This window comes from Symphodus melops (genome assembly GCF_947650265.1).
Source record: "Symphodus melops genome assembly, chromosome: 1".
Taxonomy (NCBI): domain Eukaryota; kingdom Metazoa; phylum Chordata; class Actinopteri; order Labriformes; family Labridae; genus Symphodus; species Symphodus melops.
The window spans coordinates 16,665,286-16,809,464 of NC_136691.1; the positions used below are offsets into that span (position 1 = coordinate 16,665,286).

The 144,179-nt window shown below is 40.8% G+C and overlaps 6 protein-coding genes and 1 long non-coding RNA gene across 15 annotated transcripts; 4 read left to right on the top strand and 3 right to left on the bottom strand.

The window, feature by feature from the left end:
* Window positions 1-439: 439 nt before the first annotated feature.
* Window positions 440-15,186, bottom strand: clic5b (chloride intracellular channel 5b). 2 transcript variants are annotated; one of them, XM_079349031.1, is made up of 6 exons: window positions 14,242-15,186; window positions 4,724-4,833; window positions 4,505-4,630; window positions 3,394-3,500; window positions 2,967-3,148; window positions 440-1,903 (listed from the first exon to the last, which is right to left on the bottom strand). In XM_079349031.1, the coding sequence occupies exons 1-6, from the start codon at window positions 14,767-14,769 to the stop codon at window positions 1,739-1,741; spliced, it is 1,218 nt and encodes a 405-aa protein (XP_079205157.1). In that variant the 5' UTR covers window positions 14,770-15,186; the 3' UTR covers window positions 440-1,738. The 2 variants fall into 2 exon arrangements, with proteins under 2 accessions (XP_079205157.1, XP_079205158.1); XM_079349032.1 differs by lacking the exon at window positions 14,242-15,186 and adding an exon at window positions 8,832-9,321.
* A 520-nt stretch (window positions 15,187-15,706) lies between these two features.
* enpp5 (ectonucleotide pyrophosphatase/phosphodiesterase 5) lies at window positions 15,707-24,164 on the bottom strand. The gene is made up of 4 exons (XM_079349019.1): window positions 23,899-24,164; window positions 21,677-22,577; window positions 21,064-21,240; window positions 15,707-19,128 (listed from the first exon to the last, which is right to left on the bottom strand). Exons 2-4 carry the CDS (start codon window positions 22,554-22,556, stop codon window positions 18,725-18,727), a joined length of 1,461 nt encoding a protein of 486 aa, XP_079205145.1. The 5' UTR covers window positions 22,557-22,577; window positions 23,899-24,164; the 3' UTR covers window positions 15,707-18,724.
* Window positions 24,165-36,177: 12,013 nt separating this feature from the next.
* LOC306834260 lies at window positions 36,178-37,260 on the top strand. Its single transcript, XR_013780463.1, has 3 exons — window positions 36,178-36,642; window positions 36,731-36,848; window positions 36,961-37,260. It is a non-coding gene; the product is annotated as an uncharacterized lncRNA (long non-coding RNA).
* A 9,845-nt stretch (window positions 37,261-47,105) lies between these two features.
* Window positions 47,106-56,450, top strand: hmgn3 (high mobility group nucleosomal binding domain 3). Of its 7 annotated transcripts, none has more exons than XM_079362014.1 (7): window positions 47,107-47,304; window positions 48,839-48,889; window positions 49,120-49,149; window positions 50,794-50,841; window positions 51,979-52,074; window positions 52,272-52,371; window positions 55,674-56,450. In XM_079362014.1, exons 1-7 carry the CDS (start codon window positions 47,290-47,292, stop codon window positions 55,679-55,681), a joined length of 348 nt encoding a protein of 115 aa, XP_079218140.1. In that variant the 5' UTR covers window positions 47,107-47,289; the 3' UTR covers window positions 55,682-56,450. The 7 variants fall into 7 exon arrangements, with proteins under 7 accessions (XP_079218142.1, XP_079218140.1, XP_079218138.1 ...); XM_079362012.1 differs by having other exon boundaries at window positions 47,109-47,304; window positions 50,791-50,841; XM_079362013.1 differs by having other exon boundaries at window positions 47,110-47,304; window positions 51,976-52,074.
* A 3,429-nt stretch (window positions 56,451-59,879) lies between these two features.
* Window positions 59,880-99,916, top strand: phip (PHIP subunit of CUL4-Ring ligase complex). The gene is given in 41 exon segments (XM_079349009.1): window positions 59,880-60,126; window positions 60,129-60,213; window positions 60,325-60,383; window positions 60,469-60,498; window positions 60,650-60,709; window positions 63,743-63,893; window positions 64,083-64,181; window positions 64,480-64,640; window positions 69,762-69,983; window positions 71,358-71,458; window positions 71,981-72,051; window positions 72,483-72,583; window positions 72,980-73,020; window positions 73,550-73,648; window positions 74,845-75,001; window positions 75,863-75,997; window positions 80,095-80,223; window positions 81,537-81,762; window positions 82,575-82,721; window positions 84,431-84,614; window positions 84,699-84,801; window positions 84,913-85,050; window positions 85,339-85,436; window positions 85,548-85,755; window positions 86,186-86,296; window positions 86,602-86,709; window positions 87,596-87,720; window positions 89,020-89,102; window positions 89,254-89,365; window positions 90,532-90,593; window positions 90,695-90,850; window positions 91,790-91,910; window positions 92,005-92,130; window positions 92,360-92,435; window positions 92,932-92,991; window positions 93,086-93,238; window positions 93,691-93,843; window positions 94,086-94,297; window positions 94,390-94,631; window positions 95,516-95,662; window positions 95,789-99,916. Coding segments are annotated over 41 exon segments (5,598 nt in total). The 5' UTR covers window positions 59,880-60,072; the 3' UTR covers window positions 96,481-99,916.
* Window positions 99,917-100,002: 86 nt separating this feature from the next.
* LOC306827326 (uncharacterized protein) lies at window positions 100,003-103,372 on the top strand. Of its 2 annotated transcripts, XM_079349054.1 has the most exons (7): window positions 100,003-100,334; window positions 100,666-100,807; window positions 100,901-100,990; window positions 101,141-101,235; window positions 102,277-102,437; window positions 102,597-102,713; window positions 102,794-103,372. In XM_079349054.1, exons 2-7 carry the CDS (start codon window positions 100,683-100,685, stop codon window positions 102,902-102,904), a joined length of 699 nt encoding a protein of 232 aa, XP_079205180.1. In that variant the 5' UTR covers window positions 100,003-100,334; window positions 100,666-100,682; the 3' UTR covers window positions 102,905-103,372. The 2 variants fall into 2 exon arrangements, with proteins under 2 accessions (XP_079205180.1, XP_079205179.1); XM_079349053.1 differs by lacking the exon at window positions 100,003-100,334 and having other exon boundaries at window positions 100,611-100,807.
* On the bottom strand, window positions 103,138-104,871 carry irak1bp1 (interleukin-1 receptor-associated kinase 1 binding protein 1). The gene is made up of 4 exons (XM_079349075.1): window positions 104,535-104,871; window positions 104,227-104,308; window positions 103,807-103,937; window positions 103,138-103,664 (listed from the first exon to the last, which is right to left on the bottom strand). Exons 1-4 carry the CDS (start codon window positions 104,810-104,812, stop codon window positions 103,409-103,411), a joined length of 747 nt encoding a protein of 248 aa, XP_079205201.1. The 5' UTR covers window positions 104,813-104,871; the 3' UTR covers window positions 103,138-103,408.
* Window positions 104,872-144,179: the final 39,308 nt, after the last annotated feature.

The window sequence follows — 144,179 nt, forward strand, 5'->3', positions numbered from 1 at the left end:
GGCAAGGACGCGTCTCAGTAAACACCGCTCGCCCACCATTGTAAATCCGACAGGCGCAGATCTTTCAAGTTAGACTCCTTTGAGGAAAAATGGAGACAGATCGGATGGCGGCGCTCGGGTTTTCCGTCTTAATGAGAGAGTGGAGAAGAGGGATGGCGTTTGATCCCTGGCATGGAAGCCTCTATTTAAGCCTGTCAACGGTCATCACTCTCTCTCCTTCTTCCTCTCTCTCTCTCTCTCTGTGTTATGGATGGAGTCGCAGACCTGCGCCACTGGATTTGATCAACTCTAACAGGCACACTTAACCCTCTCAGGCTCCGGCTTCCACCAGCACCTTTTCCCTGTCATTGATACCGCCTCCTCTACATGACAACCTCCAAAGTATCAATGTTGATTGATCACCTAGCAAGAAAAGAAAAAGAAAAGGCAGAAGCCGATCTGTGAAAATATTATTTTATTTGTAGAGCTTTGCAAGGAGCAAGGCTCTCAGTCATCATGCTCCAATTTCATATCACATGTTGTCCAAACCACACAAGAGCCTTATGGTTCTGCAAGGAAGTTTCGCTAAAGTTGCAGCCTGACACCACGCCAAAGACGATAAGCCCCGAGACTCATTTCCATCCTCCTCTCGCGCGGACAATGAAACTTTTGGACTCGAATTTTAGGCTGCGTATGTTAAGGACTCCTCAGAGCGGAGGAAATGTGTCTTTGATTGAAGGGCTGGAGGGCAGGGTTTCTGACCATTGAGGACCTGGCCTGGAAGACGCTTTTCATCGCAGCGCTAATGGATCTCCCTAATCAGGCCTGATGAGGGCTGCTAAATAAATACTCGATCCATTCATAATATCATGTGTAACTCAAGACAAAATCAATACCTCGACTGAACACTAATAGCTAGAGGCAGAACAAATGGCTCAGCTCTGGCTGTAATACATTTTTCAGAATGAATCCATCAGTGGCATTGGCATGGACTTAAGACTCCTCTAAATAAAGGCACATAGTTGAGGCTTTTTCTCATATTTTAAAAAATAGGCTCCGATATCAGCTTTAAATGTCGCAATCTAAAACAGATTTATGGATGCAAACAACTCAAACAAGCGTTCTTAACTATTAATGCCTTCGCGGGGTATTTTTTTGTTCTTTTAAACTCACATTACCGAGAATCGAAAGTTATTTGAAATCGATAGTTCATAAAATCAATCTTTAAGAAGCAGGAGTGAAACCCAAGAAACGTAGGGGCTCAAGGAAACAAAATGACTTCAGCAACATAAACAGTAATGAATGACAATCATAATGAATGTGCAGATTTAAACAGTACTACAAAGAACAACTACTGTAAATCATCAATCATAAATGAAGCGAGGTGTCTCCTAGGAGCCGAAGCTTAGCTACAGACTAGACTTCTGTGGGCTCAGGAATAAATAAAGTGAACCGCCCTGACATCAGCAGCTAGTAAATGTTTGGCTGTGTGGAGCAGTGTGTGTATGAAAGAGAGCTTTGTGTGAGAAGGAATAAATATAGACGGACACAATCAAGTGAGTATAAGTTGAATCTGCTTTAAAACTGTGAATGAAACATCTGACCTGACTATGACGGACAACACATTCTGTAAAGTTTCTGAAAATGCTCTTGAAGAAGAAGACTCAAACGGACAGTCACATATTTTTCTTTTAAAGGGATGGTTTTTTGTGTTGTTCTTCCTGTTTTTGTTTTTTTTTAGCTCGGGTCAATTGGCGAGTTACTTGGCCAGTCTCCTTGCCACATCTTTGTAGGCCATCTCGATCTCGCCGTCAGCAGCACAGGTGTTGCTAAATTCATCACGCGTGTAGGCGCTCTTGAGATACCGCCATACACCTGTCATGCTTGACGGGATGTCGTAGTTGCGGTACTTCTTAGCAACAACCTAGAAGAGAAAACAGAGCTGTGACTGCAACAACTCTAATCTAAAATCTACCTGGAGAATCAAACTAATATTGTTCTTATCACGTTCACACTGGAACTGTCTTTACAAGAAATTCATGTAAGTTACAGAAAAAAAAAGTTGAAGAACTATCAGAAACAAAATTACGTATTAATTGATTGAATATTTATTTTGTGTCAGGAAAAGTATGAAGCAAGTAAACCGCTGCCACACACTACAACACTTATAGCCGGAGATCGTTTAAAATGCCCGTCCCTAGATGGGTCTGAGATGGTAAATCCGATTCAAATTAAACTACAGCTAAAAACGTTGGCACTAAGAATAATGTGTGATCCTTTTAAAATACTTTATACATAACTATAAATAACTTGAAAACTAAAGATAAACAGCAGCTGTGAGGAACTAACGTCTTTCAGTCCGAGGCTTTTATCACTGTTTTAAAGACAAACGTGGATGTGAGCCATTTTTAAACAATCATTGCCAAGTACAAATCCTGGTCATAAATAATCAAACAGAAATGGTACAAAAAAAACGTTTTGAAGTTAAAGCATGCTAAGGCTTGTTAAGTCTCACCATTTGCCAATCAGGGCTAATCAGAGGACGATGACACTGACAAAAGTTTTCTAAACTTGATAAAGATCAGTTATGGCAGGATGTCGGGGATGTTCTACACTCTGTTATTGAGACGTGTGTCTCTCACACATAGGCCCGGCTGATACGCACTGCCATGCAGGGAGCGCGCCAGAGCTGTTGGGGGTTCGGTGCATTGCTCAAGGGCACATCGGCAGTACTCAGGAGGTGATCTGGCACCTCTCCAGCTAAAACCTCCAACTTCCATATTTGGGTCCGCACAGCCTGACAGCCTGAGCCACTGCACCAAAACGACCCCCCAAAAACCTTTTTTCAAATTCAAAAATAAAAGCCTCGACAATCATACTTGACATCTGAAATAATATAGATCCATTCTTATCTATTTTCACTGGTTTAATTAAACCAATTGACTTTCATGACCATGTCACTCAGGTTCCCAACCCTCCCACTTTACCTTGACTATGTGCAGTTTAGGCAGCAGGTTACAGTCAGCCAGAGTCAACTCGTTTCCATCCAGGAAGCAGCGGTTTGATCCCTTTTCCTCCTCCATGCTGTCTGCATCAATCTCATCAGTCAGAGGACTGTTCAGGTAGTCGTCCAGCTTGCTCAGAGCTTTGGTCAAACCTTTCTCCAGAACTAAATACACAGAAAAAAAGGAGATATATACGTATGTTACGTCGTAAAAGAGACTGATTTGTTACTTGATAAACTCGCAAGGGGGCAGCACTGCAAAGTACATGACTGAAAGAAAGCCTTAAACACTGGACTCTGCTACTACCTAGTGGAGGAATGTAATAATGGCTTGTTCATCTTGTTCTGTGTGGGTGTGTGGGTATGTGGGTGTGTGTCTGAGTGTAAATGGCACAAAACGAGCAGCCCACCAGCGTTGGCCTCTGGTTTGGTGTTCTTGATGTAGGCTGAGAACTTGGCGAAGATGTCATTTCCAGCTGTGTTCGACTCTCTCTGCTTGGCGGCCAGTTTGGGATACCTGAGGAGACGGGGGGAAAGAAAGGGAGGGGGTAGAGGCAGGAGACACGTTCAGAGACACAGTCAGAGAAAAAAAAGCATCTGGATAGCATTAACACCTGGACTGGAGCTCAGCTCAGACTTAAAACATGTTACAAGCTCACACTGAGTTGGCTGCCTGCCCCTTTAAGCTCTCTCACACTAAGGTCCATTTAGAATATAAAAAACTTTTCAGGCAATAAAAGACTGATTTAGTTAATCTGACACATTTTTCTCTGCAAACGCTCAAACACAGCTTTTTTTTTTTCATTTGGAGAATAGAAATTCAAATACCAAAATATTCAGCCTGTCCTTATTATTCTAAAGCTACATGAAAAATATGCAGCTAAGGCTGAGATTCATATGCATTAGGTTTACAACAGTCAAAATCAACTGAGAGTAAAGCTATTGTGAGGAGTGTCCCAGCTGGCTTCTGAAACAGACTTTAATATTCAAACTCTTTTATGACCTATCGGACGAAACAAGACCTTCAGACTATTTCTATAACGTTATTTGAAATGGCTGAAACAACTTCCAGGTGGTGTCAGAAGAGGGAATGAACAGCAGGCTACAGAAATATTTTCTGTTGACATTTTTAGGGTATGATTGTGCACTACATTTGACTGTTTAAAGAAAGCCATAGGAGATTCTTTGTTAAAAAATATAAACACTTATTACACATGTGCAAGACAACATCTTATCTCTTGCAGCTTGTGCAAAGAATCTAAATCTCTCTCTCTCTCTCTATATATATATATATATATATATATATATATATACACACATATGCATACACACATATACATATGTGCATATGTACATATGTACACACACAGTGTATATACAGTATACACACACATGTATATATTTGTGTGTGTGTGCGTTTCCTTTCAACAGGTGAAATAAACTGAGCCAAAAGCAGCGTGAGCAGTCAGTGATGTCATCTGTTACTGCAAACTATGTGTTAAAGAGTGTCCGTCGATTTACTTTGGAGGACTGAGCATTTCCTCCAGGAACTCCTCGATCTTGTTGATGTCCGTCTTGACCTCTCCGTTAAAGGTCAGGAAAGGAGGGTGTGTCCCCGGGGCCAGGTTGTGCAGATCTGCTGGCTTTCTAAAGGGGCCATAGAGCAAGCATTAGGTCAGTAAGAAGCTCGTGGATGTGACATTTCGACCAAATCAGGAATGGAAGGAGTGTCTGTATTACCTTTTGAGGTCAACGGTGGTGACGTTGAACACGACTCCTTTAAGCCAGAGGATCATGAAGAGACGCTGAGAGAAGGGACAGTTACCGATGCTCTCTCCATCATTACCCGCCTGCCAACAAAGACCAGAATGACTGACATTGATCGGAGCATTTAAAAACAGACAGACAGTTATGTAACAAGCTATGGCTAATAAGGTTCAGATCCTTGAGTACAGTGTAGAAAGGAGCCAAGTCCTCAGCATAGAAGAGCTCTGCTGTGCTCCAGATCAGCACTCTAGGTCTAGAACTTAAGCCAGCCATCATAAGGGGAGATATTCTCTCTACACCAGAGACCAGCGTTCTGCAGATAGAAAACAAACGTTGGTATAAATGTTCACACTCACGAACAAGTCCTCTTTTAAACATCCGGGAGGAACTTTGAGTTAGTGTCAAGTTTGTCCTGCTGTGGACAAAGCAGTGCCTCTTATTGTTTCGGTGCTCTCATAATGTATATATACGCAAGTTCTGTTTCCATCTCATCATGTTGTCTTTGAACAGAGAAACAGATCTCTCATGATGAATCTTCATCTTGATAAATGACAAAGAAAAAAAACCCAACCTATTTTTGCATAAAGCTGTTAATAGCCTTAATTGGTCATGTTGATCTTCATACTACAAGAGTCGCTGGAGCTTTTGGTCCTCTTCAAGCCTTTAAGACACTCACCTTGGTAGTTGGTGAGTTATGCAAGAAAGCCCTACTTAAAAATCAAACAATCCTGAGTTGTCTTTTTAAAACTCCAAGTGATTTTGTACTTTTGTTGTTCTATTTCACTTGCTTTTTGCAACCAAATACTTGAATGACTTTGCATTATCAGTGTAGCTGAACCACCAGCTCGCGCCTACAGATGTGGTCAAAGTAGCATCGATCACTACTCCTTTCCTAACTACAATAATCACATATAAGTATATTTTGTTATTCGTGTTCTGCTATTATCGATCTTGTGACTGCTTGACTCTGAATGTTCCCAAAAGGCTTGCCTCTCAACTAATACTGCCCGTTTTTGATTATGCTGACGTTATCTACCTAATCTCATTTAAATCTGATCTAAATCTGATCTAGCTCAGCTCAACTCGGCCTACAATAAACTGCAGATTTGTCCTTGGTTGTTCTCTGTCTACTATTCATCGTTCATGTTGTGATGCATTTGGTTGGCCATCACTCACTCTAAGAAGACAACAGCACTGGATCCAGTTTCTATTTAAATATATAGACTTTAACTTTCCACCTTATCTAAAACAATATTTTCTACCTTTCAGTTCTGACACTAAGAATTCCAGTTAGATTTATTTTGTTGTTCCACGTATTAAAAAAAATCTTTTATGTTTATAGCTCCTGCCAACTGGAATAACTTACCTGTTGAGATCAGATCTATCATGTCTATCATGTCTTTCGCCTGTTTAAAAATACCTTGTGTTCTTGTTATAGCTAATATCTTCTTCACCATCATTTGTTTATTTTAGATCCGCCTAAAGTCTGTCCTCTGTTACTATACGGCACTTTGGTCACCATTTGGTTTTAATGTTTTTCATTCGCCACTCTGCTTTGTTTTTAGAGAATTGCAGTTTGTTTGTGTATTGTTTTCATTTTGTTTGGTTTTGTCTTGTCTTTTGAATTTATTTATTTATTTCTGTTGTTTTTTTTTTCTTTTGAATTGTTGTGAATTTTTCATCTTTTTTTTTATGTTAGGACCGCCTTGAAAACAAGATGGTACTTCTCAAGCGGTTTAACCTACACAAATAATAATAAATACAAACAATCAGCAGCACTCTCGATAAATCCACTCTCTGTTGTGCTCTTGTGCACATGCAGTGAGCTCATGTGTCGGCATGTATGGACTCACAGCAGAGAATCAGCTGTGACACCTGAGCCTCTGGTCCAGCTGAATTATAGATAGCGATTTCATCAGCTGGTTCACTGACCAGCAGGACACGAGTGCACGATCAGACCTGCATATGACCACTACAAACAGTCAAACAAAGGCAATGACCTCTGAGTCAGTTTGGATTTGACAGTGGAGATTCTGTCTGATTCAGCTAACAAACAGTAGGTACATTTCATTACGTGCACACAAATATGAATAAGATTTAATAATTTCCTTGGATTCAGAACCAGCAATAAAGTCACAAAAAAAGATACTACAGAAAAGTGGGAAACATTTTGCATGAAGTTTCAGCTTGCCCAGCTCGCTGCTCCCAGCAAAGACCAGAAAGCAGAGCTGTCAGTCTAAAAGTAGCTGAGCCAACTATATGAGCGCCAGCCATTGATGCTCAGTGCTGTCAGGCTGCCTGGGTGCATGTGATGCTTCTGTCTGTGCATTGTTACGGCCGGGCTCAGAAGCACGGCGGTAACACAAAACAAACAGAGCCCAGTCATAATAGCCAATCAACATCTAGAACATGGAGGACAAAAGCGGTCGCACATAACTGAGGCCTGTGTGCACAAGGAGCGAGCTGCAGAGTGATCTGAGGATGAGAGGGGTCCAATGTAGACAATGTTACCTCATATCCTCCATCACATACAGTACATATACTGTTTATCTTTAAAGACCGGATAGAGATAGATACTTTATTCAAGAATATACTTAATTCTTGAGTATATTAACCCCTTGACGGCTGAATTTGTTTCCAAGTATTAAAACATTTTTGTGTTTCTGCTTTAGAGTAGATGCTAAATTTAGTTGAGAACGTTTATTTGAAAAGAGCACATAAATAGATATTACATAAAAATAGCACATCAAACAGATGTTCTGTCTCCGACTGCTCCTATGACAAACTAATGTTTGCTAAAGGTTCCTAGGTATGTATTGAAAGTGCATCAAGCAGCAGTGGAGGAATACGGACGCTATTTTGGCTGCATTTGGAGCGGAAGCGGTTTGATGCAAATTCACGACAATAGGCGTCGAGGGGTTAAAGACTACTTCAGTGAGTTCTGTCTCGTGTCCTGTTCATCGTGAGTCTGGTTCTCCCCAGGACTTCTACCTCTTATAGTGTTATGTTCCTAAGTGCTGTCCTCATGATGGATTGATCTTTGTAATATAAAGAGTCAGTTCTTTTATTATTGAGATTGCATTTGTTGTGAATTGGCGCAAAACAAATAAAGATTGATTGATAGCGAGTTGAAATGTAATGAAGAACCAGCAATTAATTCTTTTCTGTAAGTATCTGTACTTTGGTTGTATTTGTATATTCTTGTGGTAAATGTCACATACTTGGAGACTTTAACTTCAGGAGTATACAAATATCTGACTTCTACCAAAGTCCTTTTCTGGTAGGATGTCTGCACCTTAACTGAAGTGTGGCTTTCAGGGACTTCCTCCACCTTTGCTCGATACTGGTCATCATCAATCAGAATCAGAAATACTTTATTAATCCTGAGGGAAATGTGGGCATTAAATTTGGTTCTAGACAGACATGAGGGTGAAATACGTAAATGTCAGTGATGTGATCAGATACTGATGTAAATAAAGGCTTTAAAAGAGGGTATGAACTGCATGTCAGTGAACTTTGGGTTACCTGGCCGATTGCAGGTTTCCCAGGAGAGGGATTTGTTGAAAGTAGCTTCTACAGCCCTTCCATCTGATTGCATTTCTCCTGCCTCAGGTATAACAGCGTGCCTCTAACAAATCCACAGGGCCTCCAGTGCTAGGTGAACAAAACAACACAGCTGTATCCACTGACGCTGACACTTTATTTTTTTTAACCATTTGAGGTGATATTTGGAGCATCTATTGATACAGGAACAAAACATAGTGCCACAAAAGGATAGATGTAAGACTGATTTAATGGATCGTAAGAGAAAGGAGTTATCCAATAATGCATGGGTAATGCTGCCCTTGTGTTAGCCTCCCTCTATCCACAGGCAGCTTCAGTATCACTGTCACAACAACCCAGGTCAACATAGAGCACAGTATGCGAGTGCTGCTGTAACTCTACCTCTGCTATTGAGTTACATCAGCTTTCCACAACACATTGAAGAGCTACACTTAAAATACACTGATAAACCATCTCCATTTTCTATTCGAACATTTATTCAGAAGATACTGTCACCATAGTTCTCTTACTGTCTTACCTTGACAAAAAGTTCAATTTCAGGGTCTCTGTCTTGACCGTTAGTGGACATGATGACTCGGTCTGGCTGTCAAACTGATCCTGTTTTGGAAACTAAAAGTTCTTTTTTCCTGTCTCGGATTCCTACATCCTTCAAAAAAAATGTAAAAACCGAAGTATCTTCTTTGAGATTATCCTCTCTCTCTCTCCTTACAGTGTACAACCTTAAGGAGTTGCTTTGCTGTCTAGTCCCTTATTCCACCTTTTGAGCTGCCTTGAAGGTTTCCTTCTCCCTTATCTGTGTCCTGCAGGTGAGGTTGAAAGTCAGTCCAGGTGGCAGGTAGACAGTCCTGAGCTCTGATTTGGACACAGATGGAGGGCAGAGTGAGCTCTCACTCACACAAAGTAGAAAACAGGTGTCAGTCAGTCTGTAGCAGGGGGGTGGAGCCGCATCACTCTCTCTCCGCTCAAACACACATCTCTTCCACAATCACCTCTCTTATCGGCCACATCACTCTTGCCCACAACTTTTTTTTGTTTTTGTTTGCTTTACAAGGTCAGGTCAAGTTGAAGAGACCTTTCAAAACAGTCAAAACATATCTTTGGTTTTTAAAAAATTTCAAATAACACCCTAAAAAAAGGGAGGATTTTTGTGTCACTTGTTGGGTGCCCGAGCAGCAGCATTCACGTTTAATCCTCACTCACATGTTTGACTCAGTCAGGTTATATTTGATCACCAGTGGGACACCTAGAGAAGATTCCTCTGTGAATTATTGATGCTTGGCTTTGGACTGTAGGAATTGGCGTTCGCTTGTAGAAAAAGGGCCGATGTAGGCCAACGAAAAGAGGCCTAGACAGACAGACAGACAGACAGACAGACAGACAGACAGACAGACATTGAGGCGTTGATGATCCCCTCCACTGTCTCTTCCTCTAATAAAGGCAAACAGGCCAAAATGGTATCTTAAGAAAAAAAAAAAAAAAGTAAAAAATAATAAAGCTAGGCATACGAACAATATATACACCAGGATTTAACATAAACATTCCAAATAGTCAAAAATGTGAGACATTGCAACATTTGCAAGTCATGTTTAACTGAATGTAAACCGACTTTGCTAGAGTAAATGGACATGTGCAAAAATCAGTGATGACAGTTGTAAGTGAGCAGTATTGATATAGAGAGCTAAAATCAATGATACATATATTAAAGTGCAATAGTGAGAATAGACAAATTGTCAGCTGAAACTATTGACTACAATGATGACTAGACAGGACATGAAGTTAACTTCACTGATACCTATATAAAGTGTAGTGTAAACTAGTTAGCATGTGAAACTAGTCACTATAATGGTCATGATGAGTAGACAGACCGATGAAGTGAACTTGAGAGCAGGGATAATAGACTTCACATGAGCAGAGCAGAGACAAGAGACAGAGATGATCATGATGACAGTGAGCTGTTGTGCAGTGTTATGGCTTTCTGTCGGAAAGATTTCCTGTATCTGTCCTCGTGGCAGCAGAGTTGGACCAGTCTGTCAGAGAAGCGGCTCCGCTGACTGTCCAGCAGGTGGTGCAGAGGGTGATCAGGATTATCCACAATGGATACCAGTTTGTTCAGAGTCCTCCTCTCAGTCACCACTACAGAAGAGTCCAGCGTGCAGCCTGTCACGGAGGAAGCCTATTTAAGGAGCTTGTCCAGTCTCTTCATGTCGCCGGCTCCAGCACTGCTCCCCCAACAGACCACAGCGGAGAACAGCGAACTGACTACAACAGACTGCACACGTTGAAGGATCTCAGCTTCCTCAGAAAGTAGAGTCTGCTCATCCCCTTCTTGTACACAGCCTGAGTGTTGGCCTTCCAGTTCAGCCTGTTGTCTATGTTGACGCCCAGGTATACTTGTACTACATATATTTATCAGCTCACATGAAGAAATTCAGAGACAAATACTTTCTGATTCTGGGAGCAAAGCATCATCAGTGGTTCTATAAGTCTGATGAAAACAGAGACAGGAGTCGATAGTTTTATAGAGCAGCCCCCTCTCCTGGATGATGTACCAACATGCAGCACTCATTGATTACCAGGTCACTATACAAGAGTTCATTAACCCCATTTTAATGAGGGGAAGGAAATATGGTATGGTTTATAAAGATTTCATTTTTGACTGTGGTGATTATATGAGTAGAGCCTCAACAAGCTTCACACGTTATAAACACCTTACATGAATACTGTCAGAGCATGAAGTCTTCTAAGATTGAGACATTACTTAATAGTCATTTAGCTATATCATTTTGTCGTCATTAAAAATAGAAAACTTGATTCCATTTTATTTTAACCAAGCTTTCTTCATACGATATTTAACAGAAAAAAACCTCAGAGGAGAGTGGATTTGAAACAAGATCAAAAGCACTCCTTATCTCTCATGTGAATACACAGATCGAAAAGAAGCAGATGATTTCCTCGCACAAGCTTCACCAACTGACAAGGTGCATGAAGAGTGGAAGTGAAAGGCTGAGAAGAGGTGAAAACGCTCCAGCTCCAGTTGAGAGGGATCAACTTTATTCACAATTTAGACCAACGCGTTTCAGGTCAATGCAAAGATATAGCCAGTTGGATTAGTTTGGCTGAAGACTGGAAACACGGGTTAAAAAGAATCGCTTTTTTCTCAGCCAGGAATTAGTGTGGGACTCCTAGTAAAGCTGCATTTTCATTTGTGCCTTATTACTAAAGACTGATACACACCAAACTGACAGCGAACGAGCTGCAATGACAACCGACTGCCACCGACTTGTTTTGTTCATCGCTGTCGGGCCAAAAAGTCAACAAAAAAAAAAAACGTTTAACCAGCAGAAAACAACAAAATAATACAAAGTCAAAGTTCAGTACTGCTTTGTCTCTTCATTTGTCAATCAAAGTCAGGGTTGGGGCTGTTGCTTCGCTCGCCGAGGGCTTTAATCCTAATGGGACCTGCTTCTTGAGGATATGTAGGCTCGGTCTCCCAAAGAGCTCCAGGTGGGTTACAGCTTTCCTTGAAAAAGTACCAAGCGATGAGTGTGTTGCGTTTTTTTTTGCACACACCGTAAGTGTTTCGTTTCAGTCCACAGGAAACGTCGACATACTAAGTCCTATTAAAACACACAGATCCCGAACACAAATGGGTGCAAGGCTGGAAGTAGCCCCGTCACAACCTTCTTCAAACAACGGTGACAACCAACTTAACTTGGCTGCTCGGGAGGACACGTTTAACCAGTGCAGGTCACCGATCTGGTGTCACACAAATGAATCGATGCAGTCCTTCTGTTTTGCATTAACGAGTGTTATACAGTACACTCACATGCTTCAAATAAAGTTTTAGTTGCTGTTGGGAGATGTGTTGGGAGATGTGTTGGGAGATGATTTAAGTGTCCTTATTTAGAGGTTTGTAATTTGGCCACCTTAAATAGCTTTTCGTCAAAGGATTTTGAAATCCTTCATGATCATGAAAACATTAAGTGGGGCAAAGATGGCCTTGGTCTCTTCTTGAGACAGGGGAAGCTCAAATCGCTGACTTGTTAAGCCAATCATTCACCACAACATCAAACAGTAACAGACAAAGCCTTTACTTTACAGAGCCACGATGGAGGGGGATTCTATAACTCTCCCTTTTCTCCCTTTATGACAATATGAGTCATAAACATAATAATATAGCCTCTTAATCTTTGACAGTGATTACTCAATGAACTCCTAGGTTTTATTATCAACATTATCATAGGATAGTATATCTTATACAGTACAGGATTAAAAATAGATTGTCTTGGGAAAATGCTTTTTAATGGTACTGGACACTAGCTATTAAGCTGGTGTCCTTTATCACAGGGGATGGGCGACGGAGGCTTTGAGCAACCCTCCTCCCTACTTTTATTACCCAGCTCAGTTTACGATTATACTGATTGTTGAAGATTAAACTGTTGGGAAATCCACCCAAAGGTTGAATTGGATCCAAGAGGTGGTGGTATGCTGAAAAGGTGACAAATATGGTGGGCTATGTTGGACTTTGGCCAAAGTTGATCATAATGGTGATATAACAAAATCAAGATAGTGTGTATCTGTAGAATTTTGTCCATTTGTACTATGTGTCATGAAAAATATGGTTACAACAAAAGTGCAATATAACCATTGTCCTAAGCTCAGAAGATTTCTGTGAAGACATTCATTTCTCTTTTTTTCTCTTTTTTCTATTTATCATTTTGATGGGAACAATTCTGGAGTGAAAATCATACCAATTGATATTCAATGTGTTAGTCTTATGATAATACTATGTTCATAAAATAACTGTCTCAAGAAACGACTCTGCATTGTTGAATTTCGGGCTTAATTTCAGTTTGAGCCACTTTGAAATGAGCCACAGTCCTTGTCTTCATTTTATGAGAAATCTTCATTCCGTTCCGATTGTATTATTTACGCTGTTTGTTTGTAAAAGAACTGCATCCATTTATACCTGACAATTGTATTTGCTGACAAAGACACATTCAAATTCACATTTATGGGCTAAAAAGTCCAGCTATCATTCCTCATTTAAAGTAAAAACCCTTTCAAGTTCAGACTTCAAATCTCTGTCTCCCAATCAGCAGTGTGACTCCTTCATGATAGCACGTCTCACCGAGCAGCTCTATCTGACAAGCAGCAGAACACACAGATGGATTTGCTCAGGCATGGAGTTCACCCCTGGTTTCTATGGCCGTACTGTAAACAAGTTAGTGATTATATCAGGTCACCTCCAGTTTAAAGTCACTGCTGCCATGCAATTTACTACTGGAATCAATACTTTGCCATAGGTATTTTCTCACAAAGACATTAAGGTTAGTGCTGTTAATAATCACTGACTTCAGAATGTTACATCTATTCACTATTGACTCCGTTTTACATTTTGTTACATTATGTGTCTTAAATGAATGCAGTAAATGTAATTAAATCATATTTGGGACTTGAATGTAAAGTGCCTTGAGCACAGCATCATCAGTAGTGTTGGCTATATGTTCCTATCTTGTTATGATATCATAGAGTCCTCGCACCATGTCGTTTTCAGCCATGGTTTTGATTCAGACAGGCCCTCATCCTCTCATGGAAAATGATAAATATTTGTAGTGTATTTCCCAATATGTGTCCTTGTCTTTGATATCAAATATATGCAACAAAGTGTAAACCCAAAATGAATCAAAGACCCACTCTAGTAGTTTGATTTTATAAAGTTGGTATCATATGTAATGCAACAAGACTCCCTGCACAGCAAATTGTGCTGTTTAGTTTATCACTTCTAAAAGGGGAGGAAAACGTAAATGCAGTTGTTTAGTCGTAAGCCTACATTGTGATGAGAAATGAAACTAAACCTAACTGTTGCCATGAGTCTTGGGGTCAACCCTGCGACGAAATAGTGCCTTGACCTTCAGGTCTCTTACCTTGACGAACAGGGAGATTTCAGGCTGGCTGGGGTCAGCAGGAGCAGCGCTGCTCTCATCTAAAGTCACATTCTCAAGAGTTTTCAGGCTGTAGTCGACAGTTTCCTCCACTTTATCCTCCGTCTGTATCGGCGCGTCGTCACATGGGTCTCCGGCGGAGGAAGAGGATGATGATGAGGCAGAGGAGCGCCTGGATCCGTCGTGCACCTCGCCGTTCACCTCCACCTCTACAATTGGCTCTACCTCTGCATTCACCACATCTGCCTTAACTTCTTCTACCTCCTCTGCTTTCTCCTCTTCGTCTTCGCTGGAGGAAGAGGACGAACTGCTGTGTTTGTCCTCGTCCCTGGTGTCCATGTAGTCCGGCGAGCCGCGCTCTACCTCCGCGCAGGCGTGCACCTCGCTGTACAGCGGCTCCTTGGCCTCACCTGAGTTCTCGTATATGGGCCCACTGTCCGGGCTGTCAGATCGATCACTACGTGCTTCATGTTGTCTTCCTTCATCCACCGTCTCATATATGTTTTCCATGTTTGCTGGTTTAGATGTTTTTTTTGTTCAGGCAGACCCGGGTTAAAAGTGAAGCAGGAGTGCTGAAGTGGTCTAAAGTGGTGGCACACAGCTCGCCTGCCTCTGACTGAATGAGTGTCCGGGCAAATTCCAACGATAACTCATGAAAGACCTTTGATCCTGAACGTTAACAAGTAATTTATGCAAAAAGTGAGACATGAGCCTTCAAGGACAGCTGGCCATGTGAGGGACATGAGTTCACTATAAGATATATTTTATTTAGTTCTACTCCCACTCTGTGAAAGACAAATGGGTTGGGGTTTTTGTCTACATTTCTACTTCTAAGTTCTCAAATTGTGCTTTTAAATCCAATTATTTTTACTCAACTATGCATGGCACAAGGGTGTATCCAGAGGGGTCTTCACAATGCCCAGAGGTGGCCCCACTTTAAGTCTAGTTGGCAACCTCAAGCGCCACTTCAAAAATCCTTAAATATCAATTACTTGGGCTCTGTTGTAACAGGTGAATGATTGTTTCTTTACTTTTATTGTACAGGGTTCTTCGGCAAGCAGACTGCAGGATGAGCAGCTTTATACCAGAGCAACAGCCATCCAAAGTGTTCAAATTCAGTTGTATTTTTTTTTTATATTTGGGGATGGTTATGCCCCACACTTGTCTTAGTTAATATAAACTTCAAAAGAGGTTATTTTTAATACTTGACTTTGAAAAAAAAGGTTTTCTGCCCTCTTGGCACAAAAAATTATATACTTAATAATACTTCCGTGACCTAGTTTGGCTGTTATGTCAACGTTCAGAATTTATTTTGCTTTTCAGTTGCTTTCTTGTGAGAATCTGGCAGATAAAAATAAACAATGCAAAATATATATATGTATAATATACTAGATTAATAAACTGTGGAAAGGCCTTGGCCTCAAAACAAAGAGAAAAAACATGTCCCTTTAAATTACAGAAGACTTTAATTGCATCAACATGGCAAAGATATTTAATCATCCATTCTTCAAATCCAAGTTAATAATCCACTGAGATAAATTATTTTCTAATTATTTCCAAATAATTATTTAAATATATTCGACATAATTCATTCCAAGATTTCAGGGCAAAATTATCAGACACCTTTAATAAAACAACAGTTATCAGAAAATTAACATCTTCTGTATAAATTCTTTCAATTTATGAATTTAAATTTTGTAAAAACTATATCACAGTGATGTCTGTCATTTTTGGGGAACAGGTATTAGTTAGTGCATCAAAAAGCAGAAGATCATCTAATCAATCGTTTCCTAAAAGATGCTGAAAAAATATTTTAATTATTTATTTGAATTTTGTTTCTACTTGACTTTTCTATAACTACGCTCATTAAAAAGCTTTTTGGCAAGAGGCACCAAACTTTTGTATCATTTCAAATAGCTACTACGAACAACAAGTGCAAATCAAACATGACCTAAAAAGCATCCAGCCACTGCCCCTTGGTTCTCTTTCGTTTCTATCCTATAGTGCAAATCAGGGGAACAGTTCTCACAAGTCATGCCAAAATGGTCTTCTCAACCCAGCAACAACATAACTCTTAAAAATCCCTAAGACAAAATACTGACCAATAGCAATTTCACTTCACATTTCACCAACAAATGGCCGTGGTAATGACAGTGAGTGTATGAACAAGAGGACAGTATACAGTCATCTACACAGACACATGTTCTCCAAACACAAATCTACAAAATAACAGACTGACACAAACAATTGCACACATTAGAGAGAGAAGTTCTCTGTTATTTAAAAGGCAAACGGTAACTGACTACTAAAGAGTAATGACATACATGTATGAGCAGTAGTCTGGCACATGGAGTGAGACTTAAGTGGAAAATCTGATTCCAAGTATAACATTCAAAATATAACACTGACTCCTGCCACTCTCCTGAGTCCGTTTAAGGGGTTATATATATTTCCCACTGGTCGGTCTTTTTATTTCAAAGAAGCTGCTAATTCGGGGTTCATACCACAGGTACAACAATTGTGGCACAAACCAGACAGCATCTACTTCTGTCCTTCCTTAATGACATACAAATCTGTTTGCAAAGATTTGAAAATGTCGATATACTGTCAAGGAGTAACGGTGTCAGTATGCCACAAAGGAACTGTTGCTGTTTTTAAGATTTTAAACTAGCTTCTCCAAAACCCCGCCTCCAATCTATTTCATTCTGAGAGTTGAGGAGGTATTAGGCTAAGCAATATTTCAAAAATATAACGAGGACACTTTCTTGCATATTTATCAGCAACCAATATTTTCACGATTCGTCGTTGGATATTTATGCCAGTTAAAAAGTATCCTGATAACGAAGGGAGCCGAAAGAAACCAAAAGGTTCATTATGTTAGTAGAGACCAAGTTCTGCTGCTTGTTTCTAGGCTCTTGGTTTGTTTTTAAGGGATCCTTCAGTTTTAAAGTCTCAGAGTTTTAAAGGGGTAGCAAAAAGTAGAGATCATTTCCTCTTCAAAACAAACCGACCTGACAGTTAAAACCAGAAAAAAAGAAAGGAGCAGTCTGAAAGGCTTAGAAATTAACAATATGTCTAGTCCTAAAGCATGTCCTCTGAGGGGGCTGCTAACCAAACTGCTACTTATATCATGTCATGGAATGTATAATGTCTTCATGAGTGATTACCTGGATCTAACTTAAAACACTGATTTTTTTTGTGGCATTTGGTTAAAGTCTGTTTTTATAAAAGGATGTTTGATATTTTACACAAATAGAGCAGAAATCAAGTATCTCCTCAGTAAATGTCTCTCTGAATCATAACTGTCGACAATGAGTAAGAAGAGGGAGTTCCACCAGTTCTACTGTTGTCGGAGCCTTGTTAGCATCATGTTTACATTGATGGCACCGCCTCGCTTAGAAAGCAGTTTTAGTCGAGGAACAGAGAAAAGCATTGCCTATTAACTGCTTATTTAGGAGTCATGTTAGCATCTTTAGATCACGGTGATGTCTTGTAAGTTTATGAGCAATATGAAGCTACGAGTTAACCAAAGTGTGCTAACATTAGTACGCTAACACAACAATGCAGGCCAACTGCAGCCCGAGCACAGGACGACTTTGTCTGCCGCTCACCCTAAATGATGCTTAAATCAATTATGGTGCAGTCTAATTCGCAGGCATTAGCTTCCCATGCAAGCACAATCATGGACTAGCTGGCTGTTATTTTTCTGCTGTGCAAGTAAAAACAAAAGCAACAAATTCCATCAAAATTACTGACACGTTGTTGTTTTATCGGCCAGCCATAAAGACTTTTCTGAAAGCTTCTATAAGCTTCTAAAAGTGAAATCATGTGTACTGAGCACAGACACGTGGTCAGAGATGAGGAGGAGAGAAAGCAAGAACTTTTCCCCTGGAAAAAAATAATAAATAATTATTATTAAATAATAATAATAAAATAAAAAAAAAGATTGTCTGAAAATCTTTGCATGGATGTGGATCATTACTCAATACTTCCCCTCTCTCAGACCGCCAGAAACCTCAGACCAACAACTTCATTTTGAGCATACTGACACCTCCATGGTATCAGAGTCACGGTTTTGGCAACAGTTCTTAATACCTGCCATATTCACAGGTTCATTTTCCACTTTCAGTTTTTAAATGACAGTGAGATGACAAAATTATAGAGGGTAAAATTCACGATAAAAGCAAAGCCACTATAAAGCCCAGGTTTATTATCCTGATAAAGCCTGCACCAGAAGTAAACCCTTCACATTTCCCTTACAAACAAGCAATCAAGGTTTACCTCTATGCATGATTAGGAGGTTAGATTAAATTCCCTTGATCTCTATCTAATAAAAATAGAATCACACTGGCATTTAGTTGTTATAAGGGGAGCATTTGGGGGATGCTTCTGGGCAGAAGAGACTACCTTGGGGAGCAATACCTCCTCTTCTTTTACACGTCTGCCATCATTCCCGTTTCTTCAGCTACAATTGCAAGTCCTCTTGCAGTAAGGGCTGTGACATCTCCCTGCTTCTGTGTTTGAGTGACGGCAGCTGTTTGAGTGTCACTTGTCTGATGTAGACCACCAAAAAGCCCAGCACCATCACCACACCGAGAAAAGAACCCACAACGGGGGCATAGGAATACTTGGGGACCCTGGGAGGAGGGCTGGCCTTGGTTGGAGTCGTGTCCGGGGACAGCAGGTCTATAACGTTCAAGAGGGAGCCATTGTTTGGCAGAGGCTTGATGGACAGGATCTGGCACATGAGAGGGTAAAGGTCGACAGAGCGCATGGAGGTCTTGACGTAGTTCTGGCGGAAAGCTGGCCCCCGGGCGACAAACACTGGCTGCATGCTGCGTAAGGTGTTGTCATAGCCGTGGTTTCCCACTGCAAAGAAAAGGCAAGAAACATACTTCCATTAGAAGACAGAAGACTTCAAATATAATTGTTCTTTCATATGTTAAACTACAAATCTCTAGTTTTCACTTTCCCTGTATCACAAGCAGCACTTTTTTTTTTCTTTTTTTTTCGATTTATTGAATCTGGCCCTGTTGCTCTCTATGATGATATACTACCAGCGCTGTTTATCCAAGCAGACTGCTTACTGCTAAATCAATCACAGCGATGCTCAGGCACATCTAAAAAGTAACAACCTTCGCTGAGAGCTAAGAATGGCTAACTACTGCTCCTACAATGTATCAGGATTATTACACTGCTGTTGAAGGAATTTGCTTTGAGTGCTGCAGATGAAATCAGAATAGTTCATCAGAGGTTTGCTGTGAAAGCAGCATTAGTGAGTTTCAGTATTATCCAATCAGGTCCAGTAGATCAGGCTTCTATTGCATTTAAATAAGAGCTGCCCAGTAATAAGGTCCACGTTATCACAATTTAAGCATTGCAATAGAGTCATCATTAAATCGTTGCAAACACTGGTATTGTGTCAATCATGAAGAGCAGCAGATACAAATAACAAGTTTGTATTAAGGATAATACACCATATTAAATAACTGCTCACATTGTTTGCACATTGTTTGAATTTGGAAGTAACACGCAAATAAAAAACAATAAACACCGCAGGCAGAAGACGAGAGCTACTAGCGAGTAAACAGAGGTAAATAATGAAAGATGTTAAAGATGTTAAAAATGTAAATTCCTTTAAAAACAGTCTTTGCAGTTTTCACATTTGTCAGAACATATTTACACTTAGCATGATGTAAATAAATGTCTTTTTTGTATGAAATTAAACTCATCTAGGAAAATGACAGGTTCTGAAGGTGATCACAAATGGTGATGTTGAGAAGGTGTTAACGTTTGAATCCTTGCACAAGGACCTCTCTATGGGGTGACTGTGGTCTGGGGGTTTGTCCTGGTTCTGTTGGCAAGACGCCGTCCCCTGAACTCAGGGATCAGTGTGTGAATGTGACATGTAGTGTAACAGCACCTTCACGTAGAATAGAAAAACACTTCACATTTACCATTTGTTTCAAAAAAAAAAAAAAATGCATCATTGTTTCAACTAGTCCATGTCAGTCAGAGCTTGGAAGTAACATAAATTAATATATGACTCAGCATTCATTAAAAAATAACCAATAGGGAAAGAAAAAAACTTCATATGTCCATTCTGTGACTTTTTATAACTGTTAGTAATCAATCACCAGGAGGTGCAGATTTGGTCCTCATCAAAGGATAATTATCATTAATAAGTAAGCAATCACATTGTTTATGCACACTGGGACTTCAGTGTAATACTTCAGCTCCTGTACACCAGGGGCCACTGCCACAGCTTGGGTTCGATCGTCTACGCTGTTTAAAGTGCAGCACAGCATCTGTCGTCCAAGCAGTCTAACGCTTTGTGTCTCTCTGGCCAGACAGTCAGCAGGTTTTCCTTACAGCTGCACACTCCTGCAGACCCTTTTACTGATTAACAGGTCTTTAACAGCTGAGGAGAACGTAAGCAGCAAGCTTAGTTGGCATCATCAGCGGTTCGATGAAAAGCGTCCCTCTTCGTGATAGATGGCTGAAGATCTCTTACGTGGGGGAAGTAGTGCTTTAAAAAAAGAGTGAGATTAGACAGAAATAAAAGCCACTGTAGGCAGTGAAAGTCAAACTCACACATATTCTTTCTGTCTCTAAGGGAAAACAAATCTGGCTTTCTGTTTTAATTACCTCTGCAAGAATACGAGTTAGCTTTGGTTCAATGACTCAAAAAACCTCTTGTGAAGCTATTCATAGCAGCAGCTGTTTGAAGCAACTGGGGGGGGAAAAACCTGTTTCATGTGTGCAAAGATTCTCAACACAGCTGTAGGACATTTGAATACGCACACATGAAGGGACTGCTCCTGTTCTGCACGATGGTCCAACCCTCTCTGGCTTCTATGATGATGGGCATGATCCGGGCGTTATGTTGATAGTGGAAGTGCTGGGGAATGTTCTCCTTCTTGTACACCAGCATATTCTGGTTTGCGTCCACAAGCTTATCAAACACCTCTTCAAGCTTCCCTGCAAGGACAATGACAAACTATTTCAGAGAAGGACCATGGAATCAGAGACAACTGGAATTTCGGGAAAACGATCACATTAACAAAGAATTTCAGAATGATAATTACAAATGCACTCTTATTGATATTCAATAACACATTAAAGGACTATGAATCAAAGCGTAACTTGGTCTAAGCCTATTAGCTTAGCCTAGCATGTAAGTCCAAAATATATATATATATTTTTTTGCCCCTCTTTGTTGTTTTTAGGCTTTGTTAAATGATGCTATATCTAGCAGCAGGTTAGCTTAGCATGGCGAAGCAGTCATATATATGTATATATATTTCATACTGTATACCATACAGTCATGCGAGTAGTATCAATCATCTCAGAGACAAGGTCATCGATTAAAGTAGTCTATCTGCTCTCACTCAGATCTGGCGTTTTAAATTCATACCTTCTTTAGGCAGTATCGCCACCACCGGACTCTTATCCACCCAGGTGTACAGGTCTCTGCTCACATACTGATCCAGCTCGATGATTTTATCGGGAGAAAGCTGCACCATTCCATGATCACTGGTCACTATCAGGTTCACTTTCTCATACAGCCGTGCCTTCTTTAGCTCGTTTCGGAGGAATCCAAGCTTCTCATCGATCCCGTAGATGACTTCGTCCATGTGGGAACTCTGTGGACCCAGTTTATGCCCGCTCTCATCTGGCTCCTCCCAGTACAGAACCCCGAAATCAACAGCTTCTTCTTCGGGTGCAGAGAACCACTTGATAAGCTGCTCTACTCTGGATTCAAAGGAGACTGAGGCGTTGTACTGGAGGTACTTATTGGGGAACATGCCATGGATCCTCACATCAGACCCTGGCCACATCGCTGCTCCGCTCCGCCCTCCAGCTTTCTGGATGGTCACCCAGAGAGGCACTGCTTCCTCCCACCACCTGGATTCATATATACTGTCCGTCTCTATGGAGAATGAGCGGTTCAGAGTGCGGTCGTACATCTCATTGGCCACGATGCCATGCGTCTCCGCGTACAGCCCAGTTACCAAGCTGTAGTGGTTGGGGAAGGTTTTGGTGATGTAAGCGTTCTCCACCTGCTCCACCTTCACCCCCTCGTCAATGAGTTTGCGGAAGTTAGGCGTCGGGACCCGGTCGATGTAATCCCACCGAAATCCATCAAAGGAAACGAGCAGCAGTTTGGGCCTGTCCCTCACGTTGTGGTCCACGCGGCCATGTTGGTTGAGGCGATGAAGGGAGACCAGAGGAAGGAGCAAGACCCAAACGCAGAGCAGAGGGCTGCAGCCTCCTCGCAGCAAACAGTGCAGCATCGTGTTGTGGGATTTGACAGCCTGCAAAGAAATAGAAACAGCTTCAGAAGAACTCAACAAGGGGAAGAATATAACCCCATATACCTAGAAAAAGGCATGTTTAAGTAGTTTAGCCTGAGCTGCCTTGTTCCAGTTAAGAAAGATAGGTACGCTTGATCTATAAAACAAAGAATTAATGCAAAGTTATGTTTTCATAATTTGAGAGCAGAGACATGATTTTTACTGAAAATTATGTTAAAATACAATATTTATAGGAGAAAAATGTATTTCATGTCTACTTGCTTATTGTTTGAAAGCTCATTTAGCTATATTTCAACCTTCAATTTCACCTTTGTTGAGGCATATTTCCTGCAAACAAGGTCTTAATAACATTAAAGTCTGGTCAGCTGCATAGACAATAGCTTTTGACAGGGACATAAAAACATTACAAATGGGTGCTTATTGAAACTAGGGTGAAATATGACACTTATTTGTCATAGTTTAAAGTCAAATAATGCTTCTGAATCAAAAGCATGCCCATAGTCTTTTTTTTTTAAATTATTTGCACAAAAGATTGAGGAATGAACAGGGATCTAGATTAGAGCCATGGCAAATATTAGAATAATTAATGAGCAGGATTGAAGATGACATCTTATTTTGAGCAGCATTCGCTCATTTCAGACCATCTTAAATGAGAAACCGGAAAACAGGCTATGATTTCTCATATTAATTAAAATGAAAAACCTTTGGGTGATGCACTTTTACACAGACACACAAAGGAAACTAAAGATGTCACCTTGGGCACAGGGAACATAGGATGTTCCTTTTTTTTTTTTAGACATTAAAAAGATTAAATTATCAATCATGTTTTCCACATTACAAAGTTTAAAATAATGAAAACAATTAATATTAACTCTTCTGTCGAAATTAGTTGAGAAAAGTCACGATCACCTGAGTTCAATAAAGCTTTAAGGATTTATCATCTATAGGCTACCCTCAATAACACGCATTTAAAAGACTTGTTCTCTGAAATGATGAAGATTATGACAAATCCGGGTCTCTATATTACGAGATTTCCTTAACATTAGCTTTTAATGGAGGTAGGTCGAAAGATGTGGACAAACCGATTGTAATGCATTTGTAGGGGCGACATAAGTTTAAAATAATTGATGACAGCCTTCCAACAGACGGTCTGACACATGAATAAAGAGGACATATAGGGATTAGCGTTGCTGCAGAGCTACCAGCTCAAACACGCACTTCAGTCTGTAACAATGTAACAAAGACACAAAGCGGCGTGAGTGCATAAACTGACAATACTGTAACAAAAACGTACAAATATTCATGCTGTCAACAAGCTCACCCTGTTATCTGATCCTGCACCGACTCGTCTCCAAGCTGTACGCAGACACTAGAAAGGCCCGGACGCGTTTATGTCGGAAGGAAGTCCCGCCCTTTTACCCTCCTCTATGTTGTACTTTATTTCTGTCGATTTACAGACAGAACATAACACAAACTAGACAAACTGAACACACAAAGGCTGCCTGGTCTTTCCTGCAAGTGCATAATTTTCTTCGCGCAAAGCTGCTTCCCCAGGATTCCCTACGACTGTGCAAGAGCAGCCGTCCTGTGACGTCATCACGTAGGGTGAGAGGGGAGGAGGAGCACTTTATAAATAGAAATCCTGCTGTCATCCTTATAAAACTTACTGTTAAATTTAGATGTAAGGATAAATAAAATGTCTTGTTAACCGTTTTAATGAAATTGTGATTACATTTGAAACGTGACAGCAGGAAAAAATTGCTCCAAGAATAGAATATAATAATAAAATAATGCTCCATAGGCTACTATACTGTTACTATAAATAGAAACGTTCAAAGACATACTTGCCCTAATTCCGTCAACTAGTTTTTTTTTCAATGCTAAAAGTGTATTGCAATTGACACCTTGCAAAGTAGATGACAAACATTGTCCACTAGGTGTCAGTCAAGTTCTTTCCAAAAAGTCAGAGCGATTTTCTCTTTAGTCAAACAAAGATGGCATCTCAATAATGACACTGCATGGTGAGCGTAAGACTATTACATATGACCTACAGACAAGCTCTGACATTGTAAAGAGAGAGAGGGAAAATGATTTGCTTTTTGTCTTTTAATTCACTTGTTTAATGTTCAATGCAACATGGTTGAGGAACTCACTTGATGTCAATGTTTTGAAATGTTTCTAGGGATAGGAGCGAGGTCATTAACTCTGTCTGCTAAAGATCATGAGACACAATGTATGGCTTTAAATGAGATTTGATACAGTCTTAGCAATATTAAGGCTAGTGCTAGAGCACATTTAATTTAAATATGAGCTTTACATCAGGGTTAACATATAAGAATAAATCTGCAGTCATGAATACAATGCAGAAATCAAATCAATACAGTAGATGTCAAACACGTAAAAACTGAAAAACAAAGGCAAAAATACACATGCATGCCTAGTGTACTTCTATATGATTGCAAGGATAAATACATTTTGAGCTAAAGCTTTAAAAGCAGAGACAGGTGTGATGGAGCTCAATTCAAAAGGTGTGTTCTAGAGAGAAGGACCACAGTAAGTAAACTCTGATCCAACTAGATAGATAGATAGAGAGATAGAGAGATAGAGAGATAGACAGACAGACAGACAGACAGACAGACAGACAGATACTTTATTGATCCTGAGGGAAATTCAAATTCTACAGGTGCTGCTGAAAGACCTCCCCTGATCACCCCATGCAGGTTAACCCAAAATGACACTTTCTTGACATTTGCGGCACACTGTCATAAATGATTCTGTACTCATATACATTCAACTTAATATATCTGATAAAATGTATTCAATATAAATGCGTCCTTGATTTTGTGGCAATTATTTAAGTAACTTTCAAACAAAAATGTTTAAGATAGTATCTGCTTATTTTGGTTTCATTAAATATAATCTTTATGTTTATGTAATTCTAAATTAAGAGAATTTTAATGAATCCAATTCAATAGAAATTAGCTAGTTTTTAGTTGACGAGCACTTCCTGTTATTTTGCGCCGTTTTTCTGCTGAATTCAGCAGCTATCGCCTGGTCACAAAACATAAAGAAAGTGGATAATTTAACACAACAATTTTATTTTGTTGACAAAGGATAGTTTTTTTTATACTGTAGTGTTAATGACAACTTGTTTGTGTATGTTATACAGTGTGGGCGCAATATTTAAAGTCTATGATGCTGCATTGCAAAACACTAATTTAATCTTGTGTTAATTTGACTCTAAAAAAGTGTGGAGCTATATAAACCCTGAAAAAGTGTTGAAATCAACTCTGTTGGAGTTAATTCAACACAGGGATTTTACGCTGAAGCTTCCGATGTCTTTGTGGCAGCACGGAAAAGGGTCAACCAAGATTCAAGATTCAAGATTTCTTTATTTAGTCCCAAAGGAAATTTGCCTTGGACGTACAGGCTGCTGCATAACACATAACACGACAGAAAAGAAAAATACAGTAAAACAGTGCATAGCACACAAGTGCTGACAGTGCAATAAAGTGCATACCTACCTACATACATACATGAATACATACAGACAGACAGACAGACAGACAGACAGACAGACAGACAGACAGACAGGCAGGCAGGCAGGCAGGCAGGCAGGCAGGCAGGCAGGCAGGCAGGCAGGCAGGCAGGCAGGCAGGCAGGCAGGCAGGCAGGCAGGCAGGCAGGCAGGCAGGCAGGCAGACAGACAGACAGACAGACAGACATTCCTTTACAGGAACAGAAACCTACTTACGATCTGAGTTCAACAGAGAAACGGATAGTGGGATAAATGAAAATTTATACCTGTTCAAATATCTTTTCTTATTTTTAACTTGAACTCTGTAACGTCTGCCTGAGGGTAGCAATTCAAGACATTAGAGGGGTCTGCGGCTATTTTCTTAACCTGTCTAAGTACCGTTTCCTCAAATATTGTTTGAAGAGTGGGGTGCTCCCTCATTCCCATCACTTTAAGTGCAGTGTGAACCAATCTGTTTATTTGAGACTTCAACTTCACAGTTAAATTACCAAACCAGGAAACAATTGCATAGCGAAGTATACTTTCGATCACAGAACGATAAAAAAGCAGCATCACCTTCTGCTGGATGCCATGGTGCTACAATGCAGGGAGGACGACAAAGGACAGCGACAAATCAGCCCAACAGTGCCAACAGGGGGCAGCAACCAGTGCAGGTAAGTCTATCATGTGGGAGGGCCCGTCAGCTAGCAGACCCACAAAACCCTCTAACAAAAGGTTAACTTATCTGTATGAACTTTAACCCTTAGATGCACCTTTAAAATACTTACTGAAGTACCCTTCGCACTAAAAAGTGTAAATAAAAACTCAAGCTCTAAATTTTTTATAAAATGTAGGGTTTTTTTTAGGTTGTTTTTTTATATAATGTTATGAACCTGCATCAGTCCTAATCATACATATCAAATGTTAATAATTAAAGTTTTCTTCATGTGATGCAAAAAGCGCCATATTGCATCACATGAAGAAAACTTCCAGGCAAAGAAAAACATATTTTTCTCGTCTCAGGGCAAAATGAGGGTTGGATTCACGACCATTCAACACTACTACCATGTTTCTAATGATACACAGCTTCATGTAAATGAGTGAAGTATCCCTTTAAGTTACAGGGTCCCTGACCGGCTGCTGGCCTCACTGAGGAGGGAGGATGACCTGATGCTGTCCTTGGGGATCAATGAGGCATTAAAGAGCGAGTGGTGTAACCCAGTGGTCCTCATACCAAAGGATTGAGGCATAAGGTTCTGCATTGATTTCAGGTACCCTAATTCATTTCATCATCTTGATGTAAAGTTATATTAAATGGACATCTTTTATATGCCTAGTTTTTATTATTTGGTTTTCTATTTTTGGATCAAATAAAACCCCACCTTTTCTTTAAACTTAAGGATAAGGATAAACTTTATTGATCTCCCAATGGGGGAAATTTGGGTGTTACAATAGCTCCAAAAAACGGTAAATTAGGGAATATAAACAGCATCAAATAGCAAAAAGAAAAAACTCCTGTGTCTCGACGGTCTTACGAGAATGAAGGGCGTCTAAGGGGTGCTCATTCTTTAACACACAGTGGACACATAGACTATGGAAAGAAAGGCTGGCTGGCAGTGTAGAATGTTAGTAGGGTAGGAAGGTGGCGGTCACCTGCACCCGAAAGATATATTTTTTTCACCTATTTTTTTTGTGATCCTTAAGGTCTCTAGTAAAGTAATTTGTATGTTCCCCGATTCAATTTTTGTCCCATGTGTGATTTTTTGGACCATTTATTGTGTCCGAGCATGGTTTTCGGCTGTGAAAATTGAAAACTTTAAATGTACATAGACTCTTAACAGTACATCCTATAGACATGATCCACCCCACATTCTCTTCGTCTTTGCATGAGGAATTCATTGATATGAAGTTTGTTTGGCTCAGATGATGTATGTTGCATAAAATCGCAAACAAATGCCAAAAAATATAAAAAAAATCTGTGAAATTAAGTCACTAGAGCTCCTCCCCTATGGACCCTGTTGATATATTTTTTCTAATCTTAGTGTTTTTATAGTCTTTAGGATGTCTAATAAACAAATGTTGATGATCCCAACCTAAAATAGTCTTACATGTATGACTTTTCTGTCTATTATGGTTGCCACCCTGGATTTCCAAAAAAGCTAAGCATAACATTTAGACAATGTGCATTCGTTACATTAGGCCTACGTCTTGCAATTTTCTTTTTCATAGATGAAGGGTAATGATGTCTATTCATCGGATAGTAGGTCTTCATAGTCAATTTCTTGCTCCTCGGTTTCTTCACGATTGACCTCATCAATTGCTTCCTGAAGCAAGTCGGTCAATGAATTCGGGAGGTTAGGTCCACAAGACCACACTGGTTCCAGGATACCCTCCTCAGTCTTTTCCCACCCTTGGCCAAGATCATGGGGCTTGGGACACCAGAACATTGGTGTGGCTGCTCTTTTGTAGATGGCCAGACGGTGGTTTACACGGTGGATATGTGGGACAAGGTTGTCTTGGCAGGGAGGGAGCCGGGACAGGTCTACCTTGGATCTCGTAGTAAGTGACTCGTCCTGCCCTATCATTTTCCTAAGCATGATGCTGCACACCTTGTTGACCCACTTTTCGCGGGCCTGGCCATACATCAAGCATATAAATGCCTCAATGTCCTCCATCACATCTGGCTCCACAGACCACTGATCACCAAGTTTCCTACAGACATACAACAGTATTACAGTCACAATGTATCAATAACTATGTTTACCATTAATCGTCATGATATGCCACAAAGTATCTGGTTAACAATACTCACTTGAAAGCTGCATGGTACTTTGGATTCTTCTGCAGCTTTTTCAGAGGCCCGACCTTCCCTTTACCTCTAAAGGTACTTGTTACGTCTTCCCCTGTGAAAACGTAGAGGCCGAGTATAGTTGTACAGTAGTCTGCCCCTTTACATTCTGCAAGTTCGCTGACATTTAGGATTCGCCTGTGCTTTTCGCTCCCAATGTCGACATAGATGGTCAGTGGGATGCATTGGGCATGGTGTAGAAGAATGAAGAAAATATCCATATCTGGAGTCCTCACGACAGCCACCAGCCACCCCAGTTGAGCGGCATAGAGTAGGTATAAAACAACCCGGGTGTCTGTCTCCTCCTGAGTTGACTCCAGCTGAGGTATGGCATGTGTGGACACCTGAAACAAGTTATTGAGTAAGGTGTGATAGTCCACAGAAACACAATTTCATCAGTTTCTAGTATATATCTGGCTAAATGTTTTCCAAAAGTTTCTAATAAAAAAGAAGAAAATTAAACTACTCACGTGGCCATCTGATGACTGCAACTGATAGGCTTTGCCTTCAACAACAACCACTGCAGTCCCACATTTCTGCAGCCGTGAAGCAGACACGTTGCTGCCCCATACCTGATGAAGCAGCCTGCAGAGTTGTGTCTTGTTGTCTTTATTTGCCAGGAAGAGTTTGAAGTCACTCGGCTTCCTAGTTGCAGGACCACCAATGATGTACCACTGCGACACACCTCGACGCAATCTCTCCTGGGCTTTGACAGAATGCTGATGATAGGAGTCCGTTGAGAAAATACAATTCTTCTTAGCCACCATATGGTCAAGGGCCTGGAGACAAATGCCCTCGAATGTTGGTGGGAGGTTCATCAGAGAATGAAAGAGTGCATTGCCATCCTGGATGTAAAAGGCATCCTTGGGATAAGGCACATCCTCCAAACAATCTTCCATCAAATGATGAAGCATTGCAGCCTTGTTTGTCTTGTTGAAAAAACCATCAGGTGTTCCTAAGCTGGGAGGAACTGGGAAGAGCGAGTATCGCTTCAAGGTTCAGGGGTTCTTCCAGGTTCTGCGATTTCATCAACAGCATGAACGCTAGCTCGCTTTGTCCTCTGTACTGCAACATCTGCATCAATGCACAGGTAAAGAATACTGTTATCTTCAGTGTGTGTGTGTGTTGAAGGAACAAAGAGGGGACACATTAGAGAGTGATGAGGTGAGAAAATACACCAGGAATCTAGCAGTCAAAAGATAAGAGATTGGTGGTCGTGTGTGTGAGTGTCAACAATTATGACTTTATGTTATGAGGAGTATGGAGTCTCGTACCTTTCCTTGGGAGCCAGTGAGCTTGACTGTTTTGTTTGAGGCATCCATAGTCTTCAGCTTCATCTTCTTGACTGGCTAAAAGGTCAGCGCGAAGTATCGCTGCAGACCGGTCCTCTTGACCAAAGCAATTTCGTTGTTCTTGTACCTGTACTTGTATCAATGACAAATAAATGATTCTGATTCTGATTCTGATTCTGATTCTGAGAACAGCTCCTCAGAAGAGCCATTCACAAAGCAATCCTGGATGAAAGCCTCTTTGGACCTCTTGCCTGCCGCCTCCGCGCGTAAGACATCAAACTCCACATCCGGGTAAGAAGGGGCACCAGATGCAAGGTTGTAGAGATGTTCTTTGTCAACCAAGGAGAAAGGATTGGTAAAGTTTTGAATAGCAGAGATAGTACGCTGAACTGCCTCCTCTGATATCTTGACTTCAGCTCTCTCCAGCTCTCTATGTTTTCCAGCCTTCAAGCTATCAGGGTCATCCATGAGGTCACAGACCTCCAGCATCTTCTCAAAGTATTGAGCACGAATTGATGTTGTTCGACACCATCGCTGGTAGGCTCCATACATGGAGAAGAGACCTATGAATCCACCTGAAAGGAATTACATACTTCAGTATTGCACTTTTCCCCATAATGGTTTTCCACAATGTTTTGTTATTGACAGATTAATTTGTAGTAATAGCTCAATGTTAAGTAGCCTACCATCTGACTTTGCAGATCTCATAAATGTCTCCTCCATTGTCTTGTCCACTGCACAGAGTGAGCCAGGAATCAGAGAACGTGCCACTGCAATGCCACCTTTCCGCAGCAGCTCCTTTGCACCGGGATGAGATCTATCAATATTTGTCAGGAACACCTCCAGCCACACCAAGTACCTGTTGAGGGGTAGAATATTACAGATTATTAATTAATCACCACTACACATACGTAACAACATTGTCTTATTCATAGTGTAATGAATGTCTCATATTTGACTGACATGTTGATTACCTTGAGTAGTTCGGACCATTATATGCAAAGAATGGATCTGCCATGTCCCCGTTGCATTTGTGGAATAGAGCCAAGTTGTTTGTCTTCACAGAGAATTGCAACATCACGATCAGACGGGCATGATCAATCACACTCAACCAGAAAGAGGCAGTCTTGCCAAGGTGGCCAGCACGCACCTTGTTTTCATATGCCTCATACTTCTTGACGATGTTGAGAGTGGAGGGATCCTTCAGGGCAAGGTCAGGGTTTTCCCGACTACATGTCTGAACTAGATCAAAGAGGGCTTTGGGATTAGTAATCTCTACACTCTCCTCTTCAATGAACCTCTCAAGTAGCAGTCGTTCCATGGCTTCACTGTCTTGAGACAGAACAGTGCTTTTGCATATGCCTTCCCCTCCAGGACACCTTCGAGACAGCCACTAGTGACAAGTTCTGCCTCGAGGAGGATTTTAGCGTAGCCTGAGCCCCTGCATTTGTGGGCAGTCTCCATGCCCATGTAGTTCATCCCAGTGTGAAAGGGTCCTGGGGTGACAACATGCCTTTCATACTGATCTGGAAATTTCCAAATGAGAGGCAGGGCCTTCGTGCAACCACTGAGGTCAAAGGTGTTGAGGACGTACTCCTGACCCACCTCCATGGTGGCCCCCTCAGACTGTTTTAGCAGCTGCGTGACACTGAATTTCTCCTAACAGCTTTTTTGTGTTTTGGCCTTGCTAAATCTGCACTTTCTGACGGCCTTCCGCGGCGTCGACTTTTGACTACATTTATCGGTCATTGACAATATTTATGAAATTGGAATTAATTCAGATCTTAATTATAAGCTTGACAAACTATTTTAAAGTGGGGAATATGTTTATCATAGATACAAGGCATTACTAATATGTAACCGTTTGAAAAAGAAATTTGTATAGACATAATGTACAGTCAAGGCAATTGTTTTTTAGAAATCCAGGGTGGCAACCATAATAGACAGAAAAGTCATACATGTAAGATTATTTTAGGTTGGGATCATCAACATTTGTTTATTAGACATCCTAAAGACTATAAAAACACTAAGATTAGAAAAAATATATCAACAGGGTCCATAGGGGAGGAGCTCTAGTGACTTAATTTCACAGATTTTTTATATTTTTTGGCATTTGTTTGCGATTTTATGCAACATACATCATCTGAGCCAAACAAACTTCATATCAATGAATTCCTCAAAGACGAAGAGAATGTGGGGTGGATCATGTCTATAGGATGTACTGTTAAGAGTCTATGTACATTTAAAGTTTTCAATTTTCACAGCCGAAAACCATGCTCGGACACAATAAATGGTCCAAAAAATCACACATGGGACAAAAATTGGATCGTGGAACATACAAATTACTTTACTAGAGACCTTTAGGATCACAAAAAAATAGGTGAAAAAAATATATCTTTCGGGTGCAGGTGACCCCCACCTTCCTACCAGACTATGTGGGCTTATCTCCAGGCCGCAGTCAGCGGTGAGCTCCGACCATCAGGCTCCTCACAAGCATACAGTCTCTTCCTCAAGTTTTGTTTTGTGTTTTGGTTGGTCAATCGAAAAGGGGACTAAAACGGGATGTAGTGGACATCCATCTGTTTGTGTGGATGTCGGGGCTCCTCCCTTCACTCCAACTCTTATATCACCTTTCACACCTGTGCAACTGTTAATTCATAAGCCCCACCCACTACCAGCCAGCCAAACTCAAAGAAAAAGAGTATGTTGAGTTCACTAAGAGACTTTAGAACCTAGCAACGGTAAGAGTGTTTATAAGGCACACTGCAAGTAAAGGCCTGTGCCGGCCATGAAATGTTTTTCAGATTTCATCTGTTGTCTTGAATTTCCCTCGGGATCAATAAAGTATCTATCTATCTATCTATCTATCTTGATAATGTCACCAGTTGCAATAATTCCAATGGATATATTACCTACATGTAGATGTGGGTTCTTCTTTTGTAGAGAAGCCATCCAGTGGCGACTAGAAAAGGTACGGTTATCTCCTCAAACAGAAAGATGAGAGAACTCTGTACCAATTTTTTAACAGAGCAGTGGAGTGTAACACAGGAGTTAAGAATCTGATCAGTCTATGTGGCTCTGAATGGTTTTGTTGCTGTGACGTAATTTTAATGTTATTTTTTGTTACTACCGATATGGACTATTCTACTGACTTGGTTCAAAGTGAAGTTGGAAATATTTATTCCCAAAATGTTGTCCCCATGATATTTTTCTGTTCATTATATATACATACATATTGTACACATATTTGGAAAAAGAACAGTCAACTCTTATATTGTATTTTCAGACTGCTTTTCCTCTCCCTAAATCTGTCACTACCAAAACTTAGTCTTAAACTATTAGAAACAAATATTTTGTTAACCGTGTTGGTGTTTACTTTCCCTGTGTATTTCAAAATGATGGGATTTAACTTGTCTTTTTCACATTGAAATTATCATGTGACTACTGAACACTGCCATATGTTTCAGAAGTGACAATTGTAGCTAGTTTTAAGCATAACTAAAGAATAGGAGGAAGCACAAGGCTAGCGTGTGGATTAATAAAGGATATCTTTTTAAACTGACTGTCTCTGATAAATATATTATATAGTTATTATATATTCCTCAAATTAACATATGTAAGCCAACATAATGTGTGACAGCTGAAAGTAAAAAGTAAAGTAAAAGTTTTTTTGGGGGGGTTTTTTTGATAAAGGAGCTAGTGCAACAATGTATAAAAACAGCAGAAATCAAGTCCCTTTAAATATCTACAATGAGTGAGAAGTGTCAGCTGTACTGTTGTCACGGTCTTGCGTATAAAGGTGTTTTAGTCAACGAATGGAGAAATAAGAAGAATAACATAAGAATAACATACTTACTGCTTATTCAGATGTTATGTAAGTGTCTTTAGTTATCGATCATTCTGTGTCAATTTATGTTTTATGTGAAGCTATCAGTTAACAGTGTGCTAACACAACACTGCAGACCATGGCATTTTGCTTCTCAATCAAAGGACTTTTTTCCCACCACCTGCTCTACATGGTGCTTAATTACAGTGTGTTTTGATTAATCTTCGTGTGAATGTGAGGGGAGAGGGGTTTGGAGGTGTGTTGCTGAGACTTCACAATAGCGGAGGTGTTGCTTCAGAGAGGCCTTGCAGAAGAAAAGGTACTTAACTTTATTTGGATGCATTTCTCTTTCTTCCATTTAACTTTTTTTTATTATTATTTTGTCTTCTCTTTCTCACAGACTTACTAAACAGAAGACGGAGAGGATGGACTTTTCTAATAACGGGGGTTGGTTGACAATTGCATCTGTGATAATTGATGGTGTGCAAGACTCCTATACATGTGTCACAATAAACAAAAAATACAAAATGCTTTTCTGGAATATTAAGTGTTTCATCAAATATTTTTTATCCCACTAACATTCAAAAGCTACTATAGGACTGTTAACAAGCACGGATGAATACACACTTTTCCAACTGGGTGTAATATCTAGCCTTATAAAGCAACTGCACTGTTAAAACAAGTAAAGTCAAAATTTAATTTAATCTTTTTATTTGTGTAGCTATTTTAAAAGCAACTGGGGGGTTGTTGACAGACAAGGGACAAATATTAAAGTAAGAAAATGATGGTAGTGTGTATTTTACATAATACGCGGCCTTTAAGTTATAAACGCCTGTATATCCTGTTTTGTGTCTAAATGCCAAAAAAATTTTTTTGTTTGATTTAATACATATATAACAGGAGATAAATAAAATCCTAAATTCTTTTCCCAGAATCACACAAATTCATATTTTATTAGTGTACTGCTCATATATTTATCACCAGCTGCTCTTTATTCTAGTTGCTCAAGGTCACTGCTTCTCCTGTTTTTGAAAAACAGTTAGCGCTGTGTAACTCTCTGTCTCCTGTTTTCGCACCACAATCAGCAGTCGTACCTCTCTGTATTAGTCCACTGCCAAGATAGCAGAAGACAGTCCCCTGAAACTATCCTTCATGAAACTGTCTTTATTAAAACTATTGTTTTGCCATTATCAGTTCTTCTTCTTTCTTGCTGGCCTGGGCCGAGCAGCACTCGCATCACAATGTATGGAGGCTATAGTCCTCACGTGGGCGGCCCGGGTTCAACTCTGGCCTGCGGCCCCTTCCCGCATGTCATTCCCCTCTCTCTTTCGATTTCCGTATGTATCCACTTTCTCTCTCTCCCATAATAAAGGCAGAAAAAGCCAGAAAAATTTGAATAGTGAAAAAAAAAGAGATTCTGTGAATATTAACTGTAAAAGGAGGATTGGGATTTTCATCTAAACTGGCATAATTCTGACGGTCAGACCCAGAGAGGGGCAACAGCCCTTTTGTCACATGAAATGTGTTAAAGGGTGGCAGATTGACACACAAATGACAACTTTTTGACGTGTATATTTACATCGTAGAGCCTTCTCAGGGAAGACTCAAATTCGTGTAAATATCACACGGTCAGTGTCAATCATAATGGGAACAAAGGGTGGTAATAGGTAACTAGTGGGATATACATTGTGAATTAGAAATTAGGGTGTGGTCACTACGGTCCGAATTCAAAGCCGATCCAAAGGATCTAAGGTTGGAGGGCCCGGACTCTCAAATTAGTTGAGAGCCTAGAAGCTTGGCCTTCACTCCTTGATCGGTAATGAATCATCAAACGTATTGGTGAAACATTATTTGGACTGAATTGATTCACACGTGTATGATCTGTTTGAACCTCACATAAATTAATCATGGCAGAAAAGGCGATTGAAAAGTGGAAGGATGGGAAGCATCTTTAATATAAAGAATTAAAAACATGTTGGGCTTTCCACCCTACCCTTTGAATAGTTGAAGAAACGCATCACTCACCACACAGACAGGCACAAGGAAAGTGAGAAGGATGAAGCTTCTCAGCTTATGTGATGGATACAGCCACACATTAAAAGGTTGTAGGCCACACAATAGTGATGTTACGAGATGTGCCGAGGCTTTGAAGCGTGTGTCGAGTAATGGAGGTGGCGGTTCTGCGAAGCGCGTATCGAGGCTTGCTTCATTTAGGGGAGGAGCCGAAAATGATGACGTCTGAAGCCTCGCTGCCCGGCTGTACCACGTGACTGCTTCGGGAAGTGGTTCAGATTTTGCCGCGAGGTTTGACAGCAATATAAACCCCTCAGGCTCCATTCAAAATGTGGGTTTTTGAGAGAGAGTTGCGGTCAGTTGAGAGTTTGGATAGAGTTTTGATAGTTTGGATACTAGAGTTTGGATAGCGTTGATATAGTTTGGAGAGTTAGGATAGAGAGAGAGAGAGATAGATTGAGGATTTAGGAGAGTGGAGAGAAATCTAGGTTGCCTAGGGGATGGAGCCAGCTAGGAAGAGGAGGACTTCCCCTGTGTGGGAACATTTTGATTTGATAACTCCTAACAAGGTAAGCTAAATCTAACATTATTTCAGACCAAATAGGTTTGCTTATCAAGAACTGCATTTTCATTCACTGTTTGTTATTTTATTCAAAGGTGAGGTGTTTATTGTGTTCCAAGGAGCTGGGGTACAATAACAACACCTCATCCATGCTAAGGCATTACCGTGCCTTGCATGAGAATAAGGAGGCAACTGGAGCTTCACCCAGCCAAGGTAAATCACTACAATATTATAAACGCGCTATAATAATTTTTCCATGTTGACTTTTGTTTATTGTGCAAATAAAGACAATTAACAGACACTGTATTTATTCTCATTTGACCAGCCACCAGAAAACAAGAGCTGGATGAAGCCCTGGTCTCCATGATAGTGAAGGATACACAGCCCTTCAGTGTTGTGGATGACGTTGGATTCAGGACATTTGTGTCCAAACTGGATCCCAATTATTCTGTACCCTGTGAAAGGGTGTTTTCAAAGGCCGGAGAGGTTGTGTAAAAAAAAAAGGAATCGCTTAAAACCAAAAACTGTTGAGAAACTGTTGTTTCTGAATAAAAATGAATAAAATCTCCCCTTTTCTGTACATCATTGTCCAAGTTACACAAGCATATTCAGTGCCCTTTTCCTAGTTCCACAAGCACTTTAACAGTCCTATGCCTGCTTAAAGCCATGCCATTTTCCTAAAGTGACAGAAAAACACTACACAACCTATCATATATACTACCATTTTTTGAAAATGTACACAGAAAAAATGTAAGAATACTTTATTATACACGTGATAATTTATGTAGAGAAATTATTTGGTCATACATTTTTTTTGTAATTCATAGTAATTCTCAAGAGCCATTACAGACACAAAAATTCAATGCATCACACATTATGTGGTTAAGATCATAGGTTAAGATACAGCTGCCTGTAATTATAAACCTGGCCAGTAGGTGGTTTCGTGTGCACATGAAGCTTCGTGAGATGAACCCTTTCTCGAACCAATTGGCTCAAGTGGTTCAATGCCTCGTGAGGCTTCATCTCACCATCACTACCACACTACTTTCACTCACGTCATTTGCAAACATTTCCAATTAATGACACAGGTTATTCGTTTGGCTGAGCTGCTCTGTTTATTAAAGCTTTTGATTTAAGTACACGCATTCCATTTTTTTTAGTTATTGTTTGTTCATAAAGTAAAGTTGTATTAATTAATTTCTCTTTTCCTTTTGAGTTACCTGGCTGGTGTGCTCTCCGTCCTGGTTGAACAAAGGATGAGGCTGAGGGTGGAGCTTGACTTTGTGGATGAGGACCATACCAAGTGCTCAAATATCAGGAGGGGGGATCAGGGTCCCTTGGGGTTAACTTTTAGTTATTTTGTGTGTCATCCTTCCCTGTGTGTTGGTTTTGGTTTGGTCAGCAGCTTTAAATATCCCCCTCAGTTCTCATTTTCTCAGGTCTGTTAGTTGAGTTCACACTCTGTTTAGTTAGCACAAGCTTTCAGTAGAGTTATGTTATTTATAAGTAATTTACTTATACACCTTGACAGTGTTTATTTTTGCCTTTGTTAAACAACATTTTTGAATAAAGAAACTTGTTTTTTTGAACTTTTAACCTGTGTTCGCTTACCTTGACTGCTTGGTCCAAGAGAGCTTAGATTACTGCAGGCACAGCTAGCTAAAGCCCTGCTTAGGGAGTCTCTCTCATTCGGTCTCTATCTTCTTTTCAGATTAGATGACCAAGTCTAAACATTTTTCATACAATTAGGCTGAGATAGAAAGACGGACTGTCATCCAGACGCTTAACTCTTTGCACCATTAAAAACAAACTCTTTAAACGTCTTTAAATCTTAAAACTTGCATAAATATTTTAAAAGCAAAATTTTACACTGTTAAAAACAAGTAAGTAACGTGTTTGTAAATGTTTATATGTATTTTAAATAATTAAAATATCTTTAAAGCTTTATGTTCATTTAAAAGCAAGAGATAGATAGATAGATAGATAGATAGATAGATAGATAGATAGATAGATAGATAGATAGATAGATAGATAGATAGATAGATAGATAGATAGATAGATAGATAGATACTTTATTGATCCCGAGGGAAATTCTGGATACATATTTTAAAAGCAATTTTTGCACTGTTAAAAAAAATGTAAATATCTTTAAAGCTTTATATTTATCAATTTAAAAGCAATCTTTGCACCGTTAAAATGAGCAAGTAATGTTTGTAAATGTTTATACATATTTTAAATAATTCAAATATCTTTAAAGCAATCTTTGCACTGTTAAAAACAAGCAAGTAATACGTTCGTAAACGTTTATACATTTCAAAACCATTTGTTTGCACTGTTAAAAAAGAATTAAAATATCTTTAAAGCTTTGTATTTCTAAATTTAAAAGCTAACACTGTAAAAGTTTTCTAGCACAAGCAAGAAATGTTTGTAAATGTTTATATGTATTTTAAATAATTAAAATATCTTTAAAGCAGCAGGCTCCTGGCTTCTCAATTACGCAAAGCACAAGCAAATCGGACAATATCAAAAATAACGAATCCCTCATCAAAGAAGATGGTAAGTCACCCTAAAGAAATAGCAGAAGCCTTCTCAGCTTATTATAAAACACTTTATGAATCAGTTGATGCAACTGACAAAATTGACCACATTAAATCCTTATTAGCAAAGTTAAATTTAAATAAAATATCGGAAAGTGAGTCAAAAGCAATGAGAGACCCAATCACACAAGAAGAAATCGGGGAAGTGATAAAAAACATGAAAAACAACAAGTCACCCGGGGTAGATGGGCTCCCAGCGGAGTTTTTCAAACATTTCAAAGAAGAAATCACCCCCCTCCTACAGAGAGTATTCAATTATGCACTAAAGGAGCGAGATCCGCCAAAGACATGGTCCGAAGCAATAATTTCAGTGATCCCCAAGGAAGGTAGGGACCCAACAAAGTGTGCCTCATACAGACCGATAAGCCTTCTCTGTAGTGATGTCAAAATTTTAAGCACAATAATGGCCAAAAGAATCCAAAGGAATATTAACAAGTTAATTAAAATAGACCAAACAGGGTTTATACCAGGACGACAGGGGATAAACAACATAAGGAGAACTTTAAATATAATTTCAGCAGCGAGACAATACGATGTGACATCCATGCTTCTCAGCTTAGACGCTGAGAAAGCATTTGATAGGGTAGATTGGCTGTTCTTAGAACACACACTTGACAAAATGGGTTTTCATTTAGATTTTATTAATTGGATAAAAGTGTTGTATTCTGGACCTACATCAAGAGTGAGAGTAAATGGGCACACTTCAGGGGGCTTTGATCTAAAAGGGGGAACTAGGCAAGGATGCCCCTTCTCACCACTGTTATTCGCAATTAGTATAGAGCCGCTAGCTGAACTGATAAGAGAAGACCCCAAAATACGTGGAATATCACATGGCGGAGAAACATATAAAATATCATTATATGCAGATGATGTCATTCTGTATATCAATGACCCCCTGTCATCTATTCCACCTCTATTGGACACACTACAAGAATTTGGAAGACTATCTGGTTATAAGATAAATGAAACCAAATCGGAAGCTATGATGCTAGTAGGCAATTGGCCGTCTGAATTAAATAGAGAGGCTCCTTTTAAATGGGCAACACAAGGGTTCAGATATCTGGGCATAACGATTACTCCAGATACTTTTGAATTATATAGGGCAAACTATGGCAGATTAATTCCACAAATAAGATCAGACCTGGCAAGGTGGGAGATTCTCCCATTGTCACTTTTTGGTAGAGTCGAATGCATCAGGATGAATGTACTTCCTCGACTGATGTATCTCTTCCAGGCCCTACCTGTATGGATTCCAGCCACTAATTTTAAGATGTTAGACAAGATGCTTTCGGCCTTTATCTGGCAAGGTAAAAGACCCAGGATCCGGCACAAGCTATTAGCCTATCCAAAAAATCAAGGAGGCCTCAACTTGCCAAATTTAAAATTATATTATTGGGCGGCACAACTCCGTGGCATGGTTGAATGGGTAATTCAAGACGAGGAAACAAACTGGCTCAACTTGGAAAAGCAGTCAAGCCCACTTGTACCCCTGGAGACAATACCATTTTTAGAACAGAAGAAATGGAAGAAATTGAAGATTAAAAATGAATGGATCAATTGTACTCAAAAGGTTTGCTCGCTTGTTAGGAAGAAGACAGGTGCACCTTTAACAACTTCACGGGCAATCAAGATCACAAAAGATGTCGATTTTTTGCCCAACAGGTTGGATATAGGATTCAGGAGATGGGCAGAAAAGGGATTAATAAACATAAACCAACTGTTTGATGGATGAAATTTAAAATCATTCACACAATTACAAAACAAATACGGCCTAAACTCCAAAGATTTTTATAAATACCTACAACTAAGGAGTTATTTAATGACGCATAAAGAATGGGAGGCCCTGAAACGACCACCAACATTAATAGAGGATTTTTTGATTAGGAATATGACAGAAAAGAATACAAGAAAAACTGTCTCCAAATTATATAAATACTTACAAGCATACTGGTCTGGGGACTCTCTCCACATTAAGGAAAGGTGGGAACTGGAATTGAATATTATTATCAAAGATGAGGAGTGGTGGGAGGTGTGTGAATCAGGACACAAAATAACCAATAGCCCAATGTGGAAGGAATTTAATTGGAAATGGAAAATGAGATACTTTAAAACACCTTCTGTTGTCTCAAGATATGATGGAAAAAAGACCAATTTATGTTGGAGGAACTGTGGCCAAATTGGAGACCACACACATATATTGGGACTGTCCAAAGTTGCAAACATTTTGGTTGGGAATTCAGGCAGAGATAAAATCAATTCTGGATGTTGACTTACCATTGGAGCCACTACACTATATAATTGGGTTTATTCCTGAAGAACTAATGGACAAAAAACAGGCTCGTTTACTACATATCCTGCTACTAGTGGCAAGGAAAATGATAACTGTTTCCTGGCTCAACCCACTACCTCCCACCCCTCTCCAATGGAGAGAAAGGTTAAAGAAAGTGTACTTAATGGAAAAAATAACAGCAAAACTACACTTAAAGTTGGAATTGTTTATGAATTTGTGGACCCCTGTCATTGCCTGCCTCAAATTGACGTGACTGCTTGGGAGAATTGTCTGTTTGAATTATACATAATGGAATGTTGTGATGTATAAGGACTGCTTGCCCTGGCATGTTTTGCAATCCCTTTTTGCACCTTGTAACAGGTGACTGTGACAGTAACCCTCCTTGGACCAAATCGAGGATTTCCTCTTTTTGTGGGTGTAGATGATGCCATGATTAGGATTTTATTTAATTTGCCGAACTGTATGTTTCATGTTTTTAAATGTTTTCCTTTTATTTTTATATTATAATTTTTTCAAATTGTTGACGCTTTGCCTTGAACATTTATACTTGTTGTTTATATAAGCTGTTTACAAAAGCTGTATACAAATATGAATATAGAATAAAAAGTGGTGGTTCAAAAAAAAAAATATATATATATCTTTAAAGCTTTATATTCATTTAAAAGCAATTTGTACACTGTTAAAACACAAATAAAATGTAGTTAAGTTGTTGTGTGTAAATATTTTAAAAGCAATTTTTGAACGGTTCAAAACAATCTTTTGATCTCATGTTTATTCAGCGTTTCGTCGACTGTTGCAATCTCACAACCATTGAAGAGCTAAGTTTAGACTTAAAGACATTTTATTTTACTTTTTTCTTTTTAAGAGTTTATATATTATGCTCAGTTGGAAAAGTGTGTATTCACTCATGCTTGTGAAAACACACTTTTTGAACTGGGCATAATATCTAAATTCTTAAAAAGAAAAAAGTAAAATAAATGCCTAAATATTTGAAAAGGGTTTTGATACATAAAAGGTGTGATGCGGGGTCAGGAGAGGTCGCGCAAAAAAATTGTCTGTGTACACATAATTTTTATTTTTTATTTTTTTTAAATCAAACACAAAACTTTGACACTTTTAATAACTGTGTCTCAATAGTGGCATAGAATGTAAACATTATTTAAATGTTATTTACATTTTCCCCATGTTTTGCCAGATTTGCTGTTGGAGTTTTACAAACGCTCAACAAGTCTCATCCTTGTCCTCTCAAAGTGTAGTTACTTTGGCTGTTGTATCTGAACTCACATTTCTTGATGATTTGGTTCAAAGGTTTTCCAAGAAGACGGATATCGTCCAGAAGAAGTAACATGCAGTCAACATGTCTCCATGCTACTAAAGAAACCCCCTGACTCTGAATGGGACTTCATCCAGGTCAGTCTGCTCTCTTTCATTTCTCTCTCCATGTGTTGTTTCAATTGTCTCACTTTGCTACATTAAGTCACACAAGAATTTGTATTATTATCTTTATAAGCATTGGTTTTGAGTATATATTGATTATTTCTGATTGATTATGAATATGTCGTTTTTTTGTAGTTTGACAGAGCGACACTGGAGTAATGCTGCAGACAGGAACAGGGACAAGCCATACAACAGTCATCTCTCCTCTCCACACAGCCAGACTCCAGTAGTTCACACAGGAGCTAAGAACTAAAACAGAGTCCTTCCTTTTTCCTGAAGTCAAACACATGACAACACAGGACTTTTTAAAAGGTTGAATTTAAGCTCAGCTCGCAGTGACAACGGACCTACTACACATGTTCTTATCTAAATTTTTTGATTTGCATATTTTTTGAAGACAATTTGTTTGTTTTGTTTGCCCAGTGATAAAATCAATCAATTCATGGAGAGGATCCTCTTCTCCACACTACATAGTACAATTCTAATGTTAGAATGAAATATAGCTTTCTTTATTACATCTGTGTTTTTAATAACTAAATTTGCAGTATTATTGGAAAAATTGTTTAGATTCACCCATATGTTTGGATATTGACAGTGACAAAGCTAGTCTGTCTCTATCATCTCAGATGTTTTAATGTTTGGTAAGGGTCAGTTACTCAAAATAAATGTAAGAAATGACATCTGTTGCATACTTTACATAGTTTAAAGCAGACTCTAAGCTGTGTCTGTTTACTACTCAAAACCTTTTGAGCTTCAATCTTTGGGTCACCTTACAGTTTGTTTATTTGTTGTTGTTTCAACTTGATAGTAGCAGCATTCAATGTTGACATTGCCCTTACAAATATTATTTCAAAATGTATTTCTTTATTTCCATTGTTTATAAGTTTGTATGGCTCATTTTATATCACATTAAAGCATATTTTAGGCAGTTGTGTGTAGCCTACAGAATAATGAATTTGTATTCTTAGTTGCACGGACATTCTTCTGTATGCTTCTGTTTGTATGTCAAGAGCATTGTTTGTGCACTTGAGAAGTTTTGAGATATATATAATATATATATATATATATATATATATATATATATATATATATATATATATATATATATTATATATTAAGTTATCAATGCATTTGGCCAGTTGTAAATAAAACATGTCATTACTTTCTCAATATTATTCCAACAAATTTTTATTTTTTTTATACTTTATACAAACCCATAGGTTCATATCATCATAAAAAAGCACAAGAAATATAAATACAGGACGTCAATGAAAGCATAAAATCACTATAGTTCAGTGTGTGAGTAATTTAAATACGAAGCGATTGCTCAGTGTGTCCAGACAGACGAGGAATACTTTGTGTCACTTAATGTGCGCTGAGTGAGAGACATCTTTTATATTTTCTCAATCTATTAACCGACACATACATTTATATATAACTTTTGTCAATACAGCATGAAGTCTGGAGACATTGTTAGTAACAAACATTTGACTTGCACTTAGTGGACGATCTGTACTAATTTTGCAATACTGAGATTTCCTTCCCACCAGCAAGTTAAATTAGCATTTTTTCCCCGTAAAATAGATATACAATGTCACAATATGTAGACAAAAGACACTCATGATCCTCATATTGTTCTGTAGTTGACTGCTCACCCCCTCAAGCGCCATCACCAATGGTCTGTATGTACTTATGAGCCCCATTTGTCGCTAAACTAATCATTGTCTTGTCAGCCTCCCCTCATATTTGAAGTGAAATAGAAAATATAAACATACTACCATACTTATTTAAATAGTAAACGTTATAGCTAAATGTTAAACAGTGGCATGTAAGCCTTGATATTGTGAGCATGTTAGCATGCTGATGTTATCATTGGCATAACAGCAGACTTGTTTCATATAACGTTTTAAAAGTGAAGCTTTTGTGCATGATTTTGAAGTCAGTTAAAAATAAGAACCACAGCTGAGGCCAGTGTGAGATAAAAGAAGGGAAAACAAAAAAAGAACAATGAATCCATTCCTCAAGTGATGTCAAAATCACTAAGGGCTCATATTCAGCCTTGACCCCTTTTGTGTCTTTCATTTATGTGTGCATGAGCTGTACATGTTCCTCATTGTGTCCCCCCCGCCCCCAAATTCAGCTGACTGTGTGGCTCTATGTGGGAACAGTGGAGCAGCCGTCAAGCTAACCTGCTCCTGTGTGTTCTGGGTTCACTCGTGAATTCACATCCATGTAGTGATGGAAGGTTTTGTTTGTTTAGGCAGGAAAGCTCTGTCTATTGTCAGATGTGCAGCTTTATCGTGTACATGTGTCTATTGTGAATGTGGAGACTGCTTTCGTTGAATTCTTTGTAGAAGGTTTTTTTGGCATTGTGTGTTACAATGTAACAGCGTAACGTTTGCTGTGATGTACTGTATATGGCTAAATATTAGAGAAAATATATTTGGTGAGGGCCATTATTTTGAGTCATTTTCTAGATTGGGTTGGTCGAATATACTCACTACTGAATTCAGCTTGTTATGGTTTGTGTAAATACATTAATCTAAAAGTTTCTCTGGTTACAAGCACCATTGTAAATATCAACTTTTCTAATTTACATTAAGATATTTGTAGCAGCAGTTATCCATGATTTCAGAGGACATTTCCATTTGTTTTTATTCAATTTGATGTTAATGGTCTCTCCCTAAAAAAAGCAAGTCAATTCAAATGTTTATACTTTGGATAGATTAGAAAACTCCCTTGATATTAAATAATTGTTTTGTTATACATATGGAAATAAATTAATATATCATACCATTACATTACCAGTGGTTGCATTTGAAAGAAACCAATTTGAGCGCTGAGGAACAGTAAATTACAGTTTCTCACACATTTTATGGAGTAAATGATACATTGATTTATTATTAAATGTTATTGCTTTGGGTCTAATTGTTAGTTGCTCAGCAACAACATTTAAGTCCTGTGGACACCAATAGATGTAAGACTTTGTATAATGTACTCCAGCATGGCACATTAACAACAATTTATAAAACCATTATGGCCTTCTGAGGGTCATCAGTCTGATTTGGAATAAACTGAAACTCCTCTTCACTCTTCTGCCTCTTGAGTCTGTTGAGTATGGAGTGGTTCTTGTTTTAACAGAGATTAAGTATCCTCTTAAATAATTTATTTCAGCCAACTGAGATGCTAAATATGAAGAGGGTGTAAACAGTCCTCAAGCTTGTAAAAGCACATGGGGTCACCTGTGACGTGCATGATTCAACTTGTAATGTCAAAAGGTTCCATCAGCAACCTTTTTATCTGAGATTAATTTAAAACACCATCCCAGATATCTGAAAGGGAAAAAACTGTTTTTATAACGCTTATGAAGGTACAGTTAGACACTACAGTTATGACACGTGTTAATGAATTTGACAATGATTTGATGATGATTTGTTATTGTTGCAAAACTTTTATTAAAAACAAAGCCATAACAGTAAACCTGCTCACGTGTTTTTTAATATAATAGATATTTTATAGCCTACAAAGTTATAATAACCTAGTTGAGAGACAAACAGATGTGGAGCTGCTGCATATTAAATGAATATAGGTGCCGTTTTGCTTTTGTACCGACAAGATCTAGGATTGTATTTTCTTCTGGGAAAACATTTATTTGAAATTAAATGAAACGGTTTATTTATGTGCAGCAGTGATTTAATGGTGTCTTTATTCTTTGATTTGTTTCACCATGTTCCCATAGAATCAGGTGTCTGGATGGTGATTGGTTGTTGTGAAAACGTGTGCGATAACTCTGGTTCTTTACAGCGGAAGATTTTCAATAAGAAACAAAAGGCCTCCCCTGCTTTTCTGGAGCTCGCGTATGGCCGATATTGTGCCATTGTCCCTGTTTTTCTTCTCGTCCTTTGTGTTTTATTTACAACACTCACTGTACCTCTCATCCTACATTACTCAGATTCACCGAGAGTCGGCTCCGCTTTCATTGGCTTGTCTCCACTTTCCCTGAACCATCACCGTCTGGTGGGATCTGCGCACAAAGAGCGCGGAGCCAATCACGTACACGTTCTGATAAACCTCAACCAATGTCAGCAAGCCTCTCATTTACATAGAGATGCTTGGAGCCAATCGGGAGTCAGCACATGAGAGGATTTTGACCTCTCTACCCAATGGTTGTGGGAGGTATAGACTTTTGGGCAGTGCATATAATCAACATATTATCGGAGGTGCTTAGATATTGATCCTGTATTTCGAGGTAGTTCAAATTCGTCGCTCCTGGACCTTCGTGTTTGACCTTACATTTTCCGTACTCGTTGGAGAATAATTCACGCGCATAATGCCGAAGAGAAAGGTGAGTGTCGTTTGTGCCATCAGGATCACTTCAGTGTAGTTTTCCTGCTCCAGCATTTGAGGAAAATAGCGGTGCGCGATTTCTTTGGCGACGTCGAGGCAGGTGAGCTGATGCCAAACTTTGGGGAAGCGTCTCTTCGTCCGCAACATTTTCGACGTGTACTCGGCTGTGAGTCTGTAGGAGACATTCATTTAGCAATGTTTTTCTTTTGACACTGTAAATGTCCATGTGTTCACGTCAATGGCCGTTCCTGTGGTCGTTTTATCTGCCACTTGCCTGTCCACTGTGCGCACCACTGGTGAATGTCAGACGGAGCCGCCGGATGGATTGATGCGTAAATCCCATAGAAGACGTGCGTGATTATATATTTTTTTCTGGGCGCGTTTCACGCTTTTATCAGATGTTATTGTTTCTGAATAATAAGTAATTTAACGGTGGAGAAATAACAACGTCCATTCAAATGTTTCTATTCGTTGGTGATGAGTGGTGGCTGCTACCCAAAAGGAGAGAAAGGAATAAAGAAAGAGAGGATAAGAGACAATTGCTGTGCGTAAAAAAAGAACGTGACACTCTCTAAAAAGCATTGCACGACGAGTTCACGTGCATTGTATCAGTGAATACATGGAAATGGGCTTTTCTACCATCCAAAAACTGCCATTGTCTGCGGAGATTCGCCTTTGAGGACAGAGAATGGGAGGCCTCTAGGGGCGGAGGTCGCCCACATGCAAATGATGCGATAACCAACCTGCGGGCTAAACCAACATTTTTTTTTCTTCGGTGGGGGCGGACTCTCCTGCAGGCTATCCTAACATACCTGCAGCCTGAGCAGAGCGAGCCCATGATGTATGCATCCAAATGTAGGCTGACAGCCCTCACTCTGTATTATTGTCTAAAGGAAGGCATGTTTACATTATTCTTTAGGGGTCTTTATCATGGCATGTCAACAAGATGACTCTATTAATATGTAGTTACCATGGAGATCACGTGTCATTCTTACAGAATCTTTTTTAAATGCACTTGGTGCACATGTCCACCCCTGAGAAAAAATGGATCAATATTATAGTTGTGCTTAATTTATTTGAGAGTTTTCAGTCTGTCATGTAATTTCATGCACAATACAAATAAAGGAATGCTTTAAAAGTATTTTATCAGAAGAGCTGAAGAGATGATTAAAATACTCAAAAAATGCTACTGATAGTGTCAGTTTGCAGGGGTGCTATTTGAATCATAAGATGTATTACTTTGTTTAAAATAAGATAAGATCAACTTAATTGATACCCCATTGGGGGAAATATGGTTGTTATAATGGCCAAAATAGTAGAATCCACTAAAATAGAAAACATTAAAAACAAACACAATTACAGTCATTAAATATAAGAAGAAAGATGCAATAGTAATACAATAATGTAGACATACAAACAGTAATAATGATAACATGTTTTTGAATTATACAGTTCTAAAGCAGAGGCCACATGTTGTGTGTGCACGTAAGCACACTTGGACTGTTAACAGTTTCTTCACTTGTTTCCTGCAGTCTGCAGAAGGTCCTGAGGGCAAGGAGGCCTCCAAAGTCACAAAACAATTGGTAAATATGTGGTGTGTTGGTGGATTGTGTGTGAGTGTGCAGTGTTTCCAACAATAAAGTGTGTATTAGTGAGTGAGAGTTTTGATAACAGGTAACTGATTAGGATACTTGTAGTCGTCACAGAGCAGATTGGTACACAGCCAAAGGTACAATTGATATCTCTTTCTCTCTCTCTATCTGTCACTGTCTACCTCTCTCTGTCGCTCACTGATCATCCCTTGCTCCGGTAGCCCACCAGAAGGTCGGAGAGATTGTCAGCGGTAAGTGTCGTTCTCCCGTCCCTGTCTTCACCTCTGACTCTGTCTTCTCCCTAAATTTGCCATCGTCCTGCCTCGCTCGTGTGGGATAGTTAGGCTCTGGATAAAATGGGTTTTGAAATTGGTTAAAGGATACATATACAAATTCCATAAATGTGAAATGGGGATTGTGTCAAGCTTCATCTGCATGTATTTTAGCTGTTGTCTTAGTCCATTCTTTGTGTTGTTTGTTAAACCATGTGGTTGTGCGGGGTTGCCTGAATAAAATAATGAAACTGCATTTTAATATCCTAACACTGTACAAGTGTAGAAAAATACTTTATCAATAGCAATGACACACTTTTTCATCATAAAATCATGTACAAGAACTAAAAACAAGTTTAAAAAAGTTTTCCAATTTCATAGTAAGCATATTAGTAATATCTGTCATAAAATATCATAAGGTTTCATGTGATCAGGCAGCTCTGCCCAACAACCCATGTGTATTTATCTGTGTTGTAATTTGCATGTGAAGCATTCTGTTTCCCCTCTTAGCATGTGTTTGTTTGTATGCATGTGCACTTACAATGAACAGGTTTTAGGAAATATACCCTCAATTAACTTGCTTGATGGGACAAGGCTGAAGACATGGATACCACTTTCATGTTTGTATGCTAGCAGTAAATTAGCTCTGCGTAGCATATAGTCTATCATCTGTAATCCAGTAATTAACACATTTATGATGTGGTGAAGTATGTAAAAGTACATGAACTTTATGTGCACACATTTTTCTTGTTAGCTAAGCTAAATGGCTTGTTGACATTACTTTCTATTTTAACTGACAGACATGAGGGTGGTTAAGAGGAAAAGCGAAAACTAGCTTATTACAAAATGTCAACCTGCTCCTTTAAACTATTAGTTTGACTCTTTTCAGAAAAGCACAATTTAAACATGCAAGCGGTAAACATACTTCTGATTGTACATGTCCTTTTTCTTTCAGCCTTATCAACTTGTCTCATAAAATGTGGCTTTTTTGAACTGTAAACCAGCCCTGCTGTCATTTAAACTCATATTCAGACAGTTTTACACACTCTTAGAAGGTGTAGGTATTACCCCTATGAAGTTATGTATTGTTATGCTCCTTTTACTTCAAAAGCAAGAAGACGTTATTGCCTCATGTGCATGTTGTCAAGCACAACCGAGAATCGCATGATTTAATCTAGTCACAGCAGTGTTAGTGGCTGCATCACGGTAACTTGGTGCACACTCTGAATCCGGACAAAGCTCTGCAGTGAACTTGCTCACAATCTGAGTGGCCAGAGTTTTGATTTCTATCTGATGTAGAAACTATTGAATGGTCTGAAGTCAGTTCACTTATAGTGGCAGAAACCTAAAACTACTTAACACAGGGACAAATCGTATTGCTGAGAGACCAATGTACAAGTTGTTTAAAATAATTATTAATACTTACAGTTTAAGCAAGTACATATTCAGTGGCATTACCCATTTCTTGTGGCTAATGCAAAAGTTATTTTAATAGTAAAGAAAAGTCTCTACGCTATGTGAGTGGAAAGAGGATTAGATCTTAGTATCAATTAATGTTTTTCCAAAGTCGACCATGACAGTGTCGTTGGTCATCCTAACTGATTTCTGCCTAATTTTCAGAAGCCTGCTCCACCGAGGACTGAGGCCAAGCCCAAGAAGGCCATCGTCAAGGTGAAGTACACACACACACACACACACACACACACAAACACATACACATACACAAAATTCTGCCAACTATGATTAATTTTCATCCACACCAATTTGCAAGAGTCTGAGGTTCTTGGTTGCCCCTCAATACCTGCCAGTGTGCATGATGAAGGTCGCTAGACATGAAAAACAAAACACATACACACACACCAAACACACAGCTCGCCAATTACAAACATTACTTGCAGCTACAGACACACACACACAAACAGTATCCAAGGATACAACATTTGGACAAAAATGCAATGATTTATTAGGGGTTGTTTTAAATTTGGTAGTACTGGGGAGATTGTTTTAAGTACTATTTCCCTGAAAAAACAACACTACATAGTATTTACGGCTGGGTTGTTTACACAAATATTTTGATTATCCTTATTTATTTCTAAGGTCGATTCAAAATGTCAACAAAAGATAATATAACAACCTAATGAAGCCAAAATGCCCACCACAACTGACTCTGACACATTGGTATAGTGATCTGCCAGGACATGCTTTTAAACATGAGCAGACGCTCATGTTCATGGAGAGTTCTGTCATTTTTTTTTGTATTTGTTACAGTTCCTCTCGCCATTTCTCCTCTACTCTCCTAACCAGGCGCTACACTTGTTAGCAGTGATGACGTTACATCCTGATATACATAAACATTAAATTACTCATTTAAATCAAACATTTTTCGGGGAAAAAAGTCACACTTGGGAAATTAACATGCATATTGAGAACTTATAATGATGTTAGAAACCATGTATGAGAAAAATCTATCCTTTATATTTGACTTTGCCTCTGTTAAAGGGTTAACATAGAGGTAAAGTTTGTTAACTATACTGTAACTGTACAGTTGACTTTTCTGTCTTTGTATTTTTTTTAAATGTCTATGGCTGATACCTCTATGCCAGCTCATTGCATCGTTGCAGTAAGAATTCCACTCTAGTATCGTCCATGCAGTTTGGTAGCTTGTGTTTTTGCATTAATAAATCTGTTCGACCTTTAGTGTCAATAAGGACAAAACAGAACAGAAACTAATTACAAGTCACCACTATTCCTGCCATTAACAATTGTAGTTCCTAACTCTACATATATGTATTTTCTTCGGTGCAGAAGGTGGCAGATGATAAGGGGGCTAAGGCAAAGAAAGGCGGTGCGAAGGGGAAGAGAGAAGACGGCCCCGCGCACAACGGAGACAGCAAGACCAATGAGGTATGAGGAAGAAAAACATGATGCTGAGAAGAGAAAAATTCACTTCGACCAACAACAACTAAAAATTCTTTCCCCCCATATTTTGTCAATTTGTGCGTGAACATAATCACACTTTATCTTTAATCATTCCCACTACTTCCAATCACGTCTCTTCCACACACACACACACACCTACACACACACACACACACACACAGATCTATGTGTCTCGTCCGTCTGTCAGGGTGTCCTCCATCAGAAGCACTGCTCCCTCCTTGATGTCAGTGAGAGGGCAGAGTGAGACAGTCAGAGTTAAGGGTACGCTCGAGTGTGTCTAATCCGTTTTTGGCGTGTGTGTGTGTTTGAACACTAACTCAGTATAACTTACACAGAACTTGTGTGTTAATCAAGCAAACATTTACCCAGTGTGCTTTGCAGTGCTTTAATGAAGTAGAGGGTAAAGAAGAATAGGGAGGGCGTCTGTAATTTTTGTGGCAGTGTGCAGTGAAGTGGGCCAAGGACAACTTTTGACACATGGAGGTCTTGCTGCTCTCACTGGGATGTGAAATGTGGTTGGCTGCTCTGTTCTTAGACAGCTGGCTCCACCAGTGGTCAGGCAGAGGAAAAGTAGACAGATGTTCACTCCAGTGAGATCACACCATCAAGATTAAATTTCCTTGTCCAGCTCATGTTGATTCCTGCAGATACCAGAGGAGGGTTTCTGTACAAGTTAGTTTGAAAGTCTTTGCTAGAGAGGAATTCATAACACAGAGGTACTCAATTAGAAACTCAAAACGTTCACTCACCAAATTTCCAATCTGTCCAGGGTCTAGAACAGTGACGTGTAATTCCAAAATTAGATCTCCGAACAAAAAAAAGGTATTAAATCCACAAAACATTTGAACTATGCATGAAGCATGATGCGTTCTGTCCACACACAGTTTTATGTTGGAGATTTGATGTTTGGTTTACCCGGAGCAAAGCGGAGCGAACGTCTGCCAAATATCCATGTTAAAACTAACTTCCTGCAGAGGAAAAAAGTGCTTACGGAAGAAAAATAAAAAGCACTCACGACCACAATGAGTTGCCATAGTGGCGTTAAACAACAGCTGATAGGATATTTGAATTGGGCACTGGATAGATACGTGATTGGAAACAAAATTGGAATATTGGTATTTGTCTCTGTCCATATTTCATTACGTTTGGGTACAGATTCGGACCGGAGTCCGCCAATTGAGGACCCCTGTTATAACAATCATACAATCAGCAGATACATTTAGTTATTTACCCTAACAAAATAGGACAAATATATTACTGTTTATTTCTAGAGATGTAAGGTATAGAAAAACACTGCTCATCTTAGACATAGCATCTTAGGGCCTTATTGATCATCTTACTATAGTGAGTGGTAAAATACAATCTCTTTACTCACCAGCCATGAGCCCACCTTGGTTTGTAAATCCTAAATTAGATGGTTAGATTACCAACTCACCAAAAGACTTCCCAATGCAATAACAGTCAAAGTGACGTTTCCCAAAACCAATTAAAGCTGCTCTTTGGTGGTGTTGATTTGTTGCAATCCATGTCGACAAAGAAGGCCAGTTTTGGCTGAACTTATCCTGTACATGTGTAAGAAGTATTTTCTGTCAGAAAAAAAAAAAAATCATCATTCTTTGTTTACGATGTCAAATGTGGTGTGAAATATTTTAGAAAGACTGTTTCTGCAGTTATCCGTTTATTGCCTTGTCTGACACCTAAACTGCAGGGGTGACAGGCATGTAGAAGAACTTTATAGAAATAATCAATCTTCACTCTGGTGTTCTGGTTTGCTTTTGTTGGTCATATAGAGGCATCTGTGTTCATGTCTGTTTATTAACCAGCTAAAAACTCCACACAGGAACTTCAGTAACCTTAGGACTTTACAAAGCTTTCCCAACAATTAAAAAAGAAAATAATCATTTTTATTCAACCAGGAAAAAAAAGTTATTAAAATCTATTTTTAAGAGTGTCCTGGCCAAATAGTCCCAATAACTACTTCTTTAATGTTGAAGGATTTAAAACATCAAATGGCAGCTCATAATCCTGATACGATTCTGATAAAGAAATGTTACTTTATTACTTAAACTCTCCTGTTAATACACATACACTATGCTAAAGCAATTTTTAAGTCATACTTGGAGGAATAGAATATGCTTTGAGTTGTAAAATGGAGTGCATATAAGGCTTACAAAGCTGGAGATGGGGGTTTCTTAGCCTAGCACAAAGGCTGAAAAGTTACTTTATCTTCGGTTTTTGTACATATTGCACACACAGGATAGTTCTTTTAATAAGAGTGTTTGATGTGCTGGTTGGGAGAGCTTTTAAACCAAGCAAGACTAGCTGCTTCGCTTTATTTCTTGTCTTTATGCTAAGCTGAGCTAAGCTAACAACTTCCCATCTCTTGCTTCATAAACCTGAGGTATCCATCTTTTAATGGCAAAAAGGTGAACAAGGGAATAAAAAAGCTCCTTTTACTCTGAAGTATGATTCAGAATGTGTTCAGAGAAGAGTAAAGATTAACATGTAACACCTTTTAAACAGCTGCTGTTTAGAGAGGCAGGCTGATCGAGGTAGACAAGGTTTCTTGTAAGTCAATCTTAGAACTCATTGGCAATCACTGGACAACATTTGCCTCTTGGAGCGACAGCCAACATTCAAGGTCTCCTGGTGACGCCAGCGTTTGGCAGTGTTTTTCCTTTGATTACAGTCTCGCTAGCATTTTGAGAAGTGAGAATGAAGTTGTTAGCTGCATACATTACTTAAAGCTGTGAGAAGTTTTTAGCTGGTTTAGAATCAGACTTAGATGAGTATTGCTGTGATCAACTTGAAAATGTCTTTAGTGTTATTTTAAATGCCTGTTGCTGATGCCTGTGGGAAGGTGCCAGATTAAGTGAGAGAATGCTGCTGAAACAACTTTTGTTGACATTTCACACTACAACGATTTATTGTGATTTATGACTGACTTTGAAAAGAAATAAAGAAGTAATATTTAAAAATACTTGAAACACATGTACAGGATAAACAATTAGACCAGATCCGTTACTGGAGCTTTAAAACGGAATACTTGTAAGGTGACTTCAGATGGTTTCAAGGATTCCATTGTGGGGGATCGTTCCTTTTGCTCAGAGCGTGGACCGTTTTCAGGGTTTAGCCAAGGCCGGATGAAATGGTGGAGGAGATTTCTCATAATACAAGTGTAAACAGGAGCCAATGCCTGCCATTAAAGAGTGCCATTTTATGCATTATCTGTAAATAGATTACCTAACTTAACCCTTTGAAAACAAGAGAAGTGCTTCTCTGAACAGACCCATTAAACTAAAAAGGCATCGAATTGAGCGACACATTTATCCAGGTCATGATGAACTCATTTTAATAATGCAGTAGATCCCCAATCACCTTTTAGTTGCTTCAATCAGAATAAGTTTCATGCAGATTTATATTTAGACTCACTGAGGACCTCGAAAAAAAAAAAAAGGGGGTGTCTTTTTGTGGCTTGTTGATGCCAGTTTGTGTCAAAACTACCTGGAGAGCAAATTATTGCTAATACCAGACTCTTTTTCATAACTCTTCTTCCCCTCCAGGTAACTGAGGCGGTGGAGGAGGTCACTGAGGAGAAGGCGTAAAAACACGGGCGTGTTCACCGGCTCGCCCCCTCTGACTCCATGGCAGCAAAACATCTTTTTTGTACTGACGATTTTTCTACCATGCTGAATTTTTTTTAGACTTGTGATAGCAGAGAAGGACAACCAGCAGCCCCATCCCCATGTTTTTACACTTTAGAAAACTTCCTACACTAAGTTTTTGCTCCATTCTCCTCCCTCCTCTTTCGGATATCACTATACACTTCAGTGAATTGTTTTAATCAGGCAGCTGCAGATGTTCTCGTTAAAACGACTGTTACAATCTTTAAGCCAGCTTTGCCAGTATTTCTAGTCTCTACAAATGGCTACTTTTATAATTGGCATGTGGACTGGCTCCCCCTGATCTCCAAGGAGGATTTGTATCAACAGTTTAACAACAGACCAACATGAAATCAGATGAAAATCTCCATGGGGCACATCTGCAGCTTTTTAATCTTAGGATTTAGAATCTCAACCTCTGTGTTTCACATAGCTCATTTTGTACGTGTGTGCTGGAGTGAATGTGTTTGTGGGTCTCTGTTTGACCTTATTCCCTCATGTTCCTTTTATCCCCCCCCCACACACACACCCTTCACCTAAACACCTTGTCCTGCAGCAGAGTGACATAGCAATAATGAGTGGTGCTTCTGTTCTAGACGGCTCTATTGGCTTTGGAACCTCTGGGCTTCTGAGTTTCATCCTGTTGGAAGAATATTTTGAAATAAAAGAAAAAGATGATTTCATGTGGTGGTCTGCTTTCCTGTGCCTCTCTGACTCTCTTTTGTTTTTTCTACACCTACTGTTTGGAATTACTGCATGTGTAGTTTCTCTTGAACTAGTAGTGCTATCTTTTTTTTTTAACACTTGTATAGATTGGTAACTGTTTTTTGTCGTTTGTGTTTGAGAGCACCTGCTCATGTTCAGAGTCACTTTTCAAAGTAAAACAAAGCCAACACACTGAGTATCTTTGTGTGTGTGAGGTCGTCAGGGGCACGTGGCTGTGTTAAATACAACTGCTGCGTCAGGAAGTGAAAGGTCAGCATTTGTCCGAGTAGTGGGACGGATGTAACTGCACGGTCCCTTCATTGAGGGACAGGTTGCCAATCACAAGCTCAGAGGTGTAGGGTGATAATGTGTGTGTACACAAAAGGAGGCCAATCAAAAGGTTCAATTGAGAGAACAGGTTAAAAATACTAAAAAATACAGTGTCTTTCATATGACGTAAAATCAGCAATAGGAACGTATGCCACAGTGTCGATGAACTTGATCAATCTTGTTTTCTAATTGGAATTGAGAATGATTGGACATTTTGCCCAGTTGGTTCCCAAACAAGGGTTTGTGTCCCCTTGGGCAGCATGCAATAGATGAGGCCTTATTATGAGGTTTTAAAATTAGATTTGCACACATTAATATTGTTTTGTTTATATGAGGTTTTTTTTTTAAGTTAGTGCATGGCGTCCTCTGTTGGATTTTTATTAATGAAACAACTATTAAAAAAAAAAACTATTAAAAAAAGTAATTATATAATATATATATTATATATATATACATATACATATGAAGATGAGAACATCTGCAGCTGCCTGATTAAGTATTTTTCTTTTTTCATGGTTCCTGGGGCTCAGTTTGTTAACTAACAGCAGCAACACAATTTAACTTATATTCCAAAGCTCTGAATCCACTGCTGTATGCACAGTCACAATATTAAAATAGACGGCTGAAGAACACAATGTAATGAATTGTGATAAAAAGTACATCCTATCAAAGCTTTAGATAAGCATTTAAAATGTTGACAGTTCAAATATGTTAAATGTATAGACAATAGACATTGTTTAACAGAGAAGAACTTTATGTTCAAATATATTTCAGACAGGATCAGCACAGTCTGGTTTACTTTTTGTCTGGTCACGATTTTCTGTTCATGTTATTTAACTGACACATTTCCCTCATCATTAATAACCTTTGACTCCTGTGTGCCCCTGTGTACAAATAAAGCAATGCAGAGTGAGGGTGCCTCCTTGTGGCCAGGTTGGCTAGCACAAAAACAACTTTACTTGAGGGGTCATGTAGAAAATATGAGACAGACACGGTCATTCTCAAAAATCAGTCTTACCAAATGCAACATTGTGTTTCTGAGGAATAGTTTGTTAAAGGTTGCATCTCGTGAACTTCCATAAGGTTGACAAATCTGAGGCTGCACTAACTTCCAACCTGTTGCTCGGTTTAAACTTTTTGCTTCTAATTCTTTGCAGCAGTATTGAATGAAAATATGGTCATGAGTCAGGCATCCTTTTCATGTAAATCACACAAGATTTGATTAGAATTCTGTAAATGTGATTGTCTAGCAACTCAAGTGATTATACTCCATTTAAAATCCTTTTTGGAAAAAGTAACACACACATTACAACCTGACGTTGAACAGAGATCAATAGAGAGCGAGAAAAAGTCAATAATGACAGAATACTTACAGCATTAAACAAAGAAAAGGTAAAGAAAGGTGATGAGAATGTTGATCTTGAGAGTGTGGTAAATATTTTTCCGATTTTGGAGCAAAAAACATTAAACGAACGTGCAGAATCCAAAACTGTCGGGGGTTTTTTTGTTTTTCTTTTTAGAAATGACCAGATCCTATACCCGAGTAGTTATGATATGACCATGAATAAAAGCCGGACCTTTTTTTTTTTCAGGAGATGATATCTACCCATTAGCTCTAACAAATAAACTAAAATATGTTTTTAAATTAGAAGAAGCTACAGAGAATGTCTGAAGGACTCATGTTTTGTTGTTTCCTAGAAAATATACAGCAGAGATTAGTCAGTCATCTGCTCAAGTTTTCATCTCATCATTGCCCAGCAACAAACTTGTCTGTTCCCTTTAGTCTCTGCCAGGGCTTCAAGTCAAACATGTGCTTTATTAATAGAAAGTGGCTTCTAAACCAGAGCCTGTGGGGGCTTTTTTAAACAAACTTTATTGAACAGAAATTAGTTTTGCTAATGATAAAGTTCTTGGAGTAACACGTTTCAGGTAACTCTCAGCGTATAAGCACCAGCAGCACACAATCTCAGGGTTTAGAGGTAAACTGTAAAACAAATGTAAGAACACTGAAGTTATCCCAGTGCTGTTTCAGCTGTGTTTGACTGAGGTTACAATGTGTTGTATCGAGCACATTATTGGTTGGTGCATGTTTTCTGCTTTGCTGTAACAAACTCAACATTAGCTCTACTTAGCAGTGTCCAGTGAGTAGTCTCAAGTAATATCTTACAAAGAGACTATATTATAAACAAATATGAGGCTAAATGACAACATAAGCTATTCTCTCCTCAGTGCCTCACTTTCAATAAAAGATGCCGACTGAAAAGTTCACAAGGTCATCGTGAAACTGGGAGCTTTTTTTAAATGACCAAAAAAAAAAAAAATAATAATCACGATTTACATTATGATACACTTTCTTGTCCCTAGTTCATTAAATAATTGAATCATATTTTTTTTAACCCCTTAGTCAGAGATTTTCACCCCACATTTTTCTGGAACAAATTAGAAAGTGTTTACTCATACATTTCCTTCGTTAGGCTACTGTCCTTGATGAGCTATCTTTAATGTCTAATTGCCATTAAATTCCTGTAACTCACGAGGTTTTCATTCATTAAGCTGCACTCCCCTTCTTCTCCAACCCTTCCCCCATTTTACAGCCTGGCAGTATTTGGAAGAGAAATGGACGACTTCCCCACCAAAAGGCTGGAGTGGGTGTGATAGCCAGACATCTTGTTACTCAATAACGACAGCGTGATAACAAGCGAGGCCAAGTAAACAGAAATTACTAAAAAAAAAAGTGAACAGTAATATTAAAATGAAACCTAAAAAACGATTACAGCGAGTTAAACACAGGCGCCATATTTTTAGATCCATACAGCTACGAATAGAGACACTAGAACAAACTGCGATTAAAATGCATCTGCAGCACATTTTAAAATGCACGCTCACTTTCTTGTCATTTCTATTAATACGCAAATATCAGTAAAGTACGGAGAACTAGCGATTCTGCAGCAGTGTTTCCTCTCCTATCGCAGGCTGCCATTTCTACCTCCCCTCTTCTCTGGCGTGGGATATAACGTATTCTTCCGCAGAGGGCTTGCGCTTTTTTTCTTTTGAGGGGGAGGGGGGTTTAGAGAAACTTCCTTCTATAGCCGAGAAACCGTCGCTTAAATTCACCCCGCGATGTAGTCGGGGCTTGGATGTGTTCACGGTTATTTATTTGCAAGAGGAAGACTGTGTTTTACTTGATAAACATTACTGCGTGCACTAACTGCCGCTCTGCGGAGGGATACTCGACGCAGCCGGGACTTCGTGAGCGCAGAGCTGAATGGAGGCAGCCTCTTCCTGGTGGATAAACAGTGACAGCTACAGGGCAGCCACCTAGACCCAGCACACAGGCTCTGCGCTGCCCTGGCAAACAACACCAAAATGGCTTCAGACAGTACACACATCGCGCAGTTGACTTCTGGTGAGTAAAGGAGATCGGAAAATATGTCATGGTCGTTGTAATATCCCCACATTTCCTCGGTGCCCTCTTCTAACGCAGCTCCCGTCCTCTCTCCCCCTCCAACCATACCAGAACTGTACTTCCTAATAGCCCGATTTCTAGAAGCTGGACCGTGTCAAAAAGCAGCCGAGGTTGGTTTTTATGCATTTTAGGATAATTTATAACATGTCCGAAATTGTCACGGGGTGTAATTTTGTATTTCTATCCTATTTTCAGACCCTGATAAGGGAGGTGGAGGAGAAGGAGGTAAGCAGTCAGCAAGACGAGAGAGATGCTTCTCTGTGCACTGTACTTTGTGATGTTGCTTTTACTCTGATTTATCTTTTAGTGATTTAAAACATCACTTGATACATTTATACACTGGATGGTCACAGTCTGCACTATTTTTCTATCTCAGCTTCTACCCAAAAGGCTGGACTGGACAGGGAAGGAACACCCCGGGACGTACGAAAATTTGGTAAGGGTGCCCTATAACTGAGGGAAAAAGTTTTTAGAGAGCAAAATAAAAATTGAATTTCCCGCAATTTTTAAATCAGGTGGCTGAGAAAAAAAACTGAAAAAGACTTTTCAGGGCGAGCTGCTTGCAGGTTGGGGCCGATTTGGGGAACCAAAGGGTTCGAGTCTACGCGTCCTGTGCGCCACGGTGTGCGAGTTTGGTGCCATTCATGTCCAAAAGGTTGTAATAGTTGTTGGAAAATTGTGTGTGAAATGTTGATACGTCATGAGTGTTGTGGTGTAGGAGCGCCAGGATCCGGAGGAGGGACTCCCTGCGCCACAAGCCAGAGAGAGAGATGGAGGCGCTCTTGTCCTGCTAGAAGCATAATTTGTGTGCATGGGTTGAAAACACACAAGGGGGCAAGAGTTAGAAAACAGGACATTTTGAGGAGAATATAAAGAGTATATTCTGTTAAACTGGAGTTACAGATCCCTCGGTTGACTTGAGGCTGCCGCACGGTTGTTGCGAAGACATTTTGGAGAGCAGTTTTTAGGGGGGATTGTGGCGCAAGCTCGAGTGGGAGAGAAGAGATGAGTTTTTGAGAAGATGCGAGGTAATGTTTCTGCTCATATCTTGTGATCGCTCTTATTAATTGTGGCTAATTATCACGTAAACAAACAGGGCTCGGCTGAAAGCGCAGTTTTACGCATGGGGGCGTGGAGAGAATTCATCATCGCAGTGTATATGTATATGAAGTTTCTTTTCGGCTTTATTGTGCATCTGCACTTTTGATTTTTTTTTTTTTTACAAGTTTAATTTCTATTAATATGAAAATACAACCTTTGGCCTATTCCTCGTAAACTACGTGTGTTTTTTTCCCGCTTCTTCCTCTGTCACACGCGGAGAAACAGATCCACGTCCATGTTGCTTGAGATGTGTAGATTGACCTGGGTGTCGCTGCATTTTTTTTTTTTTTACGTTTAAGAAATAATTGACAGCGGATCTCTGCCTGCTCGTGTGTGTTTTTCTCTCTTCTCTTCCTGCTTGGCTCTCCGTTACTCCTCCTCCTCCCGCTGCCGTACCCAGCCGATCAGCCTGCCTCCTGTCTATTGTGCATAATTCCCTACGATTAAAAAAATACACTGCAGAGAATTTTTTGAAGTATTAGAGCAAACGGAGACGGCGTGTTTGGAGGCTCAGTAACAGCGGGTTGACATGTTTATCAGAGGTGTTATGTAGGTTTGTTGTCTGGGTTTAAACAGGAAAGGGGGGGTTGGGCAACAAGAGGATCCAACGCGGATTTCAATGCTATTGTAGTAATTACCGATATTAATTACGCCTTATTAATTAAGGCGGATTAATTAAATGTATAATTATTCATTTTTTTGCATATATTATTAAGTAGCATGACCTCATATTTAAACATATAGATCTATTTTGGTTTCAATTTAAACCATATCTACACCATTTATTTATTTCGATTTTTACATGAAATAATGAGCTGATTTAAAACATGTCTGTCCTATCTTCTGTCGTTTAAAGAGGATAATAGTATCTTCTGTAAGTTAGTCTAGTAGGGATTTTTGCACGATCTGTTAGAATTAAAGGTTTATATGTAGAAGGTTAGAGGTATGTGTGCGTTAAGGTGCCATGTGCTTTCAGGTGCTGCAGCTGCCGGACTCGGCTAATGTTATCTCTTACCCTAAGGGAGCAAATAAAATGAGGCAAATTGTTATTACACATCACTCTGTTCATTAGGTTGTGTGTGTAGGTGTGTGTGTGTGTGTAGGTGTGTGTGTGTTTGCTTGGGCTTTATGTGTGTATCGAGAGACGCGTGTGCTCTTCTGTGCTTAGAAACACTGATCACGTTTCTGAAACAACGAGGATGTTGAAAGCAATTAAGGGGTCATTAATTGTGTGTGTGTGTGTGTGTGTGTGTGTGTGTGTGTGTGTCACAGAGACTGTCAATGCTCAGATAAAGGCATGGGTTTAATTTGTGAGTGGATGACATTTCTAGTCTCAAAGTTGTTTGAACATTATGTGTCCGAAATAAAGCGGATAATTGCATGTCCTATTTTGAAATCAATATGGAGTGTAATAATTCTGGAGTAAACACAGAGCAGCTATTGTGTTGCTGCTATCACTCAGGTGTGTGTGTGTGTGTGTGCGCGTGTGCGTGTGTGTGTGTGTGTGTGCTTCCTCTGGATTATAGACCCCGTGTGTCCGTGGAGTCAGACAACACAGGGTGTTTATTGGAGCTTTAGTTTACATACAGCCTCATGCTTGTGTTGCATGCCACACCTCCTTCTCTGCTGCTTTACTACACTGCATGTGAACTGCATCCATAATCATTTAAAAGACAAACATTTAAACAAACAAGGACTTGTTTCCTGGCACAAAAGGCTTAATTTACACGTTTGATTAATTTATCATTATTTGTTGTTTATTTTAATTTATTAGTAATATTGATGGAATGCTTTCAGTGTGTTTCAGATTCTAAATTTTGCTTTGTTAAAAAGCAAATATGCATGCATTTGAATTGAACTGGCTGGGACAGCTGGAAATGAGCCACAAAGGCTGAAGCTGCTCCTTTGATTGTAAAAGAGGACTGTCCACGAAATAATAAACTAAAACACATTAATACCATATAAGAAAGTAATAGTCCTGTTTATTATCGTTTTTTTCCACAGTAGCATTATCGGATTTATCTCTGTTGCATGTAAACACGGTTTTGAAGGCACACCTTTACCATCGAAGCTCAATGCTAACCAACAGACATTTTAGGAAGTGAGTGACCTTGATAGCTTTTCCTTACTCTGCTGAAAATCGTTTTTTGTGTGTTTATCCTGAAGTGTTGGACGCTAAAAGCAGTTAAGCCAAAAACCAAAAAAATCCACGTATAAAACACATGTTTTTGCATGGGGAGATTGTCTGAACCTTTGGGGCACAGTAATTCTTGAATTAGCTTTTTCGTTAAAAAGGTTAGTTCACGTCCGAGTGGTTTTTTTGTTTTTCAAAGGCTAGATAAAAGTTGAGCTAAATGTGTGTTTTCAGGTGAAGCTTTGCAGACACATCAGTGCAGACCACCTGCTGCAAGTCTGCTCCAGAGTTTGTCCGCTGCTGGAGAAGGAGGTCCCTGCCAGCGTGCCTGGACTCAGCAGCTTGCTCGGGGCCGGCAGGCAGAATCTCCTGCGCACCACAAAGAGTGAGTGGATAACACACGGGCTCCTTTAACATGAACGTATCCATGTCTGAGGCTGTTACTGTAGCATATCTCTGCGTGTTTGTGTGGGTAACGGGCTTCTTGTATATACTTTTATGCAAACAGAACAGATGAGACACTGTATAATGTCTTTGCATTTATGCAGCACATTTGTCTTTACTTTTTTTCCAGGTTGCAAGCATGTGGTGTGGAAGGGCTCAGCACTGGCTGCGCTGCACTGTGGGCGACCACCGGAGCCGCCTATCATCTACGGGAGCCCACCTAATATTGGTAAAGAAAACACAAGAAGCTGGAAAACCCCAAAAAATATCTTGTTTGTTTGTTTGTTTGCTCCTTTGATAATCAGTGTATGAGTCAGATGTTTTGCTCTGTGCACCTTCAGTCACATATCCTGTGACTTGATAATTGATTTCCTTCAGAATAACTGTGTTTTTGTTGCACAGGGCATATAAACCCAGAGGTGGCACATTTTCATATTCTTAAAAGTTTTGTTATTGCACACGTGGAATTTCTCCCCCCCCCAACAACAACGTCCTCCTCACGGCTTCTCTCCTCTCTCCTCACCCAGTCGAGACGGGCATTGGCCGCCGGCTGAATGGCTCCTACCGGCTGCGTCAGCTGGTGCCCACGGCTGTATACCAGCACATGAAGATGCACAAGAGGATCCTGGGACATCTGTCGTCCGTGTACTGTGTCACCTTTGACAGGACGGGACGACGCATCTTCACGGTAGGGATGCAGTTTGTGTCTGCTTGCGATACCGTAATAACCCGACCAAGGTGATTCCAACATCATCACAGTGATCTATTGTTTCCCTTGTCTTCATCTCAGCTCACCTCTTTGATGCTTTTCAAGATCGTTCGTGCTGTGTTGTGCTTACTAAGAGGACAGAGTCTCTGTTAAGCCCGTGGTAACAGATCTGCTAGGATGTAATTACTGTTTATCTTACTGTGGTTTGATGCTTTTACTGAGTGACTCACAGTTAGAGCTGAATTCTTCCTGCAGGTGAGCAACAGAGGCATCTTCAGCACAGTTACTGAATTTGAAGAAGATGAGGGTAACCCCACGAGCTCTATTTAGGGCTGTACCGAATTATGTCATGTTATATGTGAGTTGCAACCTACGTTAATATTTTTCCAAAGCACGCTCCTGTAGCTTTGGACATTAGTTTCATGTTTTTTATTTTTTACGTTACATCGGACAGATACAGTCACTCTTTTTGTCCCCAGTGTCTCTTCCCTCTTTAATTCAAGTAGTAAAGGAGATAGTTGTGTTGGTTACGCTGTTGGGAGCAATGAGGCTCATTGCTATGGTTTCAGTGTGTATCTGACTTTGGCTGTGTCACTTTGGTCAGTTTCTTGTTGGAAGTGTTGCCAGCAGTTACTCTCTCATATGCATCGAGGCTCTTTTATTGTGGTTTTGTTGGATTATGTGTTGGAATCTGCACTTTTGAATCTCATCAGCAGAGTTTAACAGAGGCCTCTTTATATTCTTGTTGACTCGGCACTTTATTCTGTGCGCAATAGAAGCTGCTTAGAGCATCAGTCAAGGATCACTGTTGTTTCTCCAGAATGAAGGATTTTATTCATCAGTCCTCTGGATCTCACATTTTCCGAGGAACCGGCTAAAGTTAGCAGCAGCTCAGCTCGCAGCCCCCCTTCAGCTCTGCCAATGAGCCATTGGAAAAACCCTGGTTTTCCAGGATTACACTGCTTTTGACATGTTTTCAGTAGTTTTATTAACACTGGATCCTATTGGAAAAGAGAAGGAATGCTTATCTGAAAACAAGCTTAGCACCTTGAAACAAGCTGGTTGCAGCTTGGCTCGTAGCCCCCTCGTCCTGTTTTATGTCTCACGTTCAATTTTTCTGGGCAAGAAGGAGCCTTCTGGATGTAATACAATACAAAAACTTAATAAACAAGCAGCAGACTGTTATTGTCTCCAAAGGCTTACAGAGCAGTAAATGAACGACAGAGCAGCCGTAATAAAAATGTAACCAAAGATAAAGTGTTGATAATAACAAAATAGTAAAGTGTCAAGATGCAAGTATAAAGTTAATGCTAATGTTTACAACACCTCTGTTTACAACATTAGGAACAAGGAACGCTGAGTGGTTTTTGAAAGACTTAACTTTTTCCTCATTGCAGCCCGCACACACAAAACACAAAACTACGGAAATATGACTTACAATCCTGTGGTGACTTGTGACCTTCTAGACTGATGACTTAAATGGTGACTTTTTCAGGCGGCAGCCCTCATTATTTTAAACAGGAGGAAGTTGCCTCCTTGCACACACGTGGTTTGTTATTTTTCTTTCCCACGTGGTTGTGTTCTTCATACAGCACCAGTAAAGTGTTAAATATTGAAGGAACAGAAGATAAGGTTGATTTAATGTTGCCGTCCTTCTGTTCGGATTAATCAAACACTGCCTGCTGCTGTTCACCATTTTCAGCTTTCACTTCTTAAATCTCTAAAAATGGCCTCGCTGCGGAGGGAGGGGGAGTTAGATTGTCTCTTTTCCTGTTATCTCTCTTTCCAACCGTTCTTACTCTCCCTGCTCTTGCGCTCTCTATCTTTCTCTCTCCCCCTGTCCTTCATCCTGTGCTGCCCCTCCTTTGTTCCTCTCCTCTCCTTTTCTCTCCCCCCTCCTTCTTCTTCTTGCTATTTCTCATCATAACCGGGGAAAATGTTTCCTCTGAGGCCCTGGCTAAGTGCCAAAATTAAAATTTGTTCATGCTCTCCCTCTCTCTCCCCCCCTCGCTTTCTTTTTTGCTCTCTTCCTGCTCTTGTTTCTCTCTCTCTCTCTCTCTCTCTCTCTCTCTTGCTGTCTCCTTTCATCACAAGATCCTTTTTATTTATATATTTTCTTATTTTTGGATCTCTTCAGGGTTTTTTTTACTCAGACTTTGCTGCAGTAGCAGGCAGATTAATTGAAACATTACGATTTGTTTAGACTTTACATACAAGGAGATCATTTGTGATCAATGAGCAAGTGCATGTGTTTGTGTTAAACCGATAACTGGCAAATAGCCATATTGATTAGTGTATTATAGCTTCAGAAATGGCTGCCAGCTCAGTATCATGAACACTGAAAGAGACTAATTAGACTAACTGTGTTATTTGTCCCTGACATAGTTCATAACATAACATATAAAACAACAAGGAAAGTTAGGATAAGGTCTCTCTGCACCTCTCACGTCTGGCTCTCATTTTTGGATTATCCGTTTTTTTTGACATCTTGTCGGAGTGGTAATTTGTCCTTGAGCTTTTTCTAAGTTGCTTAGGGGACGCGTTCTGTTTTGATCAGTCCCCACGAAACAGCAGCTCCAGTCAGACTCTCCCGGTGACAGAGCGGGTGATGATGATTTATTCAAAGGAGGCGGGTGATGTTCTGTTTTCATCGAATATTTCCTCCAAAATCTCTGCTGATACTGATAGCATGGCGCGTCTTCGACTGTGCTGCTCTGTATTTAACGGTCTTCAATCACATCTGTGTGTGTGCGATTGACGAAACGCAATAACGACGTAAAGATCAGCGTGCAACCTCACTTTATTTCTTAAGTTACTTATTTTCATTCAGGACTCCTCTCAGTACACTTATTGTGCCGGATTGTGCCAGATTTCTGTCTTTCCTTCAAACATGTAAAAATAATAATAATAAAAAAAAGAACATGTGACTGTGTTTTTTGGTCTTGACTCTCGTGGTTACCTGTTGTTTTGAAAATGATTTTGGCATAATCAGTAATCAAGGCACAGAGGTGTCAGGCAAACACGTTGAATCACGGACTCTTTAACCAATTAAAATCTCGGATCCCAGCCTGTCTTCATCAAAGGACATTGTGCATTTTCATCCTGAATAAAGACTGCGTAGGGAGCAGATGTATTATTGGCTTTCATAACCCTTTTTTTGATTGTGTTGATTTTACTGCTATTTAATTTTATACCATTGAACTTGGCCGTGGTCTGATGGAGATATTTGAGATGCTTGAACGTCTGGCTCCTTACTTGATAAAAAACAATGGAAGCATAGTCAGTAAAGGGAGTGTTGTAGAGTATATTGGATATTGGGTGAAATATTCCAACAGATTTACATTTAATTGTGACTTTAAGGCCTCTTTGTAAAATGCATTATGGAGTCAGGCTTTGTTTTATTTATTTATTTTTATTTTTATTTTTTTTTTAGCTGTGATGATTGATCAGGTAACGTGATATAATAAAAATGTTTTCCCTTTACTCCCCTAATACACTTCCAGACTGTATGGACTCCAACATGAACACACTTTACGCCCTGAGGTCTGTGAGGGTCTAGAGGTCAGGCTTCAGGGTCTATACATTGGGATCAGACATTGAGTATTTCCTTTTTCGAAGAACCCCCCTCCAAAACAGCTTCATCTGATATCTCTGTGAAGCAGTCAGGTTTCTCTAAGGTTTAAGATCAAATCAATCTTCTTGGGTGCTGGTTTACATCTGGAGTCCTCATACAGATGGAAACACCAATGTGCACACACTTGGTTTCCCAAGTGAGCCAAATTAATATCATTTGTTTATTCAAGGGATTTTCTTTAGTTTAGTTTTTTTTAATAAAAACAAAAAATGTACTTACAAGTTAAGGTTCAATCCATCCTTTTTCTTCTGCTTATCAGAGGTCGGGTCATGTTGGCAGCAACGTTTTCCAGCTCCTCCTGGGGGATTCTGAGGCCTTCCCAGTCCTGACAAGATATATAATCCCTCCAGCAAGTTCTGGGTCTACCCCAGGGTCTCCTCCCAGTTGGGCCTTACCCAGGAGGCTTCTGAATCAGATTCCACAACCACCTCAACTGACTCCTACTTCAAGCTCCGTCTGAGCTCCTTGTTCTATCTTTAAGGCATGGCCAAGTCACCCTCCTTTTTTCTTGTCACCGCAAACTTATTCTGTCGGTCACTACCCATCGCTCATGACCAGAGATGAAGGTTTGGACAGAAGACGAGCTGGTAAATCGGGAGCTTAGCCTTCAGACTGGGCTCCCTCTTCACCTCGACGGTCCTGTACAAAGCCTGCATCCCGCCCTCACTCACGAACGTGACCCCGAAATACTTGGAACTCCTTCGCTTGTGGCAAGGACTCGCTCCCCACCCACAGAGAGCAGTCCACTGATTTCCAGCGGAGAACCATGGCCTCGGGCTTGGAGGTGCTGACCCTCATCCCGGCCGCTAAGTTAAGCTTTCTCCTGATCAATGATGTCGACAGCTGTATGCTCAGCAGCTCTACATCTGACCTTTCAGGTGATCAGTGTATATTAGTTTAGTTTATTCTTTTGTGGACAATCCCTTTTACAATTAAAGGAGCAGCTTTAGCCTTTCGCGGCTAATTTCCATCTGTCGTCCCCGGCCAGTTTTAAATCAGCACAATATGACTGCTATATGTTCCCATCACATGAACAGTCTGCTGCTTGTTTATTAAGTGATGCTCACACTTACTGTCACGATTCATTTGTCCTCGAGCCTGAGTTATTCCTGTGCAGGCGTTTACGTGACAGCTGCAGTGTAGTGTTAGTATTGATTTGAGTGATATTAAGGCGTTCATGTAAATGAGCTGAAGTCCTCGTGCTGGTGATGATCGAGAGCCTCGAGAAGTTTACTGTTATTTTTGACACCTTATTTCTTGCATTTGAAGAATCTTGTCCCTTCTTCTGGTTGTGTTCTGAGTTTGCCAATGTGTTGGCAGTCGAAGGCTGCAATGTGCCCACTGGTTTTTAAAAATGTCTTTTTGAGCTTTTTTTCCAATTGTTTCTCTACAAGTGTCCTCAGAGGCTCAAAACACTTCTCAAACTGTATTAAAAGTGTGTGTCTGTCTTTTCCATTCAATCCCAGGGCTCAGACGACTGCCTGGTGAAGATCTGGGGGACAGACGACGGCCGTCTTCTCGCCACCCTGCGCGGCCACGCTGCTGAGATATCAGACATGGCTGTTAGCTACGAGAACACCATGATCGCCGCCGGATCCTGTGACAAAACGATCCGAGTGTGGTGCTTACAGACCTGCGCCCCTTTGGCCGTCCTGGAGGGACATGCAGCCTCCATCACCTCCCTGCAGGTACCAAGTTATGCATGATGCGTGTTTGGTTTGTGCAAAAAGAGGAATTCAAGCTAAAAGCAAATCATTGCCACTCAATCCAATCCACTTTATTTATATAGCACATTTAAACAACAAAGAAATGTCTCCAAAGTGCTGTACAGGAAGTTTTTTCTTGCCACGCTATGACGGATTAAGCTGGGCTCTTGTAATATAGCCATAAGTAAGGTCCTTTACCTGCTTTTTGTAAACATAACAATGAGCATGGTCTTGTTACCTGCTCTTTTGTTAATGTTAACAGACAAACAGTAAGGTCCTTTACCTGCTTTTGTAAAGTGTCTCGAGATAACGCCTGTTATGAATTGACGCTATATAAATAAAGATTGATTGATTGACGGTACATATGATAATAAAAACAATTAAACAAAAATTTCCAAGACGATTCCATAACTAAAACAATCAAATCAATAAAAGATGTAGTAAACTAGTAAAATAAGTAAAAGACACAGAGGACCACAAAACTCACGCAAAGTTAAAAAGCCATGGAATAAAAATGGGTCTTAAGAGGAGAGCGTCTGTTGAGTGTGTGTCTGTCCCTGTAACAGTACGATCCTGTTAGATTTGAGTCTGCCCATGGCATGTTGATTAATTTTCTGCTTCTTAATCTGAAGTATTCTGTGTAATTCTGTATTCTTTATAGAATTACCACAAAAAAAACAACATTTAGAGCATGTCAATCACAGCCTTCAGTCTCTGTATGCTCTGCAGATAAGGCCAAGACGACTCGATGTCATGACTGGTTCATATCCAATATCGAACTAAAGGATGTTCTTGGCTCCATTAGCAGATCGTCGTCTTGTTTGTTGTTTTAAGACGAGGCAGGTGTTAGTCTGTGTTGAAATCCCATGAAAATGAACAGCTTCCTCTCCACATGGATGACATCCGGCCTCCAGCCGTTCGTTGCTGGTGAAGTCATCTGGAGATGAGGTCTTAAGTGAATGTTAGCCATACAGCAATAAATAGTGCATTTGTTGAGGACTTATTGACACAATTTCATACGCCTTAAAAAATATTTATGGCTGCAGGTAAGGCATGAAATGAATGTCCAGATTCATTATTCATGATACAAGCAGTAGATTTCATAACAGGGCTCATTCATAGGATGTGGCTTTACCTTTTAGTAGATCAGTGTGGGCTTCAGTCTTTTCATTGCTTATATTTATCTCTGTTTATTCATTAAAGCCAGCATGCTAGTCTCTGCTGCCATTATCCTCATGGTTGTTTATTTTTTAGCATATGTGGGATAATTGTCCTCATTTCCCTGCTCTAGTGTTAGCAGCATGTTTAGATCACACACTGAACTCAGCTGGAACCTTTCATTGTTTGTGTCTGCAGTTTTCTCCCCTCTGTAGCGGCTCCAAGCGCTACCTGTCCTCCACCGGAGCCGACGGCACCATCTGTTTCTGGCAGTGGGACGCGCGCACGCTCAAGTTTGGGTGAGAAACACGAACCCGATGCACGGCTAAGGATACACACAGTCTCACCTGCACAAGTGCAGCTCACACCTTTTTCTCCAACGTGTAATGTACGTCATAATAAGGATGTGCAAACATCCAGCTAGTGTCCTTTTTTAACTTCCAGGTTTTGGTGGCCACTTTTCTGAGTGCTAAATCAATCGATTTCTTTTACTGCAGGGGAAGCAGTTATTTAGCAAACCTGTTTTATAAACATCCACGAGCCACAGGTTGGATTCGAACTCGGGCCGCCTGGCGCGTGCTCACCAACCACTAGCCTGCCGACGCCCAGATGTTTCATTTTTAATTCATCTTTGTGTGTTGATGGGCAGCATGGAGGTTAAGTTGCGCGCTCTGTGAGCAGAGGCTATTGTCCTCGCCACAGCGACTATTAGTTTGGATTCTGGCCCTTCTCTCTGCTGCATGTCATCTCCCTTTCTTTGCTACCAACATTTCCAGTCTCTCTAAAGCTGTCACCACATTTCTGCTCGTGTTTGTGTCCAGTCAGAGACCCAGTAAGTTCACAGAGCGTTCCAGACCGGGTGTCCAGATGATCTGCTCCTCCTTCAGCGCCGGTGAGCACAGCTTGATTTTTTCCGATTGTCTTAACATGTTCTGAACCCTCCAAAGTGGAACTAACAACAGAGCTAAAAAAACCCCAAAAAAACCCCCTCACAATTATCTCAGATTAACTGGAGAGCCGTCCCATTAGAGCAGACACTAACACCCGAGTGGGCCTGCTGCCGTTCAGTAAATGAGGAGTAAGTGTGCTTCACAGTCTTTGAGATTATATTTCTATTTTGGGCTGCCGTTGACCTCGAACATTAGATGACTTTAAAGATGACCCAAAGTTTGCACTCACATGAGAGAGACACTTGAGTTTCACCAGAGTTTCATCCTCAAAGTTGTATCCATTTTATGTGGAAAGAAAGTACTGGAAAATATAGATTCTGTTCCTCTGACAATGTGTGTAAATGTGAATGTGTGTGTGCGTGTGCGTGTGCAGGTGGGATGTTCCTGGCCACAGGCAGCACAGATCACATCATCAGAGTTTACTACTTTGGATCAGGAGAACCAGAGAAGATCTCTGAGCTGGAGTCTCATACAGTAAGTCAACACAGTGCTTATTCATTGAAGTAACTCTGCGTGTTCAAGGACAATGTTTCTACTTTACATTCATAACTTTATTTTACTTTTTAATATTTTTACTAAATACATTCAGAACGTTTGTACAGAAGTGCATTGTTTTAACCTCTGAATTAACACGTCTAACCTCGGATGCAGCACATCTGTTATATCATTATTGTAACATTCATGATTTATACAGGAGGACATAATTAATGTGCAACAGCTAGCAGGTTGTTTATGAGTCCACGATATAGAAACACAAATAATAAAATGATAGGAATGATGAGGAAAACGTGTCACAGCTTGGAAGATCAGCAGGGAAAAGCTTGTAAATCACTGCATTGTTTTTTTTACTTTTCTTCTGTTTTGTTTCAGGACAAAGTTGACAGCATCCAATTTTCACATTGCAGTGACAGGTAGGTGTGTGTGTGTGGGTGTGTGTGTGTGTGTGTGTTGAGCTACACAGGAAGTGTATTTAATGTTTTGTGTGCACTGCTTTTATAGAACCTCAGGGTGTTGTAAATGTAACTTGACGATTCAGCAGAAACACAAACTTCACTTTCTATCAGATACATGCTTTAAAACGCGTCTACTCACACGCGCGCGAGCGGGCACACAGACGCACGCATCAAACACTTAATGGAAGTCAAATTGCATGTGTCTAGGAGGGGTTTGCAGAAAAACAGGCTCAGCTGTAATTCCCTTGAGGTTCTGTAATTTCAGCAGTGAGGGAGGCGGTGTGTCTGTGCAGAACAGAGAGACAGGGTAGAATAGGAACAAAAAGAGGAGGGGCTGGGGGCACATACAATAAGTGTATCCTGATGTATGAGGATGAAAGTGTTCGAGGTACTGCAGAAAGATGAAATAGAAACCAAGGGTTTTATTTGCATTTTAGCTGCTGCATAAATCTGTGTTTATATAAATGTGTGTGTGTGTGTGTTGCAGGTTTGTAAGCGGCAGCAGAGATGGTACAGCACGAATCTGGCAGCTGCAGCCTCAGGGCTGGAGGAGCATTCTGCTGGACATGCAGACCAAATTACCCGGGTATGTGTGTGTGTTTTTTTGAGTGTGTGTACAGCTGACAAAGTCTGGCTCATCCTCCAGCACTGCCGCACTCAGAGCTCAGAGTCGTGGGTTTGGATGAATACAGGTTATAACATCAGTCTAAATCTGACCAAAATAAATCATGTTGTTAAAGTCCCAAACCTGAAGAATACCTTGTTCAGAATAATGTGTGACTCTGAACCAAATCCTACTTTAGGAAGAGCAGTTTGCAGCAGTGTTTTTTTTATTGTTAAATTGATTTATGATAATAATAATAATAAAGATAATAATAATAATAATCTGCTGCAAAATGTAAAGCCAATAAGCCATGTATTAAGTCAAAGAGAAAAACAATAGTGTGACACCTGTGGCAGAAAGTGTGACACAGTGATTGATTACCTGACTGCTCCGGGACAGAATATAGATTTACTGCAGGCATCACAGACAGTGAATGAACAGAGTCGACAGTGACAGACTATTAAAGTCTTTTTTGCCTGAATGAACCCAACAACAAACATGAGCAAAGAAAAAAAGATTCAGTGTTAACACTGTTATCTGTAAACTATCTGTATTTGAATGAAGCTGAAGCCAGATGTTCGGTTTCAACACAGCGATACTTTGGCTCTTTACTTACTTTAATTCTCTAATTAAGTCCTCGCATTATTTCTAGACTGACACTAAGGCTGCATATACAATCACAAACAGAGAAGAAAAAGACCTGTCAGCATGGGTTCATTCTGATGGAGACCCCCAAGCTTTCACTCCATTTACATGCAGTCAGATGAAGATAGAGCTAGCTAACAGATAGGATCAGATTGATTGGTGCACATTTAGTGATAGAGGAAAGCTTTCGGGCGGACACACAATGTATTTTGTGTCACATCTGTGAGACAAGAAAGTGATGAAACGGTTTGAAAGGTGTTTTTCTCTTCAAAATGTTACAGTAAAAAAAACAATGATGGCAGACGATTTGATGAATCATTCTGAATTGTAACGAAATGATTGCAAGCTATCTGAATGGCGCTTTTAAAAATAATAGTAATTATTAAATCTATTAACAAGCATTAACTTTTTTCTATCAGCATTCTATCCGCTTGGTACCATATTTTCAGTTTGCTCTTTTTTTTGTGTTTTATTTTGTTTAAGAGCTGAATTGGTAAACACATGATGTTTTTGTATCAACATCTGTCCAACAGGAAGTACAACCCTCCTCCTCTGGAAGACAAGGTGACCAAGCTGAAGGTTACCATGGTAGCGTGGGATCGCCATGACGGGACGGTGATCACGGCGGCCAACAATCTGACGCTCAAAGTGTGGAACTCAAACACAGGAAACCTCGTCCACGTCCTGATGGTACGTAGCGATGTAACACATTCATGCTAACACGGGGTACAGAATGTTAAGTGGGAAGGCATGAGTTTAAACGGCATAGTCAAATTTTAGTTATGTTGCTGTGCTGAGAACTTTCACTTCATGTGTTCCTGACGTACGCCATAAGGCTGGGAGTACACGGTCGTGTAAAGTAATGGTGGAATGGGAGCTCGCACTGTGCGGGTGAATTGTTTAGAAGCGCAATCAAAGCTCATGATTCATGTGCTCAAACTGTACGGGGTGGAGAGGTTGGAGCGTCGACAGTTGTCAATAAAGTTTCCTTTCAAAAACACCACAGACGGGGAGTTGAAGTCAGTCCATGTGTTTATCAGTTTTCTCTTATGAACAGCTGAAATAAAAACCGTATCAGGAATGCTCTTGCTCGCTCAGCCTCCGACTCTCAGCATCACTAACAAACACAAGCTAAAGAAGCAGCTAAGTCATGAAACACATCATCCTGGACAGTTCATTTTTTTCTTCAGTCAAGTGATGCTCTGTTTCTCACATGGATCTGCAGTTTTCATCGCTGCTTGTCAGAAACTATCCTGGTGTGGTCAAGGACATCGGACATTTGATATGTGCTGAATAAGCAGAGCTGTCAAACGAAGAAGAATAAACGCGGGCTAAAATGTGATGTAAATGTGACACATTTAACAAAGTGTCTGTTTGGTAGCTTGAACATAATTACAGCAAAAGTATTGTACCTTAAAAAAGAAAAAAAAAAGGGTTCCTTTGTTCGGGGGGTTAAAACTGTGAAATCCAGGCTGAGTCTTAAGAACCAAACACTGGCATCTTTGTTCAATTCTTTGTGTGCCTTAATCTAATAATGTTCTTTAATGGCAGGGTCATGAGGACGAGGTGTTTGTTCTGGAGCCGCATCCTTTTGATCCAAGGATCCTCTTCTCAGCGGGGCATGATGGGAACTGTATTGTGTGGGACCTGGCCAGAGGAGTCAAGATCCGCTCTTATTTCAACATGGTATGACTCAACCAGTATCTGGCATGTCGTCCTCCTTTTTTTTTTTTTTTTTTTCCATGCCTCCCACTCTGACCTCGTTTGGCTAAAATCAGACGACACAATCTGCGAGTGATCAGAGCCTCACATGTATTCATTTCACATGTAACACCGTTTTTTATTCAGTGAATCAGCAAAAAACACTGAAGAATCTATTTTTCTTTCTGCGTTAGTCGTTACTCTTTTTCAGCTACACATGGTTTCCATTGCATTTCTCTTTCTCCCATTTGTCTCTTCTCAATCTCTTGATTTATTCCCCTCCTGTCTTGCTTTTCTTTTTCTTTTTTTGCCTTCTTGCTCCGTTACCTCCACGCTGGTGTGTAGTGTATGTTCGCTGTGTGACAGTATTGATGAGTCAAAGGTAGTGTTAAACAATGCCATAACACTGGCTGCGTTTACATGTGTACAATTTCTTCAATCTGGTTGAAATTATTCCGATTTCACTGTTTACATGGACGCTTAAAAAAAAAGATCAGATTATGCCGTGCGTGTTCGTGCATCGCCATTTAATCAGAATAAAACCATTCTGACATGAGTCCTACCTGTCTTATCTGCCGAAAACATCAGAAGAAGAAGCGACATGTCAGCCTGTGCTTGTGAACAATCATCACAAATGACTCAAAGAAACTTCCAACAACTCTGCTTTGTTTTACACCCTGAAAATGGGAGATATGTTTCCTCATAGTTTAAAAATAATGTAAACTTTTGAACATTTCAACCATTTCCAGCAATAGTTCATGTTGTAAAGGCTTTGACTGTCTGAACCTGATCTTTGGTTAGATTATTGAATTGAACATTCTGCAGGCATCAACGACTGCCACTTTAAAATCAGGCTGTATTAGTTCTTCTCAGTTCTGAGCGCTCTTTTAGTCTTCTAACACAACATTATCTGACGTTAAAAATTCAGGTTTTTTTAGGCCGACGTCGTGGATTTTGACTTAATTTAAATTTGAATAAACAGTGTACAATCAATCTGTTGATATCAGAGATGTTGCTGTAGCTCGCTGGGAAAGACACCAACTATCGCCCCAGAGAAGACTCTTTTTTACCGCAATGTAGTATTTTTAAAAATAAGGTCATATCTATGAAAGAGATGAATAAGATACATTTATAAAACACACACATATGAGCCAAACATCAGTGGTGGGAGAGGGTAGTCGTCATGGAGTTCACTGATCAAGAGTGGAGACTAAACTTTCAGATGACACAGCAATCCTTCCTGAAGTTGTGCGCTCTGATCATAGACTATAAACATCAGGCTCAGACGGAAACATGTCACTTCACTGGGGGCAGACACGCAAAGTCAGGACCATTTGACCCCAGTCAGGCAGACACGATCAGATCGAGCCTGATCGGATCACTCGGTTCTTATCGACATGTTTACATGCAGCGTTTGTATTCTGATCAGGCTTTTATTATTCCCATCATTGTAAACACAGCCACTGTGTAAATATGCCCCTGTACTTATTCATCCGATGTGTAGCCACCGTCATCGTACACACTGCTGTGTCACTATGGTAACCAAGGACAGCATTCATCCGGTCTCAGATCAAGTGAGTCACACAGTGAGGTTAGTTCTTGCTGTTGATCAAAGACAGTCAGTGAAACGTGTTGTTTGGTAACACAGAGTGTGTGATCATAAAATGGCCAGAACTGTATTTTGAAACTTAGAGAGCGATGAAGCAACTTTTACAAAAGAGACAGAATGAGGAATTAAAAAAAAACAAAAAACGCTAAAACGTTTAGTGTAAATGTGGTACACGCAGAAGGGATTTGTAAAGTCAGAGATCGAGGGCAGGAATGTCAGTATTTGAGATTAAAAAAGAAGCTGTGCTAATGTGAGCACACCATGCTTAGTAAAATAATTGAATCGTGTTAGCAAATATTAGCCAAGTTAGGCTGGAGCAGCAAAGCACCAAAGGGACACATTTACAAAACCTGAATAATGGCCACTGATACCATAATGAATTTAAGACAACTGACTGATGCTATGCACTCCATCTCTTGGCTTATTTGTTATTATTACAGCACAAACACATCCATAAAGATTAACAGCTTAGTGCAGATGGTTCTTGAGATGCGTCTCTTATTGTGAAGGAGAGATGTCAGCAGCTCGACAGTCTGGACTCTCTGCTGTGAGAGATGCTCACTGATGTTGACGGAGTTCATTTGAACCCCCAGTCAGATGGTGAACTGGAGGAAGAGGCACAGCTCTTTTACAGTCTATGTGGGAAGCCAGGACTGAACATCTGTGATACTAGAAGAAAATTCAGGGCTTTTGACGTAAAGTCAGCTCCAGTACCGCCCCCACACATGTAACCGAGGTGTGCCCTTGTTTTCCAGGGTTGAGCCTCCGGCAACCCGAGGCTGGAGACTCACTGAAGAGTCTGAGTATCACGTCTCTTATTCTTACTGAGCTTCTAATCACAACTGTGAATATGCTCATTGTGGGGTTTTTTCCCCACACCAGTTTGTGAATGTATTTTTTATTTTATTTTTTTTAATCTTTTTTGCAGAGCCGATTGGCCAAAGTGCAAAATGTACCAATATTACCTTTTATTTTAATGTGCAAACAGCACTGGAGGACAGAGATGCTAATTCCTTTCAGCCTTTGTGAATACTACAGGTTTTTATTCTCAAGAGGGGCAATAATTCCTCTCCTGAAGTCCGAAATGACTTCTTTTACTTTAGCATAAAATGTATCAATGTATATAAAATGTATCAAAGAAAAGGGAGGTGGTATCACGTAGTTGGTGCACAGCAAAACAACAAAGTTCTTCCTCAAAATTTATCACGCATGCTTTTCATTTAGTCCTGAATTGGCGTTGACTTGTCCTGCTCAATCTCTGCTTCAAACGCTGAACACTGATGTCAGTACTACAGCCCGCTGTTATCAACACTGCGTTGGTTTGTAAGCAGGCAGGGGCTTCCGATAACAATCTCAAATCTGCAAGTGGACAAAAACTCCTCTATCCCCTGTGCAATATCACCACTTTTTACTTTGCACATATAACTTTACCATTTTTAGAGATTGGCTGTGTCTGAACCCACTTTCTAACAAACACCGCGAGCAACGTACCAAACTGCAGCTCATGTGACGACCGGAAACAAATCACATGAAACGGTGAATGAGCTAGCGTCAAGATAACACGACTGTTGGTGCATAAAGAGAGGTTAACAACAAACTCGATCTGTTCATTACTCATACAGCTACGTAGTCATTTCAATATTTGTTTTACACTTTGGGGCTCTTTAGTACGACCGGTGTGTTCTGGTCAATGTAGTTTACATCCAGACATTTATACACAAAATACACATCTCTGTTAGCTTGTAGTTTTCTTACAAGTGTTTCTGATATCTTGTACTCTTCCGTGTTGTGAGTCACGTTTCCTGTCTGAAAAGATGAAACAGCCAAACTTAACTGAAAAGCCAGCAGGAGGAGGATGTTCTGCAGTCTTTTTCTTACGCAACATCTGAACATCTGTGTGATCTGTTAACAGGACCAGTCAACTCAAGCTGGCAGAAAACATGCATGCTCCTTTTCTGCATTATAAACCTTAGGTCAAGGTAACAGAAAAGGCAGGGTTTCAGTCTTGTTTGGATTATTTGTGAGCCGTGTGAGCGATTGCTTTTTCAAGCCCATTAGTTTGAACTTGATTAGGAAAAAAGAGGCAACAACTCATCTTTTGTGCCTTGATTTAATGGAGCTATTTTGAGAGTGAAGGAGAACCCGCAGAACAAACTGAAGGCAACAGTACTGATGGTCTGAACAGCAGGCAGATCTCTTCTTTTTGTTTCTGATGATGTGGCACTTTCTGCAGGTGGTGCTTGGTTTTTATTGAGTTGTCCTTCAGTTTGTCAAAAAAAAAGTTCACTTTTGCTGCTAGAATTAAGAAACGTTGCCTACTGTGGGTTTACCTAAAAAAAAAAAAAAAAAAACATAGACCAGTAGACATACAACTCCCCCAGGTAGTGTAATAATACGATTTACTGTGTGCATCTATTATTATTTATCTATCTGTTTCCACTTCTTTCTCTCCTGTCTCTTTCTTCCCGGATAGATCGAGGGCCAGGGCCATGGAGCATTGTTTGACTGTAAATGTAGTCCAGATGGACAGCACTTTGCAGCCACAGACTCCCATGGACACCTGCTCATCTTTGGTTTTGGCTCCAGCAGCAAGTACGACAAGGTAAAGCCACAAGCTCAACTTCAATTTTTGATATAGACCTGTGCCTGACATCCAGGAAGTCCAGTAAACTGCTGTCAGCGGTAAAACTGAAATTCCCCTATTTTTGTCACCCAAAGCAAGAAATCCCATTTTACCCTTTTAGACTTTTCATTTCGAGTAGTGCCAATGAAAAGAGATGAGGGTGATTCTTTTTTTTTTTTTTTTTTTTAACTTCAACCTGACCTCCAAGTACAAAAAAGAGCTGCACTATCCTTCTTGTTTAGCTCTTAAATGTGTCAATCAAATCCTCTTAAATGTACGGAGAAAAAATAAAGACTGCTTTTATTCTAGTCATGCTGCCCAGTTGTTCTCAGCTGGTAAAAGCCTCCTTCAGGACACGCCACCAGGACACTACAAGAGAAACTGCAGCCCAAGTTTCAAATTTGATTTAACAAATCAAATCATTTTTAGATGTATTTAAGGTGGGTTTTTTTAACTTTATCAAATAGGACAGTGGATATGGTAGGAAACCAGAGAGAGAGAGAGGGGGGGGGGGAATGCCATCTGGGAAAGGACCGGCATGAGCAAAAATTGAAAACTTCTTACAGGAGCTTTAAGGCAACAGAAAATCCAGCTTGTGTTTCTGACCTTTTAACTCTTTATGAAACAGAATGTGGCCCGAGGTCCTGAAAGAAAATCTAAACTCAAGACTAAAAGTGACTGCTTTTCTCTACTCGGCTGTCTGCACTGTGTCATATTTGGCAGTGGAGTTGAGTCATGTTTTAATAAAGTGGCTTTATTGTGTGAGTCACAAGTTTGAAGTCCTCATGTAACAGATCTGTCTACCCTACGGGAATGTCCAGACGTATTTCTGACTGAAACAGCATCGAATCGATCACAAATAGAAGGAGAGACGTAACGTTGGGGGTGACTAATTAAATGGTTCACTTAGAAAAAGCACTTTAGTTGGTGAAAAAATTAGACAAGGCTCCTGAGTGCGTAATGTGTCAGAACACACTTGGAGCATTTAAAAAAAAAAAAAGAGAAAATACAAGAAAGTTATTTAGATGTTAAAATACTCAGATAGTGCTTTTTGAAAAATATCTGGCTGATAGTAGCAGACAAATTTAACATATTTAACTTATGAACCTTTTGATTAAAACTGAGAAAATGTATTTTTCATTTCATGTTATTTTCCTGCCTTGTACATTTATTAATTGGTGGTAAGAGTAGTTTTGCTGTCGTTTAAATCTGTTATTTTTTTGTATCTGTGGTTGTTGACGTGCCTCTAAAAAATATATTTACACAACTAATTGTACCATGTCACCTTTCAGATTGCGGACCAGATGTTCTTCCATACCGACTACCGGCCGCTGATCCGAGACGCCAACAACTACGTGCTGGACGAGCAGACTCAGCAGGCGCCTCACCTCATGCCCCCTCCCTTCCTGGTGGATGTGGACGGGAACCCCCACCCGCCTCGATACCAGCGCCTGGTGCCCGGCAGGGAGGGCTGCAGGGACGAGCAGCTGATCCCACAGATGGGAGTCACCTCTTCAGGTACAGAGTTCAGACCCCCAGGAGTGTTTCTCGTCTTCATGATCTGAGACTTTGAACTCAGATCTCGTCCTTACCTGAAGGAGATGCTGCGGTTTTCTGTCTGATCACAGCTCGTCTGTCAGCTGATCATAGACCCTTTATTCAAGCTGATGATACAACTCTTGTAGCCTAACAAGAACATTATCTGTCCCTAAATGTGCTTAATGAGAGGCATTTAACTGAAACTACACCAGCAGTGGCAATTACAAACAGAATTAACTAGGCGCTTTAAGGTCTCGGCATGAGTATAAACAGACACGATCTGTTGTTAATGAAAAAATGGAGAAAAAGGAACTTCACTGTGGCTATCTGTGCACTCTGAGATGTTTTGTTTATAAGATAATGCAAACCAAGCCTTGCCTTGCACTGCTGCTGTTTTGGTGGCTGCTGTAGCTCCGTCCATATGAACACCATCGCAATCAATGCAATTTTTGCCTGGCTTGGTAAATCACATTGTGTGCACTAACTTAACTTCTCCTCCCAGTATTTTGCATGCTGAGGCAGAAACGCCTCATGTCGCATATTCATTAAGGCAAACGTATTAAATGAACAATTTGAAGAAAAAAAAAGTTGTTTTGCTCATATTAAAGACCCAATCCTCACTTCACACTGTTAGTAGATCAGATAGCACATTTTTTTGCTGGTGGTATCAAGTTTGCACACGCGTTAAGACACGCAAACATTTAGTAAATCAGGCCCTTTTGTGTTTCTCTTTGACTTTCACTTTTTAACTCATTCTTCTTCTCTCTGTTTTCTGTTCCTGTCGGAGTCAGGCTTAAACCAAGTGGTGAGTGAACAGGCGGTGGATGGTCCCAGTCCTCTGGATACGATGATTCAGAGGCTGCAGCAGGAGCAGGACCAGAGACGGGGAAACAGTGAGATCCCTGCTTCTGCTACTGCAAACACCAGAGCAAGCAGAGGTAAGACTGCGTCGTGACAGCACAGGCCGACTGCTTCTATAAATGGATCAGAGCCTCTGCCAGTTAGCTTTTAGTTTTGTGGTGATGTTTTTGAAATAATTCAGATTACTTATTGAGTTTTTAAAAAATGCTTCTATGCTGAATATATTGGCACATTTAAGTAAGAATGTGCAACATTTAACTCATAAATACAGCAGAAATCATTTCCATCCTCTGAGTCGTGACGGTCTACAAGGAGTCCTGCTGGCTGTGTTGCTAGTCGTGTTTACATAGACAGGACAGCCGGCTCCTGTCCTAAAAAGCAGTTTTATTCAAGAAGCAGAGAAAAGAAGAATAACATTCTCACTGTTTATTTGGTTGTCACGTAAGTGTTTTTAAACCATGGTCATTCTGTATAAATTCATATAAAATGTGACGCTACAAGCTAGCTTAAGTCTGCGAACGTTAGCCTACTAACGCAAGTATGCAGGCCACAGGCAACGGCAGCGTCAGGCAAAAGCAAGTTTGCTTGCTGCTGGCGCTGGGTCCATGGAGGAGAGCGGAGGCTTCAGTATGGCGCCAAACAGACCTTTGTTTTGGTTTCGTGCTGGTGCTCAAGGGCGACATCTACTGGATCAAAAAGTCAGATTCTTCCTTTAATGTTGCTGTCGCCTGTCTCTGTAGTGGTTAAACAAGGTGTGATCTAAATACAAATATTTTTAATCTAGCTAGGATGTATTTGTATAATCATGATCGTAAACAGTGCACTACCCATTATATTTAACACACTTCTTATTTCATTATTCATACTTACAAATAATGAAACATTATGTTTGGAATAAGTGTTTTGTGAAAGGAAAAAATGTATCAAAGACATCACGTTTGAAATGTAGAACATATGAGAAGTCTTATTATTCATAGTATTTATAGAGCGACTCTTTAAGAGAAATAAAAGTCAGTGAAGCACACACTGTCACAGAGAACTCATCCTTTCATATTACGTCTCTATCAATAATTTGCCTCGTCGTCATCTTATGAATTAGGTGATCAAAACATTCAGCAGAAACCATCTCCTCCAGGTGCTCGATCTTAACCTACAGTATGACCTACATAAACAATGCTTGCTTCTGACTGTTTATTTGACACAAGAAACTGCAGTTTGTAGTTTGTATGCTTTGTGAATGAAGCTTTCTTAAATGCTCAGCATGTCATTTGGCCTTCTAAGCTCTTAAAGGGTCTAAAGGAGGAAATATTAAACAGTTGTTTTACGGATTAGTCAAAACAAAATCCATCTCTAATTCTTGGGTTAAATGATCAACTGTTTAAAGTTTGTGTTCATATGTTGCTGGTGTCACTCTATGCAATGTGACGGTCTTGTCTTTATCTGTTGTTTAGATGAATCACTCTGACTCTACAAGGTTGCAATGGAAGTTTTCACTTATTTTCAAACTGTAATTGATGATAAGATGAACGTGTTCATATAGAAAACGAAAAGAAGATGAAGGGATCCTGAGATGATTCGAGTCATCTGCTTTCTCCCGCTTGGCACTCTGAAGTGTTTGCATATATAACAGCTGAGTGAATGAACTACTGGACCCCCCGTGGATAGTTTTGTCTTAATCTTTTATCGAGTATTTTAACCAGGGAGACACTTTCTCACCAAACTGCTTTAAGGATTATATGTTGCTCATAAATTAAAGCCACAATGTCTTTTTCTCTCCTCCCCTCAGGATCAGTGGGATCCCCCACAGAGGTTCACTCCCCGCCCAACGTGGGTCTGCGTCGCAGCGGACAGATTGAGGGGGTCCGCCAGATGCACAGCAACGCCCCGCTCAGCCAGATGGCCACAGAGGGAGACCTGGTGGCCTGGAGCCGTAGGGTGCTCGTCCCTGAGCTGGAGAACGCCTCTGTCGGGTAACAAAATAAAAAAGACTCACACCGGCAGTTACCTGTTTTATTTCAATAGATGTCTTGACTCTGTGTGTGTTTCTTGCGTAGGAGGCAGGTCAACTGGCGTGAGGCTAAAGGGGAGGAGGAGATCAATATTTACCAGTCAGAAAGGAGGAGACGAACAATCCACTCACTACCCAAGGAGAGCAGGGTAGGTGAAAACCTGAAAACTAAAAACAGCTTAAGATTCTCTGTTGCTCGTCTGACTGTAATTACCCTATCTGCCCTCTTTGTCTGTGCCCTTCACTCTCTGTTGTCTCAGGGTCATCCCACGTCAGAGGGTGTCGTTGACGAAGGGAGGAGGAGCCAAGGTAACCACGGCTACCAAACCCGTGCTGCCATGGAGGAAACGAGCCGCCAGAGTGCTGAAGGTGCTGACGATGACGACAGCGTCTCAGAGGTAAAAAATCTATCTTTTTTTCTGCTTTGTTTAAAATTAAGTTTCCGTGTGGTTTAGTAAGTTGTAAAAGGCAGCTACAGATGCTGCTAAAACCTCCTTGATGCTTATCAAAACATTTTGTGTCGATGTTTTAGTTGTTTTTTGGGGGGGTCTTCTAGCAGCTTCGATAAAAATAAGTCACTTTGTTTTTCTGCTTCTGTTCACAGCAGAAGCAGATCCACATTAGTTTTCCTTGTTAGTTGTTGTTAGTCAGTTTCAGTGCCTTTCTTGATATGTTGTGCCTTTCAGGGAGAGGTGGAGGCGCGTCAAATTAACGGACATTCCTCCGAGGATGAGAAGGAGGAAGAAGAAAAGGAGCCCTGGCCCGATGACCACAGCAGCTCAAGGTAACATCCAGACAGTATATGACATTATCATACATCAACACACAAACAAAAGCAGCGCTGCTAAACACACCTGCATAGTTCATGATCCTTCCTCTGCCGGGGTTTTTACAGCGACTACTCAAGCGATTATTCCGACTGGACGGCAGATGCAGGGATCAACCTGGAACCGCCGAAGAAGAGCGTGAAAGTGAAAAAGAAAAGCAGTAGCTCAGAGGAGGACGTGGAGAAGAAGAGGGACGGGAAAAAGGACAAAAAGAAAGACAAACCAGACAAAGACGGCGCTTTACCAAAGAAGACGAAGCCAAAGGAGAAAAGGAAGGTTTGTCATCAGTAATGACTTTTGACAAAACTCTACCTCCCCCTAAAGTGTCACTCCGATTCAAAGTTATTACCCATCAGCCTTTTGTACAGAGTGTTCAGGTTGACCCTAATCCTACTGACTGGTGTACACCTGGAGTTAACTGTGTCTCCTATATAAGTGCTTTTTTGAAATTATTTCTACATATTTGTGTTTCAGTGTTTTGCTGTAATAATGACTTCTAAAAAAGGTTTCTTTGCAATTTTCGAGGCTCAAGTGACAGTTTTCATTAAGTGCATGAAGTTTGCTCACCTTAAGTAAGGATTGTAGGAACAAAGAATAAAGCGTTGATCCTTCTTCATCTTTTCTTTTATCAGTAGTGTTACACAGTACAGAAACCTTCATTTTGTGTGCGAGTTGTCCCTGAATGTCTTGCTGTGTCGCCCTTCAGAGGACCGAGTTTGAGGAGCAGGGCCTGACTCTGGAGGAGTGGCTTCCTGCAGCTTGGATCACAGACACGGTCCCCCGGAGGTGTCCTTACATACCCCAGATGGGAGACGAGGTACGCTCAGCATGTTTCCATTTCCCTGTCCTCAGCACATGTGCGCCACATGTCTGCTCAAACCAAAACACTGGCTCAGGTTTTACATAGCAACAAGGCTCCAAGTCTAAATTTAGCGGCCCCAGGAGGCCGCAACGATCATTACAGATAAGACAAGATGTGCTCTCACTGACTGAGACTTCACAATCAACTTAAGCTGTACTTTCAATATGTTGCCACATGTTTCAGATTTCTAAGCAATAAGATACCAGACAACAAATGAAAGATGAAGTGTGTGATATTTGAATGGACTGGTGTATTTGCAGGTATACTACTTCAGACAGGGCCATGAGGCCTATGTGGAGATGGCCAAACAAAAAAAGATTTTCAGCATCAATCCTAAGAAGCAGCCCTGGCACAAGATGGAGCTACGGGTAAGAAACAGAGAAATGGATATCTTTACACACAACACATCTAGATATTTCTATTTTTTCTTCTTGTAAGCCTTGATTTTAATTCCAGATTAAGTAAAAAACAAAAGTTAAAAAAAACAAAAACAAATTTAAAGAAATTTGTAGAAAACCAGAGGCCAAAGCCAGTTTTGATATCAAGCATTTTGCTTCACATTTTTACAATACAATATTTGAGTGACATTTCTTATTTGAGGACTCTGAATTCACAGTCACATTAATTGCTATAAAGGCCCTAAAAAAAAAGAACTAACAGCCTTTTAAGGAAAACACAGCATAGCTTACAAACCTCTCACCGTATGAGCCACAGACACTTGCCTGGCTTCTCTTTCATTTTGTTTGGTTTTTGATGGCGGTGATGGTTTGATGGTGTTAGGACATCAGGGACAGAGAGTGGGGAATGAACATGGGGGTGCAACCTAACCACTAGGTCATCTGCTCTCTACTTTCATGTGGACTTTATTCCCTTTTCCGTCCTGAAACTGAATCCTTGCTGAAAAGAAAAAAAAACATCTGCAGAGAATGAAGTGTCTTTCCTCTTCATGAAACTTCCTCTTAAAGAAAGACAACACTTGAACAGTGCAGACACACTGTCAGGATGTATTACCTGTAACGTGTGAAAGCAGAATGCTCTTCTATCTAGTTCAAGAAGCCATTTTTACAGTAGCTGTAGCGCTCACACTCTTAGCTTTGATAATGTATGATGCAGAAAATATATAAATTTAGAATGAAAAGGAGTGCAGTGAACTGGTTTTGACCTAGCAGGGCTCTGTTTAATGTAAAAAAAAATTTTTTTGTCTGCTATAGAAAGTTAGAATGAATCTAACAGTGTTAAACTACGTTTGTTTAGGAGCAGGAGTTGATGAAGATCGTTGGCATCAAGTACGAGGTGGGCTTGCCCACGCTGTGCTGCCTGAAACTTTCCTTCCTGGACCCCGACACTGGAAAACTAACCGGAGGATCCTTCTCTTTGAAGTAAGCCACGACTGTCTCTGTTTGTGGAGCTCCAGGAGCTTTGAACTTTAGAAATAAGGGCCTGATCTCACACCCAGTGCAAAGTGGCAAGAGGCGTTCTCTTCCTTTGCGTTTGTTATTTTCACACCTTGTGCTCACATGATACTGAGGCAAGTGTTCTTACACACAACTTGTCAAAGAAAATACTGATGTAAAGTCAGTGGCACATCCTACACATCCGTTTGGTGTCTAGATATGTTTCAGATTAATGCTCATACTATTGTTGTTCCCCTTTCATCATTTCGCAGCCTTTCTGTGGATCTCATTAAACTGTGACAAGCGAACGCTTATCTGACGATCCACGGTGAACTTTGCTGGATTCCTCCTGAACTGGCCCCAAACACATCATTGTCTCTCTGCTTTGTGCATTATAATATAATGCTTTAGTGCTATATGTCGAGTGTCCGTTCTGCACGCATTAGACAATATAATCCCAAAACAATGAAGGGCCCACCTTTCTTTCATATTGGGCACACTGAGCGTGAGTTAACATTGATTTCTGACCCATCCTCTCTGCACGTCTCAAGATGGAAATGATGTTACTCTTCCCTGTGTCAGATCTACGGTGTCTCTTTTAATATGGAGATGCATCTATCGTTTCTGCTGTTGCAGATTAAAGGGCAAGCCATGCAATGAAATGTTTGGCACAGTAGTCTATGTATACTCCGTGTTTACAGGGCGCAAAATGAAAGAAGACATCTAAAGTAAACCTGAGCGGAGTCAGTTCAGTAGAAAAAAGGCCCTCATAAAAACCACCTTGTTAACAGCAGGAGGTCAGGTGCAGACACACCTGGCTTCTTTCAGGAATAAGAGATGAAACTCTGATTCTTGGTAAGTCCAAAACACACCTACAGTAGTTTTTATTTATGGATTTATTTCGGGGCTTGTGAAGCCGTTAATTAGAAATCACAGAGAGAAGAGGGAACAACATGCGGGCGAAGGAGGCCCTGGTCGGATTTGAACCTGGGTCGCCCACTTAGAGGCTTAAAGCACAATGGACCACCAGCACACCCACATACAAGTTTTTCTGTCTTCTTGATACAACTCCTTAATATCTGCCAGAATTTGTGACCAGATTTTGCCCCGTTTAACTAGCAGGAGGGTGTTACTGCAACGTGTTCAAACAGGGCCTCAGGTGTTGATCGGTGCAACGACACTCTTTTCTTTATTCATTCTTAATTTTTCTTTTTCTTTTTTTTTTTTTTCTCGCTGCCTTGTTGTAGTCTTTGACTCATCCTGCTCATGTTTGTTTCGATGCAGATACCACGACATGCCTGATGTCATCGACTTCCTGGTGCTGCGGCAGCAGTTTGACAACGCCAGAAAGAGGCAGTGGAGTATAGGTCAGCCAATCTTAACTCTAAAGTCTGGCATGGCATTAGATGTGCAGAAGTTGAAATAAATATCTGACTAAATATCATCTGGCTCAGTTTTCTAGGTCAACTGTTCCTTCCATGTAAAGAGCTAAGATAACTCCAGTGTACGTCTGTGCAGGTGACAGGTTTCGCTCAGTCATTGATGATGCCTGGTGGTTTGGGACCATTGAGAGCCAGGAGCCCTTCCAGTCTCAGTATCCTGATAGCCTGTTCCAGTGCTACAATGTCTGGTAGGATCACGGTCCGGATTTACACACAATCAAAACTTCCATCGAAGCTCATTTTTTACGGGATGTCATTGAATCACACCTAGAAATCCTGAAGTCTCTCAAACAAACTGCTAAAGCCCTTCATCTCTCAGGTGCACAGATCGAGAGAGAAGCACAGAGTAACACTGATATCATTTGGTGGGAAAAAGAGGGGAAGGGAGTGTGTCACATTTTGTGCTCAGATTCATATATAAAGATGACTTATTGATATATTTTGCAAATAATAGTTTTCTATTTTAGCAGTGCAGGTTGCTGCAGAAAATTGTATTGAAGCTCCTTGAACGTCAGTGGAAATGAAACTTGATCCATTTGATTCTGATGTCAGTGAAACCGCCACTGTGGCATGAACCTTATGTAATACAACACTTTGTTCTGAAGGTACTCAACACGTACTTAAAGGTGCAGGAAGATTACAGAAGAAATCAATTAGAACAATCTTTTTGTGAGATATATGCGATGAACAGTTGTGCAGCTGTAATTTGCTGCATTAAAGGAACATATTCGCTGAAAATAAAATCAATTATACAGTAAAATAATTATGAAGAGATCGATTTTCTTTATATTCACAGCTGGGAAAATAGTAAAAACGTTGAACCAGTGTCTCCTCTGCAGTTAGTCTCTTGGCATCTTTCCGAGGATTGATTGAGTTTGAGATCCGTCTTTAACCGCTGACATGATAACAAATCAAATAATAGGTTTCATTCAAACGATTTACATGTAACAAGAATTTGTCTTCTCGGACAAATTACTGATGAGTATAGACAAATGGCTCGCTGTGACTGTGCCGCTGACGCTTCCTCTCAGCTCACTCATTAACACCTCATGGGCCACTTGATGAAAAAGTCCTGGGTGACAGTTTGAATGACGCTGGGTAACATTGGTCTTTGTTTTGCATTTGCTAACCCGTCATTGAAGCAACATTTCAGTTCCAAACGTGAATAAACAAAGAGTCTGTTTGAGTTATATCTTCCTGTCAGCGGCGAGTGCTTGTGGCATGAAATGATTTTTAAAAGGTCTTGTTAGAGGCTGACGTCCACTTGAGGCAGACATACATCACCTATTAGAAGAACAAAACAATTACATACACGATGTGATGATGCTTCATGTTGACTCTGTTACGTCTCTAGCTGGGATAACGGAGACACAGAGAAGATGAGCCCATGGGATATGGAGCCCATACCAGATGATGGTAGGTGTCTAATACACCCAAACTACGGAAAACACAATTCATTCTTCATAATGTCAAATTTGCGGATGAAATGGATTTCATCTTGTCCCTTCCTTGTGCAGCCACGTTCCCAGACGAGTTGGGCACGAGTGTCCCCCTGGTGGAAGAAGAGCAGAAGGAGCTGCTTTATGTCCCACTGGACGGCGAATGGGGCAGCCACACGCGCGCCGACGAGTGCGAACGCATTATCAAAGCCATCGACAAGCTCTGCACACTCGGTATGACATCATCCAGCATGTGTTAAAAAAAAAAGAAGAAAAAAAAACAACAACACACACACTCCCATTATGTCAGCAAGCAGGATGATTAAGTTGAGCCATGGCGGCACATTTCTGGTAAAGCAGCATGACTCTACCCCACATGAGTCAGTGCTACCCTGAGCTGGGCATCTAAAAAGGAACAAACAGCTAACACGTTGAACACATATTGAGCTGCTTGCCTGAATTCATGTCAAGTGATGTAATGTCATATTAGGCCCAGACTTTGTTTTTCTGCAATCCTCCCAATGAAAATCTGGGTTGAGAGCTCCCCCTAGTGACAGTTTGTGGAACAAATACCCTTAAGTACCACAAGACAACTTACTTAATCCTTCTAGATCCTTTTTTTTTTTTCCTTGTTACGCCCATGCTTCACGCTACAGCCGGATCTATTTATTTAAGTATTTCTAAATTTAGGTGTGTATATTTAGAATAAGTAGGAGCGTCTTTCATTAAATGTTTTAAAGGAGTAAAACCGTCAGTGCTTATGTGTTACTAGTCCAGTCAAACTTCATTTTCTTGATTTGCACATTTACAATAGTGATGTTGTAATTGTTCTCTCATTGAATGTAAAGCAAATTGTTTTGCTCTGTGTACGAAATGTTCTATATAAATTAAGATTTACAAAATTCAGAGAAGAAATAAAAACAAATGTGAAAATATACATAAGGCACACCAAACACGCCTACACAGATAAATATATACACAAACAAACAAACAGTAATTTAGCCATAGGTGCAAAAAGAAAGGGTGCATTAAAACTTTAAATTTAGTGCACTTCATCATTTTTGCACTCTCCCATCTTTCCATCTGTTCATTTGTTTTCGAAATTTTATTCCTCTCTTTTTTTTTGTGCATTTGCCCTTTTTTCTCTCCATTTGCCAAAACGCTACCCCTCAGATGTTGCAGCGCCGTTTGCTTTCCCCGTCGACCTTCAGGCTTACCCCACATACTGCACAGTGGTGGCCTACGTCACTGATCTCAGCACAATTCGCCAAAGGCTGGTGAACCGCTTCTACAGGTACCCGACATCCCGCTGTGTTTGTGTGAAGAAAGATGGCAGGAGTGAAAGAGAGCGACGATGCACACTCAGCATGTTTGTATTTCCATTTCAGACGGCTGTCATCTCTGATGTGGGAGGCTCGTTACATCGAACACAACGCCCAGACGTTCAATGAGCCCGGATCATTCATTGTCACCACTGCCAAGTTTGTCTCTGACCTAATGCTGCAATTCATTAAGTGAGTGTGCCGCACTGTGTAATTAATTCAAAATGCCTGCATGTTAGAGAGAGCAATTTACTTGCTGTCATCAAGTTCAGTTATTCTTCTAATTCCTCCTTACAAAAACAAAATCTAAATCAACATCTAAAACTTCTGGAAAAAAACCCCCAAACTACCACTTGAATGTCATACAACGTTCTGACTGTCAAATGTTGTAATGTTTGCTTTCTTGTTTTGTCGTCCTCAGAGACCAAAGTCTGACCGACATCATGCCGCTTTACAAAACCATGAAGAAAGCCGCGTTCTCCGACTCTGAAGATGAGGTGTGTTTTTTATATGTTGCGTGAAACAGAATGGAAAAGAAAATACTTGGTCTACTTTTCTGATTTTGTCTTTGACTTGCTCCTGTTTGCAAGTCTACCATTTAAAACACACAGACATGATAAGCAAGCTTAAACCCAACACACACGACATAAAAACAGACAATAGAGCTACATGAAGGGAGTGCACCAGGTTCTCTTCTTTCCCACTCACTCAAATCATGCTCATTGTATGTGTTACAGAAAACACGTTCACTATTTTACACCTGTTGATTCTCATAAACATCAGATTGAATATTGACAAAAAGACAAAAGCAGAAGCAAGCAGAATTCTTTTTTTACCACTTAATCTGATAATAATCTGATTTGAACTCTCAGTTGATCTCGTTCAGTCAGAACATAAGTTGAGAGTAAATAATGAAATACTGTATTGCACAGCAGCCTGTAGCTCTATATGCATCAGCGGCTTTATTTAATTCCCCTTGCCCTGATTCTTTAGGATGATGAGGAGGAGGATGAAGATACTAATACTCCTGGAACATCTACAAGAATCCACAAGGTAACATATTGAAGATTCCAGACAGCATCCAGCATTAAGTTTGTATCAACATGTACAGCACTTAATCTACTTCTTCACCTCTTTCTTTGCACAGGGCGGTCGACCTATGCAGCGCAAACTGCGAACCCGACCTCCTTCGTACGACCCTCATGCGTGGAGGGGACGCTGTAAGGAGCTGCTGGATCTCATCTTTCAGTGTGAAGACTCAGAGCCCTTCAGAGAACCTGTGGACCTACAGGAATACCCGGTACCTATGCAGAAACCTCCTTTGTGTTCGCAATTTAGTTTTTTTTGTAAATTTTCATCATTAGTTCTCATTTTCAGTTCGCTCTTTATGCCCTTGAATCTTGCTCTGAAGAACATCGAGGGCACGAATAGCATAAATTCAATTACACAAGGAGTGGAATTTGAAGCAGAGAACAGAACAGCACTCTCCATTCAGCGAGTGACGTCTAAGTCCATTGGAAAAGTTGTGAAGGAGAAACCACGTGAGCGGACTCAAGGGTTCAATTCAGCAGAGTTCTCTCATTAACTAAAGAAGAGTGGAATTCTTCTTCTGTGGGTTCCCTCCATTCAAAGTGAAAAAGCAAATCTCCCGGCGCCGTCTTTACTCTCTTTCTCTTTGCTTTGCCTCATTGTGGTTTTTCGTCTTTTGAAGCCTGTTACTGAATTGTCCCGACTTCCCTCTCTTTCTCCCAGGACTACCTGCAAATAGTCGACTCTCCCATGGACTTTGGCACTGTTCTCAAAACGCTAACTGAAGGAAAGTACCAGTCTCCCATCGAACTCTGCAAAGATGTGCGCCTCATTTTCAGCAACTCCAAAGCTTACACCCCAAGCAAGAAGTCTCGGGTAAGACAGGAAAATGACACACAAACAAAGCTAGGCGCCTGCTTTAAGAACACACAATATAACCACTGGGCTATCTAACGCCCCAAGACTGACTTTTTTTGTTGTAGTATCATGTTGGTATTGTGACGGACAAAACAAACAAAAGTTTGATACATCTGGAACACCTTGTGCTTATAAATAAAATGGTCTCCCTTGCTTGGCTGAGCATGACAGTTAATCAAAACCATCTTTCGTCAATCTAGATCTACAGTATGAGTCTGAGGCTCTCTGCGCTGTTCGAGGAGCATGTCAGCTCCATCCTGTCTGACTACAAAGCTATCCACGGCCTGACGGATAAACTGACTCGACAGGGCACTGATAGACAGACACGACACACTACAGACAGACAGACGCGGCACGCCATGAAGAGGAGGAGGAGGAGGAGCGAATCTCCAGCCAGCAGCACCGCGTCCAGGTAGAAGAAAAAGACATTTTTACTTTCAGGGTTTCGTCTCTTCACTCTGCATTAGGTGTGATCTTTATTTCTTTCCTCTCCTCTTGCCTCAGTCCAGAGAGGAAGAGGCGTGTTTCATCCAGGGTCACCGGGAAAAGGGAGCCATCACCACCTCCCTCCCGACCCCCCTCTCTGAGACAGAGCCTCCCCCTCAAACAGCCCCCCCAGCTGGTCAACGGGAAGGCTGACACGCCGGCCGCAGCGCGTACACGAAGCTCAGCTCGCTTTTCTTCACATGCTCCACCCTCTTCATCCTCCTCATCTCACACTGCGAGCAACACTGCCAGCACTTCAGGTAAGATCACAGCACAGAAACCGATAGTAGAAGCGTCACTTAAAGGGCAACTTTTACTTTTGTCACATTAAAATCAATACTTTAGATATTAAAATAACTAAAGGAATGAATGCTGTACTTTTCATTGTCTTTACACTTTTACCTGAGTACGCTTTACTGAACCTGTGGATCTATTCTTAATGGACATTTACTGAGCATTTGTCTTCTTAAAGGTATAGTTTGACATTTTCTCTTCCCGCTGAGATAAGTTTATTCTTTCTATTTAGGTTTTTTACATCCAGAATGAAGCTGCAACATAAAAATCTCAAAGTTCCCTTAGGTCTAGATCCTTCCTTTTCCTTTTAAAACTAACACCTTGTTTTCAACCTTTTGTTTTTGTATTGATTCAATGACATGCCCATTAGTGAGTTTTAAAAGTGCTCAGAGTTAGATTTAGTTATGCTATGATCGAGCCAAGCCAGCTGTAAACCTTTATTTTAGTTATTGATGCTAAGCTAAGCATCAACTGACTTTATAGTTCCTGTAAAATTATGCGATTAGTTTTCATTTTCTTGTATCCTTTTTCTTATTAAACTCTTGACTTGAAGCTAATCATGTTATCAAGAACTGACCACATGTAACCTTGATCATAATGTGTATTTTTACTGTACTGCTGCTCCCACACTCTGGAACTCACTCCCAAAAAAACATTCAACACTCCCCCACACTCACTTCCTTCAAGAAACCCCCTAAAAACTCACCTCTTCAATACGGCCTACACCCACTAACTCCCATCCTCCCCTTTACATAACCTCTTCGTTGCAATGTCCTAGTCTTTTTTTTTTTCCTCGTCAACGCGTATTTGTTCATATTTATATTATTATATTGTATTCATTCATTGACAGAATCTACTCGCTCTCTGAGGGCTCATCACTCTGTGTCAGCTTCAACACCTCCTGCTCCTGAAAAGGTGACTCCCTCTGCAGCCACAGAGAGTAGTAGTGGAGGAAACACCCGGAGGAAACTCAGGACTCCTGTTCGACACACACCAGGTAAAAGGAGATGGGAAACGCGATCTTTGGATTTCACATTCTTGTCATTATAGATAGTTTCAATGTCATTTGTTGCTATTGAAGTTTTTAAGCTTTTGTCCTGTAAACCTCTGGCCCTCTCCTCAGGCTCAACTGTCAGCCCTGCCCCTCAGAGCACAGTCCACCTAAATGGCCACAGCAGTCATGTGACCCTCGGTGTTGGGAGGAGGAGCAGGAAATCCAGACCGGACCCTCCACCGAGTCCTCCAGAAGTCGCGACACCAGAGAGCCCCTCCAGACCTCGAGGCCGGCCGCCGGGGAAGAAGAAAGGAAAAAAGAATAAACAGGAGCTGGAGGAGATGAGAGGGAGCAGCACCCGCAGGAGTTCCACCCCTGACGATGACCTGGACCACTCAACAGGGGACGAGGGCGGGACATCTTCGGCACAGGAAACATCTGTGCTGTCGGACTCTGGCATGTCGTCACCCAGACGGCGAGGCCGGCCCCGCGCAGTAAGAACTGATGATGCCAATCCTCCCGCTGAGTCACCAGAGCCCTCGCCCCTGAGGAGGAGCAGCAGGAGAACCAACGAGGAGGTCACGCCTCCTCCACAGGCTGCACCTCAACAATCCAATCGGAAGGAGACGGAGGAGGATGCAGGAGGGTCCATGCAAACTCGAAACCAGGGGCGGCGGTCGGCCTGGTACATGGAGGAGGACTCTGAGGAGGAGCAGAGGCAGTTGTTGTTCGAGGACTCATCAATCACCTTCGGCACCTCGTCAAAGGGGCGTGTCCGCAAGCTGACAGAGAAGGCCAAAGCCAATCTGATTGGATGGTAGAGGAGCCTCGCAGGATTTGAGGAGGAGGCTGCCATGACAGAGATAAATCTGATATATCTGAGATATCTCGGCTTTCCAGAGGAGGATTGTGGGAGATGGAGTCCAGGAAGTCATGTTGATGTCTGGCTGATTTTTGTACGTTTGTCGTCTGAGGAGCTGCTCGCTGCTATTGTCCACACGTCCTTCCTCTTGGCCCGGTTAGCATATCTCCAGGCTAACAGACCGAGTTCATTCATTCTGACTCCTCCTACATTATGGTCCATGTTGGATCCACAGGAGCTCAGTGACTCCTACACTGGTGGTCTTGTGACTTCTCCCGTACAGTGAACCACTCCCTACCTGTTGGTGTCAGACTGGACGAAACAGTACTTGAAAGAATCACAAGGAGAGCTGGATGTATCTTATGCCACTGTTATTTTCATGGACTTAAGAGCCCCTTCCGGTTGGGTCAAAGACGCCGGCTGAGCTAATGGTAAAGTCTGTGTCGGATCACAGAACGGCCTGAAAAAAAGTTTTTGAACCCCTTCTCCAAGAGCCCCCTCTTTTTTTATATAGCCCCTCTTCTCTTTTATAAGATTTTTACGTGATGACCCGCTCTCTGTTTTTGGAAGTCTTACACATTTGCTGGCCTGAGCGTGTCTGTCTGCGCTAAAATACCAAATGGTGTACCCTTTGTTGGTACTGTAGATCTGTAGGTTTTGTTTACTGTTGGTGTGTGCGGGTGTTATTGTTTTGTTTCTTTGCATGTTTGTTAGAAGGAAAAAGCATCTCTTTGTTTTATAGAAGCTCTTTTTACTGTGAGGAGGAGATCAAAAAGGATGCATGGGTGAGAGAGGTCATTTAAATGTTTCGACAGATCATGTTTCAATGCGTCCTCGAACATTAGCAATACCTTGTGCCTTTATGTCTTTGGTGTGTGTGTGTGTGTGTGGGTGTGTGTGTGTGTGCGTGTGTGGGTGCGTGTGTATGAGTGTGCTTGGCCTGTGCCCTGCAAAGTAAAGTATGTGCCTGTATGTGTGCAAAACCAAGTTGTGACTCTGTGAGAGTGTGTGTGTGTGTTTGAAGGAGTGTGTGTGTGTTTTTATAACACAAATGAGTGTGTCATTCACTTTCGGCGTGCAAACAGTGGCATACAGTCTGATCGTTGTGAGAACTCTCAAAGAATTGTATTTATAGCAGTTGAAAAAAAAAAAGACTTATTTGTTGTTGTAAAACCATTATTCACATCAATATATTATCCTATAACCAACCTATTGTCAGTTTATACCTAAGGTACAGCCAGAGGAGCTTTGAGATGCACTTACCACAGACCCATTATCAATGCAGTTGTAGGAATCAACCTGGTGTATTTTAAAATTGATTACATAAAAAATACTTTCTAAATGTTGATATGTTTCTATGGTCCTGACAACACACACACACACACACACACAAATCTGTTTCGCATGTTCTAGCACTTTCTCATGCCTGGAGCGTACAGGATCGAACCAGATCAACCTGGATCGATGTGAATCTGGACAGAAAGCAGAGAGAAAGAAAAAGTCTTATTTATCTTTCTGATTGTGTGCCTTTGCTACTCTGGCATATTGAATCCTTTGTTGTCTGCTTTTGGGGCCTTTCTTCAGTTTTCTTTGAGTCTTTTTTGGACTTCCTGGTTCTGCAGGTTGCTAGGTTTAGAGGACTGGACTTTGGAAGTGTACTTGACAAGACAGGATTGTACGGTGGGCTCCTGAAAGAGAAAAATCTGTCGAGAGACAGAAACACCACGTCATCCTCTCTGTTTGTTCACACATCTAATGGGCTGAGTTTTGAAAGATGGCCACCCCCACTTGGTTCAAGATCTACATGTTTTCACCCAGCACAGAGCAACTGAATGCCAAAATCAGCCATGTGTGTTGTGGGTTTCACTGGACAGAACTGGACAGTAGCATTACCGGGGTTCTTTCAAAGCTCTTTATATCACATATTGTTGAATATTTATCGATCTCAAATGTTTACCATTGGTTTTCCTTCTGTCATGGATATGTCAATGCCAAATTTCGTGTTGGGCACTGAGGTTTTAGACCATGCAATTGAATGTCTTTATTTTCAGAAGCAGTTTTAAACACACTGAGGGTGTTGAGCTCGCTTTCATTTAATGTGTGAACTTTTTTTTTTTCTGTCTATGTTTCTTACATACAGGACAACTATTTTAGTCACGTCATTAGTGGAGTTCAAATACCCTTTTTTTTTTTTTTTTTTCAAAGTCAGTTGGGCTTATATTACTTCATGGAAAGGTTTGTTTATATTGTGTATATGAAGAGATTTATTCCAAATTAAGAAATCCTAAAAAAACGACACCTTCCTTCTCCGTGAATGACCGTTGATGGGAACAATACTGTATCTTATTGAGGGGTTTCTATTAGAGGTAAGAAGCTGACCTCCAAGAAAAAGTCTTCATAGCCACATAAATGTACATCACAAGTAATCATATTGATATTTGTTGACAGATTATCATGAGTAGACATTTTAGACCCCGGGGTTCTCTACGTTTTGATCTTTCTTTTAAACAGATTGAACATACAAAAACACAACGATAAAGAACCATACATTTAGATGGATTTTAGTGTGGAGTAACTAAATTTGAATGAGGTCAAATGACTGGCTTACCTTGACCACAGCCGGCTGCACTGCTGCAGTTATATCCACAGTTAAAGGAGTGGGTTCAGATTTCTGTGAACTCATCAGATTTCCCATTGAAACAAAACTTCCAGTGAGAATGCAGAGGTCATATCAAAGTACTGTAGATATATTAAACTTGAAAATTCTGCTGTCACCACTTTTCCATCAGATCATCACCGCACCACCTGTTTCAGTAAATACCTGATGTGTTATTGCTGATTCAATTATTCTAACCATTTTAACCAATTCAATCAGTCAACCCGTTGTCATTTCTGGGGGGGGGGGGGGGGGGGGGGGGGCCTCTGACCAGACAGCGAAGGTCAGACGCTGACAGCCACACTGAGCGTGCCAGTGTGAGTGAAGTGGCTGCATGTGAGCTTCTGGGGAGTATTTTGGGATGATTTCAGTTTTAAGGGGATGTGGGATTGCAAAGAACAGAAGGGGAAGGGAGGGGGGGAAGGGGGCCTGTTTCATGTGAACCAGTTAGGGAGGACGTCTTTGTTAGTTTGGATACTTTTATATATAAAGGAATTAAAGCAAAAAGAAGCATAAATCTAGAATGTATGTTTTAGGAGAGTACTGCTGTCCTGTTAGTTCATACCAATATTTTAAGTGAATAAACTGTTGTGTTTCCATATCTACTTTTCCTTAATGTTGTTGATTGTGTCAATTTAAGATCATCACTTTTTCACAGATGTTTGTTTTGAAAGTAATTTTTTATTATTCGAGTTGCAGTGTGCGGGATCTTCTTTAAATAAAAAAAGGGTATTCATTCTTTTGACTGATTTGTTTGCTGTGTATTACGAAGTTTTAATACATGCATCCGTGCAGCTTGTTGCTTATATCACAGTAGGCCTACAGACGCGTTGAATGAATGCAGAACAACTCTGTTGCGGTTCCACAGAGTAACTGCGTCACGCACCGGCAGACTCGTCTCCTCCTGACGTGGCGAGCCGCTAAAGGTCCGCTGGTTCCTCCGTGGGCTGCTGCGATTGGTCAGAGTACCTGTTTGGCAAATTTGACGAAAAATGTAAATACGCAGGTGGTGTCGGCGGCATGGGTGCACGAGGGCTTTATGCAAATAAAACAGAAGTGAAACCGCGTCACGCTGCTGGTTAGCAGACAGAAACAGACTCACTGGGACGCAATGTTAAGCAGGTAGTTGGAGAAAAGACGTAGGATTTTAAAACGAGGTAAGGGTTATTATTACTAAAACAGGGTCTGACAGATGAACACACTGATTGACTTTTTCAAACAGTTTCTGCAGAGCCTTTATGTCGCTTATCAAACTTTTACTTCCCAAAGTGTGAGGTTGTATCACATTACGATACCTATAAACGCCCTCAGTTCTTGTGCCAGGTTTTTCAAGAATTAAAAAAATGTGAAATATAATTTATCACGTGTATTTAAGCTACAGAATGATACTTAACGTGTTGTCAACAAGTCTGTGTTCTTGTTCGCTGTCCGCTTATGTGACTCACACGCAATTTTGGAGTTTTCTAAGCTGCCACATCCACCTGGCAGGTGACGGCTGCGCAGTCATGCCTCAGCTCACGTCGGCCGCGGTGCTGCAGCTCGTGCTGCTGCTCTCCGCCGTGCCCGCGCAGTACCTCATCTCTCAGTGGAGCGGCTCTTCAGTAGCACAGCGCTTCCACGCCACCACACGGTAGGAAATAGTGGGGACCCTTAAATGTGTCCTGGAATAAAGTTATGATGGTAAATTGTGTAATATGTTGAGTTAATACACGTGGTGTTTCAGGCTGCTTAGAATTTGGAAAGAGTGGAGAACATCTTACCTCAATGGCGACATATGGATGGACTGGGCCAACCAGCAGCTTTCTAAAGTCAAGTGAGTATTATATCTGGGAGTATATCTATATTATAGTCTCGGAGACTTTAAAAGGGGCTTGTAAGGGTTGATAGTCTTAGATCATCAGACACAGAGGTTGCTGATCATCTGCATTATGTGTGAATAATCGATTCTTCTTGCTTTTTGAAGGTCTCTTTTAGGCTTGAGACTGGAGGAGGAGGAGGTACAAATCATGCATGACATGGAGAGCATGATGGATGACAATGAACTGGGATTCTTTGGAGGTTTGTATGTACTTAATATTTTGAGAGATTCAGGTCATAAAGAACAAAAAGTAAATAAACGATGGTGTTGTCGTCCATAGTGCTCAGTAAGCCTACATACTGCCACAATATTAGGATAAATTGATTTCAGCTCCGGCACTTAGTACTTTTCAAAGTCAGATAAATCCATTTCATTTGTTTCAGGTCTTGGTCTCTATTGGTCCCTCACTGAATTTGTATGTTTGGACTATTTAGTTGTTATCACATGCCAGTACAGTAGGGGTGGGCAACTGGCTGCCCTCTTCCTTACTCATTGCATGCCACCAGTCAATTTGAAATAAATTGTAAACGTGAAGAAACATGATATAATCTTCCATAAAAGAGTTTGACCAGAGACTATGCAAAAGACAGAATGCATTTGAGCACAAGAAACGGCAACGTTTCTATCATAATCTTTTATTACTGGTATAGGACATTTAGTTCTTTGCCAGCAATAAGTAGATTTAAGTGTTTTTGTTTTTGTTAAACTCTTTTATGAAGAAATACTAAATACTTAAAAAAAAAAAAAAAAAAGAAATGTAGAATATATTTGACAAACGTGTACATACTGGTTATTACATTGAAACAGTAGCATAAATTGGCTCTATTTTTCTTTTCAGTTTAGGAGTCTGAATGTTGGTATATAGGACTAAAATTAAAGCTTTATGTTTTCAAAAAACTTTCATTACATTATAAGCTATTATATTTGTCTCAAGACTGTCCCACAATTTGGCCCTGGTGGTGAGAATAGAGTTAATGTGGCTCTCTCAGGGTCCAAAGATGCCCAATCCCTGCTGCAGTCAACATTCAGCTTAATTACATGACAGTGCAAAATGTACTACATTAACTCTGAGAGAGAATACTCTCATCAAGTCATCAGTAACTGTTCATGCATGAAGATAACTGTAAGCCTAATGTTTTAGGACAAACCATGTGACCGTGCATATCATGATCGATCGAGTGCAATGAATGTAGCAAAATAAAATCATTACCTCACAGGCTTTTGTTTCCTCCTCCCTACAGCCTCGAAGACGGCACGCATACCTCGTCCTCTGTATGTTTTTCTGCGGGTTGGAGACGTGGTGATGGAGAGGAATCGTAACATGGTAGGGGTGGTGGTGAGCTGGGACTCTGAGCTTCGAGCCCCTCCTGAGTGGATTGAACGAATAAATTCCAGCCCTGAGGTTAACACAACACTCAACACAACTCTATTAGTTTTTATAGAAGCTATTTTTAAATGATCTTTCCCAACTGCATTAAGTCCTGTCTCATAAAGTCAGTACACACAGATTAAAAAAAAAAAAAAAAAGGAGTCAGGTCTGTGACTGTGTATGTTCGTGCAGGGCCACAAATCGGAGAAAACGCCTCATTATAAAGTTCTGTTCAACGGGCCTACATCCTCGTCTGTGTTTGTTGGTTACCTGCCTCAAACAAGACTGGAGCGCATCACCGGGATGAGGGTACGTACTGAGAATCACAAGATATAAAGTCGTTCACATATATTCCAGAATTCTTTAGATTCACTTCTTGATGTTTCCAGCCGAACATTCCCACCTTGGAGAAATACTTCACACACTTTGATGGCGAGCGCTTCGTCATGCAGCCCTGGCTCAGAGAGCTCTTCCCTGAGGATGAAGAAGAGGACTTCTGAGAGCTCAGCTTGGACCTGTTTGCTGTAGAAATATTGACCTCGAAATCATGAAGATCAATATTGCGGCACTTCGAGAATAACTTTTAAATCACTCTGCTGGACATGGATGCGAGAGTGACCTTATGGGATGTGGAGTAACTCTGGGAATGTTGGAAATCTGGTTCAAATAGTATTCCTTTTGGAGGTGCAAATTAACAGTGTTTTTAATATGATGACATAGAGAAATAGAATCAAAAGGAAAAAACCTTATATTTTAAGACAGGCTTGATTTTTAAAGACATATTTAAACAGATGGAGTCTATTAGGAGAGATCAAGAAAATGCTAAAAGGACAAAATTACATAAAAAAAAAAAAATGATTAAGTTTCCTCTAAATAGCCCTATCTGTGTAGGTGAATGTAAAAAAAAAACAAAAAAGCACTTTATACAGCCATCATGAAAAAGTAATAAAATATTTCAAACTGTGAAAGTCTGTTGGTCTTTCATGAGTTGATAACAAATGTCTTCAGACTTTTTTCCTGCCTCTGTCTCTGAGGCTGAAGGACACAGACACCTGGGAGGAGGCGGTGATTGTGGGTATACAGGAGAGGTGAGGAACGGATCCAGCACTTTGGCCTCTGCCCTCCTCGTCCTCATTCCTCCACTCCTTCGTCTCCTCCTCTCTGATCAGTATGGGGGGTCCCAGAGTTTGCCCAAGGAGCTGACTGACTTCACAGGCCTTCTGTTGAGCGTTTTGTACTGCTACCACACATGCTTGCCGTCTAGAGCACAAACGAAGAAATGTGAGTCGCAATAACTGCTTTTCAATAAAATACGTATGTGCTATAAACCCCCCCCCCCCCCCCCCCCCCAACTATATTAAGCATGTGTAGATATCACTGTGCTATTAGCATTTGTTTATACCTCATTTGGCTCAGGCATTCAGCACTGTGGTAGAACTGCGGTGTTCCCACACAAACACTCTTGTCCAGCTTCTCCAACAGGACACTACACACTCGCTCCATGTTCTCAAAATTGGAGAACGTGACCAGGACCTGTGGGGATACACATGTAACAACTTGACAACAAGCTGTTGGGTAATTGATATTTAATAGAGTTATGATGACACATAAAAAAAAAGAAGAAAGAAATAGAACAAAATAGTTACTTACTGTAATTAGTTATTGTGTATGTAAGTTATTTTTAAAGAGGTCAAAATATAAACAGTTCCTGACATTATTTAAAATGTATTTTTTTAAAAACAACCTGTGGCCCGTGAGTGATTCTAACAAGACCTTTTTTGAAGAAAGTTTGGACACCAGTGATTCAGTGCAAATACTCCACCTCTGCGTTCATGTTATACTGGTCTGCCTCTCGGTGGAGAAACCTCCTCACTGACGTGTCTCTGTCACTGACACCATGTTGTCTGGGAAGAACAAGATGAAAAGAAACCTCATTTTTATTTGTTATTTTACACAAAGTAGTTATCAGCAGAGAATTAGAAACATAAACTTCTAGCTTCTAAAACTAGCCTACGTTTGTTCAACTAAAGCACTAACAACACTAGCTACAGTGTACGTAAAGTTTAACTACTGCTTTTACGTCCTTTGTGCTGAGTTAACACTGTTTGACTGTATGTTGTTGGTGTTCACCTCACAGCTTGTAGGATGTATTCAAGCCTCCGTGAAACGCTGTTGGTCGCCTCGTTAACGGAGTCTTTGCTGCTGCCCACACTAACCCGCACAGACACCCGGTCTGCCGGGCAGCACACCTCCGCTGTCCCCGGTACCTGGACCTCCCTGGACCGGTTACCGGGACTCTGACGGTTCACTGCTCGCAGCTCGGCTCCCTGCTCGTTCACATTACCGACATATTCCTGCCCTGAAGCCGCCGGTAGTGTTGCTGCAAAGACTCGACTCTGCCTGTCCATATCGGGGGAAAAAACAAACTAGCTTCCCGCTGCTATGGTAATGGCCGACATGCTCGTCGGGACTTGTAGGCTACTTAATTGTTAAGAACTACAAAGGCGTGTTGCCAGATCCTGTCTCTTCAGATGAAGGGGATGAGTTTTAAAATGGTTATAAGTAAAATCATGACTGATTTTTATACACATTTATCTTGATTAAAAACATGGTATTCTGGCCTTTGCAATGTTAAACAAAATAAATCACTTTTGTAAAAAAATATATATATCTAAAAGTGAAGAGTGGAATAGAGAACATCTAAAAGCCCCTTTTTGTGAGGAAATAAAAATAGGCCTAGTGCAGAATGCCATTTTATTTACTTTTCATGAATTCTTTAAAAAGCAAATGCAATTTTTTCTCAATTGAATGGTTAATTTGCTTATTGAGTATATGACACCATATAGGCCAGATATATTTAATTATTGTCAACATATAATAGTCTTTCCAACACTGTCTCAGACTTTCATAATTCAGTGGTGCAAGACATTTTTTGCCTCTCATACCTTTTTGTGTCTTTTAATGGACTTTAAATAGTGTATGCTTCTGATTCTGATTGTTGACCCCTCTCCCTCACACACAGGCTGATTTAGTGAGTTAAGACGAGCTAATTAACTCATAATATGATATTACAGTTACAGTTTAACATCTTAATATGTCATCATGTCAGCAACATAAGACTCTGAGTTTAGTAATCAGTGTTTCCTTACTTTTAAAGTCAGCTCCAGGTAAAAAGCTCCACTTTCTATACTCACTATATATATGTGTGTGTATATATGTATGTATGTATATATAATGTTGTCTGTGGTCTTCAGTAGTGGTGTAGTGTAGGTGTTGGGTAAACGCAGGTATGCAGAGCATACCCACTTTTTCAGTCTCCATGTGGTATACTCCTGTGTTTTTCGGTTGCTGACAAGATAATGTTACGTTCATCAAGAATGTCCTTTTTTCAAATAGGTATTGAATTGAATTTCCCTCGGGATCAATAAAGTATCTATCTATCTATCTATTGAATCCAAATCGATTTATAGACCAGTGCCTTTGGTAACTCCCTCCTATGCAGCTTTGTAAATGTTGGAGTGACATTTATGTTGTTTAAGACGAAAACAAGATTGTACCTCATGGAAAACAGAACAGTGTTGTGTTTTATGAAGCAGTGGTTATTTTGCAGACGTTTGGGATATTCTCCACAGACTTTTGTTACTGAAAGAAAAGTGTTGATTAGGTTCAGTACCTGTGTTTGGTCAACAGATGGCATCATTTTCAAAAACATGACAAATGAAGAGCTAGTGAGTACACCACAGTGTCTTTAGTCCAAATAGGTTGATACTTATGATAAAGGCCTATACACTTTTATCATTCAAGATTAGAAGACTTGTATTTTTTAATCAAGTGCTTCTGGAAATTTGAAGAGAAGACTAATACTGGCAATAAAAGTATTTTATTCATGTTTAATATTGTAAAAAAAAAAATCACTTAACATTTACATATTTAAATAAGTGGTAAATATAATTGCCTTATATCAGTTAAAATGTGTGTTAAAGATGTTTTAAATGAAGCCTTATTGCATTGCATTAGAAATAAAGGGACAGGGCCAAAAGAAGGTAACAACGTAGTAATTATTAAAAAAAAGAAGCCGTGAAATAGTCTGTCAGAATGATTGTAGAATAATTTGCATATGGTGGATGTAGTATTTGTCATTATGCATGTCATCTGTGAGTGTGAGGAGGTTTAAACTGCTGTCCCTCCATGTACTGTCGACCCCTCATGTGACCTCTGCCTTCATGTTTCAAGGACATTTGGAAACAGCAGAGAACTGATCCAATCTTGGACTCTGGTTGCTTTAGACAAAAGAGTTTGTTTGGTTTCCCCGGAGTATTAAACTGTGAAACAGGCTTTATAATCACAACCTAAAAATACAAGACCGTGTTTGTTGTTGTTGTCTCTGGTTTCGCTGGTCCCCTGGTACGCTTTGTGAAACTCTAGATTCAATCCACATTTCAGGCCAAGAAGGATGCAGCACTCTTCAATAGACTATTATCTACTGAGCGAAAATGAGGAAGAAAGGAGACATTTTTATTCATCTGTTGCTTGAATTACTTCAAACATGTATCTCTGTTCTCTGTAACGGCTCCATCACAACACTTTTAAAAACTCTGAGTGGCTGTGATGTCGTGGTATATAAAGATGGCGGTTAGTTATTTGTTCAAAATGTGATCATGATAACAATAACCAATCATTAATTCTTCAATTTTATCACTAAAGTTTGTTCAACTACCATCTATTTAATAGTTCTAACTGTGATGCCTGCCATAAAATTAGGTTGTAAAGATTGATATAACACCCAACCCACCCCCCTAAAAAAAGTTTGGTGGTTGCATTAAGAAATGCAGAGTGAACTGAATCGAGAAGGTCTTGCCCTCCACTGTGTCCCTGAATGTTGGGTGCAAAGGGTCTGGGGGTCCTCTCAGATGGAGTCTGTGGCCACTTAGGGGGAAAAAGATTGCACTCTAATGGTCTCCGAGTCTGTTGCTGTCTCTCTCGCTCTCTCAGATGAAGTAATAAAGTTAGCTGTGTTGGAGGCCCTCCATGTCTCTCCATAGACCACAATCAAGGCCCGTGCAGTTTTATAGCACTTTTATTTTTCATATTGTTCAAGAAATCTCCAGACTCCCTCCGGTGCACGGTGCCATAAATCGTATAGTTTGAATGTATTTCTTCCACTCTGCGTCTTTTTGATTTATGAGAGAAGGCGATAAAACATGCAGCGAGCACCCTGTGTGTCCACAGCTGTCATCTGTCCTGGACTTTATTGTGAAAGGAAAAAAAAGAAAAGTGAAGTTTCATTTTTTATTTCCCTTCACAAATCTCCCTCCCTGTTAAAAACAGATGTTGATAGAATGAGAGAACACAATAAATGGATATTTTCATAGTTTACGTCGCCAGACTCTTCCGATGAAGAGTTTTATTTGCCTATAAAACCGAAAGCATTCAACAAAAGGTTCACGTGGTGATCATTGTTTCATTAGCAAGACATGCTAATAGAATAGAGCGCTAACACTGTAAACAGTATTTAAACCCATCATCGGTACTCAGTCAAGTATCTTCTTCTGTGTCTATTATTCCATACATTGTCCTATTTGGTTTTCTTTATACTAAAGAAAGTTAACGTTTGGAGAGGAGGCTTATGAAATCACTAGCAAGAATATAGGGTCATAACATTTCTACACCGTGACCAGCACCAACATGGTTTGCCAATGAAAGAAGGGGCATGTTGCATAACAACTTTATCTTTGAATTTTCAGGGGAGAATTGTTGATCCGACTTTCTTTTCAGGTCGAACATAGGTAGGTGTCAGCCCTTATCTAAGCTGCAAAAGTGCACACATAGGAGAGCACCTTTTTAAACGTTCTAAGAAATGTAGAGAAGTAGAAACACCGGCCAAAAGAAGGATTGTGGTTTACGTTTAAATGTTTGTAGTCCAACAATCGGGATATCTCCGGTTTCTCAAATATAAACTCAATGTCTGTAATTGCTCAAAATGCTGGGAGCATGACCCAAGTATCTTCAGTGGAGGCGTCGGTCGTCCCTGTTCTGAGTCACTCAGAGGTCAACAGTTGAAGACCACAGTTTTATAGATCTGTTTGAATTGTGTGAATCTACTGAACTGTGTTTATTAGGTTGGATAATGCTGCAGAAATACCACTCTGCTTACCCATCAGCCGGCTCGCTTCAGAACAAAAAGATAGCACAGTTTTAGTAAGCACATCTCTAAACTCTTGATCAGCTATTTCTTGAGTTATCTGTCGAACCTGACATCACGTTGGTCTTGTAAAGACATCACATCAAACCATGTTCAGCAGAAAGTTTGATAATTATATCAGCTTGGATAGCATAATATGTGTCCTTGTAGCAGAAAAAGAATTGATCGTATTTTTCTTTCATACCTTTTCGAGCCTTTTCAATGAAATCGACTTGTGAGTCGATGGATGAGAGTGTGCTACTGACTTCTCTGCTTGTCAGTCTGTTATCAGAGATATTTTCTCATGCTGTTGCTCAGCTCCGCAGCGTCCGTCTCTGTAAACAGCTCATAGTCAAATAAACAGTCCTGTCCACTGCCACTCTCATTCCCATCACTGAAGAGACCTTTGTGTCAGCACATAGCTGCCCTAACACAGGTGGAAAGATTTCATAAATGACAACGTTTTGTCTTTTCGGATGCTAGTTCTGTGGTTTTACATGGCTTACTGACAAAGACAGCAAAAAAAGTAATCACGGAGAGGCACTTGTAGCAACATTTAAAATGATTTTTCCGATGGATTCAATTAGGTTTGCTTGTTTGTTGCCATGGTAACTTAAAACATCAGAAAGGCATCACTGGATTAATTCAAATTCTCTGAAAACTCAGGAAGAATGACGCCCCTTTCTTGTATATTTCCATTTGAGTCCCTTTTTTATGGTTGGCTGATGAGAGGTTTCCATGTTAAGTCTATGTATGTTTAGACACACACACACACACACACACACACACACACACACACACACACACGCTTGGGGCAGGGCTGAACCTGTTGTAAAGACCTCATAAAGACTCAACATCTGTTTATTGGAACACATGCCAGAGGATTCTGCTAGACACCCACCCAGATACCAACCCACCTAAACACTACCACACAGGTTTGCATGTTTTAATTACTGTGGCCCTGGCACACACACACACACACACACACACACACACACACACACACACTCACGAGTGCTGTGCTCTTAATGAAGATAATGACGACTGTATGTGTGCCAAAGAGTATTTAGAGAAATCCCTATAATGTTCTGGCGTGTTTTTTCTGCCCGATAAAAGACAGAGCAACAGGTGCGTGTGTTTTTTTTCTATGTTGTATGCTTCATTTATATTAATGGTCTCTTTGTTGACATACTATACATTTTGTGACTACAGAGGGTAACAGTAGCAGTGTTGCTGTAAATGATCTCGTTTTTAATGCAGCTCTTCGTCTCACTCTTTCCACATGTGCGTGTATATACATCTAGTGTCATTTATTTCCACCTCTTTTCTTTCCTTTTTTCCCCTTTTCCTGCAGATCTGTGCTTTTTAAGGCCTGGTTGAGTTTCAGGGCTCTATTAAAACTTCAAAGGCAGCGTTTACTACTGTAACTGGAGCTAGTCTGTACTGAGGCTTTCCACTAATGAGTGCACAGCCTACACACACACACACACACACGCACACAAAGATAAACACACTCACACTCAAACCCACTCTGTTCCACATGTTCCCCTCATGAAGGCGGCAGGGATATTCCCCTGTATGTTTGTCGTTTCTACAAGACTTGTCTTTTTGTAGAGCCAAAGATCCATCACTGACGTGACAACCCTTTCAGCACCCTGTCCTTGTTTGTTTCCTCTTGCCTCCTCTCTTTCTCTTTGCTCTCCTTTTCAAACAACACATCACATTGTGTTTTTATGACAAAGTTATGGGAAAGTGTGATTTTATGAGATCTCTGTGTCCCCTCATCAAATATTTTATTTGTACATCCAGAGCAGGATTTTATCAGACCATTCTTTTATGGTCTTAGTGGAGATGACTGGGCGGCTTAAGTCAGAAATATTTTCATTTAAAAATATATAATCAAACCCATAAGAGACAGTTTAAGTCTGTTCAATCATCTTCGGTTGTTTTAAAGGTTTCAGTTCAGTCATTCAATGTGTTTATAAAATGTTGTTATTGAATGTCACTTTATCACCGTATTCCTGACTGGCTAAATCAGCGTGCCTGATATCCAACATGCTGGATGTCGACCTTCGATTTTCTGTGAATGTGCGAAGTAGTCGTGTGTGCTTCAGATTGAAAATGCGCGGAGACCTTTAAGGACACATAAATAACCAGTGAAATCGTTAATGGTTTCTCTGCATTGGTTTCCACAAACCTTAAATAACAAATTAGAATTTAATAATGTTTGTTGAGTCTTTGGAGCTCTGCGGTTTTGACCTTCCTCTCCGCTGTGTCCTCGGATGTCTGACATTCCAGAGTAAACAGAAAAACAAACAGGCCAGACAGCGAGGCCTGGGATTAGACGCCTGGTATAGAAATATTTTCACGATGCCAAGACGCGTGTGTTCTTAGGCATATCTCTATTTCTGTTTGTTTTTCTGGGTTTTAATTGTCGTCCTTTTAAATTTGTGCTTCACTCGAGTTGGTCTAATTTCATTGTTGTTTATGTGGAATTTTCATTCAAAAATGACTTTTAGTACATGTGTTAGTGAACTCACACACAAAATGACTTTTAAAAGTCTGGCTGCTGAGGGATATTCATTGTTCTGTGAAACATGTTGGCCTCAAATTCGTTTGCAGTGTATTTGCTAATTTGGAGTTGCAAATGTTTGGTTCAAGTTACCCACATGAAATGCTCCAGATTCTACTTATATCAGCCTTTAGCTGCACATGAATGCAAGTACGACATTTCACAAAAGTATTTTAATTTTTAAAAAACAATGGGGGCTCTTTGAATAAGATGTTGAAAAAAAAAAATACAACAAAGCTGAGTCAGTTGGCCCAAGAAACCTGACATTCATTTGGACTTATCTAATGTAAAACAAAAATGTGAAATATACAAATCAAGGTTTAGTGTTTTATATTCTTAAATGTGCCGAAGTCTTTGTTTGGATACAGGAGCTGGAGCCGGTAATGTCGTGACAGAGGGGCGGAGAGGTGGGGTTCAGAAACTCGAAATGCCAAACGTTTATTATGACCTCTTTTGCTGGGGACTTGCCTTCAGGGGAGAATCTCCAGCAGTGACCTCTTGACCTCCACCACTCAGATCCCTCCACATTTACACCCTCACTTTTCCTCCCACTCACATTTGTAGTCCGAAATGTTGAAAGGAGAATAAAAGATTACAATGGAACAATATCTGAGGTCATCCGAGCTGAAGCAGTCTTCCCAGGAACAGCCAGTTTTTCTGAGGCAATATTCTTTTATTCTTGTATTATGGCAGAGAATGAGACGAGTGAAAAACTTACTTCACAGCTTTTTTCATCCAAGAACAGATCCAGGGTGATAAATGTGGACAAACCTCCAGACTCTTACAGCTTACCACTCTCTCTCTCTCTCTCTCTCTCTCTCTCCTTCCTTCCTTAATTCCTTTTATGCATACATCTTTCCTTCCCTTATTCTCCCCGTTCTCCCTCCCCCGTCATTCCTCTTACCTCCTGGGAGTGGCAGTGCTGTGCTGGTACTGGCACTGGTGTTGATAAACACCCCCGCCCCTCCAGCCCTGTGGACCTTCGGGCAGGAAAACTCCTCACATACGCACCTGCACTGGCTGCCATGACAACGAGGACCATCTGTCCATCAAACCATGTCTGAAAGAACCTGTTCTGGGGCAAATGCAGGAGTGTAAACACACAACCACATAGTGGACCTGAGTCAAAGGTTAAAGAACCCCATTTCCTGTCCAGACAGAGGAGAAACACCCCTCCTCACATTTCTCTCTTAACTGTTTTGCCTCAGCTCACTTTCCCTGCAACTCTCTATCAGGCGTGGAATTCATTAGATGCACATACAAGTTTTTTTTTTCTTTTTTTTTTTTCTGTTGCTTGTTTTGAATTTGATTAATGCTGTGATTTGTGATGGCAACTTAAAAACATTAGCTCATCATAGTAATTATTAACCATGTGGACCTTTTCTCACAGGAGCGATTGTCTCCAGAATAAAAATGCTGATTTGATTATAAGCTAATCTCCGAAATGTAACTTTTTTTTTTTTGTCACAATATTCTCAAGAGCTTCATTAAAAGGGCATGATCTTATGTTACACAGATCTGAAAAGGCTTTGGCAAAAGATTCTCGTTAGTGACGATTGAAACCAGCTCCTCAAATACATTTGGCCTCTGTATTAAATCAGCGGGATATGTGGGGGAAAAATCTCTTCAAGTCGTATTTTGAGGGCTTTTTAGCACACACGTGGACAAATATATCTAGATATGGTTTCATGCCTTCAAACTACTCAAGGTAATTTATCTTCTGCTGTTTAACCAGCCTCAAAACTGGACACATCCCTCACAAAATGAGACAAACCAAGCGGGTCTTGTGTGTTTATCAAGTATCCAGAGTATATTTGACTTGTGTTTTGCCCCATGTCTGCTGCGTGGCGAGCCTCTGTGGTGCAGGGCTGCTCTGGTAATAGCCCGTGTGCTCTGCCTGGCCGAGATTAATGTGAAGACTTATTGATGTAATGACGGAGCCATGAAAGAGCACTCTGGGCCGTGGTTTGGGCCCAACACATGAGCCTAATGGACTCTGTGTGTATGTTTGTGTGCGTGTGTCGTGTCTGCGCGGGTTACATCTGTGTGCGCGTGTGGGAATGTGGTTTCAGGCAGAAACAGATGAAATTAATTGAGAGGTTTTGCGCTCAAAAGACGAGACCTTGTGAATTGAGTCTGTATATTTCTGTAAGATTCCCTCGCTTATAGAAAATACCTGACTTAAGGTGTGTGTTGACATATTAGTGTGTGTGTGTGTGTGTGTGTGTGTGTGAGTGACCTTCCCTTGCTTTGTTTTACATGCATCCTCTGGTGTGTGTCTTTAGGATTTTATGTTTTCATCCTGGTTCTTAGCTGCCCTGAACCTTTTCTGGTTAAGGGCAGAGTGGCTCACACTGACGCTGTACGGCGGCATGGTTGGAGGCAACGTGGGAGGAGGCTGAGTAAATACGACCAAAATTAAAGTGGTACCTTTACAACTAGAGCCCCGCGGTGTGTGGGTGTATCTGTGTCTCCCCCAGATTCTCCGGTGTGGCTCAGCAGGTGCTGACAGGACCCCCTTTATCTCTCCCCCCCCCCCCCCCCCTGCAAACCCTGTTTTTTTTTCGTGTGCATGTCGGGGAAAGAGAATGTGTATGTGCATGCCAGAAGGCTTGATCTCCTCAGTGTGGGTCTGATGTTAAAGTGATTGACAGCCAAGCAGTCACAAGGGCGATTGAGAGCAGTTGTGGGAAGCGAGGGACCTTACAGCCTCACAGCTTTGAGCCCTGAGGGGGGAAAAAAAGAGAGACTAATGCGGAGAAAGACGGAAGACAGAATCTAAACAGATTAACAGAATACACAGAGATGAGGTTGGACCGAATAAATGAACACTAAACGATTGCAAAATAAGTGCTTCCTACATTTTTGGCTGTCACAGGGAGCTGTTATGTGTAACACAAATGGACAAGATAACATTTAGCATACTTTTGATATAACTTGGTCTTGCTGCTCAGAATCAGCTTGCCTACTCCCTGATCTCATGCATTGGAAACCCTGGGGACCCTGGAGGTTTATGGGAAATGGCTAATGCTTGGAGAGTGATGTCATATGTCGGAGACAGACCAAGCTGCTCCCTCTGGCTGATACGGCAAAGGGAGGGCGAATACGACTCGCAGGATCTGAAAGACCCAATACTCCTTAATTAAGCTGCCGCGTCTGTCAGGCCCTTCATATTCCCCTGAGTTATCACATTTAGTTCTTGCTTAATGATCCCACAGAAGGCACGGCAATATTTGTGAAGCATATCATAAAAAAGTAAAATCTTTTGGATTGATTATTCGAAGGTCGAATGAGGTTGCATGTCACTATTAGTGTTCATGAAATACAATTTGGCCCAAGGTGTCCTCCATCTTCCAACCACCTTGGACTCTGCAACTTGTCAGTCTTTATTAATAAATATTTATTTTAAAACAGAGACGCGTCTTAAACAATCATTGAAAAATTGGATCATTTATTTACTTTAACTTTCTCTTTATGGCTGCCTCACAACCTCTTTTTTGAAGGTGAAGCTCCAAGCAGGCTGAAGTAAACCAGACTTGAACAGACATGCAACACTGCAGACCTTGGAGGAAAGAGGTGTACTCAAGGTAAGTGAATAAAATATATTTTTCAGATGCCTTTTTGCTGTATTTGAGAGTGTGTGCTAGAGGGACAGCCTCATTCTCTGCCAGAGCAGCACAGGATGGAGCAGGCCGGTCGCCATTTAAAGACACCTCTAAACCCAGATGGCCGAGGTGTAAATCTACTGCCCATGTGCCGGAGGGGACGTCAGTTTCTCTCCGGCCTGCAGACTCGCTCACAGATCAATAAAGTTAACTCAAAACATTCACACTCTGCCATCTGAAATCAACCATTTAATGAGTTGGTGTTCCTGTAAAAGTGGAAAAGGCCCCTTCAGATTTATTAGAACAGAGAGAGTAGAATTCCAGAGAGGGAGAGGAGGAAGGAGAAGGAAAGGAAGCTGAAGGAAAGTGTTTTCTTCTTGTTGTTTGGATTTATTTTAGAGCAAACATTTAAGAGGAACACATATCTCTTATTGAGCCAACATCAACAATAAAATCTTGATTCCCTTTTTTTTTTTTTTTTACAAGTGAGCAATGCATACTTAAATAGTGTGATCTGAGGCCTTTTAAAAAGACAAGTGCGGAACATTTTCCAGACTTTGGAAGAATATTTAGCCATGTAATTCACTTACAACACTGAATGTGATCCAAAAGCTGGGTTATAGCTCACCTGAAGTAAAATGGCTCTCTGTCTTCTTACAGCATACTACTAAAATGTGAAGAAAAAACAAACAAACAAACAACGAAGCAATTCCATTAGTTGTCTCTAATCTTTGGGCAAACAAATAACTTAAATCCTGATGATGCATCAGAAAATATCTGGCAAACTGACGATGCATTAACAAAGATTTTGATGGATAGAAGTCCTTTCTTTATAAATTAAATTAGATGGAGGTGTGGAAAATGGATATCCCTCATGACGCTATAGGTATGCAGGTTATGTGGAATGGGCTAAGGGAAAATAAATATATATTTTTTCTGATCTGCTGTTGTATTATTTTTACCCCCCCCCCCGTTCTTCTATTTCAGCAACTGTATGTCCTACTGTAAGCTCAGTTTTCCTCTTCTGGACACTTCTGCTGATTCCTGAATTTTTCTAAACCCCTCCTTATCCGATCTGAGGACACGGCCAATAAACACACCTTGACATGTCCATCCAAACACATCCTAGTCTACCTTAAAATCAAGTGATGAGTGTTTTATTCTGAAAGAGTGCACATGAAGTCGTCCATTCACTCTGTTACCCTCAATCTCTCACTTTTCACTACCGGCCAGGCTGTGCCCTGGGGACCGCACAGGAAGAGGAAGGAAGGCAGATGAAATCGTCCTTTTAACAGCGATGTCTTACTTTTGGGGTTTACATTACTTTATTATGAAGTAAATCCCTCTAGCAGCAGCAAGACAGAGCACAGTTTCTTGAGATTGTGTTACTTACTAACTCTGCTTTATGGCCGCTGCAAAGAAAATCCTACATGTTAACAAGTGTTCACGTAAACCAATAAGATCGTGGGCTTCTTGCTGGGTGCCGTGTCACCCAGGTGGGATTACAGGGCTAAAATCTGTAACTGCTTCCGGATGGGCTGGGGAAACAGTGATGACTGCAGATTACGACACAGATCGAGAGCAAATACTCGTTATATGTAACACACAAACCTGTTTTTTTTCTCCCCTCTAGTTTGGAGACGCATCTAGTTTTCCGAGTAGGATTGTTTGGAGGACACATGGTATGTTTTTGCTGGCAATGGGTTGTTTGTAATAGTGTGTGAGCTTGTGTATTTATGCTTATAATGGGGGTTTAATTCGATAAGCAGCTGGAGTGTCTGTCGTGGCTAAGCTGGGATGGCGGTGTAGGGCTCTGTTTATTTTGTGTAAACATCAACACATTTACTCCAGGTTTCCTTCTTTCTGCCTACAGTATGTATGTCCTAGTAGTTTGACATGAACATCTCGGTCAAAGATGTTGGCCTTTTCATTACAAAAAGTCACAACAGTTTTGATAGTTGTGTTCCCCTTCTTTGTAGCTGTTAAGATTTATGACGATGTGAACACATCGCTCCTGGATATCAAGACTATAGCTCAAAACCTTTGGCTTATGCTGCTAACACCGTGGAGATTTCTCTGTTAAACCAAATAGTTATGGATCACTCCCCCACATCATTTCTCCTGAAAATGGGATCTGGGAGTTATATTTGTGGAGTTGCAGCTAACTTGTCCACTGTGGCTCACTGTACATATCTTAAAGATAACGCAAAAGCACCAATCGGTTGATCAGGTCATCTCATATGAGCAACATTAACTTAGTTAGTGTTTGGACGCTGTATGAAATACATCGACATTTGGTGGTTGTTAAGAATTCTTCAAGTTATCGATAAGTATCTTTGTATTCATGCTTTTATTTTGAAGAATTCGCTCTTATTTAGAAGGACGTCTATGTAGTTCCTTCCTTTTTCCCGACGTTCGTTTGTTGGATTTTTACAGTGATGCAGCAGTCACTGACGATAAATTGCTCTGCAAATCTGTATCAGATGCATCACTGTACTACAATTCATCAGTAAAGAATCAAACTCATCTGATGTCTTGCGTGCTCTCTGACCGGAGCCCTGCAGTGGTCAATTAAGTTATAAAATCAGCATCAGAGGTCGTATTCCTCAACAAAGGTCCTTCGAGCCGGATTATTGACTACTGCAGAATATGTCATCAGAGGAGTTTACAACGTCCCTCCCTCATATGGATGTACGAGAGCAACAAGTGAGACAGCGCCGCACACCAAAACACCTAGAGGAGTACATCCTTGCCTACAACCGTCATAGGCCTGCCCGTTCCTCCCACCCTGACAACGTACAGCACGAGGAGCAGAGCGGAGCAGCAGCCACAGCAGACAGTGGACAAGCAGATGCAGCTTCACATCTTGATGCAAGCGGAGCCTCACGTAGCCCTAACTCAGGTGACCCACTGAGCACCACATCACTGAAACGACTCATTGAATCCCTGTCCAGGAGTGAGAAGGAGGAAAAGGCGGAGATAGCTAAAGTCACGAACAAACTCCGTCAGTATGAACATCGACAACATCGTCGTCAAGATCTACTACGGCACATCTCATCATTCCTGCAGGAAGAAGAGGAGAGCGAGGAGACTCATAATGTTAAAGGTACCACAACTACACAAGTACTAAGAGAGTCTCCACTCCACACTCCTCCCTGTGTTCACTCTCCGAGCCACTCCCCCCTTGTAGAGAGGCAGGAGTACGACATAGAGCCTCAAATCAGAAAACACACAACAAATGTGATTTCAACATTAGTGGGAGGAGCTGAACCGAGGGACTATACCCCTAACATAATAAGTGAAAGAGCAAATTCTGCGTTTACACCAATACATTCAGTTTCTCCGAAGCACCCACACTCCCCCTACTCAATCGTCTCTGGATCGATGACACCAACCTCAGCCCAACGGCACCTCATAAAACCAGTTCCTCTACAGCCCCAGAAGACGGAGCTGTATTACTATCAGGATGAAGTTTCCTATAGGCACCAGCATCAGGTACCACAGCTGTTAACCAACACAGCCCTACCTTACAATCCCACGCCTACAGCGTTATATCAGAGACTTCTTCCATCTCAAACCACCTCAACCTATGGTCTGCCTCCTTATGTACCCGTGCCACCATCAGTAGTTCCACCCCAGACTCTTCCATCTGTCCCAGGTACAAGTAACATGTCTGCAGCTGCTCAGTCGCAGTTCCCAAAAGGCCAGACAGTAGCCCCACATAACTTTGGTCTGCAACCACGCTCTATATATGGTGTGCCAAAACCCAAAATCCCAGACTTCACTACAGATAGTGAAAGGGAATTTGCTAACCTGAAGTTAGCCTTGGACAATCTGCTCGAACCCTATACCGAACTGACTGAGAAATACAAGTACCATGTGTTACTCGAACACCTCAAGCTCCCTGAGGCACAGATGATTGGCCAGTCATGTCGACATGACCCATTCCCCTATACAGCAGCCATACAAGCACTACAGCTCCAGTACGGTCAGCCGCATCAGCTGGCACAGAGTGAAATAGCAGCTATTCTCACTGCATCTGATGTGAAGTCCGGAGATGCACGCACATTCCAGAGCTTTGCTCTCAGAGTCCATCTCCTTGTCAGCATGCTGCTCTCCCTGGAGGGACCCCAAGGGATGGAGCTCAACTGCTGCTCACATGTTGACCGTCTACTTAGTAAGTTACCCAAATATCATAGAGATGGGTTCATTGAATATCTCCAGCTACAGGGAAAGCTCAACACCGCAAGCCTCAATCCCTATAACCTCCAAGATTTGAACAGTTGGCTTCAAGGTAAAGCTCAGCAGCAGCGTCTGTCAAACAGACTAGTACAGCGTTACCAAATAGAGAAACCTGCTAGCAACGGGAAGGAGAAAATCTCATTTAAGAACAAAAGTCAAAGTGTAGCTGTGTATCATGAGGCAGAGCCCACTCCACCAAACATCTTGAATAAACCCATGTCATCTGCGGGCAAGAGACCCTTGAAAGTGCATTGTCTCTTCTGTGACAGCAAAGAGCATTTCATCAGCCGCTGTCCCAGCATTAAAGTACAGTCAGCAATGGAGCTGGACAGGTGGATAACAGAAGGGAAACGTTGCTGGAAATGCGCACGTGCTCACACACCTCAGTCTTGCAACCTCAAGAAACCTTGCAGTGACTGTGGCGACGTTCACCTCCAAGTGCTTCACAATGTTGCTCAGTGTCGCTCCACTGATCTACAGCCAAGAGCTTCAGAGAGTCGAGTCTACTTGACACCCAGTATAACGACCAGCAGAGTGCTCCTGAAGGTAGTTCCTGTCTTGCTGCACAACAATTCTAATTTAGTGGAAACCTTTGCTGTATTAGATGATGGCGCACAACGGACTATGATCTTGCCAGCAGCTGTCCAGCAGCTCCATCTGAAGGGAGAGTCAGAGACCCTCGCTCTACGCACGGTACGTACAGATGTCACACATCTTCAAGGCTCAAAGGTCAGTTTCCAGATCTCTCCTAAAGCCAACCCACGGAAGCGGTACAAGGTTCAGGGAGCATTCACCGCCACAGGCCTGGATCTAGTAGAGCAAACCTACCCTGTACAGATGCTTCAAAGACGACACTCCCACCTGCGGGGAATACCGCTGCAGCCATTCCATAAGGCACGACCACTGGTGTTACTTGGTTCAGATCATGCACACCTCATCACTGCAACTGAACCAATCCGCAGAGGGTCTAATGGTGGACCCATAGCCATCCACACTGTCCTGGGATGGGCTCTGCAAGGTACAGAGAGGTGCATGCCAGAACAATCTCCGGTGCAGCAGTGTCTCTTCACGTCAGTCACCAGTCAAGACGACCTTCTCTACCGGAACGTCGAAAGGTTGTGGCAACTTGACGTTTTGCCTTTCCGAAATGAGAAAATGGTTGTCCGCTCTCGTGAGGACCAGGACGCCATTAGCCTCCTGGAAACCAAGACACAGCGCCTCGAAGTGGGAGGAGTCCGTCGGTACGCAACCCCCCTCCTAAGGAAACCAGGGGCACCCAAACTCAATAGCTCGGCACAATCAGTCATGGGTCATCTGAGGAGCACAGAGAGACGACTCAAGAGGGAGCCAGAGAAAGCAGCGATCTACTTGGCTGAGATCGACAAACTCATAAAAGCTGGGTACGTAAAGACGCTCCACTCGAAAGACGTGGAACAGTCTGCTGAAGCATGGTACTTACCCCATCATCTAGTGTGCCACAACAACAAACCACGGCTGGTCTTTGATTGTTCATTTCGGCTCCAAAATGTGTCCCTGAACGAACAGCTTCTACCCGGGCCTACGCTAGGTCCGTCACTGGTTGGGGTCCTCCTTCGCTTCAGGCAACACCAGGTAGCAGTAAGCGGTGACATTCGTGCAATGTTTCATCAAATCCGGCTGCTACCCGAAGACAGACCACTCCTCCGGTTCATTTGGAGGGACATGCGCTGTGAAGACCCACCAGATGTGTACGAATGGCAGGTGTTGCCATTCGGTACAACAAGCAGCCCGTGCTGTGCCATTTTCGCGCTCCAACAACATGCTCGTAATCATCAGGACACCCATCCAGAAGTGCTACAGTCTGTACAGCAGAGCTTCTATGTTGACAACTGTCTTGAGAGTTTTCCCACCATATCTACAGCCAAGCAGAGAGTCGACCAGTTGCGCACACTACTGGCAGAGGGAGGGTTCGACCTCAGGCAGTGGGCCAGTAATCAGCCCACGGTGGTCACACACCTTCCGATCGACGCAAGATCATCAGCTACGGAGCAGTGGTTGAGCCAGAGCCATACTGACCCACTTGAACCCACCTTAGGCCTGAGGTGGAACTGTGCTGCTGACACCCTTGGCTATCAGTACCGGGTAATTAAGCACTCAGCACTGACGATGAGGACAGCTTATCAAGTGTTAGCTAGTCAATATGACCCACTAGGGTTCATAGTGCCATTCACAACTCGAGCCAAGGTGCTAATCCAGCAGCTCTGGTCCAAACAAAGGGGTTGGGACGATCCTGACCTACCTCCTGTCCTCAGAGAAGCCTGGGAAAACTGGGAGAAAGAGCTGGAGCACCTCAGCAGTGTATCCATTCCTCGCAGTTACTTGCCCATCCCGGTAGAAGGTACGGATGTCAGGTGTGACCTTCATGTGTTTTGTGACGCTTCGGAACGAGCCTATGGAGCAGTTGCTTACCTTACAGTCTATGCGGGGGACACTACCCACACCTCCTTTGTTATGGCAAGATCCAGAGTTGCTCCTAAAAGGCAGCAGTCCATCCCCCGCTTGGAGCTCTGCGCAGCATTAGCCGGAGCTCAACTGGCCAAGCTCATAGAAACCGAGATGTCGCTCCCCCTCCGACAAACAGTCCTGTGGTCCGACTCTACCACAGTGTTAGAGTGGCTACAGTCCGACTCCTGTCGTTATAAGGTGTTCGTCGGTACTCGGGTATCAGAAATACAGGAGCTGACTGACCGACGGTCCTGGCGCTACGTGGACAGTCCAAACAATCCTGCCGATGACATAACCAGGGGAAAGTCATTGCTTGAGATTGCAGAACCTGGCCGCTGGAGTCAAGGCCCCTTGTACCTCAAGCAAAGCGCAGAACACTGGCCGATGAAGCCTGAGCAAACTACGACAGCAGGCTCATCTGAACTTAAAGGTATCACCTTTTGTTACTTCGTTGCTGTGGAGCCCAATAATAGCATTCCAGATGCTAGTCAGTACAGCTCATGGGAGAAGCTAGTGGAAGCAACCCAATTAGCTCATGGGGCGGCTTCAGATCAAGAACATGATCAGCTCCTCAGTCGCAGAGATGCAGAGGTCCTGCTGCTGAGAGGGTGTCAAGCCCATAGCTTCTCTGAAGAAGTTGCAGCTTGTAAGGCACAGAAACCTATCCCAACTCACAGTCGTATCCTCAACCTTTCTCCGGAGTGGGATGATGAAACTTGTCTCATTCGTGTGGGGGGAAGGCTACGGAGGCTGCAGAATCCAAGCATCGGTGAGATTCATCCAATTGTGCTTGATCCAAGGCACCCTGCAGTGAAACTCCTCATCAAAGACATGGATGAACAGCTCTTACATCCAGGCACGGAACGAGTCTATGCAGAGCTGAGGAGACAGTATTGGATCATAAGAGGACGTCAGGCCATCCGACACCACCAACTCAATTGTACAACTTGTCAGCGTTGGAGAGCGCAACCAAAGGTGCCACGGATGGCGGATCTCCCTCCACAACGCCTCAGACTGCTTTGTCCGCCCTTCTATTCAACTGGGGTTGACTGTTTCGGGCCTTACTTGGTGAAGATGGGTAGACGGACAGAGAAGCGCTGGGGAGTGATCTTCAAGTGTCTCACAACACGTGCAGTACACCTTGAGCTTCTGAACTCCATGGATGTCGACGCCTTCCTCCTCGCTCTGCGTCGATTCATAGCCAGGCGGGGTCGTCCAAAGGAAGTGTTATCGGACTGTGGTACTAACTTCCGTGGTGCAGAGCGAGAGCTCCGTGAGGCTTTCGCCATAATGGAACCACAACTGAAAGAACAGCTGGAAGCATATCAGATTGACTTCAAGTTTAACCCACCAAATGCTCCACATTTTGGCGGGGCATGGGAGCGAGAGGTACGGTCGATCAAATCTGGTCTTCAAGTTGCAGTGGGCAGTCAGTCTGTCTCAGAAGATGTCCTGTACACAGTTTTGGTGGAAGTGGAGGGGATCTTGAACTCAAAGCCACTAGGTTATGTGTCAGCTGATGTGGCTGACTTGGACCCCATCACTCCAAACATCCTCCTAATGGGGCGGCGGGATGCAGCTCTGCCTCAGGTGGTCTACGCTCCAGCCGGCATGGGGCGGCGAAGGTGGCGGCACTGCCAAGCATTGGTGGATCAGTTCTGGCTTCACTTCACAAGGAGCTACTTACCAAACCTCCAGACCCGGCAAAAGTGGCAACGGTCATCACAGAACATCACTGTGGACTCTGTCGTACTAATAGTCGACCCATCACTTCCAAGAGCTCAATGGCCCATCGGGAGAGTCAGTAAGGTCATCGCTAGCTTGGATGGATGTATCAGAACGGCAGAGGTCAAGGTCAACGACAAAGTTTACAGGAGACCAGTCGCTCGACTTGTTGAGCTTCCTGTCCTTCAGGATGACACTAAAGACACTTGAACAATACCTAGTCTTACACATTTACAAGCAAATGTGGGGGCGGCTGTTAAGAATTCTTCAAGTTATCGATAAGTATCTTTGTATTCATGCTTTTATTTTGAAGAATTCGCTCTTATTTAGAAGGACGTCTATGTAGTTCCTTCCTTTTTCCCGACGTTCGTTTGTTGGATTTTTACAGTGATGCAGCAGTCACTGACGATAAATTGCTCTGCAAATCTGTATCAGATGCATCACTGTACTACAATTCATCAGTAAAGAATCAAACTCATCTGATGTCTTGCGTGCTCTCTGACCGGAGCCCTGCAGTGGTCAATTAAGTTATAAAATCAGCATCAGAGGTCGTATTCCTCAACAGTGGTGATATCTTGAGATGAATGGTGCGGAGGGCAAAAAGAGCATAGGAAATCATTGGCCAACACATTGGTGCTAAATGACAACTTCTCCATAGCAGGAAGCCTTTCTTGGCGCGAGGTGGAAGACATATGGAGTGGGGTAGGTGGTGGTGATGAAGGCGCTGTAATGTAGTCACAACAGAGAGTTCAGAGCCAAAGGAAACAGGGGTCTCTTGCCCCTTCCTAAACAGGATGACAGGACCAGACCACACGCATGGCACACTTATCCTTTATTTGTATCTTCAAATAGATCAAACAGGCTGCGTTTGGGGAAATAGTCAATTCCTGTATCTATTCTTTGACTTTTCTTTGGTTGGTTTTGAAGCTCTTTTGGCTGCCTCTTAGTCAAACACACTCTCACACACACTGTTTCCTTCTGTACAAAGCAGCATATTCCCTAAGAAACATGTATGAATGGTTCTACTGTTTTTACCCTCTTATCTTTTTATTCCTCCAGCTCCTCTTCCTCCTCCTTTGCCTGAGGAGGAAGTGAAACAGAGAGATACTGTGTTATCAAAGATAGGCGCCTTTACTCTCCTGCTTACATGTGCACAGATAGAGGGAAAGTACACATTGAGATACAAATGTCCTTTCTCTACATCTTTAGCCACTCTTTTACATAAACTAAAGCAAACATTCACTTTCTCCTTCTTTCAACACTTCTTCAGTTTCTCTTTTTCTGTCTGCATTCTGCCCTTTGGTTCGACTGACATATGCTGCCATTTGACTGGGAGAGCAGTCATGGAAAGGACCACGGGAGAAAAAATGGTCAAATTACTTTATTTTCTAGAAAATAAAATGATATTCTTGGATAGTTACTAGCTATAATACAGTTCAGGAAAAAAAAAACTGTCAGCCATAAACTATGATGTGGTGAAGAGCTATTGGGAAAAAAAAGACATTACAATATCTTTTCTTTCTGCGATAAGCGAGAAGGAAAATACAGGAAGTTCTTTCAGATAAATCCAGTGAGTGTCTCCATGTTAGCATATACAGTGGGTGTATTGGCTAATTAAAAAGCAGATATGTGCCCATATCACTAGATTTATTTACCAGTCAAATAGCATTTTATCCCGGTTTCTTTGAATTACACTAGCACTTCTCTTTCTGGCTGTCACCAGCAGAGGGTGCTACATGGATCCAAGCATCATCACTCTTCAGAGTGTGATGCACGTAGTTGAGTTGCCGTCTTCTCTATTACACTATGTATGTTTTCCACAAGTGTTTGATGAGGGATCAACACAATGGCACATGTTTGTAACTTTAAATCTGTTCTGGTTGAACAAAGATCTTAGAAAGGTATCCTCCGAAATATCGGTTTTGGATTTTTTTCTCTTTCCAATATTGGTATCGGCCCCAAACAGTCAGTCTCATGCTATAGTTTCTATAGGCTTAAATACTGAAAATGTATATTTTAATATTAAAATCATAATTGTTTTGAACTGTAAGTATATTTTCTATTTAAAGCTGCCAGTACTTAAGAAAACGTGAGGTGCAGTACCATTTTTTTTTAGCATTGTAATAATGATGTGAAGTGTGATAATGGTTAAGTCATCTGTATTAGCTTCAGCTATTTGCAACATGGTTCTTGTAAATCTGAAATAAATCAAGCATTTTTTTAACCATTATATTTGCATCACTACCTGAGGGTAGCTGATCGCTGGCTTGAGTTTGATCTGCATGAAAATGATGTGAGCTTAAATTAAGACTTTTTATGCATTTATTGTAAAGGTTTGTCTTGTGTTAACTGTAAGACTGCGAATAATTTTGCAGCAATACAGTGGGATGGGAATTCATCTGGTGCGAGGGATTAGGTGGACTCTGGACTCTCAAATGTCATAAAGAAGCTCAGCATAGTGCAAGTATCGATTTATTAGCATAATGTGACCACATCCCTCAAACCCCTGAAACAACAGTTCAGTTGTGCAGTTTTGATTTGGTTCGTCTTGGCCCAACAGCAGAGCAGTGACTGGCCACCTTGTGCCAGGAAGGGTGTTTGTGTTTGTGGTGTTATTCCAGGTGTTTTGTCGGGAATGGTGTGTGTGCATCAGCTGGAGACCGGAGAGTGGAGAGGTACCATCCTTCATCACCATGCATGGTTTGTGCAAGTGTGTGTTTGAGAGACGCAGAGAGAGAGAGAGAGAGAGAGAGAGAGAGAGAGAGAGAGAGAGAGAGAGAGAGAGAGAGAGAGAGAGAGAGAGAGAGAGAGAGAGAGAGAGAGAGAGAGAGAGAGAGAGAGAGAGAGAGAGAGAGAGAGAGAGAGAGAGAGAGAGAGAGAGAGAGAGAGAGAGAGAGAGGATGGAGAGGGATGGAGAGAGTATTTTAACTGAGGAAATGAGTGTGGATTTTTTTAGGTACATAGACACACAGAGATGCTTTGATATACTATATGGAGAGGCAGAGGGGGGACAGGAGCCAGATGTGTTGCTTGTGTGTGTGTATGTGCCAGGAGTGCCCTCACTGCCATCATTACACTGAGCTAAAAATGGGAGAGATGTCACAAAAAGATTTCCTTGTCCTAAAATCATTATTTTAGTGATTCAATCTGGCTTCTTGCAAAAATACAGTAGCAGTGTTTGATTATCTAATAAGTGATACATTTTTCAATGTTGTTAAAACCATTAGGCTTCATTGTTTATAGCTAGTTTAAAGCTGGATGTCTAGTAGAGCATTTGTGTAATCTAGCAGTTTATTTACTCATGGTAAGTATGTAACTTTAATTCTCATGCTATTGAAGAGCTGATGATGAACATTGTTTGTAATACACAGTATAATCTGTGACTTTGAACCCACTACCACTGTGATGTTGTGTGGTGTTTTTGTATATTTGTACATTTTTGATATGGCATCTCCCGGACTGCTCCAACAGATTTACATTGTACTTGTACAGTGACAATAAAGATATCTTATCTAATCCTAAATTTACCGCAGCCTTCATTAATGGAGCGTGCATAATATCTGCTAGGCTATCATTCTTTTTGAATGGCTCAATGCTTTGTAAAAAAGACAAACATCTATACGCTCTTTTAGTAATTATAAAAAAACCTTTGAGTGACGAGCTGAATGGGAAGTGTTAATGCAGTGTGCTGTAGGTATGTTATATTAGTCCAGTCCTGCAGTACAGTGCGGCTCCCCTTTGACTTCTGACCTGGCGTAAACGGAAGTGACACCATTTGCTGCTCCTCCTTAAGCTTCCGGTGACCTTCAGGGACCTCTGCCACACATGGAGGCTCAACTACGTGATGCTGAAAATGCCTGCTGGGAAACTTTTGTACTTCCGTGGTGTGGCAAGATGGAGAATAAGTAAAAGTTAAAAAAAATCTGCAAAGCATAACTCGGAAAACAAAGGAAAGTTTTCTCTACCCTTGTTTCTGCAGAGCCGCCATGGAAAAGTTGCTTTAATGGCTAATGCAATAATTCAGGTGTTCTACATACAGTCTTAGAGATCACACACTGATAACTCACCTCAGTGTTGTCCCTTCTGAGCCTTTGAACCAGATCAACACACACACACACACACACACACACACACACACACACACACACACACACACACACACACACACACACACACACACACACACACACACACTTTCTCTCACTCTCACACACTGTCAGCAGGCAGTAGATTTGCAGGATATAGAGAGTGCTGAATCTCACTGTGACTCCAGGAAACCCTGCACTCACTTCCACCTTTAGTGGGATGAAAGGAGTTCAGGGAGCTAAAGTTCCTCTCCCAACAGTGTGTTAGTGTGTGTGTGTGTGTGCGTGTGTGTGTGTGTGTGTGGGAGTATAACACAGCTTTGGTGCCCCTATCTCCTGTCTTTGCGGTCCCAGTATAAGCACATTACAAATTCACACATCCCCCTACCACCACCCCCACACTCCCAGCCTCGATCGCTCCACATCTGATACAATCACAACATGCCTACAAAGAGGCAGCCAGGCAGGGGTACCGGTGTCTGAGTGTGTGTGCATCCCCAGCTCTATTCATGAGGCAGGATGCTGGTTTCTTGCATTGGCAGTTAAATGGTGAGAAAATTCCCTCCACCTCAAAGACTCCTGAATACTTCAGACGCCCATGCTCTCCTTCATCTCTCTATTTTAGGCTATTTTTAAACTCAGACACCCTAAACCCCTGAAAGGAAAAAAGGGCATTTGATTTTTCACAATCTTTTTTTTCTTTCTTCCTTTCCTCTCCTCTCCTACAATCAAGACAGTCAGTGGCATCAGACCCCTTGGAGGTTTTTCTGTCTGTAATGACCTTCACTATAAATCTTGAATTTAATTTTTAAGATAATTTAAATAGACCATACTGTTAGGTATAAATGTAAAATACATTGCAAAGGATTTTAACCCTGTGGGGCAAAATTGAATGCAGCAATCCCTTCTGATGTAGCACACGGTTGAGCCAGACAAGGCACTCAAACTCAACGTATTACATCTTCGTGAAGTGTAACTCGCAAAGAAACCACATAGAAGATGTGTCCCGTTAGTCCACTGATGTAGCATTATAAAAGCAACTGAGGTAGGCTTTTCCAGAAATCCGCAAAACAAATCCAACCAACCTGGATCCAATAGACATATATGCATGTCACCATACTCTTAAATACACATGCACTAGGGATCAAGTCCCATGAGCTGAAACTAATTGCAAATTACAAAGTAAAATACAACTCACCATAGAAGCTATTCACCTTAACAGTATAACTACACAGTGCCAAATTAATCCTTAGCAGCACGTCATCAAATGTTAACAGTATTCAGCACTATTGGATCTTTGGGTGTTTTGTCACTAAGGAGGTGAGGTCCGGATTGTTTCAGGGACAAATACTGTATGTTATCACACTGCTAAATTATGGGATCTTTGTCATCGTGGTAAAAAATATGTGGCAAGATTAATATCTGTGTACTGTTTAATTGTGTACATGACAATTTTAAAAATGCAACGTCGTTGTCCTTTGCTCTCATTATCAAAGCTCTAAGTACCCCGCTCAAGACTTTTTTTTTTAATCAAGATTTTTTGGGGGATTTTTGTGCCTTGTATTGGAGAGATAGAATAGTGGATCGAGAGGGAGAATAGGGAATAACATACGGGAAAGGAGCCACAGTTTGGATTCGAACCCAGGACTATAGCCTCCATATATGGGACGTACAAACTAACCACCATCCCAAGAACTTTTTAAAAATGAGGTCTCTTGTAGCATTATAAATGATGGATGAAACCTTTAGCAGCTGGTGACTGAAACACAATTATCGCCTGTGTTGTGATACATTTATGATTTTAAGTTTAGTGTACCTCTTTAACACTCAAACTACCAAGGCAGTCATTTTGACTGTTTTCAAAATTTGAAACGTCATAACTTAGTTTTAAAAAAACCTATGTATCAATAGGACCCTGACTTTTCCTAAATGTGTGTATATTTCATTCTAACATTTTTTATCATTAAAATTTCAAAACACAAATAAGATATGTGTAAAACTACCTCCAACTACCATTAGCAGTCAAATTGACTGCATGCTTTTTACAGGGGGTGCAATTTGCTACATTTTCCTGCCCTTTTTTCTGCTCTGTTGTTGTGTTTGTTCTTTATGCTCTGTGAAGCTAAAACCTAGTTATAGTTTTACTCTAACCCCAAGAGAGAACGGTTTAATGGCTTATTAATGGTTATGTAATGGTTTTAAAGTTACTAAGTGGTTTAATAATGGTTTATTAATAGTTTATTAATGTTTATTAATAGTTACTTAATGGTTTATTAATGTTTAATTAATGGTTACATAATGGTTCATTCATGGTTTATTAATGGTTACTTAATGGTTTATTGATGGTTTATTAATGGGTACTTAATGATTTATTAATGGATTATTAATGGTTACTTGATGGTTACTTATTGGTTACTTATTGGTTAACTAATGGTTACTTAACAGCTAATGAATGGTTTATAAATGGTTTATTAATAGTTACTTAATAGTTTATTAATGGTTTATAGATGGTTTCATAATGGTTTATAAATGGTCTATAAATGGTTTATTAATGGTTTATTAATAGTTTATTAATGATTCATAAATGGTTTATTAATGGTTTATAAATGTGCTGTTACTTAATGTTACGTAATGTTACTTAATGGTTACTTAAGACAAATCAGTAACCTGTAGCTTTGATTGCCAGACACTCTGAGTGCTCACATACCCACACAGGCTTGATTGACGCACAGTTCACATATTAACACAAAACCAGACAGGTTTGTAACACCCGCCCACACACACACACACACACCTATATGCAGTGTCTGTGATTGTGTGAGATTGACACACAGTTAAGTTTTACAGGTGCGCTGAAGCGGGTAATTAGCCTGTTAGCTGTGACTAATGAAATCTCCACCGCTGTGCCCTCGACTGCTGCTGGGGCAGAGGCCACTTTCCTGTTTGGATAGGCAACGCTTTAAAGCAGAGCAGAGGGGAGCCCGCTCAATGTGGGTGTGTCCTGTGGGTATACGTGTATGTGTGTGTGTATATGTGTGCTTTAGCACAAAACAGGATGAAAGGAGTAAAAGTGAACATAAGACAGCTCACTGAATGTGAACATAGACGGCTGATATTTTCTCTCTTAAAAGCACACATTGAAACATTTTCGTACACAAGTCTTCTCTTGTGACTGCGACTCATTGTGATGAATGTAATCCAGAGAACATGTATCATATTGAAATAGATGGAGACATGTTAGATTTTCAGTATTATACATCATGCACAGTGGCATGGATATAATGTTTAAAAATGACCCTGCATGACCCCTCCTTTAGATGCAATTTATTACCATTTTTATTGGAAGTAGAGAGCTTAAACAGAAAACATATCCCTTTTACAGCTATAGGCACAAACCAACATTTATTTATGCACATTTCTTCACATGAACATTCATCTGCTGTTCATTTTCTAAATTTTGAAACAAAGAGAATTATTACACAGTTTTAATATTTCTGTATTATAGATGAAGGTTAAGCCAAAGTGGGAAAAAACGATAATCTTGAAGCAGTCAACCCTTTTCCTAATTCTAATTACATTTTGGACTAAGTTTGATCTTTTTTGTTTGTTTCAAAAGTGTTTGCAGCAACACCTGATGTTGAAATTAAGATACAGTGAGATGTTGGATACCTGATTGGCAAAAAAAAATGTGTGAACACGGACATTTCGCCACAGCCAATATGGTGGCGACATTATTCTTTATTCTTCTGTTTTACAGTCACTACAACCTTTCTCTCACTGATTAGACTTCTGTGGAGTTAGAGGTCGACAAGTGTTTCAGTGGGAGCAGCCCCCCCAGGAGAACTGATGAGGGCTCACCTCTGACCCTCACGCCGCTTCAGGACCTGGAATGTGCAGACACACACAAACACACGCACACACTAATACACAGCAAGAATGCATCATTAGTCACTTTTTGTTGTTGAACTTAGTGCTCTTAATTGCATTTTTTAGATAATTCAGATCTCACGTTTTCTCCGCTTTTCTGCTTTTTTCGCTTTGGAGACTGAAATGATGTAGGGCTATTATGATGCTGTGTGTGTGTGTGTGTGTGTGTGTGTGTGTGTGTGTGTGGGGGGGGGGGTGTCGCTGTGTCGCTGCTGTCTAGGTGGTACTGTGTTTAAAGTCCACTGTTCAAGCAAATGTAATGAGCAGGCAAGATGTTGCATCCAAGGTGGCTTATTTCATGTGTGTTTGTGTGTGTCCTTGTGTCACCCAGTGACGTCTGCTTCAGTCATCAGCTCTGTCACCTCTGTGACTCTCTGCTTCTGCAGCATGAACAACCGTGCAAAACTTCCCCTGCTAAAGCTTTCACACTCTGAGAGACGATTGTGTGGGGGGTTAAAAGTGTATTGCCACAACATGCACACACACATTCATACTGTTGCATCGATTATATTTTTGTAGTGCACTTTGTGTGTTGAAGAATCAAACTGTTTCTTTGTGGATGGAGCCCTGAGGGGAGAAACTTCAAACTAGCTGATGGTTTCACTGCTGAGGCTCGATGACACATGCACACACTCAAATCTGCTGAAAACATTCTGTTGTCACGAACTCGCGTTTGCAGTGAAGATTTGGCTCTACAGTCAAAAAAAAAAAAAAAAAAAAGCAAACACTTTCATTCTGTTTTATAAATACTGTAAGGGAATAGTGTGTGACCTACGGATGAAAGAATGGAGAGCACGAGTGAAGAACAAAGAAGAAAACCAAAGGAGAGGCAGCGATGATGAGGATGATGATGGGGCTTTACGATGTAAAGTTCTGATGAGAATTTCAGCTGCTGGACTGAAGGAACAAAGCAGATGTGTGTGTGTGTGTGTGTGTGTGTGTGTGTGTGTGTGTGTGTGTGTGTGTGTGTGTGTGTGAATTAAAGAGCGAGAGCTTTCAGTTCCCTTTCCCTCTGAGGAACAGTAATTGTGATCCATGCTCTGTTAAAATCTACAGCCCTCAGGGAACAGCATGGAGACATCACACAATCACACACGACTCTTTGGTCTTTGTTGCAGCGGACCAATGAAGACGTCACACACATGTACAACTAATGTCACTTCACCTGCCCTTATACCCCGTCCTCACTGAGGCACACAATCCCTCACACATCTGGACCACTTCTTAAGTCCTTTCCTCCCCTCTGTTTATACTTCTAGCTGAAGAAAATCTGTGCAGTACTGAGAGTGGCCTCTAGGGGGTGCCTCTCTCTCTATCATGATGAACCTTTCCCTTGAACAGGACTAGTTAATTAAATAAAATGTTGGAAGTTATTATTTATTTATTTATTTTTTGCCATTTTAGTCTCATCTTGAAATTTACTTCAACAGCCTGTTAAATATATATTTAATCATAACCCACAAAGGATCTGGTCTGTCGCGACAGGAAAAAATATGATCTAAGTGTTCCCTTAATGGTATCTAAAAAAACATTGTCACTCGGCGGAGGGTATTTGGTTCTTTTACAACAAATAATTTTAAGAGAAGTGGCTATTTGATTTACAAATATTTCAATAAACCACTATTTTGTGTTTGAAAGGAATACTCTTGATTTGTTTCTTTCTACACAAACTTACTACAGACATTTGTTACCTAGAACAAAAGTCTGTCTAATTTGCAAGTTTGCTATAGGGGTGGGTTCCTGACTCTGGTGATAAATAAATATATTCAAATCTAAATATTTACATTTAGATTTGAAATTTCCTGAGCAATTTAACTCTCATCCCACCAATATTGAATCCTCATATAGTGCAGCGGGGAGGGGGGGGGGGGGGTCTGACATTAAAGAATAATTGAACCACAATTAACCATCTGCTTTCTTCAACTTTCACTCGAGAGTAAAATCAGATTTAGAAGAAATAATGACTCGACACTTATGACGACTTTTATTGGATAACATTATTTGCCCAGGCCAATTTATCATTTATCATTTATCAACAAATGGTTTTATGATGTTGTTGTCATGGGCCACATGTTGCTTGTCTGACCCCTGTTTCTAATGTACTGTATGTCCTTGCACATATGAGGTGTTCTGCTTGTTACACAAAGGAGATAAAGTAAATTCTGATTTATTGTATCTGGCCTTTATCACCTTTTTACCATCTGCACAAATCCCCCAACACTTTGAGAAGTTGCTTATGTTGTGTGTCAAAGATCATTACATTAGAACAATGGTATCTGTTTTGTCTTGTTAGGATGTTTATCTTTGTACGCTGCTCAATATTACAGCCAGCATCTCTGCTGCGGATGCCTGCAGTCAAGTCAAGCGTGTCGCAGAAATATCCCACTGTTTATAAAGATTTCTCCCCTTTTAGCCTAATTTTGTGCTTAAATAAACGAGGGTGGTGATTCGTAGACTTGATGACTGCTAAATGTGGTTTTATGTTTCTGTTCTGAAGAGCACAGTAAAAAAAAAAAAAGGGAAGGCTATTTAGGGCCAATCTCAATTCTGTGTGTTAATTAAATTCAACAGAGAGTTGACTTCCTTTGAAGAGAGGCTGTTAAAATGTTTGGGATATTTCCCCCCCGCATTTGCTTTCAAAAATAACCAAACCCAGAGACCACAGTGGACATAAAGTTTCACCCTCGAGAAACATGAAAACTTTTTGAAGAGACGTGGAAGGAAACAATCAAGATGAATCTGAAACCCGACAGGGTAAAGACACACACACACACACACACACACACATGCAGTCATTGCTTGGCAGAGTAGGGAGACCAGTGCCATGAGTTGCATTTCAAGTTTTATGTTCATGTATACAGGGTAACCATGAGGAGAGAAAATAAACCAAAGGCTATTTTGATTGTCAGCACATTTCAACGTGTCCCCATCCAGCGAGAAAACGATTAACAGACTCGACATATTCTGGTTTTAAGAGCGCAGCAGAATGACTTAATAGTTATTGTTTCATGTGGTCCAGCCAACTTGGTCATTTCCACTTTGTAGTTGTCGGCTCAAATCTGTTTATTTTGTGTATTCTTTTTCTCAAGACTTAAACAAAATCTGCGTGCGCATTCCTCCGCATTCATCAACACCTTGGACACAGAGGGATATATTATTCTGTCACTCATTAGGGATAAAGGATTCCAATAAAATAGAAGAAACTACGCTTCAGGCTTTCATTTTGAGAGTTAGTTTTAAAGATTGCTGCCAAACAATCACCAATACTGAAATTCTTTGGGGACACCAGCCCATGGCATCTTGGTGATTCAGACTTTTATGGATGTTGTGAGCTGCTGAAACTATTAATGATTATTATCTATCTGAGCAGTGTGTGTAACATGCTGTGTAAAGGCACTAAACTGTTACAAAGACGAGATAGAAGAAGCCGTTCATATCAATGAAGCTTGACTGTAAGGCTGCACAGGTAAGGCTTCTTTAACCCTTAGCCTTTTTTAATTTGAGTGTGAAGGCCACAGTGGATTCTCATCTTTCTACTTTTCGTTGGACATATCAATTCACTTGGGAGAGGGCTTGTCACTTTCTACTTTCCAGTTTTATTGCTACGCTCGGCTCTGAAGCTCCATCTCCAGTCTCTGTACTTACAGAACTTGTCTGGCCTGAGATTTCTTACTTTACGTTCGGGAGAAAAGCACGTAAGCTTAGTTCAACACATGAGAAACTCTAAAGCATGCCATCTTTTCATCCTGGAAAAAAAAAGAGATCTCGTTAAATGCAGCCTGTCCTCACCTGATTGGACTTGAAGCGGCTTCGTTGGCACTCACACGTTGTTTCCTCTTGTCTCGCAGAATTTTAGCTTACAACAGTAAAGGAACAAGAAACCTGTAACAACGATTTTCTTTCAAAGAAGAAAACAAACTTCAGTCAACACGAATCAGTGAATTATATATATATATATGTATATATGTATATGTGTGTGTGTGTGTGTGTGTGTGTGTGTGTGTGTGTGTGTGAAAAAAAACACAATCACAGTTGTGTTGACGGATATTGAGATCCTCATACTCATTGAATTTACCGCAAACATAAACCAGTTTAACACTTTTCACACATTTCAACTACTGAAAAACAAGCAATACATGTAAATAACTTAATATGAATGTCAATTAATTGCCCAGCAGAGCAGCTTTAAATAGGTTTGAGCAGCAGTTTCCCCCTCTGTCCGTTTTTGTGTGTTTAAGGACAAGCACCCATCGGTCTGTGACGGCTCGTGTTTATGTATGTGTGTGTGTGTGTGTGTGTGTGTGTGTGTGTGTGTGTGTGAAAGAGAGAACGATGCATTCAGTTCGTGTCTCCTATTTGTATGTGCCTCTTCTGATGAATCAGGAGGTCGGAAACAAATATTCACTTTCAGTCTTTTGAATACAATAGGTGTTCCTTAGTTTTCCTCCTATGCAGACAAAAAAAAACAGGAACTCAACAGAAAATTTAATGACCATTTAACTTCCATGACTTGAAGCTTCATGACCCATCTGAACAGTCTATAAAGGACGATGGTAAGATGTCATCAAATATTAGAAAAAAACAAACATTTATTGTTCTTCTGGCAAGATGTATATGATAACTGTCCCATCATTCATACAAGTTAGCGCTTCTTACCGTTTGTTTTTATGTTGATGTTTGACATCATCTGTCAAATGTCAATACAGGTATTTACCTGAGCTGTGGTGTAGAGTGAGCACATGTTTGTTTGGCGGACAGGATTTATGCAGTCTGCTTGTTTTGGAGACCAGTGTTATCTATCAGTTTGATAGGACTGGTTGTGGCTCAGTCATGCTCTGATCAAGTCAAGACGTAGCTGTTTAAGGTGTCCAATGATAACGCTCAGTTATCTCGCAACTCCACATGAAAATATGTCTCTGCTGTGTGTCAACTGACTCACTGCTGTCCAATTTGGCTTGAAATAGTAAAGATACACGTATGACGAAAAAGATTAACAAAGTGTGAAAACTTGCCTCGCTATGCAAACTGTTGATGCTTTGAGGGTTGTGTATCAATTGTGTTTGTTTTATTTATTTTGTGTAGCTTGAATTTCTTCTAAAGGTACAGTACATGTATGATGACAAGATACTGATGACATCATAAATGATGATGGAGGTGGAAGCTGGTGAGTTGTGATTGGCCGGCTTTGCATTAGTCTATCACATCATCTCAGAGCAGACATTGATTTATAAAACCCTTCGTATTTTCAGCCACACACATTTGTAGATAAGGTGTTTTTGAGATAATCTTGATGACAAGAATTGGATGGATGAAGGTTGAGACGTGCAGAGGGAGAGCAGGAGGGAGAAGACATCAAGCTTCCTGGCCCTGACACAAAGGCATAAATACAGCCCCACTAGCTAGTCACTGAGTTTGTGTCTAATTCAACACTAAAATGATCTGTCAGGTCAAAGTAGGATAAGTAACAGGAGTTATAGTACACATACATTTTTCGGGTAACAGGACTCTAAATGTATAAATTGTGTCAACAGAAGACCAAATTTAAAGCGTTTGACCCCGTCATCAAAAGTTCTTCTCTCTGAAACAGTTGGATGTGACTTCATCCTATGACTATTTTCCTGGATTTTAACCCACGGTCTGTTTGCAATGGAGCAGTGAAAATGTAGCCACTAAAACAGTTGGAAATAGACTTATTCAGTGTTGTCAATGATGGTGGTTACTTAATCTATGGCTCAGCACCCAAAAGAAGGTCACAGGCTCTGCTTCGCTGGCCAAGGTCTCATTAGGGTCCTCAGCAGGGAGAAAACTTGAAAAGGAGTTTGAATGTCTTCTGGGTGTCATTAAATAAAGTCTGCAAGTCCTGAAAATGTGCGAGTGGTAGGACGTTTGAGCAGAGGTCAGAAGTCTGTCACATCCCGAGTGTCGAGGAGTCATAATGAACACCGTGCTCTCACTGTTGGCCTGCGGTGACACACCACGGCTCCTCTCTGAGACTGTGTGCTTTAATAAGCCAGTGTTGTAATTGTAAACTGACATGGTAAGAACATTGATTTATAAAGTTTTGTCCTGGCTAGTATAGTGGGTGGTCTGTTTTATGGCTCCGCGTCTGCAGCCCAGTCGGTCTAATGCTTCTGGATTGTCCATTCAACCTGTCCCAGTCTGATATCTAACGCCAAGAGGAAATCTTTACATTACATTTACATTTTACACAAAAGTCCACTTTGACTCAAACATGCACTTAAAGGTCCAATATTCAGCTTTTCTGGTTTCATAGGCTCACCTGTTTTCCAGGTGTCTTGTGCATGTTTCGGCACATCTATGTGGACAAATTACAAGTCGGCTAAACGCGGCTTTTCCTACGTCCTCGTGTTAGCTGTAGCAATAGCTGCATGTAACACTCGGCCCCTAGACTTTCTCATTTAAAATATGTTTGTTACATCACAAATTCATGATGTCACTGATCCAAGCCTATTGGCTTGTTGTAGCAAGCACAAGCCCCTCTCGGACTGATTGTACATTTCCATAATGGTAAAAGGGACGGGACTTTTTTTTTCGTGGGTGGTTCTGAGTGTTAGAAATACAGGCAGATAAGAGAACCTGCAAGCAGTGGCAGTACATGAAAACATACACTTATTTCAAACATGATTGTGAACATACTTTAGTAGGCACGTAAAATAGATATATGAACCCCAAAAAGGGCATAATATGGGACCTTTAATAGATTTTGGGCATCTACAGCCCTAGTAATCTTGAGGAAGACCCTTTATGCCAAACACTCTGAAGAATTCATACACTAGTTATCACACCATTTCACACAAATGTTAAAAGAAGACTAACATAAATAAATTATAGATAAATTTTCTTTACCAAAATAAATAATGTTTAATTTCACCGTGACAACAACATTAAAAAATACAAAATGATCAGACCAACTTGTTAGATTTGGCGACCAGTGTCAAGGGTTTGGGTTAAATGAATATCAGTTGTTTTGATTTGGTCTTTGACACAGATGGGCACCTTTGATAAATGATGTTACTTCATTAACCGTTAATAGGCAGGATTGGTCATTTCTTCCAGATAAACTTCAACCATGTGTTTTTAAGTTTCAGCGGTGGACCATGCTGCCACGATTTGATAAACCAATCACAGCATCCCTGCCTCCCTGATCGTTCTCTACCCCACGCATGGACGAACCCACACTCAAAGCATGAGCTCAGCTTCTGGACCAATGGCACTGGTGCATGTGAGTGAGGGGCGTGGCTTTTAAGGGAGCACAGAGTGGAGGGGGTGGGTGCAGACAGAGCATGGAGGGAAAGATACTTTCAACATCATGCTAGTTTTTCAAAATTACCCAACCTTTAACTTCAATATCGCTTAATCGTTTAATTCTGATAATGGATGTGTGCTCGGATTATTGATCACTGAGAGCTGATTATGCTTTAATGTGATTGTATCATATTATAGAATGAACAGTATCTGAAAATTTGACAACTAACCTTAAATTTATTGTGGCCTTCATGGCAGTACTTGTTATTTATTAAATAAGGATAATCCATTCAGTTTTAATAGCTTCTAGTAAAATTTGCTCTTATAAATGTTGGTCAAATTTTCTCAGGCTCACAGGATAAGTAGACCGTGCTCCTGCATATAAAAAGAATATGAGTCAGTTTTTGACTAGATTTTGCTGAACAGAGAAAATTAGAAGGCTTCTAGCAGATTTAATTTCACAATATCATAAATCATTCAGTGGGTTGAGACCGGCAATCCAAGAAAGAGCGATGGTTTTGTCTGCCACATGATTCTATGATGATTCCAGCACACAGTAAAGAAGAATGTAATCTTTTTGAATCGAGACTTTAGACATCTGAGACTGACCACAAACCTACAGCTCATGACAACATCATAATGTTTTGGGTTGATGGCTTTGAGTGTGTCACTATATGGCAGCACTTCTATTTGGTTGCTCAAAGTACTGTGGTCAAACGTTTCTACTATCTAGTAAAAACAGTAAATTTGTTGTGTTCACCGTATCATTCAGTCAGAGTACCACGCCACGTTTAAGGCATGTCTCCTCCCGGTGTTGCTGAGAATAACCAGATTATTTTATCTGGAGACACCCGCTCCTTTAGGCACGCTCCACCTCCATGTCTCCATCTGTCTGTCTCCTCCTGTCTCTCTGCCCTCTCTCTCACTTTCAATAAAAGCTATTACGAGCCATCTTAAAGTCAGTTAAACCTGTGCACATGTTGTGTGTAGTTGTACAGTAGTGTGTGCTTGTGTCTATTGATGGACAGAGGTAAGAGAATGTGATCTTATGGTATCGTCATCTGAGGGGCTCACAAGCGGCCTGTCAAAACGTTTTTATGGACGATTTTCCTGGATGACGTAGAGGTCAGGGATTGAAGGGTGACAGACAGTTGACTATTTGGTGTGAAGCCTAACTTCAACACTGTCTGCATGTTGAGACTACAATTATGCAGTATGAATAATAAAACTGACTGTGGTGGGACTGCAGCAGGAGCCTTTTTTTTCCCTTTAAATCTGAAACAGTCAAAACCGACTTTGGTGAAATGAGCAAATCACGTTCAGAGGTGATAGTCTGGGAGAGTCGTCACTAAAATCCTGTAGAAAATGTTAAATGAAAACATTTTTTGTGGAGAACAAAAGAGTACTGTTTCAATACAGAGTGAACTTACAAAGTGATCAGTGCTAAGCTAAGTCTGCAGTTTTCTTCTTACATCCTGTTTTTTATTTGGTTTATTTTTTAATAGGTGCTAATAACACAATGTTCCTGTTTTGACCATTAAAGTCTGTCTGATAAGTTAACACTACTATAACTACTATAAAAACCATAAAATTCGATTAAATGTGTATTTTGTATGAAACATTGCGTGCCCAAAGAGTGTCTGGATATAACTTCTGTGCACTGAAGTATTTCATGCAGTTTAAAAGCGTCCAAGAGAGGCTCTGTGTTAAACTAATATTGTGTTGAAATAAAGGAAACAATTCATAGAACAGGAGTATGGTATAACGTCATACAGCATGACTTGAATAATGTTGAATTAAGCATTTAACACCCAGAAGGCCTTAGAAATCCTAATTCAGTCTTTTCTTACATAACACCAAGCGTGTCCATAATTCCCTCAACTGCCTGTATGATGTGCTACAGTCACCTACCACTGTTTTACAATGTTCTCATTAATCTTCTGCTCTCCTTCCATCTGTTTCTTTCAGAATATGTAATCTTTCCCTAGGAGACATCAATCAATCAAACTTTATCGCACTTTTCATACAAAGATGTATCACAAAGTGCTTTTACATCGTAATAAATCAAACAACAACACAACTCCCTCCCTTGTCCCACAATTCAAAAACAAAAGGTAAAATAACGAGAACAAAACAGGTACTGATGGACCGAGGAAACGCTATCATTAATTTTCGTTGAGGAAACACTGGAGGTTAAAAAATGCAATGAAACTAATCCTTATGAAATGGGATTAAATTAAAAGCTAGACTAAAAAGGTAGGTCTGGAGTTTGCTTTTAAAACTGTTAACATCCTGTTCTGCCCTCCAGGTAAAGACATGTCCTTTATGTGTCTGTAGGAGATCAGAGTGTGTGAGAACACACACAAACATGCAGAAAGTTAGTATCACATCAATGAAGACGCTCATTATCAAATTTATGAGCGCCGGACTCACCAAACCCCATCATTCTGCTGCTATGAGACAAGTAGTGAAAGAACGCCTGACGGGAAAGATTGAGAGCGGCAGCAGAAGGATGAAGGGAGTACGAGGAGGAGACGAAGGACTCTGTGATAAAGAAGTTATTAATGGTTTCATCTGTTTCCCTTGCTCTGTTTTTCTTTTCCTTTTCTCACACACCCACAAACACACACAGAAACACACAAGCGCAAAGTCCACTGGCCTTTCCTCTGTGTGTTTTCTTAGGACACTGATACTCCCTTCTTCAAAGAGCGGAGATGAACTTTTGCCATGTAAATACAGCACACTTGTATTCACACACACACGCACACACCTCCACGCACACGTACATACACACTCTCTCTTCCTTTGCAGTTTTCTCTCTGCGGTCTTTCATCTTGCCTCTCTATCTGTTTGGCAGCCTCAGAGGAACTGAATGTAATATAACCATCCTCCGCTCAGATATCATATTTACACACACACACACACACACACACACACACACACACACACACACACGCACGCAAACACACACACACACACACAGACTTGCATAGAAACACTTTACTGTTACCCAAAGAAGAGGCCAACAAAACAACTGAAGAAATTGTTCCGATCTGTTGGGCTTCTGAGGAAGGGCGTCTTTTGTCAGTAGCGTCCAGCCCACAACCGCCTCTGCCCGAGAGGAAGGAAGAAGCTTCTGAATATGGATGACACATAATAATAAGTGCTCCAAAAGACCGCTTTAGTGGGCTCATACATTTAACATCACAGTTAAACGCTTGAAGAAAAGTCCAAACTTGAGGTCCTGGAAAGGCTTTGGACCCTGTGGGTCTGTCGGTCTGATGCCAGTGAAACCTCAATGATGGCTGCTGCCAAGTTTTTCAGTATTTCATCACCATCCAAGGCTGACAATTGAAGTTAACATGGAAGGGCCTCAAACGTGTCGTTCTTTGAGTGGCCGCTTGAGGCTGGCTCCATAAGTGAGTCGATCCTTGTTAGGTCCCATGAAAATGGCCACATTTTTTAGCTGAACTAAGGACGGCGACACTGGCATCTACTGTTGTAGTACTCAAAGTCGTCTCCAGACTTGTTGGAGGTCTCGGTTTGGTCTCGAAATTGAAAGCATTTTTATTTGGAATGGTCTCGGTCTCGATCTCGGACTGGACGCACTCTGGTTTTTAAATTAAGGCCGGTCAAGACCACGACTGATGGTCTACTTTTCCTCATCATTACTTTAATTTTAAGGAATACGCTGAAAGAACATTTAACTTCAATATCATTCATGATTGGATTTTTTCCCCCTGGTTACAGCTGCAACCTTTAAGGTGTTATATAGTCGAAGTGAGTGACACTCCTGCTGCGCTCAAGATGGTGATTTTTGGGTGATATTTATGGTCTTGTCTTGGTCTTGCCGTGCCTTGGTCTCGGTATGTATTGATCTTGTCTTGCTCTCGAGGATATCTTGGACTCGTTTAGTGTGGTCTTGACTACAACCTTATAATGTGAAAAAAGTACGTCATTGATTCTGATTTTCATTTGACAATGAAACGTGTATTTGTGTCCGCCCTCACCATGCTTGGCTCGTAAGCTTGTTTTATTTGTTGAAGCCCAGGTAGCCTATTGGAGGCAGATGTGGTATCTGCTTTCCCAGGTAGAGAAAATGGCCAATAAAGGATCATTAAGTTATAAAAATGAATAATACATAATGATTTAGTAATATTTAGAAAGGGGAAGTCACCTTGGCTGTGACTGTCTTTTGTGGTTTAACACCCCTGCATCAATTCTGACTGTATCTGTGTTTCAAGCAACACGTGTGCATGTAGCAAGTGACAAATGGGGCTCTTGGCTGCTATCAACTGGATCCTGAGACGAAGACACATGACAGAGACCCGTTTGTCTGTTCTCACCCACTCCAGCACTTACAGCTCTGATAAGAGCATGCAGGCCTACTGTTAAGTGACACAAGATACAGCAAGCACACATTTAACTTTAACACTCACACGGTGTGAGGTTGCTTAGAGGGGCTTCATCAGGTGGGACAGAGGCAAATGTCACTAACACCAGGTCATTAGCGTGGTACTGTAAAGGCTATTTGTGTATCTGGAGCTGAGGGTAGATATGCTGTGAGAATCAGGCATGTACCAATATCTTTAATTAATAAATCCAAATAGAAGTTAGAACACTTAACACTTCTTGAAATAAATGATTGATTATTTTATTTATTACACGGCTTTGCTAGATACTTTATTCTGATAGGTCATTCATGGAGAATCTTAAAGTTCAGATCCAATCATACTGATACACAGAAAGAAGACACATTGTTCATCAACCTGTTGACAGTGAAAAAAAGAAAAAGAGAAGATGGGTAAACAGGGCAGCTAAAGAAAGAGGTCAAATGACAACAAGAGCTGTAAGACAAAGAACTCTACAACATTAAAAGACACAAATTGATTATTGTTGCTCTACTTTACAAGTTCCCATTTGCCTTGTGTCACCTCACCATCCATAAAAGTTTAAATCTGAATTGCAAGAGCTATACAGTCTTCACAAAGATACAAAGTTTAATAAGCCTGTAGATGCAATGCAAACCATACGATCCAATAGAGTATGCTGCTAACAGGAGAAGTTGTAGGTGAAGTCTCGTTTCTGCAGACTTTGAATTCTTGTATAGATGTGCCTAAACATGCACAAGACACCTGATAAAATCAGAAAAAGCAGAATATGGGACCTTTAAGAGTTTTACTGATATGATAAGAATAAGGGAGGCAACACACAACTAATTGTCATGGTATATTAATAACTGAAAGCGGTATTGTAACCCAATAAAGAAGAACATATGCACAGTTACTGACCAGCTTTATGGAAGAGTTCTCGGGAGAAATGGCCAACATATCTGAGTAACTCTCTTTGCACATACCCCTGCAGACAGCAAAAGGTCACTCAGGTCCATGTTTGAAACCCAGTGGGAAATTGGCACGTTTCCGCTCCACCTTTGTGTGTACATGTGTATAGTGTGTGTGTGTGTGTGTGTGTGTGTGTGTGTGTGTGTGTGTGTGTGTGTGTGTGTGTGTGTGTGTGTGTTTGAGTTCTCATGCTTGGGTCCAGTCATGTGGGTGTTATCTGATGAACAGCTGATGGTGCTTATAGGAGCGTTTCTCCCCTTAAAAGCCTTTCCTGCACACTGTAAATCTCACTAATAAGGCCCGGGCGCCCGGCAAACCCCCTTCATTTCGCTGTCGGGTGATAAAT

Bases quoted from the DNA above. Each gene is read 5' to 3' on its own strand.
- irak1bp1 (XM_079349075.1), bottom strand. From the start codon at position 104,812: ATGGACAGGCAGAGTCGAGTCTTTGCAGCAACACTACCGGCGGCTTCA. The intron at 103,938-104,226 runs GTGGAGTATTTG...GTATCCCCACAG, and splicing joins AGTATAACATGAACGCAGAG to GTCCTGGTCACGTTCTCCAA. The intron at 103,665-103,806 runs GTATAAACAAAT...TTTGTGCTCTAG, and splicing joins GAATGCCTGAGCCAAATGAG to ACGGCAAGCATGTGTGGTAG.
- enpp5 (XM_079349019.1), bottom strand. From the start codon at position 22,556: ATGCTGCACTGTTTGCTGCGAGGAGGCTGCAGCCCTCTGCTCTGCGTT. The intron at 21,241-21,676 runs GTATGAATTTAA...TTGTCCTTGCAG, and splicing joins GGCGATACTGCCTAAAGAAG to GGAAGCTTGAAGAGGTGTTT. The intron at 19,129-21,063 runs GTGCGTATTCAA...TTTTCTTTGCAG, and splicing joins CAGGAGCAGTCCCTTCATGT to TGGGAAACCACGGCTATGAC.
- hmgn3 (XM_079362011.1), top strand. The intron at 48,890-49,119 runs GTAAATATGTGG...TTGCTCCGGTAG, and splicing joins CCAAAGTCACAAAACAATTG to CCCACCAGAAGGTCGGAGAG. The intron at 52,075-52,271 runs GTATGAGGAAGA...ACACACACACAG, and splicing joins GAGACAGCAAGACCAATGAG to ATCTATGTGTCTCGTCCGTC.
- clic5b (XM_079349031.1), bottom strand. From the start codon at position 14,769: ATGGAAAACATATATGAGACGGTGGATGAAGGAAGACAACATGAAGCA. The intron at 4,631-4,723 runs GTAATACAGACA...TGGCCCCTTTAG, and splicing joins ACCACCGTTGACCTCAAAAG to AAAGCCAGCAGATCTGCACA. The intron at 1,904-2,966 runs GTAAAGTGGGAG...TTTCTCTTCTAG, and splicing joins CTAAACTGCACATAGTCAAG to GTTGTTGCTAAGAAGTACCG.
- LOC306827326 (XM_079349054.1), top strand. From the start codon at position 100,683: ATGCCTCAGCTCACGTCGGCCGCGGTGCTGCAGCTCGTGCTGCTGCTC. The intron at 100,991-101,140 runs GTGAGTATTATA...TGCTTTTTGAAG, and splicing joins CAGCAGCTTTCTAAAGTCAA to GTCTCTTTTAGGCTTGAGAC. The intron at 102,714-102,793 runs GTACGTACTGAG...TGATGTTTCCAG, and splicing joins AGCGCATCACCGGGATGAGG to CCGAACATTCCCACCTTGGA.